Here is a 144,179-nt window from a genome sequence, read left to right as displayed (position 1 = left end):
ATTGACCGTCAGATAGACAGATTTTCGACACTATACCAATTATGATTTCCTTTGTCGGGTGAAGGTGGGTTTTGAACAATGACAAGCCGCCATGCCTCAGCTGGATCAAAGTTATACTGCTTTGATACAGTACACGTATGGGAGAAGAAATACAAATGTGTAAAGTTATACATGTACAACAGCTTTTGGCAACTCTTTTTTATTTAAATTGTTCTCTTCATCCATTTCTTTACAATTTTTAAATAAAAAGAGTACACGTATGGGAGAAGAAATACATATATATACGTATATGTATGAAACCAATATAAAAGCAATACGTATAAAACAAACCTTAATACCAATGAATTCGTTGAGACTCCACCAGGTCACCAGCTCTCAGAGAGTCAAGACGAGATGACAAGACTACGGCTCTCGACGCTGTGAATATGCTTGGCTCCAAATCATATTTATAATCCAGCTGAAACGTGTATACGATTTTTTTTTGTTTTTCCTTCGCATTGACCTTTTGTGGAATTCCTCATTATTATCAAGGTCATCTGTTTGGATTCATTTCCATAAATTCTGTAAACAACATATATGCAGGCATATGCAAAAGGTTTCATTATATGAATTTACAGAGCCCCTCCTCTCCCCAAGGCCAAAACATTGAAAGAATTCACCCCCTAGTATAAATAGATAAATGAATACAATAATACCAATAATATTAATAGCAATAATAAAATGAAATAATAATATTATTAATTATGAAAATATTGGTAATAATGTTGGGCCTAAATAAAATAAAACAAAATGTATCATGATATACGTTCTTATTGTAAAAGTTTCCAATTATTATCAACTAAAGACCATCTGATTTTGTATTAATTTTACAAACTCTGAAAACAATATTTTGCTGTAAAAGGCTCCATGCAACGGAAACAATATCCACCGTTTCACCATAAATAATTTGGTGATAGGCAGCTCGATATAAACACTGTTAAACGAATGTTTCCCCTAATCACTTGCAAACAGTGTTATGTGCTTCCACAGAACTGTTTTTTCGTTGTCTTAATCATACATGAAAAAGTATTTGAGGCGAGTTAAAGGACAAGTCCAGCTCAACAAGAAGCTGATTTGAATAAGAATAGAAAAATCCAACGAACATAACACTAAAAATTTCATCAAAATCGGATGTAAAGCAAGAAAGTTATGACATTTTAAAGTTTCGCTTGTTAATTTATGCACATCCTGGTCGGTATGCAAATGAGGAAGCTGTTGCATCATCCACTCACTATTTCTCATGTATTTTATTATATGAAATATGAAATTTTCTAAATTTCTCCTCATTGGCAAGTGAAACAATGATTAATTCCTCCCTGAACATGTGGAATTAGCAGTGTTTAATACTATATTGTTCTGTCAAGTTTTAATTTGTAAAAAAAATGAAATATTGTATATTGCAAACAATCTAAAAAAAAAAAAGTGAGGGACATCATCTACTGTCTAATATGCATGTTACTGCGCTGTGCATATCATTGTCTTGTGAAAAATAAGCGACACTTAAAATGTCATAGCTTTCTTATTTTACGCCCGATTTCGATGAAATCTTCAGCGTTACGCTAGTTCTGATTTCGCTACATGTCAAACACTATATAGAGCTCATGGACATCCCCATTCATTGCAAGATAATCCAGTGTTTCAGATCTTGGCAGTAAATTGTTAAGAGTAGCCCCGAAAATAATAATAACATTTTGCCTGATGGTGTACTGGAATGATCTTTATGCAAATACAATAAATATCAATTACTCGTTGCAGTTTTTGTTTGTTTTCATTGTCACAACTTTTTTTGTTGATTATATCTAATGATATAAACGATGATTATCTTCATTTTAAGGAAGAATTGAATGAAGGGATGCCCCGTCATTCAAAGCTTCCCTCAAACCTACACTACAAAAACTGCGGTAATGATTTAACACCAGCCCGGAATCTATAACTGTCCACATCAGAGAACTGAGAAGTGTTAAACAACACCAGTTTTGTTTTAGTCTAACACCAGATATGTGTTTATACAACACCAATTAGTATTAAAACAGCATCGGTTTAATTATAAACTGTGGTTAACACTTCTCTGGTGTGGACAGGTTTAGATTCCGCGCTGGTGTTAAATCAACACCGGAGTTTTCGCAGTGTACCTGTATAATTCTTCCCTTTAAGTTTAATCTTGTCAATATCAAAAGAACATCCCTTTATTTTTTGTTTGATAGCAATTGCACTGCTTATTCTTTTCAATGACCACATTGCATATTATTAGTTGAGATATTTAATTCATGTATATGTGAAGCCTATAGACCAATTTCACGGCCGGTTTATGTATTTGGCCCTCTATCGGCGACGCCATTGCTGCGGTGGGCAAGTGCGCTGACCGCGATTGGCTCTGTGTACAAATTCAATGAAAGATTACAGATAAGCTCTGATATTGTGTCATTAACTTCATCATAAATAAATAAAATAAAGCATGGACACCTGGGTAGACGATGTAAGACAATGGCCATATCTGACCGATGAAGGTATGATGAATTTTTGCACTTTGGCTACTTTTTCCCCTTAGTTTTGTCAGTAAAAGTGAGTTGATGATGACCAAGAATCACTGTTGGTTTTCATCAGGGAGCTCACTTTTTGTTGCTAGTAAATTGTGTTAGAGTAGCGGGAGAGTGAACGAGACATAGATAGAGAGAGAGGATGAGAGAGGGGAGAGGGGGGAGAGAGTATGTGTGAGAGGAGGGGGATAGTGAGAGGGGAGAGGGGAATAGTGAGAAGGGGGGGGGTAGTGAGAGAGAGAAAGGGGGGCTAGCGAGAGAGTGTGAGAGAGAGAGAGTGAGGTAGAGAGGGAGAGAGAGGGGGGGGGACTGATATTTCCATCTAAGCATGATCAAATATATCCCCCTCCCTCCCCCCCACAAAAAAAACACCACCACCACATTTTATGCAGGCCTATAAGTATCCAAAAGGAGGGGGCAAGGCAAGAGAATAAAACAGAGAGGAAGGAGAAAGGAGGAAGGGGAAGAGAGGGCCAGGGCCCTGTTTCATAAAAAGTTGTTATGATACCACTGGCGACGCATTCTTTCATCACGGCCTGGAAACCTATGCAGGGAGTACGGCTTCACACACAAACAGGCTTCATGAGTCTAAGGCGAGTGAATTTCACATTCACTTTGCTTCCAATCCTGAAGCTTTCTCCAATTGTTGTGGCAATTGAACACAGCACAGCTGCGACCTGAACTTCTCCGATTAATGCTCATTGTGAATCTTACAAGAAATCTGCTCATTTGGTCCAAAATAAAAAAAAATCGAACGAATGTACAAAATACCCTATTGACTTGTGTACTATAAAAGTTGATTCGCCCACCGCAGCATGGCGACCAGTCTGCTGCCCTCTCACGTTGTGAAATTGGTCTATAGAGACTTCGTGTATTATGCGCTATAAAAAAGTATTTTTTTATTATAACAAACGTTAAAGAAACACAATTTCGTATGATAAAATTAAAAAGAACAAAGGGGATAAGACATCATCGGTTTGCTCATTTAATATTCATGAAGACATAGATGGAACTATATATTTTACCAAATGAAAATCATGAAAGTGTTATTTTGATCCAAAAATTTCAGTGATAATTGGTCTGATTTCCCTTTAGCTGTTCAAATCATATTATTTTCAGCTTGGAGTACCCCTGTATTAAAGGAAATCAATTTATCTGAATATAACCACAATGTTCATTCCTAAATCGTTGGTCGGTATATCAACCCCCTTTTTATTTCTCTCTCTCCCCGACCTCTCCCCGTATAATTTTTGTTAATGTTGTATAAATAAAAAATGTTATTTCACTGGGTCCTAAGCAATACAAGCTTTGCTTTTAATTTAGGTTCCCCCACTTTTGTTATCTTTTTTGGACAAATTATTGTTAATTTTTCGATTTTGTGTAACTATTTCTTGATTGATATGTATTACTGTCATATTTGATTTGTTATTGTAAACGAAAGTGGAAAAATAAATTCAAATCAAATCAAATCAAATCAAACCCCCCTCCCCCCCCCTTCTCTCTCACCCCCTCTCTCTATGTCTTTGTCTGTCTCTCCACCTCTCTCCCCCTATCTCCCTCTCTCTTTGTCTGTCTCTCCACCTCTCTCTTTCCATCTCTCTCTTCTCTGCTTTTCATTCCCTTCATTTTCACATCATGATCCCTATTTGGTTAGCAAAGGCCCATTAAAATAGAATTGTAAATCTGGTAAATGAAGAATCACAGATCAAAATTAGGTCATATAAGTGGACTCATTTCTGATTGGTCAATGAACTTTTGTTGCGATTGATATATCACTCCGCAATGTGTCAACGTATGCTTCCAACTCTTTCTCCTTTTCTGAACACACATACATTACAAATTTTCAGTAAAATAAATCAAGATCGGCTGTGAATAGTGGCCAGCCGAATATTAGATTTAGAGTTAAACCTTGTTGGTTTTAAATATAAATCGAAAAAAATGAATTCAATTTTTTTGAGATTTATTGATTAATCCTTCAGATTTAAAATAAATTAACAATTCGGCTGTTCACTATTCACAGCCAATCTGGATTTATTCTAAATCCTTGGAATTTAGAGTGTGTAAACTGAACGAAACACGATGTCAATTTCAATCAATAGCCAGAATGATATTTATTGAAGAATTGATGAAAAGAAAAACCATTTCCACAACAATGTAATGATAGGGCAATATATTTGAAAAGATGAAAAAAAAACTGAAGTGAGAAAAAGCCTCGGCAGAAATGGCGGGATATCATTAGGCCTATTTAAAGGTGGCTCTCGATCGAACGTTCTGAAATTTGTTATATTGTATTATGGATTTCACCTAGTAAATAAGATCACATTGAACGATCCGTTTAATCCTTTAAGATCTTATCAATACGATCTTATTTACTGCGTGAAAGCCACATTCTTAGATTTCTTTTACTATTTTTCATTATAATAAGGGATAACGCTGTTAGGTAAGCTTTCCCAGCAGAATATCATATGGTCATGATGGTGTAGTTGGAAAGTCTGGGCATAGATCAGTGTCTTGAATAATACGTATTCCTTCGTGGTATGTTTGGAAATTGTTTGTTGTATTGTCAGAGTTTTTGATTGACACATTTGATCTACTTTTCAATACCAATGATTCCTTACACTTTGCTACTTTTTCAACTTGGATGTGATAAAGATAATATTTAAAAATATGCAAATCATAAATAGTCACATCATCACCAAATAATACTCATGCTAATATGAAAACCTTCTTGATGGTTAATCTCAAATGACATTTTTCTGCTCTGAGCAGTTACAATTGCGAAAATACTTATTGGGCACAAACCAAATGCCCATTTCACAAAGATTTTCATCTATTCTAACCCTGCATTAATGGCAACTACCATTTAAACCTTGAACGTGATTGGTTGATTGAATCACGCTGCCACGGTAGGTGACATAATGACAAAGTGACAATAGCTGTAGCTCTTTATGAAACATGCACCTAAGTACTTTATCAAAAAATGATTCAAATTAAACCATTTTCTCAACAACCCAATAATATCGACCTAAACTGTACATGTATAATTTTTTTTTTTTCCGGAAGAAACGACTCCAAATTTTCGACAAAGCCTCAGCGAAAATGACTAGATCTGTGTGGGTGGGTGAGTGTGTGTGTGTGGGGGGGTATGGTTTGTTACTTACCTGGATTATTTGTCACCTGACACCCTAAAACAAATGATAATCCGCCCAAATCAATTTTGATATTTTGAAAAAGACTGATTCACAAAACACATCCTAATTTGTAATATGATAATAACTCGTCAATATTGATCAAGGAGATCCTATTCAAGTTCCTGATTAAATATACATGTAGAAGGAATTTATTGAGGATTTCAAAGAATAGTAGGTAAAGAAGGATTGAAGGTCGGGGTTCACTCAAGCTGCATGAGATGTACACAATGTGCGATCTCAACATGCAGTCAAAATTCCAACTCCCCGATGGGGCTTGAAAACAGGTTGTATATTTTGATAAAGTTCGATTTTCATTCGGGTGCATGCTGCTCAAGGGGTTATTTGAGATAAAACCGTGAATAACAATCAGAGCATTGGTACAGTAGGTTAATAACGTGTAGTCAGTGTAATTAGTATGGATGGTATAGACAAAGGAGAAGATGAATGAAGAGAAATAACGTGAGCATATATTCTGAGTCGAGTGTTGACATGCAATGGTATCATTGACGGCGATAATCGCTAAAACTTATGTTTAGGTTTCACGCGTCATTAGCAATCAAATCCATCAATATGATGCTATCATCTTGGTTACATTGGTCATCAGAACAGCAGTTGATGAACATGGTTTCAGTAAGGTCAGGATCGTGAGGAGGACAGAATTCCAGGTCGGCTTGCATGCATCCTCGAGCAATCCATAAATTAGTGAGGGCGCCCTCGGTTGATATTATATAAGCTTCATAAACCTAAGGAAAATATAAATGAATAATATATTGTGAAAGATTTGAATGTAGAAAACAATAGCAGACGTAGTTCAAATCAAAGTTCCGCAGAGCTATCCTCCCTTTTGAAAAGTTGGTAGGCAGAAAAATATCTCTGCCGGGGAGCTATCCCGGCCTGGCCACCAGCTAACACAAGAAAAAAAAAATAGGTTCAACTTTGCACCTAAAAAGGTACAGACCAGATTTCACGCTGTACGCCCCTTCAGTGTACAACTTTGTACTTTTTCGGAAAGGTGCAACTTCTTCTTCTTCTTCTTCCTGGAAAGTACAGACTGCCGTTGGCATATTATCGTACTTGTGCTTGTCAAGTGCCCAGATGAATAGTGCAAGTAAAAATCTCTACAAAACTATGTGCGGCTAAAAACAGAAGAGGTCTTAACGAAGCCTCCTTTGCTGCACCTCCTGCTTGAAAGACGCAAGGGAGGTGCTGTGAACTATCTTTGCTGGGAGTGAGTTCCATATTCTGATAGCATCAGGAAAGAATGTCTTTTGATATACTTGTGTTCTGGCATGTGGAATTTGGAACTTATCAGGATTTCCACGTGTACATGGACCAGTTGATGGAATAAAGTGGTCATCCGGGATGTCAATAAGCTTGTTGATGATGCAGTAGACCATGCTAGCTCGCTGTTGTGCCCTTCTTTCCTGAAGAGTAGCCCACTGGAGTTGCTTTAGCATATCTGATACACTGCTTTGCGCCTGTCTTAGGGAAAGAGTTACCATATGTACCCCCGCCAAAGCAAAAATGAAAAAGTAGTAAGACCAGTAATTTGTTTTTACTGGTTTCCAGTATAATTTTACTGGTTTCCAGTATATTTTTACTGGGCCAGTTAATTTTTAACTGGACCAGTAAAAATCAACTGGAGACCAGTTCCAACAATTGCATTCCAGTTGAAGCAATTACTAATACCAGTTAAATTGTTTTTCATTAAACTGGTGTTACTGGTCCAATAAATGGTTTCCAGTAGATTTTTACTGGTTTCCAGTATATGTTTACTGGACCAGTAAAAATGAACTGGAGACCAGTTCAAACAATTGCATTCTGTTTACTGGTCAAATAAATAATGACTTATCAAGTCATATCATTTAATCAAATTATGAAAAATGAATCTTGCAATTCAGAGAAAGTTATTATCGTTATCATTTATCAATGTTATCATCATTGCTAATATAATTATCACAATTATTGTTATTATGATCATCGTTGTAATAATTCTTATTACTGTTATTATTGTTATTGATATTGTAATTATTATTATTAATATTATCATAATTACCAATTATCATTAAAATAATTATTTCCTCTAATTATGATTAAGATAAAAGCAAGATGTATTCCTCTGATATAGTCGACTGGTCTAAAGTAATTCAATGTTCGAACAAGACCAGTAATACCAGTAATTCTGATGATGCTGATCACGTGGTTTACCTCAGTTGCATATTTCCTGTTTTTTTAAGAAAAATCAGGATTTATTATGGAATATCCTTGCAATAGCACTCATCGTTGTTTAAAAACCTTCAAAATAAGTGTGTGAACTAATTAACAATGAAAATGTGTAATTTCATACATCACATTCAAAATAACAAGAGAAAGATTAATTTACTAACCATCTTCCATCACATTTCACCGTGGCCATGGTATATAACAAACCAAATGCATGTAATGAACTGATCCAGTAAGACCAGTACAAGGACCAGTTCGACCAGTTCGACCAGTACGAGGACCAGTTCGACCAGTACGAGGACCAGTTCGACCAGTTAGAGGACCAGTGCGGCCAGTTAGAGGACCAGTGAGACCAGTAACAACCACCAGAATCAAGACCAGTATAACATTCCAGTAGATCAAGACCAGTTTAATTTTTAACTGGACCAGTAAAATTTTAACTGGACCAGTATGACCAGTTAGACCAGTAAACCGTACTGTTCCAATTTCCAGAGTTACCAGTTAAAATTATACTGGTCTAACTGGTCCAGTGAAACTGGTTTTTCCTTCTGGGAAAAATAAGAAAAAGATTGTCGGGACCTTCGGTTTGTTCACTTAATTTTTTTTTAAATAGATCTTTAGGTGTTGCTTACAATGCTTACCCTTCTTGAGTCTCGAACTCAGTCAAGCCCTCTTCCCGCTATGCTAGCGCTGATACCGGGAGTTTTTTTTTTTTTTTTTTTAGCGATCATGTTTGGATATTCCGACTAGTTTGGACTTACAGACCCTTTACTGACTAAATAAACCGATGTCTATGGACAGCACGCACTCGATCCTGCTCGAAAATTTGACGGAATAAAGCCATATTTATAAATTTTCACTTTCGCATTATATACATGTATGTTCTATGTTAGGGCTAGATAGATTATTTTGAAACTTCTCAATTTTCCCCAATTTTAGTGGGGGTTCATATGGAACTCTTCCCCCAAATTAGCATCTATAAGGTGCAGAATGCCACACAAAATGTGCTAATTTGCATTAAGAAAGGTACCAAGTTAAACCGTAAAGGTGCTCCCAATGTGACATCTAGGGTCCGTTGCATAAAAGTTTTTACCAGAGAAAACTCAGGTTGTTTTTACCAGAGTTTTTGCCCTGTGTTAAAGTCAATGGCAGAAATCAGACTAACCTTAGTTTTCAGTTTTTACCAGAGTTTTCTCAGGTAAAAAGTTTTATGCAACAGGCCCCTGGTCTGCACTTTTAAAGATGCAAATTTAGACTGCCACGGATCCAACTTGACACGTTCTCAGAGAGTCAGTGATTTCTAACTCTATACGACATTTTTTAGGAACAATTTCACAAGTAGAAATACAGTTTTATTGTCATTGCACGTAAACAAGACGCATATTCTTACACACACACAAACAGGAAAAGGGTATTTTTGAATTGACAAGCAGGTTCAAATTTACGGGCATTTTGATAAGGATGAAGTACAACAGGAACCATCCGCGATGGGCCTGCGCAGGCGCGGTGGCGAGTGAAAGGTGCAACTATGCTCGAATGCTCTGCATTCTTTCTTGCACCATAATTTCGTACTGTATAGAACGCCAGTGCCCTAACCACTAAACCACAGATATTTTTGGCCTCTCCAACTGTATTTCCTTTGTCGGATGTAGATGAGTTTGTACAATGACACGCCACAATAGGTGGTTTCAGACCGCCTCGAAGTTCGCCAGTCTCTGATCGGGAAATTTACCCCGATCAGAAAATACCAGGTATTTTGGTAATGTGAAAGCAAACTACGCGTAATCTCCCCGAAAGAAAATACCCGCTAAATAGTAGGTACTTGGTGAAATTACGAGAACTTTCGTGGGGATTTTTCCAAGGTCGCAGGTATTTTGGCGATGTGAAAGCAAATTACGGGAACTTTTATCCCAGCGTGTCGTTGGGCGCGGCGGCGTGGGTGGCTGCTGGGCTAGAGATTTTGAATCTCCCGTCTTGCCTGCTTATCAGACCACACTGCGCATGCTCGTAACTTAACGGGGATTCTTGTGATCGAGGCGGTTTGAAACCGCCTTATATATATGCCTCAGCTGGATCAAAGTGATTGCTTAGATAAGGTAAGCCATCATACATGGAACAAATTATGGAAATTTGAGAAATTATACATGCACAACACATTTGGCAACTCTTTTATTTCAATATGTTGTGAAAGAAACGAAAATAGAGAATAAAAAATGATAGGCGTAGCTCAAATCAAAGTTCCCCAGAGCTGCTATCCACCCTTTTGAAAATTCGGTAAGGTCGAAAAAAATAATCCCTCTGCCGGGAATCAAACCCGGCCCCTAGTTTAGAACGCCACTGCCTTAACCGCTAAACCCAGTTATATTTTCACCACAAAAGGAGTTGCCGTCTGTCATTTACATAATCATGAAATTATTCTCCTCTTTTTTACTCGGATACCAAATATGATATGGATAATTCACGCATAGATGATCTAGAAGAGTTTGAAAATTCAATGTCGAAACCAAGTTGCGCGAAAAACGTGTTGCGATTCGTTTTAATAGGTTGCGACGACGTTGCAGAAGAAAGGGATGGCTCAGTAGCGTTTCTATTCAATTTTATTCTTTAGACGATTTATGATGAGAGTGGATGCATATATTCACATGTGAGCTTCTGTGCAAATCCCAAATCGTGTCTGGCATGCTTTAGTATTTACCGATTTTACTCCGCAATGAATGAGCAATTCACTATTTTTTTGGTCTGAAATCGAAGAAAAGATTTAATTCATACTATTTACGTTTAATATAATGATCTATTAAGCTGTGGTCACATCCGTCGTGCTTGCACGTGCGCGCAGTCTACGTGCGAAAACGTGGGCAAAAATCGGGAAATTCGTACGTCACGCATGTGGTGAGTACCGACTCGGATTTGGGAGTGCGCAGACACGACGCAGAACTTTTAGAACAGGAGGAACTTTTGCTGCGTGCAGGCTACGTTCGAGCTACGGATTTGCCCCACGTGCGCGCACGCACGCCCTCGGTACTGCCAAAGTACGCACAACGCACCGACTCCGTGAGACTTTTGAGATATTTGCCGCGGCCACTTCCTATACCGAAGGTGCACTTAGCAAGTGCGCGTTGCGCACGGATAAGTGCGTGACCCGTGCTTACTCGGCTCTTTCTCAATCTAATTATTCAAATGAACATGAAGAACTCACGTGCACGTGCGGAGTAAGCATGTGATCAGCTCTTACAACGCACGTTGTGCTCAAATATAAACAAGAAAACACAAAGTCATATTCTATTACCATGTTCCACATAATGACCTTATTCTTATTTATTCACACACCAATACATGAATTTCATGAATTATGTCCAAAGTTTATTATCATTAGTGCTTGAAGAGTTTGTAGAATGTAAAAAAAAATGAAATCGAATCGTGTATCATGAGTTAAAACAAAGACAGTGGGAAACTGTATTAGTCCGCTGAAGAGAACCAAAAAAAAATTTTTTTTTTAATTTAATTCATAGATTTCTATGAAATAAAATAATGCTATTTCGAGTTCCTGCGTTCACACAACGAGATCTTGCCATGGTATTCGTCAGAGCGGGGAACTGTACATAGTCCGCGAAGTAGTTCCTTAGGGTTTTTCGTTCCCTCGCGGCCCGTTGGCCGACCATCTGGTTGGGTTCGGTCATCTGTACATCGTCCCTCCAGGCCCCGGGGATTACCTTGCCATCTGCATCCTCACGGTCCACATTCACGTCAGTTTGTCCGGGTCGGTGCTTTCGAAGCAAATTCTGAAGGATGATACAACCCAACAAGACGCAAATTACGTTGTTAGGCTCCATCTGAAAGGTAGTCATGTGCATGATGTGACATCGCCATCGATGAGCCAATATCCCGAAACCGTTCTCTACGACACGACGAGCCCGAGAGGTCCGATAGTTCATTACCCTCTCTTTGTGTATCAGGGCATGGCGACAATATGGCTTCATCAGCCACTTTCTAAGGGGAAATGCGTCGGTCGTCGCCCACTAGGAAATTAGGAAAATTCTGGTCGTCACCTGGCAGTGGATCCGGGGACCGTTTCATGAAAGTAGTCAGCATTGACAAGTTGTCTTTCTCCGACAGTTACCATAGTAACAGTCAGAGCCAGTGCCTTTCAGCCAATCAGAACCAAGAATTTCACTAAAAATGTCACCACTGACAATTTAGTCAGTGCTGACAACTTTCATGAAACACCCACCTGGTGGTGGAAATCCAATGATGGTTCCTCAAGTGCTCGCGGAGTGCTCCCCGAAGCGTGGACTGGTTGAACACGCCTGCATCTGAAGAGGAGCCGTTGGCCCCAAATTTGCACCACTAGAAGCAATAGCTAGCATCCACGTTTGCCATGAGCACCACAGAGCAGAACCGCTTATAAGAGCGATCCACTGTTCTTGGGCTTCTTGATTGCGATATGCTTTCCGTCAATTGCCCCACAACAGTGGTGGAAATTACATCTAGTTCCGAATTGGTCGGCGACGGCCTTCCACTCGTCCTGTGTAGAGGGCATGGTGCAAACTTCCGGTACGAACATGGATATACTATTGTGTGCCACCCGGAAGTCATACGCAAGGGACCTGCTTCCCGTTGCCAAAAAGCGAAGAGTGATGGCGAGTTTCAGGCCAGGTTCCAAGGCGCGGCGATTCCTGAAACATTGAAAGTATCTACACCATTGATCTATAGTCAATATGTGTAACCACACGTAGAGACAATTCCTTCTTTTTTTCTAAAAGGAAAGGCAATCCCCCTCTCCCTCCCCATAATGGAGAATATAAGTTTTAATTGGTAATATAATTGAAGGAGTTAGTTTTGCCCAAACCTTTCTAATAGTACATGGACCTTTTCTATTCAAGAAGGATTGCTTCAAAACTGTCAATATTCTTTATTACAAAATTAAGGAGTTAGAAGTAACGAATGAAATAATTGTTTATAACACGTCAAGTAATATTTTCCGTCCAAGTTATCGATGCTTATAAAGGTGCCACGTCTTGCTCATGCCCTGCCACTTGAAGCTGCTCTTGCAGTATCAGAAGTATTTGGAGTCTCTGTGGTAGAAGAGGCGGCATTTTGAAGGACGTCAGAAGATCAATCTCTATAAATATACCCCACCACATGGGGGGAACTTACGTTCATCGCAAGTGCACGCAGTTGCAACCTGCGCGTAAGTAAGGACGGCGTACGTGAGCAGCACGTGTAAGTACGGCCTCCATTCCAAAATGTGTCGAACGCACGGAGATCGTACGTTGTTAGCAGGTACAACTCACTCCACACGTGCGCGACGTACATTGCACGCAATCGCTCACTGCAAGGCGTGACACGTAGGCAGCGCACGCACTATAATATACCTTGCGTAGTTGTACGAGTGACGTGCGTCGATGCGCTTGCTCCCTGAGTTCGCCACTTTTCCCTACGATTTAAAAAAAAAGCAGCGACCGTAGCCTCCCCCAAAAATCGTACGGCCAAAAAACCGTACGGCGGCTTGTGACCAGGGCCCGTATTCCATAAACAAGATAAGATTTTTGCTTAAGTCTTAGCAATTTGTCTTAGCATTTTGCTTGTCTAAGAAATCTTCCCTAACGATATTCTATAAACTTTAAGACATTTGTCTCAAGTCAGGCGATATGGCTAAGCCAAAGTCTCAAATTATATGACCTTCAGTGACCTTCTTAATAATAAATTGCTGCAGAGGTGACTGCAACAAACTTGCAAAAATGTCACAGAAGTTGTTTTTTCTTAAAAATTTGGATTTTATTGAAACTAATTACAACTATTGTAGTAAGAGAAGAGCATTCATCACCCATATATGGTAAGAATTTTTAATTCAAATTTTCTATATTTTTGTTAATTACCAAAACATTTCAATCCGAAACCGAGTGACTTGCACAGTTTTTTGTGTATCAGTCCCATTTATTACTTTTCATGTATTGTTTGTCAAAATATAAATTGAAATATTCCTCTCGACATCTCTACTCTAACTTCAGTTTAAGTAGACCTAGGCCCCCTTAGGGAAAACCTTTTGAGACTAGTCTTGGGTCTAACATTAGGCCTAGATCTAGCCTAGGCCCAAAATCTATAATATCCGTCTGTTTGGAGGAGAATTGAACATTATTTTGATTTTTTTTATTTTCATGAGACATGAAGGCTGCAAAATGTAACTTTGTTAGACTGTAGACTAGTCAAGTGCCATAGACATAGTGGAGCAACCGACACTGAAGCTACATAAAGTACATAAAAACCTAGGCCTAGTAGGCCTATCAGTATTGGTCTAGGCCTAGAACAACATTCAGGACTTAGCCTGGCTTAGCCTTACTTAGGACAGGGATAGATGCAGGACTAGAATAGATCTGACTAGGCCTAGGTAAAGTTAGAACAAAAGCTTCATTTCAGTCTCCGATTTTTTTTTGCTAAACTAACGTTACGACTAGGCCTAGGCCACGTCTACGAATACGACACTCGACAGTCTAATTGTAACATTACTTTGGGAGTTTGGCCTAGACCTTAATCTCACCAATGTGATATGACAGTATATGTCAGAAACTTTTAAATAACTCCCAGAAACGACGGTTATTCATGTCTACAGTGCTAGAGTACCCATCGCTATACATTGCTTGCCAAAACTTAGATCTAGTCCTGACCTACGCCTATATATCTATATGTAGGCCTAGATCTAAGTTAGATCTTCTTCTGTTTTTGGTCCATCTGTTTGTTTGGAGGAGTTTCTATTTTATACATTTTGGGGAGTTTGTTTAGATCTAAGGTTTCTAGAAAACAGGCCTGAAATAAAACCTAGACCAACAGCTCAGACTAGACTGGGGCCTAGATTTATATAAATTTACTAGATCTAGGTGGCCTAGCCTAGTATTACTAGGCCTAGTATAGCTATGCTTTCTTCTATTCATTCTAGATTCTATTTCTAGCCTAGCCGGTAGCCCTAACGCTAGGACTGGTTGATCTAGTCTACTGTTTGATCTAGAATCTCTAACGTAGATCTAGGCCTACATCTAGACTAAATGACTAAGACTAAAAGTTACACCCTATCTAGATCTAGAAGTACAACTAACTATATCAATCTAGGTGTAGGCCTACATAGTATTAGGTCGAGATCTAGAGTGGAGACTTTTTTATAGACTCTATCAAAATATAGATTCTAGTTCTAAAAAAAGTAAATGTAGGCTAGTCTAGATCTATTCATCTAACATTAGGCCTGAAAAGGGAAGTGAGCTAGGGATCTAGCATTGGATTATTTCTAGGACTAAAGGATCTTGATTTAGGCTTAGGCCTACATCTAAAGCTAGGGGCTGTAGTTTGAGATCTAGAGGCCTAGCCCCCCCCCCCCCTAAAATTAAAAGCTAGAACTAAGCCCACAGCTACATGTAGTTCTCCATGTAGCCAAACAAAATTTAGGATTTTAGCATTGACCATTGTCTTAATTTTATTTTGGCGTAGATGTTTGCAGTTACATGTACCAATACAAACACATGATTTGATGAATGAGAAAATGTGTCTTGCAGATTATTTTAGCGCAAAACCTGCATTCCATGAGCATACAGGCCAATGTCATAAAATAAGTAGTTTAATCCACATCATGCTGTTTAAACATTTATTGATTTGATATGCTGTTACCATGGAAACACATTTTTCAATATAGACTATGTCATACAGATCTATACCTCAAAATCAATGTGTGAGCCAACTTTTATAAGAATTGGTTGAAAACTAAAAAGCGGTTCAAACCACAAGTTTTTTCACCTAATTTCATTATATTATATGTTGTTACCATGGCAACACGACTTTTGATACAGTCAAAAATATGTCTTAGACATCTTCAAGACTAATGTGTATGCCAAATTTTAGGAGAATAGACCAGTTGAAAACTGATGAAGTAATTCAATCACAAGATTTTCATTTATTTTTGGTATTTTTTTGTTACCATGGCAACACAATTTTTTATATAGGCATAAAATATGTTTTGCACATCTTCACATCAAGACTAATGTTTGTGCCACATTTAATGAAAATTGGTTAAAAACTGAGGAAGTAGTTGGAACAGCAAGATTTATACATAATTTTTGCCAATATATACCGTTACCATGGCAACATAAATTCCGACACATGCATAAATGTGTCTTGAACATCTTTTCCTCAAATCCAATGTGTGAGCCAACTTTCATGAGAATTGGTAGAAAATTAATGAAGTATTTTAAACGGTAAAATTTTGGCCATAATATATTGTTACCATGGCAACACAATTTCTGAAAAAGAAAAACATTTTCCACCTCCTTACCTTAAGACCAATGTGTGTTCAAAATTTCATGAAAATCGGTTTAAAAAATGAGGCAGGAGCTCGAAATGCAACATAGGTATAAATTCTAAAAATTTTGTTGGCTGAATTACCTTGAAACTAATACAATTAAGACAACTCACAGCTGTCTTAAAGTTAGGGCTAAATTCTTAGCCATGTTGTATTTATGAAATACAGACTCTGCAGTTTTAAGAAAAGTTACTTAGCCATTCACCCTATATCTGTCTTAGTTGCGCAAAACCTCTTAGCCAAATTCTAAGACAAAATTCTTAGCCAATTCTTTATGGAATACGCGTTTTGGCTAAGAGTTTTGTCTTAGACAGAAAAATAAGACAAAATGCTTAGATTTTTGACTTAAGCATGCTTATCTCGTTTATGGAATACGGGCCCAGGGCTTTAAGGATTGCGATTTCTAGCCGTTATAGACGGGATTCCTTTTCTTGTGGGAAGCACTGTGTACAATTCAATGCAGAGGCGCCCGAATCGACACCTCTTATATCAAGACTCTTCATTCCCTCTCATACCTTCTTTCCCACCTTTATATTTCCCTTTTCCTCTTCTCCTCATTTTCCCCCAATTCATTTGAAATTTAAGCAGTATTTGCTGACATCTTGAATGTTTTAGATGCATTTTTGTTTTCTCATCTAATTCTGGTTTGTATAGGGTTCGTTTGATATCTGTACATTTCTTTTCTTAAATTAATTTTAATATAGCTCTGTATCTGGATTTATTGTAATATTGATAATAATATTTTATTGCCCCAGTATAGGGTAGCCAACTCGACATGCCACACGGCTTTTTTTGGCTTTTTCCATAAATTCCCTATGTACAGTTGAGGCCAGAGAGAAAATCAAAGAAAATTTGACACTTGCCAAAATGTCATAAAATTTACCAAATTTTATAAAACATTTGTGCTATCATGACGAATTTGATATCAAAGAAATGAATATGTCATGCCACTTCATCACATTGCTCGGTCATGAGTCAGGAGTTGAACATTTAGATGGCATTCCCCCCAAAAAATCTTCATATTTTAGACGAATTAAAAAATACAGACTTGACAAAAACTTTTCATATTTGTGCTAATTACTTCTCAACACAAACATTTCAGATTACATTTTTGTTCAGTGGTGACATATGATAGAAAATGCAATATAAATCAGAGATTTGACATTGTTGTATTTCTATGAAACGATGTTTGAAAATATAATAACAAACAATATAATATATTTGGCACGAATGTATTTTGTTCTTCAAAGAAAATTCCACCTGAAATATAATTTGAATCCCAGTGACATCGAAATCATGTGAAAGAGATTACGGTCTTTCATTTGATACCAAATTCGTCATGGTAGTATTTATATTTCTGAAGATATAATAAATTTTACAATTTTTGGCAAGCAAAGAAATTTCACTGAATTTCATGGGTGCAGGGTGCATGTAAGCTTTTGGCCTCAACTACAACATGTGAGCATTACCTTCCTTGACATGTAAATTTGTGTTGTTTTTTATATGGAATTTTTAAACAAATGAACTGAACTAAACTCACTTTTTGAGACATCACGGAGCGCCAACCTCTGTTACACCGCATTGGTCTCGCGACATGACCCTTCGGTTTCTTGACTCTTGTATGGGCATGTGCGCGCACAGATGAGATGTGACGTAATCATTTACCAACAGTAAGGCCTTTGCTAAATAACGAAGACGTTGATAAACTTACGTAGCAATTACTAACGTCATCGGCACAATCTATCAATTCAGCCTCCTCCTCAACATTTTCAATGCAGAAGAGTCGTTCTTTTTTGGTTACAAGTTGTCCTTCCTCGTTAAGTTCAAAGACATTTACACAGTCAGAACACTGGAGAGAAACGGAAGGCCCTTTAATTAAAGACAGGGGGAAAAACACATTTATTCCTTATTCCTATTAAAGGTAGCACAATTCATGAATAATAGTCGAAGCATTATTCCGGCACAAAGTGAACGCCGTCTCATCTTCACGGCATGAAACGAAATATCTTGCGCAATATTGATTGAATAAAACACATTAATAATATATATATATATATATGTATTTATATCTTGCACAATTTATACTCAATAATTTTGGATAACTCACTCGGTATAACTTATGGCAAAATAACACACGTCATATACTAAGTGGGGCGTAGTTTACGAATCTCGTCTTTCAATGAGAGGGACGTGGGTTCGAGTCTCAGCCAAGGCGTGTTTTCCTCCAGCAAGAAATTATCCACATTGTGCTGCACTCAACCCAGGTGAGGTGAATGGGCATCCAGCAGAATTACTTCCTTGAATGCACCAAGCGCCTTTAGCAGCTGGAGCTACTGCCGGGTTAATATAAACTGCGCCATTGAATAAGAAACTAGATAACTCGGCGCCTCATAAGTAATTTTCATCATACTCAACATAAAAGTAAGCCCCCACCCCTCGCCCACCAAACATCCATACAAGAAACTGTATACTTGTCAAACTTTTGAAACTAATACTTACCCGCCTTCAGCATGATTGCTAGAAGAATGATGAAAATCTTCATCTTCAACAATGACTTCGAGTTTGCCTACATTATAAAATAGTATGTGCTGATATGAGACGATTTTCAACAAGAAGGCTGTCCAGATGATAAGGAATAAATACGTCCATTGACACAAACACTGGAAAGTTTCAGTTTAGTTTCACACAATACGTTTATATACAATCCCATTTTTAATGAAAATATAAGAGTCGTTAGAATGCTGTTTGGCTGCTATGAATATGAGACTATAGAGTAGGTATGAGGGAAATACAGCTTTGTCAAACATTGCGGAATAGATCTTAATGATGTACTCATTAGATTTTTCTACTTTGGACGAAAATAGATAATTGCAGGATTTTTAAGAAAACCACCAGGATATTAAAATAAATATTAAACCCCTCAGTAAAAGAAAGGGGATTTCACCCCAAATGAAAACTTATCTTAAAGGAAAAGGAAAAATCAGGCTTGTTGACAGTTGAGCAATAGCGGACAAACAATAAGAAAGTAATGAATTTTTGTGAATATTGGTGATCACTATTATCCATGTAAACATCAAATTTACTTTGATGTCATAATAAAGTAAGACAAGGACTACTCTTCCACGTACTACAATATTTTAGATATGTTATGTATTACATAACATATCTAAAATATCCTCTTTTTTTAAAGAAAGGCTTAATCCAAATTGTATTTATATTTCATGAGGGCATGAAACAATAAACTATGTTGTTTATATTTGAAGAGTTTAGTTGCAAAAGGGGTTAGGGCCACTTTTTACCATTCCGAGAAAAAACATGTTTTGTTATTCTCACTTACAGCAATACTCTTATGAGACACTAAATTGTCACGATGTTACCCTTTGAAGTGAACATAAAATTGGGAATAGTAGAAATATACCCGTCTCCATTTTTTTTCTATATATTCTTTTGAAAATTCTCATTGTGGACCTAATCCCTTTTTCAACTAAGATGAAATAAATCAAATCTATTTTGATGAGAAAATGTGATTTTTCTTTGCCACTTTTATTCACGTTTTCATGTGCATTTTACATTTTCGTTGTTTTCATCAGAACGACTAAGAATTTAGAGGATTTGAGACAAAAAACAATAAAAAAAATTATGAACAATGGACCTTACCCCTTTTGACAAATGAGCTCTTCAGAATAGTTTGTTTGCGAAAGGGGTTAGGTCCACTCCAAGAAAATCATTTTTTTTTTTATTCTCCAAAATTGCAATATTCTTATGCGAAACTAAATTTTCGTGATACCCTACCATGAGAACATAAAATTGGGTATAAAAGAAATCCTGTCTTTATATTTTTGTAAATATTCTTTTCCAAAAAAAATTGTATGGACCTAACCCCTTTTGCAACTAAACTGAAATGAACCTAACCCCTTTTGAAAAAAAAGTGATTTTTCTTTGCCATTTTGGATCACTTTTTAATGGGAATTTCAACTTTTCTTTGGTATCATCTTATAGAGCTACTAAAAATCTATACATTGAGAACAAAAAAAAAAATCAAATTTGATGAAAACTGGACCTAACCCCTTTTGCAAGTGAGCTCTTCATTTCGGTTATGGTCCCAGGGAAATGGGTATTTAGGTGAAAACCACAAATGCCTGATAATTAAGTACATGGCCAATGGAAAACTTGTCTTTGCCCCTTGTCACAACTACCTTACTCAGTTGCCAATTTGAAAACTATATAGTCTTAAGGATTGCAATTTTAAAGCAGTCATAACTTTCTTATTGCTTGTCCGAATTCTTTTCAACTTTTACCATTCTATTTTTTTTTCCTTTCCACATTTATATGGTCAAGACTGGCTTCCCCTTTAACAATCGGCTTGATATTCACTGGAAGGATATTGCTTTTGTGTATGACTTTGAGTAATGGATTTTCTGTCTTGCCACATGTAACTTCTTGAAAGCGATGAAGATACAGCATAGATTTTACCAGGGGCATATCCCTGATTTTACTTTACAATGATCGATGAACAGGCATAGTCGTACAAGCATCGTTGGAATAATGTAAGGTAAAGTAGGCCCTAAGTAAGTAAAATATGTAACAAATATCTCACATAGACATCATAAAGTACACAATATGGTACTTTTAATATCGTATTTCTAACATGTCTGATTCATGGTAAGAATGAAAATGTTTATAATAATTTCATTTCAAGAAAAAAAGAACTTTCTTCTAATAGCATATCAATCACTTTGTCATCCAATGTACATTTATGATGTAAGAAACAAATATACAGTGCGTCCCACACAAGAAACGAAACCGAGATTTATCGATGATTAATCATAACTTAATCACAAATAAAATAGACAAAGTATTTATGATAAAGTTACGATGAATCGTCGCTAAATCTCGGTTTCGTTTTTTCTGGGACGCACTGTATATATATATATACAGTATATATATGTATATATATATATACAAATATATATATATATATATATATATATATATATAAAAGCAATAGTAACAAAATATGCTGAAGATAAATGGTAATGCTTTCAATGCCAATATAGTTTTTATTCTTTACTCGAATTTTCGACGGACCTCCGTCTTCTTCAGGAGTATATACAATGTGTGGTATCAATCAGAGAGCGCATCCTCAGACAGATGTTGTTATGATGGCTGGCTGAGGATGCGCGCCCTTCACAGAAACAAATGTAGTAACGCTTGTTTGTAATTATCTAATTAATTGTTGCGTAACAAGAAATGTTATTGCGCAATATTAATTGTTACGTAACAATTAGAAAATTACAAACAAGCGTTACTATGTATGTTTCTGTGAGGATGCGCTCTCTGATTGATACCACACATTGTATATACTCCTGAAGGAGACGGAGGTCCGTCGAAAATTCGAGTAAAGAATAAAAACTATATTGGCATTGAAAGCATTACCATTTATCTTCAGCATATTTTGTTACTATTAGAGAAGCCAATACGTGAAACTTTAAGATGTATAAAAGCAATACTTATAAAACAAACCTTAATACCAATGAATTCGTTGAGACTCCACCAGTTCTCAGAGAGTCAAGACGAGATGACGAGACTACGGCTCTCGATGCTGTGAAAATGCTTGGCTCCAAATCATATTTATAATCCAGCTGAAACGTGTATACGATTTTTTTGTTTTTCCTTCACATTAACCTTTTGTGTAATTTCTCATTATTATCAAGGTCTTCGGTTTGGATTCATTTCCGTAAATTCTGTAAAGAACATATATGCAGGCATATGCAAAAGGTTTCATTATATGAATTGGCATAGCCCTTCCTCTCCCCAAGGCCAAAACATTGAAAGTACCCCCCCCCCCCCCGAAAGTATAAATAATATATGTTATATAAATACATCAATAAAATAATAACAATAATGATAATAATTATAATAAATGAAAAAACAATATCAATAATGATGAAAATAATGATGAATAAATAATAAACAAATATATCAGGCTTTGAGAAAGTATAGTGGAATTATTTATCCGAGGTTGGTCTTGCAGTTACTATTTTTCCCGAGGGGCTTCGCCCCTCGGGAAAAATAGTAAAATATAGTAGTTTGCCAGTCCAACCGAGGATTAATAACTTATACTATGCTTTCGAATGAAACGCCTGATACATTTGTTTTATATCCTACTTTTAGCTAAATAAAGTTTAATAGAATTTAGCTAAATATTAAGTTTTATGAAATAATGACGTCTGAATATTGGTATAGCGAAAAATATATCGAGGTCTGACGTCATGCAACATCATATTTGAAATATATTTGGTCACATGATGCTATTTGAACCAATAACTATACATGATTCAATCTATGTAGCATATAAAACAACAAAATGTATCATGATATTCATTCTTATTGTAAAAGTTTTTCATCATCATCAACTAACGACCATCTGTTTTTGTATTAATTTTACAAACTCTGAAAACAATATTTTGCAGTAAAAGGGCTCGGTGCAACGGAAAACCGTTTCACCAAAAATAACTTGGTGATAGGCAGCTCGATATAAACGCTGTTAAACGAATATTTTCTCATTATCACTTACAAACAGTGTTATGTGCTTCCACAGAACTATTTCGTTGTCTTAAGTCCTGATAGGTCAAGTCCACCTCAGAAAAATGTTGATTTGAATCAATAGAGAAAAATCAGACAAGCACAATGCTGAAAATTTCATCAAAATCGGATGTAAAATAAGAAAGTTATGACATTTCAAAGTTTCACTTATTTTCAACAAAATAGTTATATGAACGAGCCAGTTACATCCAAACGAGAGAGTCGATGATGTAACTCACTCACTATTTCTTTTGTTTTTTATTGTTTGAATTATACAATATTTCAATTTTTACGAATTTGACGATTAGGACCTCCTTGCCTGAAGCACAAAATGTTAAAATAATGGAATTCCACGTGTTCAGGGAGGAATGAAACTTCATTTCACATGACAATGACGAGAAAATAACAATATTTCATATAATAAAATACAAAAGAAATAGTGAGTGATGTCATCAACTCTCTCACTTGGATGTAACTGGCTCGTTCATATAACTATTTTGTTGAAAATAAGCGAAACTTTAAAATGCCATAACTTTCTTATTTTACATCCGATTTTGATGAAATTTTCAGTGTTATGCTTGTTGAATTTTTCTCTTTTTATTCAAATCAAGTTTTTGTTGGGGTGGACTTGTCCTTTAATCATGCATGTAACAGTATTTGTGGCTAGTCAAGGACGGTCCACCGTTATGTTTGTGCGCATCATGATCTGCGCATATTTTCCACTCAGCGCGCTGACTTCACAATGGATGAACAGGTGATTAATCAGCTGTAGGTATGAGATGATTTTTCCCCTTTTCTGCAATAACTGCAGATCCGATGTGTTATTTTATAAAGCTTATAAACTGGAATTATTCCATGGACCATTTTTTTTTCAAATTCCTCTTAATTTCAAATTACTTTACACTGTAGTGCTGCAAAGTATGAGGACTATGACCCCAAGTTGCGGTGGCTCGGAAAAGTTATACATATATGATTATACATACAAAGATGTTTGTGCCTTTTGGGGTGTTTTAAAAATCACATTTGCCCTATTAAAAGTGCTGATAGTTTGAAAACAAGCACATGAACCCATAACTTTCAATGTTTGCACCTCTTCGGTATACCGTCCTCTACAACTTTGCAAAGTTTGGTGAAAATGACATGGGTTTTGAATATAGTGCATCATTTCTTGTACTTCTCAAGTTTGTTATTGAAATTTCACATTTTGAGGTTAAGTTTTTGTTATCTTTACGCAAATTCTAAGAACTGACAGTGCTGTTAGACTTAAAAGGGCAAACAATTAATAACAATATAAATAGATTATCCATCTTAAGATACAATTATTAATTATATTGCAAAAAATGATAAAATTTTCATAGAGTTTGACTGAGTAATATATCTTTAAACCCATTGTTGTGATCTCGTAAGGTCTAAAAATGCCAAATTCTTTTGAATGCTCAATTCTTAAGAACATCATTTGGGTGAACTTTGAAGCTCTATAGGAAAAAGTCAAGCACATGGACCCACGTTAATCTTTTGCATATTTGAAATATTCAGGTGCTTAAGTATCTATGCGTAAAGTATGATAAAAATGACATGGATTTTGAATGTTTGGGGGCAGAACTAAGGAAAAATACTTATTTTAGACATTTTGGACGGCATTAGACTTTTGCCCGTTTTAGGCGCGTTTTGGGCTGTTCACTATAAAAAACTGTGGTGTTAAAACTGACACCAATCATGCCAATTGGTGTTAATAGAGGACCACACCCTGAGGTATTAAAATGACACCCTAGAGATTGAACATAACACCTAAGAGTGTAAATGTAACAACCATAGGTGCTGTAATAACACATATAGGTGCAAAACTAACACAACCAATTTAACACCGGTGTAAAATTATTGGTGTGATCGTCCATGTACACCGGTTAACACCACAATTTTGGCTGTGTTCCAAGCTAACTCGCTATATTACAGACACTGATTGTTTAAGAACCAGCACATGGATCCCATATTTTTAATTTTTTAACGTCTTCAGAATATATTTCTCCACAAATCTAGAGAGCATGATGAAATGGCATGGATATTTAGTGTTTTGTAGCAGAACTACGGAACCATTCGCATTTTAGACGGTATTATTATAGGGCTCACATGAGTATTACAGACCCTCATTCACTCACGTGTTATATCATTGCTCATCCAAAAATAATTAAAAATCAATCCCGCGATAGATCTTGCTTTAATTCACTGACATATAGTCACAATTAACAGTACATTAAGACTTGATATGTTAATCACGTACTTGCCCAGCTCAATCAAAAGTTAAATGGCCTGAAATAAGACTAACCATAATTTCGGCCAGTTCATTGCCAGAAAAGCATTGTGGGTAATAACAATTAAAATGAAATACAAAAAATCAGTCTAACCTCCCCAAACGCCTAAATTATGAAAGAGCATGAACATGACATTATCTCTTTTTTTTTGATATACAAACATTTGATCTGTTTTTATTGAATTAGTTTAATCAATAAAGTCATGTGATCTTTACACAGTAACAAAAAAATTATACAACGCTGTTATGAGCCTTACAGTAATTGTTTAAACAGTCTAAACAAGTGTTTAAATCTTTAGCAACAAAGTTTAATTTTCAATATCTATTTTTCAATAAATTAAACATGATTGTTTAAACGGTTAAACAAATACTGTAAGGTTCATATAGTAAACAGCATTGTATAAAATCTTAACAGCGTTTTTATTGTGTACTTACGCCTATCCGACATGCTTTGCGTGCAGATAAATTACTTTCATGTGCCCTATTAAACTTTTGCACGTTTTCGGCGATTTTCAAGCCAACTCGCAACACTTTGGACACTGATAGTTTAAAAACGAGCACATGGATCCCACATTTTTAACTTCCCTACACCTTTGCAATGCATTCCTCTACAATTTTGCCGAATGTGATGAAAATGACATGGATTTTGAATAAAGTGCAGCTTAAAATATACTTTTTTTCATTTTTGAGTAGATTCACGTCTTTTGAAGATTTGTATTTTCGCAGTTTATGCACCATTCTTGTCAAATGAGGGCGCTGCTGACTCCAAATAGATATGGTTTTGCAATTAAAAGATATTCTCCTATTTTGGAATTCTTATGAAAGTTTGGTAAAGTTTGATGCGATATCGAGAGAGTAAAGATGATTAAAACTCACTCGCTGAATTCGCGAGGGCCAAGCATGCCAAGAGAGGCATTACTCTCTTGATTGCGTAACATTTCATATCATTCAAATATGGCGACTTTTAAGTCCCGTAGAAAAAAAATAAGCACATGAACCTAAATTGTTTTTTGTATTTTCATAATGCATAGATAGCAAAGTAACTCTCCGCAAAATTTGGTGAAAATGAAATGGATTTTATTTTAACTGTGGAACGTCTTGAAAGGACAAATCCACCCCACCAACAAGTTGATTTGAATATAAAGAGAACAATAAAACAAAACACTGAAAATTTCATCAAAATCGGATGTAAAACACGAAAGTTATGACGTTTTAAAGTTTTGCTTCTTAATTTCACAAAACAGCACATCCTGGTCGGTATGCAAATGAGGAAACGGATGCGTCATCCACTCACTATCTATTTTTATTTTATTATATGAAATATGAAATTTTCTAAATTTCTCCTCGTTGTCAAGTGAAATAATTATTAATTCCTTCCTGAGTCTGTCAAGTTAATCCTTATCGTCAAATCTGTAAAAAAAGAAGAAATATTGTATAATTCAAACATTAAAAAAAAACAGTGAGTGAGGGACATCATCTACTCCCTAATGTGCATGTTAGTGCATTGTGCATCAATGTTTTGTGAAAAATAAGCGACATTTAAAAAGTCATATCTGTCTTATTTTAAACCCGATTTTGATGAAATTTTCAGCTTTATGCTAGTCTTGATTTCGTTTCATGTCAAACTTTATATTTACGGGAAAAATACGCGGGAGTTGGGGGGCGATTTAGCCCCCTAAATAATCAGTAGAGCCCTGGAAACTAAAAAGGAGCCTATGGAAATCCCAATTCATTGCGATGTTAAAGATAAAAAGAAATGTTTCAGATCTAGGCAGTAAATTGTGAAAAGTAGCCCCGAAAATAATAATCAAAGGTAAGCGGTTTTGACAGTTTAGAGGGCGCAATTTCAATAACGGAAGGTCAGTGATGCGTGAAAACTGACTAGTATATAATAATATTATGTAATAACAAATGTATTATGTAATAATAGTATGTATTTATAGAACCGTAATTGAATCCTGAAAATATGAGATTGAAATAAATAAAAACAAGAAAGTTATGTCCATTTTACGATTTTTTGAGAGAACATTTCAATAAATATGACGTTTTTGAAGAATAGCTATTTCGGATTTTAATTTAGGGCATGAAGATGGCATTTTGAATGATCTTTATGCAAATACAATCAAATATTAAGTACTCGCTGCAGTTTTTGATTGTTTTCATTGTCACAACTTTCTTTGTTGACTACATCTAATGATATAAACGATAATATCTTCATTTGAAGGAAGAATTGAATTAAGGGATGCCCCGTCATTCAAAGGTTCCCTAAAATCGTACACTGCAAAAACTCCGGAGTTGATTTAACACCAGCGCGGAATTTTTATCTGTCCATTCCAGAGAAGTGTTAACACTAGTTTGGATTTGGTCTAACACCAGATATGTGTTTATAGAACACCAATTAGTATCAAAACAGCATCGGTTTAATTGCATTGACGCCATCAATGGCGATAATGCATTGATGTTGTCACGCATTCCTATTCCGCAATCTTCTTCTTCTGCCAAAAACCTCATTCACTTAAAACATAGAGTTTGTTCACCCTGCCCAGGCCACCTTCCTCATCCAAATTCATCCAAATTTGGCAGGCATAGTCTCCAGCAACCCTAGTTGTGCACCTTTTATTTCATTTTCAAAAATCACTCATGCATGACCATGCAGGCGCCATTTTGTAAATTTCAAGTCGATTTGCATACCATTCCTAATCCCGTCCTAACTCCCGTATCCTGCATGCTACAGACTTCTAACAAATTGCTATAGATAGTCAAACAGTTGCTCCATCATCTGCGACGCATAACTTGACTTTCAAAATGCTATCTTCATGCCCTAAATTCAAATCCGAAGTAGACATTCTTCAAAAACGTCATATTTATTGAAATATTCTGTCAAAAAATCGTAAAATGGCCATAACTTTCTTGTTTTTATTTATTTCGAGCTCATATTTTCATGATTCAATTACGGTTCTATATCATACATACTATTATTACATAATACATTTGATATTACATAATATTATTATATACTAGTCAGTTTTCACGCATCACTGACCTTCCGTAATTGAAATAGCGCCCTCTAAACTTTCAATACTTTCTCATATTTTTATTGTTTGATAATGGTATCACCCTTCACAATTTCACAAATTTTGAGCATCAGTGACTGATGAAATTACAAAAATTACAGTTGAAATATTTAATTCATGTATATGTGAAGCGCATAGAGACTTCGTGTATTATGCGATATAAAAAATATTTTTTTTATTATTACAAAAGCTAAAGAAACACAATTTCGTATGATAAAATTAAAAAGAACTAAGGGGGATAAGACATCATCGGTTTGCTCATTTAATATTCATGAAGACATTCAAAAAAACTATTTTACCAAACGCAAATCATGAAAGTGATATAACTTTGATTTTCCATGTCCGATTTTGATAAAATTTTCAGTAATATGTTGGCCTGATTTTTTTTTATCCGTTCAAATCAAATTATTTTCTGCCTGGAGTATCCCTTTATCATGTTTATAAGGAAATAAAGTTATCCGAATATACCCACTATCTGACAATGTTCAATCTCAAAACGTTTCTCGGTCTATTACCCCCCCCCCCCCCCTCTCTCTCTCTCTCACCTCTTATTTCCCTTTATTTCTTTCCATCTCTCACTATCGCGCTCCCTCTCTCTCTCTCTCTCTAATTTATCTTACTACTTACCACGTGTATGCATCTATTATTGTTTGAACTTGAATAGATATTTAATGTTATTATCGTAGAATTCTGTAAGGGAATTCTATAAAATATGTACGTTCGATCCCTATGTGTGGGATCTCCATGAAATTTCTGTCTCTAATTTCTTGTTCTTTTGACAGTCTGTAATGTTCTCAAAGGACCGTGACTTGATCAGTTTAATATAAAGTGAAGTAAGACTTGAGAAAAAATGGGTTTGGACGTACAAAAACGTTGATCATTTTATGGAATTGCCCTGTATCGAACAGTTAATGATAATGTATTATGATTGTAATGGATGATATATTGTATCATGTTATAATGTATATTTAACCTGTCGGCCAACCTAATGGGTTGCCGGACCTGGTTCTTATAAATTTTTTTTAATCTCTAATAAAGACTTGATGTACTACCAAGTCCTTTCTTCACCTCATATGCAAAACAAGACTGTCCCACAAACTCCTCAGGTTGGCAGCGTGTCTGTCCCTCCTTAAAGGACAATTCCACCCCGACAAAAAGTTGATTTGAATAAAAAGAGAAAAATCAAACAAGCATAACATTGAAAATTTCTTCAAAATCGGATGTAAAATAAGAAAAGTTTTGACATTTTAAAGTTTCGTTTAATTTCACAAAACAGTTATATGCACATCCTGGTCGGTATGCAAATGAGGGGACTGATGACATCACCCACTCACTATTTTTTTGTATTTCATTTTATAAAATATGAAATATTTCCATTTACTCCTTATAGTCACGAGAAACAAGGTTTCATTTCTCTATGAACATGTGTAATTACCATTGTTTGAACATATTGTGGTTCAACCAAGAGGGACCTTATTGTCAAATCTAAGAAAATTGAAATATTGTATAATTCAAACAATAAAAAAACAAAAGAAATAGTGAGTGAGTGACATCATCATCAACCCTCTCATTGCATCACTGTTTTGTGAAAAATAAGCGTAACTTTAAAATGTAATAACTTTCTTATTTTAAATCCGATTTTGATGAAATTTTTAGTATTATGCTTGTTTGATTTATCTCTATCGATTCAAATCAAAATTTTTCTGGGGTGGACTTGCCCTCCTCAAGAGAATGCTCGTCATCTGAGTGTCATCTTCGACCAGTGTATATGAAGATGGACAAGCATATTTCCAAGGTATGCCAAGCGACCTACAACCAGCTACGACCTATCGGCTGTAAGAGATTGCTACTCATTCGTTCTGCAGCAGAAAGCCTATACGTAAATCTGCTGACTGGTGTTCCTTCCAGTATACTGAACAGACCCCAAGGTGTAAAGAATGTCGCTGCTCGCCTGCTAATTGGTAGGAGGAAATAGCACCACATCACCCATATTCTTCCAGAGTTGTACTGTCTACCTATCAAGTACAGGATTGAATTCAAAATCCAAGTTCCGCTGACTTCAAGACTGTCAATAGTTTAGCTCTAGGTTATGTGATTTCCCTAATAGAACAACGCCATCTACGTCTTGGCTTGCGCTCATCTGGCATGTCTGGTACTGTCTCTCTTCATCGACACATCACATCACACACCTAAAAAGAGATATGGAGACCGCGCATTTTCGTCTTTTGCTCTACGAAACTGGAACTCCCTCCCTTCTTCACTCCGGAGAATGGACGGGGAATTTACCCTTCAAATCGTCTCTCAAAACTTACTTGTTTCAGCAGATGTGTAGTAATGAGCTTACTTGGATGAGCCTGCGCCTATGAATGTTTTAACAGAAATATGGTGCAGTATAAATGCTGTGGATCATCATCATCCATCAACGCACATTGTGAAACATTTAATATGACCATATCCGTTGTGTTTTTATTAAAGCGACATGTATATTACTAGTTCACGATCTAAACTATGAGATGTGGCGTACAGATGGGAGGGGGGGGGGCTTGGGGCGTTTGCTTTCCCCCATTTTACACGACCAAGAATAAAAAAAGAGAAAAGGAATTTTCTACCTCTGCACGAGGGATTTATTCATAATTCATCACACACGTCATAATCAGTTGAATATCACAATACATTCAAAACAATTTCCAGTTATCTCTTATCTTTTCTTTGCAATTATTGCATTTCCCATTTCTCTAAGAAAAATCAAAAGTGTCGTTTAAAACGTATTTGGTCTAAACCATATCTATTTCTATCCAGCAACAATTCATAAATACACCAAAAGGCGACTGTCATTGTTATATCCGTGTTCTAATCGATAACGACTTTTATTCAAAAAAAGGGTTCGTATGAATTTCGACATTGAAAGTGTACATACACTGTAACAATAACTAACTATATCGTTCAAATCACATTCAACAAAAGCATGCACTTAATCGTCTTTAACATGGCAGTGTGAGCACATAATGATAACAGTAATAATAATGATGATGACAATAGTATTGATAATAATGATATTAATAGCTATTTCTTATACAGCACTTTTCCCACAGCGGCTCAATGAGCTTTTACAGTATATTAATACCCCGGTCATTGGATTCATTTCAAAATCCTGCACGAAAAGTGCACAATTTCCACTTTTATGTATTATCCCTGCATTCCTTGCAGCCCCATGATGGCGCTGGCAAATTCAAACATACGAAAACTTTCGCATCCTACCGGGTACCCAAATAACACCTTGGTCGAGAGTGACGAAGTGTGGATTAACGCCTTGCCAAAGTACGCTAGACCGCTTCGGGATTCAAACACACGACCCTCTGTTTACAAGGCGAGAGACAGAACCGCTCCACCACTGCTCTTCTACTTGTCGTCATCGAGAAAGTATTTGAAAATATGTTAAGTTCAAGTTAAAGTTTATTCAAACCAATCAAATCAAGAGACAAAATCATAGTTTAACAAGAAATGAAAATACAGGATAGGTTAGAAGCAGAGCTTGTGAGAGGGGCCCCTTATACAGTACATTACAGCAAGAATGGGATGAAAAATATATACAATGATAATCTAGAGAGTAACTAAGAAAAATCCACACAAAAATCCACACACACACATACACACGCACACATATGGTTTGTCAACATTCAATTAAAGACACTTTGTAATTTTTCAAATAAATATTTTTGACATGATTTTTTTTAATATGGGCAGTGTTGGACTGGATCTAAAGCTTTTCATACTAAATGAAATATGATACAATCTTCTTAATATTTAGACAAAATTTTTTATTTTAGCAATAAGAATGTCGACATTTTTGCTCGCTCGCAACCTTCTTTTTAAATTAGAGCAAATTACAATGACAGTCAGTGGTCCAGTATGTAAATAAAATCCATAAATGGAGATGGCTACTGTTACTTGCAAGTGGACATAGTTTATTTAAATACACCTGAGAGATATGAAATTGGTGTCTACATTGTGATTTCAAGTGTCAAATATTACGGGTTACAAGGGCAGTCAATTATTCAGGAAGTACAAATTCCAAGATGGCTTCCAAAAGTGGAGTCTAAAATGTCACTTACATATGGATACATGTAGATTATTCACATTCCCTGGGAGATATGGTTTTAGTGTGTACATTGTAGTTTCGAGGGTCAAATGATACTTTTGGATTAGTTTCGATTGTATGCAATTGTCTATTGCTGGCTTCCAAAATGGCATCTAAACTGACTTCCATACCATAAAAGTGGTCATATTTCCATCTATGAGAATCAACTTTGATGTCTTCACTATTGTTCCAACGGTCAAATAATACACAGCAAAAACTGTGGTGCTAACCGGTGTACATAGAGGACCACACCAGTTATTTTACACCGGTGTTAAATTGGTCGTGTTAGTTTTACACCTATAGGTGTTTACATTTACACTCTTTGGTGTTATGTTCAATCTCTAGGGTGTTATTTTAACACCACAGGGTGTGGTCCTCTATTAACACCAATTCGTGTCAGTTTTAACACCACAGTTTTACAGTGTACATTTAAACAATTTCCTTATGGTTCTATGAGTAAGCAACAGCAGCCATTTTTTATGATTTTTTTTTTGAAAACCATGATAACTTTGTGATGCTCATTGACATGATGCAAAAATCTTACTTAAAATCGACTGTATCGTATGCCTTGAACTTCTGATACACCCGTACTCAAATACATTTTTCTTTTTATCTAGGATATTTACCAGTATATTTTAACCATAATCAAGGATTTCATGTAATCCATATTTCAAAAAGCTCTTTTCAATACTCATTTATGATTTCGTCATCATGTATTCTTTTGTTCAATAATGTTTTTTTTCCTTTATCTATATTCAGTTAGTGGGTGTGGCCACTCACTGTAAAATGACCCTATATGGCCTTGAATTTGACACCGTGTGACCGAAAGATCTTATAATTTTTTTTTCAGATTATAATTTCCTGTTACATGAAATTAGCTTCTGTTTGACTCTAAACGTACCGCGACATGTTTACACATAGATTGCATTTCTCTTAGCTTGAACTGTATTCATTGATCCAAATAATGGTTTAGCCTATGACTATTTGGCATACGTGTGCTGCGACGGAAGGGCAGTCGTAGTCATGCATCTTTCCATTCGTCATCTCCAATGTCACACACGTTTCAGCAGGAAAGTTGCTTGGTTCACCGGCATCCCAATCTATAAGATAAGGCCGTACAAGATTATTTTGTTTTTGTTTGCTGTAACATCTCCCCTCTCACTGACCATATATATGAGAAAATTATCCTCTTTTTTTATGAATGTTCCCACTTTTTACCCCTCCCATCCTCCTTGTCGCTCTGCAACCTTTGTTTCACATGTTGATGACACTGACAAGTACTTGGATGACAGGCTAATTTTTTCGGTTTATTTTTCGTTGATTCCTACGAGTATATACAGCTTTAATCGAGCATCTGTGATCATGAGCCTCAGATAAAATATAAACTAAAGTTCATGTAGTACAGAAACTCTGAATACACCTAAGGATCAATGAATGGAGCCATAGGTATCTTAACAATCTGAAAATATTTGTCTATTAAAGCTTAGATAAAGAAAAATCGCTAAACTTACTTCGGTAGTCACTTGAAGTCAAATGTCTGTCCTTGTAACACGACACTATTCCACCAATTTTACGACAGTTCATCCACATCCAAGTACCATCCACGTACGAGTCCAGGAGGTTGTACTCATTGCTGTTCTCCACGAAGACCAAAGAGGGCTCGACCTGTTGTCCATTGCCCAAGGTCACAAAACCCATGTTGTTACAGAAATCAAGAGCATCTTGCATCACCACTAAATCGGATGGATCAACGACCTTGAAGCATTTCCTGGTCGCATATATCCAATCTGAAGGACATACTGGTAATAAGTGAAAAATTACGTTAATTTTGTGGCGATTGAATGATTACAAGTGGCGTAAATTATGGAAGCTATCTTGGAAATGTTGGATTTTGAACCGAAATTTGTGCGTCTTTGAACATGTTGAAAGTACGCCTATTCAATACAAAAAAAATCCGAATTCTGCGTTTTGATAAATATTTTTGTAATGTATTGTTATCTTTTTTTATATTCCATGTCATTGTGCAAAGTGCCGTGAAACAATGTCTTTGTAAGACCGCTATAAATAAATACATCATAACATTACACATATGGCTCCATCACTGACCCTTCATGTCTTGATGAAATGGTAAATAACTTACTTAATGGTAAATAACTTACTAGGATTCTCGCAATGTATTCCCGCATATTCCGCATTGCATGAACAGGTATGCCCATCGAAAGTTTCCGTACACGTTCCTCCGTTGTTACACGGGTTCGAGTAACAATCTTCAAGACAAGAAGGAATCGATCGCCGAAAGAGAAAGAATTTTAAAAGATGGATAACGTAAATCAGTTCACGTAACTGAAGGGGCTACCCTGCTTAAAGAAAACTGAAATGAATAAATTAATGAATAAATAATACATATTCCGTCTAATATCCATTTCATTTTGCACAATTTACACCAAGTCCAATTGGACCAAATGTTATAAGGACTAAATGGCTATTAGACCAACTGGTTACTAGACAAAATGGCAGTTATACCATGTGTATAGTGGACAAATGATAGTAGACGAGTTAGCTTTCTGAAGAATTGGCATTAGACGAATTGGAAATAAATCATGTCGCATATGGAAATGGGAGTTCCCGCTTTCCTGCGTTTACTTTGTTTTTCTTTCCACAGCGATTTATCAAATTATTTTAATCAAAATTTTGGAAATGAGATTATAATACAGCAGTAATTAGAGAAAAATATATTGACCTCTCAGATTTTCTCTAAAAGGGGGGGGGGTTGTAAACTGCATTCTTTTGTTTATGTAAGCACTTTTGACCATTTGAGGTAAAAGCGCAATACATAAATAATGAAAATAAAAAAAACATATGCATGAGGAATGGAACTGAGCATATCATTTAGTGTTAGTATCTGTTAGCTATTTCTTTTGCTGTAAACATTTTAGCATGATCCATGATTAATGTGTAGGCCTATATATGCGTACATTTGGGGGGTTAAAATGTGCGTTGATTTGAATGTTGGTGGGCGTTGGTGGTTGTAAGAGGGTTACGCTGTTGTCATAGCGTATCTGCCACACACGGGATACAAGCAAGTACACAAATGAAGTTAAAATAGGTTAGGAGAAATCGCAGTTACAGACGGAGAAGGCGGAGGAGGACAAAGAAAAAGAATATATTGCAGTCACACCATGGAAACAGAACTCCGACCTAGGCCCCGTTGCATCAAAGGTAATTTGACCATCCAATGGTAACGCTGACCAACAGCCAATCAAAATCAAGGATTCCATGCAAGTTACCATTGGATGCTAAAGTTAAAGGGATGGTCCAGGCTGGAAATATTTTTATCTCAATAAATAGAATAGAATTCACAAAGTAAACTGCTGAAAATTTTATCAAAATCGGACAACAAATAAAAAGTTATTGAATTTTAACGATTTGCTTTTTCCGGTGAAACAGTTCTAGACATGTCTTTATGAATATTCATTAGATGGCCTGATGATGTCACATCCCCACTGGTTCTTTTGTATTTTATTATGTGAAATTAGGTTTATTCATTTTTTTCTACCAATTAGTAAAACAACTGGATCGACAACTGATTAAGTGCATTATTTATTTATTGCCGCAACTTATTTCATTATAATGGTGGTACATCATTTTCACATTTATGAAAAAAATGAAACGTTTATGATTTCATGTAAAAGCATAGGAAAAGGAAAGTGGGGATGTGACATCCTCGGCCCACCTAATGAATATTCATGACGATGTGCATATAACTGTTTTCGCAAAATATTGATAAACTTTAAAATTCGATAACTTCGTTCTTATCCAGTTTTGATGAAATATCCATGACATTGATGTTTTTCGAATTTAATCATGGCAGCCGAGTTTCCTGTTTCGCTGGCTTGATCAATACATAAACATACCTGGGTGTGCGCAGTAGAGTTTTATTTTGTTCCTTGCGTCTTTTGGCACCATGGCGTCGTAATCAGGGTGGTCACGTGTTAAATGCTTTGGAACGAACTGCATCAAACTCCCTGTACGCGTGGACATCGTGTACGGGCACGCACTTTGGGGTATGGTTTCGCACGTACTTCCACCCGATACACCTGTTACATTAATCACAGCGAGAGAAAGAGTCAGAGCCAGATAACAAGAAGTTATTTCAGTGGGGAAATGGGATAGTGTAAGAAAAAAAGAACATCACGAATAAACAAACCGATGTAAAGAGCAAATGACAAAAAGAACATGAAGAAGATACGAGAAAGATGTTTTAAAATATATATTTTATTCATATATTTTAAAATATATAAATAAGATGGCAAGATGGCAAGTCCAGAAATATTTGATTAATTCTGTGTAGATTTTAAATTCAAATGTCTTTTGAAATTGAAATACGATAAATGAATATTCAAAATCTGTCCTATCTTAATGGGGTCTTTGCCATTATATTCTCAGACTGTCCTTTCTACCTGTATTCTAATATGTGTTAGTAGTAGCTTGATTCAACCTTCTAGTTATAATTGAAAGAGAATGAAATCCTTGGATCACGTTTTCTTTTATGAAAACATGAATTGAAAGAATGGGATTGATGACAGTTCGAATTAGGACAAACAAGGACAAAGTTATGAGAAAAGTAACTCAAAATCACCAATGCTTAAGGTCTCTCCCTTGCATATGCTACCAGGATCACAGAATAATAACTCTTCCATTTCAACACTGAAAATGTACTCCGCGGACCATCTTTATGTACTCATTCTCATCACAGCACAAACTCTTTGACCATGATAAATTTTTTTTGCAACCCCTATAACATGTCATCCTATAAAAAAGGCACCTCATGTGTGCATTGACTTGACAAAAGCGGTAATTTAAGTCAAATGTACAGAAAAGTAATTGCACAATCAATGTGACATCACTTATATTGGTCGCATTGTCAATGCGTGAGGATGTCCACATCGCAAGAGATGTCAACAATCAAATTCTCGCAACTTTTTTTCCCAATATTTCTAAAACTGTCTTTCGATACTTTCTTTGATTCTTATTGTTATAAAAGGTAACTCGTGTTCCCAGCGTTTTATACTCCAACCCCTTCCAATGAGCAGGTATAGATACCGAGTATTGTATCCCCCATTAGATGTAGCTTGTTTTCGCACATATCCAACGTAAGAACACATGTTGCTTGTTGCACTTTCTGTATTACCACTTTTGTTCTTAATATTTGCAAAATAACATCTACAACCGACAAGAGAAATAATTGGTGAAGTTGAAAATCTGTTTCTCTATCCGTTAATTGAATGGGGTTTGCCCTATCCACTTATCCGTCTCTGTGATTAGGCTCCGGCGCGGAGTTCTAAGCTAAGGCCCGGGTTCGATTCCCGGCAGAGACATTTTTTGGCATTACCAAGCTTTCAGAAAGAAAGGGTGGCTATCGGGAACATTGGTGAATGTTATGACGCCACTCATCGTTCTCTATTTTCATTGATGTCACAACATATTTTTAAAAAAAGAGTTGTTATTCATGTTAGCGATCACACTTACATTATTTTATACTCTTCCAAATGTGCAGGGAGAATTGTGTTTAACAATAATAATAATGGTGCCTACTTATATAGCGCACAGGTCCACCTTTCGGTGCTCATGGCGTGTTAAAAAGGCACTGCTATTGTCATTGCCCCGGCTAAGCTATGCAACCGATTAAGGCGCACACAGCTTTTTTAGGAATTACTTCCTGCCGGTAACCAATGACATCACCTGGGTCGAGTGCAGCGCACAGTGGATGAGTTTCTTGCTGAAGGAAAGTACGTCATGGCTGGGATTTGAACCCACGACCCTCTGTTTCAAAGTCCGGAGACTAATCCACTGGGCCACAACGCTCCACGTTTATCTGCGTAAGTGTTGACAGAAGATCCCGTTTGCTATAGGTAAGGTTCTAAAGGGACATTTTGATTACAGCGTTCTTTTACCGAAATGTGCAGTTACCAATGTATGTAGGGTACACTATTTCAATTTCAGGAATTATTTGAAACCAATAAATTATTACCTGTTGCTTGTTGGATTAAGAGGAGTAACACCAGTACTTTGAGCTTCATATTCTGTTTGAATAGAATAGAAAATAGACTCTTGGATCTTAAAAATAACTCAAACCAAAACAATGTCAAATACATATTGCTTGGGATATTCATCTCCTACGCTGATAGGTCCATGGCTAAATAGATGCAGAAACTGATGAATTAAAATAGATGTTGTATTTATTCATTAGTAGTTGTTTCAACTGTAATCTTAATTGAATCACTGCTACTCGAAAATGTGTATTCTTGCTTTCAAAGTTTGCACACATTTTGATACCACATTTGGCCATATCAGACATACTTATGGTGGTATCTGCGAATTAGTACGTATGCTTATAGCTCTTTATAAATCTTGCTCAGCAATCGGTGTTGGAGTTGGTCCATCATGTCTATGCTGTTCTGAGATAAACTGAGCAAAGTTTAAAGGCAATGATTTACACTACAATAAGAATGTACAAAATATAAGGATAAAAGGTAATTCATTTTACTAAGTATCAAATTTTCCATCAATAATCCATGCAAATTTGATATGCACATAATGATAAATTCATACTGATTTATCAAACATTTTGGGATAATTTATTTTTTCATTACTGCTCACTTCTCATGTATTTTTTTTCTATTTGGTTAGGTTGCAGTTACGAAATTATCCTAAAATAATTATCCTAAAAAATGGATAAACAAAAACGAACATTCATCTTTCTTTTATAATATCAAACCATGAGATTCAAGGTAAGAATTTACAAGTTCATCGGACCTTGAGATTGACAGAGGGTCGGACAGCCCCACCCCGTGCTTTGAGTTAAATAGCCCAGTGCAGTAATAATAAAATTAAATAACAAATGCGAAATGGATAGTCCCCCTTTGCCCCCCCCCCCCTTCTCTCTCTCTCTTCGAGAAAATGAGAAAAAATAAGTTCAGTAGGTACCCTCCCTAGAATCAGTGTTAGATTGTCAGTCATAGTCAATCATTTTTGTCAATCAGCAATATCAAATTTAAGAATTGAGCTATGGGTTGGCTTCGAATGAATATGTTTTGACTGCCAGTTGTAGTTAGGCCCGTGTAACCTGAGGTGCATTTTTGTGATTTTTATTTCGGGCGTGGCATTGCACGGTGCTGCCTGTGTTGTATGTGGCACATTATTTAGGGTGCGATCTTCGTTCTCATTTTGCTCGAAGAGAGAGAGAGGGGGAGAAAGGGGTTGTTTTTTCCGTTTTCTTTTAATATTGTGTACAGTGACCTTTTTTGCATGGTCTTCCCCCCCCCACACACACACTCTCTCTCACACATACATGTTCCACACAGTTTCGCGATATCTATGTAAACCACCATACCTCCATGCTCTTAGTTACCAACAACTGTATGAAACAACCCTCTTTAAACGCCACTTTCATACTAACAGCCGAAGTGGAGTTACTCGGGAGTCCAGAAGGAGTTACTCCACTTTGGACATGTTGGAGGGCAATATGAAATTTCTAGGATTATTTCGCCCCGGATTAAGCGTCGATGAGCGGTAATTACCACCTTTCGCAATCCTCACAGACGCTAATTTTGGGTCCCCTAACACAAAAATTAACGCTTAATCACACACTAGATTTTTAAGATTGATTGTACATTAGTTAATAGAATCAAACGTAGAAAACCGCTCTACAATCAATGCTAAGCTTTGTGTTACAGGGGGGTTACAGGCCCTACATAACTGCTTTTCGTGTGCAAAATTCTTTCCCGCGACACCCGCACCATACATGCATGTACATTACGACTGATGACTGGAGATATTCGAAATGCAGGACCTACAATAGATTATGACATGAATAAGAAAGTGGTTTTTCAAACAAATCGAGTACATTGAGTGAGGAAAAAGTTATTGAATTAAGGCTTAGATATAGATCATTACAGTCCATCGAATCGATATTGCATTTAATTCATTGCATTTACTTTATTCTTACCTTTCACTATTTCTTCTTTAAGCGCATATGGACATGCTATGCTATGTGTGATGCGCTATACAAGAATTGAGCATTATTATTATTATTATTAATGTGGATTATTGGTGGATCTCTGGCATTTGATTCCATAAGTCATATCACCTCTCCAGCCGAAACCATTTCGCATTCTTTGATTATGTACACAGCATGTATAATACGTACCAGGCGAATTTGCGGGGTTTTTCCTTTTCTTTAGTCCTAAACAAACGATATGCCTCTAGCACACAATGTATTGGGCATTGAGTTTTACTTTCCCAAGAAATGGGGATTAGATTCGAATTCCCGGGGGGACCACTTCCATTGATGAGTGGATATCAGACACGACCATGCGGTTTTGAAAAGCACCCTAAACAAGGGAAGCAAGGCTTTTCCAGATTAGGAAAATGCATCTCTTAAGAAGTATTTAGCTTGTGAAACCCTACAAGCATTGAAAACATTTACTCCTTTTCAGTATTCAAACATCGTTTTGACACCCTTATAACGTTACATACATGTAGGCCTATACGTAACATACTTGCCCACTCTTTCCCTTTTTACTCGTGGTCGCGCCTGGTATCCACTCTTCAATAGAAGTGGACCCCCGGGCGGCCTCTCGAGCTCTGTGAGGAACCAAATCTGGCTTTGGAAAGTCGTCCTAAATCGGATATATCGCTGTTACCATAGTAGCAACCAGAATTTTGCGCACGAAACGCAGATTGAATGTTTCCATTCCAGATGCGAAATGAAAAAAAAATAATCTCATGTCACACAATTTGCATTACAGGACAGAGTTTTACGACCATGACGACGGGCCTAAAAATCTCTTCCAAAATCAACTACCGTCGCAAATAAGCGTTCGCGTTCTCCAACGAAAGGTCGGGAATTACTGAACACCGCATCTTCACAAGGATCTACTGGGACCATGCTGGCAGAGCACGTTGTCTATACGCATCAATACGGCAGCTATATTGACCATCCCGGCAAATAAAAATCTGCTAATATAAATGAGCTGGGTTTTTTTCATTTCATCATTCTTTTTCTCATCCTCTCATCGTTTTCTGAGTGACCCCCCCCAAAAAAAAAAAAAAAAAATCCAAACTTCCCTATCCAGTAAAAACACCGTTTTTTTTCATATACAGCGCAGTTTACGATTTCTACACATGTTGAAAGTGCTTGAAATCTTAAACAAATTTAGTTTTGAATATTCAATATAAAATGAATTAAGCATGTTTATGTTAACTGTTTATCAACTGCTGAATGATTCATAAAGTAAACAGCGTTGTATAAAATTGGTGTGAATAAAAGAACAAGGACTGCGAAAGATACTTCAGGCAGCCACACGGACCAACACGGCAACAACCCGGCAGCTACACGGCTGATTGTCTACCCGCCAGTCTACGGATGACACAGGATGTTTTTGACGGACTGACGTTCAAGGACCAAAATGGACCACCACGTACTTCCAAAGATGCCCAAGGCGCAAACACGGATCTCCCCCGGATCAGATCCGGGATGGTCCGGGATCTGTATGTGACTGGGGCTTTATCGTCTTTCTACAATCCGTGCTCCACCAGGAGCCAACCGATAAAAATGTGAAGTGTTAATGGACCGTCTCATTGAGCTGATCGCGATAATTGATAGACCAACGAAATAGAATGATATCGTTGTGGTCATGGAAACTAGATATTAAAGTGGATGAAAGGATGCGCCCGGTGCATAGAGTTAAATTAGAAATTGGTAATTGCAATAACGAGATGATTAGAGTGTGTGTGGTGTTACCATCATGGTCAATATGGGTATTCCTCAAATGTTACTGCATTCAGCAATTAAAATTTGTTCAAAATCTATATTCGTAAATGAAACAATTTGGTGAATTAATAGTTTGCTTTCCTTTGGGTATTAAAGAGAATGAAAATGATTCGAATTGATTGATTGATTGATAACGAATTTATTTCATTCCAAAATTTCAACAGGGTTACAAAGTAAAGCAAAATATGATATAACATTCGAAATCAAATACTTTGGCATAATAAACATATAATATTTGATAACCAGTCTTTATTTTATAAAGACAGGTATAGAAGTGGTATAGTTTACTTAACAGATATTACTGGGAGAAATGGTTACATACCAATGGAAAACATTCAGAGAAAGATCGATATAAAAAGAAGTAAAAATACTGTTATTTTCGACTATACAAAATTAAAAAAGGCAATACCAGCAATTTGGATAATTAGTTTGAGCGATAATAGTGGTATCACTATCCGACCTCATGGTTTTATTGCTCCCCAGGTAATGATTGGAAAAAGTTTGAAATGCATCAGTGATCTGAGTAGTAATACTATATATAACCTGTTTCCCTCAAAAAATACTTTCACCAATAAATGCTGTTTACATTGGGAGAACAAACTTGATATTAATGTAAATTGGGCAAATGTATTTAAAAATAATCTTATTCAAGTTAGAGAAAATAAATTACGAGAGTTCAATCTTAAGTTATTATATAATCTCTTACCAGTAAGAAGTAACCTGTTCAAATGGAATTTTGCAACAGATAATTTGTGTCCAACATGCAAGGTTAAAGAAGATATTATACATGCTTTTATTGACTGTGAAGTAAATAAATCCTTTTTCAAATATATCAAAATTATTTTGCGAGAAGTTTACAATGTAAAAGTGGAAGTAAACATCAAGCAGTTACTTTTTGGTCAATATATAAAGTTATTTTGGATAGAAACAAATCAGGAATTGAAAAAAGAAATTTTGTTTTGAAACATGTATTTATAAAAGAAATTAAAAAACGGATAGAAATGTACAACATTGCTAGTAAAAAGACCAAAAAAAGAGATGAACTGCCCAAGAGCTTGTTACGATTCATGTAAGAAAACCTATGTAACGTAGATATGACTTTGTAATTATTGTAATAATACTTATATTTTTCATGATTTATGATTGTGTAACCTTTGATTTGAATGTGACTTATTGTGTAACCCCTGATTTTGATGTTAATAAATCCTCTAATAGAGGCAAAAAAAATGATATAACATTATGAAATGAAATAGAAACCTTCTGAAAAGCAAAGCTTGTTATTGAAGGTTTTCTTCAATAAATAAGACATATTAATGCAAAATACAAAGTTCAATATATACACATATATATATTATATACAAATCATATCTTTCGTGTAAAAGTTCAAACTATATAATACACAAGTCATCATATCTTTCTTTTAGAAATTAAATGTAAATCCTTGTTAAATATACGTTTACATACTCTCCCAAGTAAAAGACAAAGAAGGCTGGATTATACTACAAGATATGAATTCAGGGTTTCATCGCAATCATTATGTAGAATTGGTAATTCATATAACAATAATCTCACCGACAATATACCGTTAGCATACAAGATATCGAGTACCAGTACATAGTGCATACCTGGAGCCTGTTGCATAATAAACTTTTTTTCCAGTGTTTTTTATGACAAACGTTTTATGCAACAGGCCCCTGGTAGCTCCAATGCGTCTGCGCCGTTAAAGAATTACAATCGCCAAGCGAAGGCCGGAGTAATAATACCCAAGTCCTTCGGAAGCACAAAGCCATGTTTAGATATAATGTGATATTCGCTATACAAGAACAGCATTTTATTATAATTCTTATCAATAATCGATACAGTGAACAATTTCACAAATTAAAAAGAGCTGTGAGCATGATGTATTGCTAATATTTTATTAATGAATGTTATAGAATCCCTACATACATGACATACAAGGACGGCGGAGCGAAGTATCTCTTTTATTGGGATAGCTTTCGGCCAGTAGGGCCTTCATCAGGCCTATAATGCATTGAAACAAACAAAATAGAACAAACCATACAAATAAAATCGTAATACCAACAAAGTAAAATAAGGGATACAGAACAGAATAATAACACTAAGATAAAAAAAAACAACAGAGGGGGTTGATTATGATTTTATTTGTATGGTTTTGTTCTATTTTGTTTGTTTCAATGTATAATAAGCCCGATGAAGGCCCTACTGGCCGAAAGCTAGCCCAAATAAAAGAGATACTTGGAATTGACTTCTTGCATCAATGCTTGAATTATTTACGCCTGAATATATATATATATATATATATATATATATATATATATATATATATATATATATATATACATATATATATATATATAAACCCCTCAAAAAAGTTTGGAAAAGTTTGGAAATCTGAGTTTGGCCATTACTTTCTCCAAACTCCCGAGCTTACACAATGCATATTTGATACCATTCAAAAGATCATTTAATTCTCTTTAAAATTACATGTATACCATGCTTGGTATGATCATGCTATCACAAAAAAGCAGGATTCAAAAGTATAAGATGTCTGAATTGAAAAGCTGCAAAACGAGTGGAAATGGTCATGAACGGTCAATAAAGAACATGATTCTTTTGTCTGTGTCAATAGAGATGAAAAACCATTCAAATCAAGACTTGAATGTAGTTTTTGTAGTGATGGTTCTGTGAGATAACAAGGTTTAAGTCTTGGTTTGAAGTACACATGCATGATTGTTTACTATGTACGTGCTTGTGCAGATGTGTTTGATTCCATGTTAATGTTGATATTAAGGTGCATGAAAACAAAAGAAACCGCTGAGAAACTCACTCATCACCGCGGAAAAAACAGTGACTTTCAATACTCTTTTGAATTTGACATTGCCCGACATTATCATATCATGTAAAAAATTAAATGATCTATTCATTGATATTAATAACACATTAATATTCACTAAAACCGAGGAGGGATTATCGATCACAGCCAGATTTCATTTGACTTTATTTGAGGAGTTTATATATATACAGTGCGTCCCACAAAAAACGAAACCGAGATTTATGGATGATTTATCACAAATACAATACACAAATGACCTACCACTGTGAAACTTATAATCTCCCCGTTCATCTAAATTACTTAGATTATTCCTCATTCACGCATGAGTGAGCAAAAACAATTTGAAGAAAGGATGCCAAAAACTCATTTGGCGGGTGGTATCTGAATTTCAAAAAGAAAATCACATGACTAAAAAGTTCAATATCTGCTCCTTTGTTTGATACCTTAATCACAGAAAATGGTCAAGAAGTAAAGAAGTTATGATCTTTCGAAACAATGCATGTATTTCCATAATTTCATCAAATAAACGTGTTTTATTCGGTTTCCCACAAAAGCTATCGCACGGTAACAAAAGACTTAATGCATGGCTGATCGTCAACAAAGCGGAGTGTCGAGTGAGTTTGGACGCTAGCCTGTTCAATACCTGCTCTTTAATTTGATGCCTCACTTACAGAAAATGGTCAAGAAATAACAAGGTTCTGGTTATTTGAAATAAGGCGTGAAATTGACCATTTTCTGAAAGTGAGCCATCAATTAAAGAGCAGGTATTGAACATTTTAAAAATGTGGTTTTCTTTTTAAAACCCAGATACGGCCCGCCAAGTGACTTTTTGGTATCAAATTGATTTTGCTCACTCATGCGTGAATGAGAAATAATCTAAGCAATTTCAGATGAAAGAGGAGTTTCTAAGCTTTTAAAATGGTAGGTCATTTGTCTATTGTTTTTGTGATTGAGTAATAATAAATCAACGATAAATCTCGGTTTCGTTTTTTATGGGACGCACTGTATTTTATATATGTATAATAATAATTGGCATTTATATAGCGCTTTATCAATCTACGACTGTTCAAAGCGCTTCACAATTATTATTACCCGGTCACTGGTTTCATAGCATTCCAAGCAGCCTGTTAGGCGCAAACTTGCTAAACCAACCACAATGGCGGTTGTTTCCTACCGGTACCCAATTAGCACCTGGGTGAGAGTGGCAAAGTGTGGATTTGCGCCTTGCCAAAGGGCGCTAGGCCATGGTGGGATTCGAACACATGACCCTCTGATTACAAGGCGAGAGTCAGAACCGCTACACCACGGTGCTTCCATGTTGTATATATATATATATATATATATATATATATATATATATATATATATATATATATATATATATATATATATATATTGTAAGAAATGGATGATTGTACATGTATAACTTTACACACACATATATATATATATATATATATATATGTACTTATTTCTTACTTAAGGCGAATTTCTGTGCAATATATATATGTGTGTGTGTGTGTGTGTGTATTATGTATATGCATATATATTATCCAAGCGCGAAGCGCAACCTGACAATTTTTTAGATCTAGATTTTAAAAAAGGCAATTTATATCACTGTCAGTTAAGCGCTAGCTGACAACTGCTTAAGAACTTAACATTATTGAAACTTGATAGTTTCACAATTGTTTTATATATAAACAACAAGCTCAAGTGTGCCCAATGCAATTCAACAATTGGCGTATCTTAATGCGATATTCTGAGGGAAATTTAAGCACTGTCCAACATGAAGGAAAAAATGTGTAGAGGATAATGGATCTCATTAGATATATGATGCAAGCACGAAGTGCCAGGTAAGTTTAGAGTGACCTATAAACACGACATTCGAAGCGATGTAACTTTGAACAGGATGGGTATTTAAACAAAAAATATGTTATTGTTTGACGGTAGCGCAGAGCGCAAGCTCATTTTTCCAATACTAAGGACAATAAAAAACATTGGATTCCAACTGAAACAATGCGAGATGAATATGTTTTTATCAGGACGATTAGACAATCCAAGAACGGTGTTTTTTCATAAAGGTGAAGATATATATATTTACATTAACAGTTATTACGAGCGCGAATCACAAGCCGATTCGCAAGCCTAGATTTTAATCAAGGCCTTAAAAAGTCAACACTCCTTTTGCACTTCTTGAATGATGCGAGCGCGAAGCCCGAGCCGATTTTTTTTTTGCGATTTAGAACAACAACCGAGCCGTTTAATCACTGTCGGTACATGAGGCAATTGGAACATTCCTGAGTGACCCGACAGTTTATTATTTTTCTGACAGGTGTGGATTTGCTAAATAAATGATGCGAATACGAAGCGCGAGCTTATTTTTATTTTTTTTTTTTTTGCGATTTAGACCTACAACCGGGCCATTCTGATCACTGTCGGTAGATGAAGCCGGTGAAATAGTCCTGTGTGACCACCAGTCCCTGTTTTCCCATCCCCCCCCTTCCCCTTAGCGACGGCCATGCCTGAAGAGTTCCTGCGGGAGTTACCTAAACAGAAACAGAATAACTTGTAATTTATATAAATAATGAAAATTGTTATATTACATAATAGTAATTATTTACAAATAGAATGCAAATTATAATCAAATAATCGTTTTCATAACAAACATTTGGTTTAATATAATTTTGGTACAAACGTCGTCTAAAGCAACCAAAAAACCTGATGAAAACGATTAAGAGGAACTGAAGAAAAAAGTACAAAAGGAATACACACACTATGACTACTGTCGTTTCTAACAGGGTCTGGGCCATGGTTCTTTTTTTATTGCGTACAATTACCTTTTTCATGGTCTATCCCCCCTACAAACGCATATACAGTGCGTCCCCAAAAAACTATACACTTTGAAATGGCCGCCAAATAAAAAAATCTAGCACCTTGGGGAAAAAGACTCACATATATGGAAAGCCAATGAAGTCAACTTTCAAATGACACCAAAAAGTTGGAAAACTATTCATGCTTGAGCGAGCACTGCCCACTGAAACAATGGGTATGAAAATTAGGGTGGGCTGGAATTAGCCTTCCAATTTATTTCAGTTGTTAAGAGGCAAATCCTTTCGAACTTGCAAAGTTAAGGGCGTTGTGATAAATTAATGATCGACCGTGATCAGTTTTGATAGCTTAACCAAACTTTATAAGTTATTAAATTGAACTTTAATGCATGAGTGAACACAAATTACACTTTTGGGGCAGCATTTCAACTTTATCATTTGGATCTATTTTGGGGCAGCATTTCAACTTTATCATGGGGATCTCAGCAATGTGTCCATGGGTGTCGGCCAGTCGGGAGAATAGGGGGTGAGATAGGGCTTAAAGGGGAAGTTCACCCTGAAGAAAACTTTGTTGTAGAAATAGCATAAAAAATATTAAAAAATATTGGTGAAGGTTTGAGGAAAATCCGTTAAAGAGTAAGAAAGTTGTTAGAGTTCAAAATTTTGGATTTGTGACGTCATAAACGAGCAGCTGCCCCATGTGTTATGTAATATAAAATGTATGAATTTCAAATTTTGTATGGTTCCTGATGACTTAATTTTGTTTTCTTTTCATGATCGGGTGTGAAACGATTTGTCTATTGATATACAAAAGTTACAGTGAAAACCATTTTCAATTTTCTGAGAAAATGACATTTCGTTGATTTTTTACCATTCGCTATGTAGGAATGCTGCTCGCATATGACGTCACAAATCAAATAATTGAAATTCTAATAACTTTTTAATTATTTGATGAATTTTTCTCAAACCTTCGGAAATATTTTTTATTATTTTTTCTGCTATTTTTACAATAAACTTTTTGTCAGGGTGAACTTCCCCTTTAAGTGGGAGAAGTAGGTTGATGAAATAAGGGTCAACACAACATTCAGCCCCGCCCCTCCCTCTTTCCCGGCCTCCCCTCCGGTTGAGAGACTGATGGCTATTCTCATGTACGCATGAAGTCCAGAGCAGAATGTTGGTTTAATGATTAATTATGAATTAGGGCATCAACTTTTTCCTAACAATCATTTAATCAACAATTTATCAGTAAATTAACTCATTCAATGTGCAATGTGATCAATCAAACATTCATTTTTTTCCAATAAATTATTTCATTAATCATCATAATCAATAAATTTTTTGGTAATCATTCAAACTGACCATCAGCCACCGGTCACTTGGCAGTTAAGTTTTGAAAAGGCTACAATCCAGGAGGTGAGACAAAGAGAGAGAGGGGGGGGGGCTGGGAAATGGAGTTGAAGAGGGGAAGGTACATATGACTTAATTTTTAAAAGGACAAAAAGAAGAGGAATGCCCTTTTAACCAAGTCTTAGCATATCTCACCATCTTGCTTGTAACAGGTACATGTACCATCACATTACTCTGACTCTCACGAACACACTTCTGATGTCCACAAGATGAATATGCTACACTAAAATTACAATTCCTGTTCATTCATGCATTACATTTCAATTTAGTAATTCATGAAATTTGCCTATTAAAACCAAAACTTATCTCACTCATGAATAGCATAACACCCTTAGCTTTGTAAGTTCCAAAGGACTAACCTCTCAAAAAACTGTATGGCAAAGGAGTTACCAGCACTGGTATGGCTAATTCCTGCCCAGCCTAGCCAAGCCATGAAGCTACCAGCACTTTGGCCAAGCTTAGTCTCTCAGGAGGAGAGAAGTGGGGGGGGGGGGAGTAGAGATGGAGGGAGGGGTTGCTAAATGTTCTGTTGACCTTTAGCCCATAAACCTACTTCACCTACCTAAGTCATATTACCCCCTCTTCTCCTGACTATCATGAACACATTGTTGAGATCCACATGATCCACATGATAACTGCACTAAAAATTGCAATTCATGATCACTCATGCATTAAATTTCAATTTAATAACGTATGAAATTTTTACAAAAAACAAACTGATCACATCTGATCTTTAATTCACCAAATAACCTTCAACTTTGCAAGTACCAAACAAAAAACCTGAAAGAAATTGGAAGGCTAATTCCAGCCCACCCTTATTTGCATACCCTTTGTTTCAGTGGGCAGTGCTCGCTCAAGCATGAATAATTTTCCAACTTTTTCGTGTCATTTGAAAGTTGACTTTATTGGCTTTCCATATCTATAAGTCTTTTCCCCCAAAGTGCTACATTTCTTATTTGGCAGCCATTTCAAAAGTGTATAGTTTTTTTGGGGAAGCACTGTATAATAATAATAATAGCCAATTTTTATAAAGCGCTTTTTCCAGAATGGCTCAAAGCGCGTTACAGCATTTTATTACCCCGGTCATTGGATTCATTTCAATCCTGCACGAAAAGTGCACAATTTACACTCCCTGGGGAGCATTCCTTGCATTCATCGCAGCCTCATTATGGCGCTGGCAAAATCAAACATGCAATATCTTTCGCATCCTACCGGGTACCCAACTAGCACCTGGGTCGAGAGAGGCAAAGTGTGGATTAACGCCCTGCCAAAGGACGCTAGACCGCGGTGGGATTCGAACACACGACCCTCTGTTTACAAGGCGAGAGTCAGAACCACTACACCACGGCTCTTCCACATACACGTTCCAAACAGTTTCGCGTTAACTGTGTAAAACCACCTTTAACTTACCAACACTTGTGTTAAACCACCCTCTCGGTCATTTGTCCTATGCATCTTTCTACAACTCGTGCACCATCATGAGCCGCCAAATAACATGAATAAGAAAAATGAGAAGTGCTAATAGGCCGTCTCATTGAAGCGGGTCGCGATGATTGATAAACCAACGAGATAAAATGAGACCGTTAACGTCATGGAAACTAGATATTCAAGTGGATAAAAGGATGCGCACTGGTGCATACAGTTTAATTAGAAATGGGTAATATGCGATAACGAGATATGGGTTATTTTTTTGCTGCCATATCATGGGCATTATAGGCATGATAGGTATTTATCAAAGGCTACTGCATTCAGCCATGACTGTTTTTCATAACCTTTATTCGTAAATGAAACAATTTGGTTAATTGATTTTTTGCTTTCCTCAGGGTAATAAATTGAAAAGAGTAAAAAATAACGCAAATCCAGGGTTTCATCGTTAATACACATGTGTAGAATTGGTAATTCATACAAATTGAAAAAAAAAAATCTAGCCGACAATATACGCTAACATAAAAGATATTTACTGACTTACTTAACAAAACCTTAATTTTCTATTTGTACTACTTGGAGCCTGTCGCATAAAAAAAACAAAAACTCTGGTGGGTTTTTTTTTGGCAGAGTTTTGGATGACAAACGTTGTATGCAACAGGCCGCTGGTAAGGTTAAGATATTACGGCCGCCAAGCTAAAGCTGGAGTAATAAACATCCAAGTCTTTTGAAAGCGCAAATAGTCACAATTTGATATTCGCTCTACATGAACTGCGTATTAATATGTATACTAATGGATCAAAATGTTTAATGACAAAAATTGTATGCAACAGGCCGCTAGTAAGGATTAATAACATGAAATGTGTCGCGCCGTTAAGATATTACGGCCGCCAAGCTAAAGCTGGAGTAAAGAACATCCAAGTCCTTTGAAAGCGCAAATCGTCACAATTTGATATTCGCTCTACATGAACTGCGTATTATCATTATTCTTAATTATCGATGCAGTGAACAATTAAACATTATAAAAAAGAGCTGTGAGCACAATGTACTGATTATACTTCATTATTGGATGTTGTAGAATTCATTTTAATCCATTAGTATACATATTTAATATGTATTCATGAATGACGTCCTACGATGGTGACGATATGAAAATAACCATTATAATACCAGACTTAGTGTACTAAAGGGCGAAAGTATAATGTAAGTGACTTTATCTAAAGTTATGGAAAGCGAGATCTATACAAGATTTTTACATTTATGGAATAAACACAATATAATATAATATAATTAGCGATATTCATTTTAGATTTCGCCAAAGACATAGTATACGTCGGTTACACTTCGTAATTCCGAAGGTTCTTTATTCCGAAGGTTTGTAATTACGAAACACGTAAATTGCCTATACCTCGATGTTCGTTAATCCGAAAACGTAAAAGGCCAGGGTTCGTCACTCCGAACATTTGTGGCGTTATTCCGAAGGTTCGACAATCCGAAAACAAAATAAGGTTCGATGTTCCGAAGGTTCGTTAGTCCGAAAACGAAATAACGTTAGTTAAGCATTTCGTTTTCGGACTAACGAACATTCGGAATTACAAACCTCATTTCGTTTTCGGACTAACGAACCTTCGGAATTACGAACCTTCGGAAATACGAACCTTCAGAATAACAAAGCTGCGAAATATCAAATGTATGCGGTATACGTCACGCTGCTCTCTTATTGTTGAGAAAATCACAGAAGCTATCAATAACTTTGAACGGACAATATGCGTTTTTCCTCTGCGCCTCTTCAAGGCCCTTGACACTAAATCATGAAATACTCCTATAAGAATTTGAAAATTACTGACTTCGTAGAAAAACTTTGGAGTGGTTAGATTATAGATACTGTTGCTACATCTCAATAGGATGGCGATCATGGCGACCATGGCCATCTGTGTAAATCCCGCAAAGCGTAGCAGAATCTTCCTCTAATTTTTTTTAGCCTTCGAGGCGATTGCACTGCAACTTCACTGCGACGGACATGCGCTGAAGGCGATGCATCGTATTACCATCGCGATGGCTGCCAACCTCCGACCATGGTTTTATCGGACGATTCCCAGTCATCATGCAGACGGCTCGTGGCCGTCACACACGGCCACATACGCATATCTCGAATATTGCATCATATAGGCACACACACACACCCTCACACACACACCCTGACACACATCCTCACACATTTCCTCTTACAATTAAAAGAATACCTCACGCATGCGCACTTCATACACTCATACTCATTCCCTAATTGATACACACCCACATTAACACTCGAATAACTCATGAGTGCGTATGCTTCATTTAAGAATTTTTATCGTCTCATTATCCTATTCATCATTATAAAAATGCCAAAATGTCCAATTTTCAGGCCTTAATGTGTTCATGAGTTATTCCTAATAACTGAACTATCATTTTTTCCTTTCAGGATTGGAATATCGATCTCGCAAAGGAATAGTAAGATAATCAATCATCTTTTTCATATGATGGCACAATGTTCTTAGATGTTCTTAAATCTCCCCCCCCCCGCTCGCATCTATTGTTTGTTTATATACTTACCACAGTAACAGTTCCATGCGCGTAAAATATTCCCCATAGACTTGTGTGTGTTAAAATGGCACTTTTGAAAAATTCATCAAAAATAAACGTGAAATTAGAGGCTCGAATGTTTACAACAATTGGATAGGATATATATCCGACATTCCATATCTGACCAGAGAAGAGTATCGTAGCAAGCTCATTTTAAAAATAAATCGCCATTTATGATAAATATGATGGGATCAAATTTATCAACTGAGTCGGTAAAATAACCCTAATTCATCCGCCAGTCAAAAACAGTTCCAAAGTCATTCATATATCTTCCCAATTTGGGGAAAGGAAGTTCAGTAGGTACCATATTTAGAATCAGTGTTAGATTTTCAATAATATTCATACACTTTTGTCAGTCAGCATTATCAAATTGAAACAAATTCGAATGTGTTGGGTCGGCGAACGAATATCTTTAGCCTTCCTGTTGTATTTATTAGGCTCATGTAATCTAACGTGTTGATAGAAAGCAAACAATGTTGGTTTGATTTACAACGGAGAACAAGATCAATTTCAGTACATTCAAAATTTGGAAAATTGTTGATTAAAATTGTTCTTCTATTGTTGAATATTGGAGGCATAGAGTGCGGACTATTGGAAACTGCAGTACGCTAAATATGTAAAGCGGCATATTCAATTCTTTGCAGATGATGGCTTATTTACATTGCCTCCGACAAATGGAACACCAGTCATTATTACAATCATTGAATGTGTTTCAATCACAGATAAAGGGATATCCAACCTTGGACATAGCATGTTGTGTAAGAGGAGAAATAGGAGTAAAACAAATTAGTCTTCATCATCATCACCAGCAGCAGCAAAATATGAATAAGACGAAGGAAAAAAAAAAGAAAGAAAGAAAAAAGGAAAGATAGATAGATAGATAGATAGACAGACAGGCAGACAGACAGATAGATAGATAGATGGATGGATGGATAGATAGATAGATAGATAAATAGATAGATAGATAGACAGACATACAGACAGGTAGGTAGATAGATAGATAGATAGAATAAGAAGAAAAGGAAGATGAAAAAAGAAGAAGAGGAAGGAGGAGGAGGGGGAGGAATAAATGCTTATCACATGAGGGGCCAAAAACACACATGTGCATCATTCAAACCTAGAATGAACTGATGGAAACGACCTAATTGTTTATAAAAAAGAATAATCAGCCTTTAGTCAAGATCCTGAAGAAAAATAATGCACACATGTTTCTTGAACTCTTTTCAACAAAAACCTACGTTTATTCATCTCCATGCATATAATAATAATAATATAATAACACATTTCTTGTATAGCTCATATCACATTATGTCATAACATCCCTATGCGCTTTCAAATGACTTGGATATTATTACCCCGGCTTTAACCCCGCAGCCTTTTACAGTGCGGTGGCATTTCAAGGAATAAATTCCTGCCAGGTACCCATTCACCTCACCTGGGTTGAGTGCAGCACAATGTTGATGAATTTCTTGCTGAAGGAAATTACGCCATGGGTCGGATTCGAACCCACGACCCTCTGTTTTAAAGTCAGAAGACTAATCCACTGGGCCGCAACGCTCCACATAAACATGATAAAGCACAATAATTACAATTACAAAGATTTATCAATATTGAGCTGTACTCAAAATGAGGATCGTGTCCCACTCAAATGGCTCCCCCAAGGTGTAGAAAGATAGCATAAAGACAGATGCAATGTTGTAGGACCGAAAGAAAACCCACCAATAATACTTCAAGCATTATCCGAGTTAGTAAATGTACTAATTCTAATGAGAACAAAGGTTAGCATAATCATTAAAATATCTATTCATAATGATGAGGACTGTTTTCTGTTCTCCATGACCCCAACATGGGTCCGTATAAGGTGATTACTACAGTCGACCTAATGAAGCTTGCACTTCGCGCTCAGTTATTCAGTAAATGCGAGATACATGTACTCTCGTCGCCCTTGCCAAATAACTCGTTCTGCCACTCAATGTGTTACCAATTAGTTTAATGACTGTTGGTTGGCTTAAAGACATCGTCTATAATTTTCATAAACTTGTTTTTATTGTTCTTTGGGTGGTATCTGCTCTCACAGTGTGATAAAATCGCTTTTAATTATATTTCGACATGTACATAGAATGGTAATGAATAAACAAATTCATATCACATTATAAGTAGAGATGCGATTATGCCGCGTACAGTTAAATAAATATCTTGTAACCACATTTCATATTGATTTCATGTTTATATGAAATTATCAGTTATCTTGGAAGGCCGTTGTTCTGTTCGCCATTCATCTTACAAACTGACTGGATACTTTTCTCTTTCTTTTTATTATCCAAATTCATTTTCACTCTTCGCATCCGGGTATCGAAGCTGTCCCAGTTGAAGTAACCTGTCTCCAGATGAACTGTAGAGGGCTTCGCGTTATGGTATTCCTCTCTGCCGTGGAGCACCCTATGGTTATGTATTAGGAACATGTCACCTATAGGGGAAAAAGGAAGAGAAATAATATAAATTATCAGATTCATGTATGCATCCTTCCTAACTTTCAAATCATTAGAATATTTTGAACAATACCAAACAATTTTATTAATCATCCTATTCATCCGTAGCCCCAGAAAACGAAATACACAAACAATATATTATCAAAGGGATCAATTACAAGGTCCAAGACGGAAACAACATTATTACTGGATAAATTTAAACCGAGAGTTAACCATTTTGAGTAACTTTGAAGATGGAAGGAGCATTGTCAATATACATGGTTGGCTTTTGAATGAAACCGTGAAACAATACTGTAAAAACTACAGAGTTTGAATATAATTCTGCACCAATCATGTCAATATTATGTGTTTTAATCGTTGTTGAAAAAGACGTGAAATCAATTTTGGTGAAAATAAATGCCCATGTCATGTGTATTTCGAGTTTTTGACAGACGTGTATCAATCAGGTATGATTATTTACGTCTGGACCGACCTTTAACGTCACCATCCGAAAGACGTGATCAGGGCTCGAACCTCGAACCTCTGCATCAATTTGTAACTTCCCCACAGCTTGGATTACAGGCGCACGCCACAACGCCCAGTTGTCATGGGTGAAAGAGAAAGAGATTTCCTTTGTCGGGTGTGGATGAGTTTCGAACAATGACAAGCCGCCATGCTTCAGCTGGACCAATTTTTCCAAAGGGCAGATAGCTCTGAGAAACCTTGATTTAAGCAACGCCTACCACTGTTTTCTTCATTCATTTCTTTCACAACATATTAAAATACAAGAGTTGCCAAAGCCGTTGTACATGTATAATTTCTCACATTTATTTAAATTGTCCCAATTATGTACTTAATCTAAGCAATAGCATTGCCTTAGCAGAGGCATGGCGTCTTGTCATTTTTTAAAAACCCACCTACACCCGACAAAGGAAATTTAATTGGTGGTGTCAAAAATCTGTTTATCTGACGGTCGCCATAGCCACTAACTCGTCTCTGTGGCCTAGTGGTTAGGGTACCGGCATTCAAAGCTGGGGGTCCGGGTTCGATTCCCAGCAGAGACATGTTTTTTGGCATCACCAATTTTTTTTTTCCGAAGATTGGATTGCTCTGGGTAACCTTGATTCATCTCTTTCACAACACATATATATTATTATACTTATTATGTAATTATTACGCATGATAATTTCCGAGAAACATATTTCAAAAAACGCACAAAACTAGCACAAAGTAGCAACTAAACATATTCTCTGTGTTCTTGGGATGATAGAATCTTTGTCTAAGATCGAGAAATGTACATTCGTGTTTTGGATGTTTATCGGTGAATTACCTGGCTTGAGATAGTGGGTGTATACATGATCCTTGCGGTATAAAGTATCATACAGCGCCCTCAACGCCCGGTACGCATCCCCTACTTGTTCGACCGGAAGTCTCATGACAGACGTCCTCCAGAAATCACAGAGTGTCAGCTTTGTAACCTCGCCTTCATCGTTAAGTCTAGAGGTTGTAAAAAAAAGAGGTGATTTAGGCAGTGAATTTCACTGTATTGACTTATTTGCTCCCCGAAAATGCATGCATTTTCAATAACTATATAGGCTTATATCTGTTAGGTTTATCTGGACGAGGATCGATGCCCAAGAAAGAAAAAAGTAGGAGAGAGTACCATCATGCAGTGGCGGACCGTGACCCCGAGGAGACAAAGCATTGGGGGCCAAGGCATTGTTCACAAACAATGCAGTGCGCCCCCCATGCTTTGTCTCCTCCGGGTCACGGTCCGCTACTGCCATCATGTATGGTGCGAGAATCAGTGCATAAGTAGATAAGTAAAAAGTTATACATGGTATAGAAAAATAGGTAGATATATATATGGATGGAAATGATAAATAGATAGATAGATAGTTAGATAGATAGATAGATAGATAGATGGATAGAAAAATTAGATAGAAAGATAAAAAGATAGATATATAGATAGATAGATAGATGGATGGATAGATGGATAGAAAATAGCCCCCCTCCACCCAAAAAAGGATTCAGATAGACGAAGTATCTATAAAAAAAGGTATAAAGAGTTTGTAACAGAAACGGAATGGAAGGCCGCTGAAGACGAACCACACACAGGATTTGGAAAAGATAGGTCACTTACTTGATAGGTGCACTGACGCTATGGTGGTAATGCTTGTCACTGACAACCCAGCCTTTAACACGTCCCTCCCAGCAGGGTTTAGTGAGAAGGTTAAAAGCCTTGGGATTTGATTTCCTGAGATCTTCAGCCGCCTTGTAACCATCTACAAAGAAATAGCCACCACCCTCTCCATCGATCTGAGTAACACATTGCACAGCTACAACCTGTACAGAAGTAGAAGAGAAAATAGAAATAGTAATTGATAAAGCGCATACGCGTGGCAAGCCGTAGTAAAACACCCTTCGTTAAACATTTTGTCGCGCAGAAACACCATTGGGCGTCTTTTTGCACACGTGCGGTGTTGAGTTCGTTCTAGCACCGACAAAATAAAAACGATTTTTAGATATCGAGAAATGGATCCCTACCATATAAAAAAAATCTAGTTCTAGATATAAAAGTGATTTGGAAAAAAAAATGTTTTATGTTGTTACAAAATTGGAATCCTTGATATCTAGAATCGAATGAATGAAGCCCATAAAGACTTGGCGTATGATTTTCCAGATTTAATACCAAATTATTCGTCACCACGAATTGCTTTGTGGGAAATATGGCTCGCTTTGAAAGAAATCCGGATATCTCTTGCGAACCAGTAGGGCAGTTTCACCACCCCCCATAGGCGGCGGAAGCGGGGGGGGGACGTGTCCCCCCTAAATTTTTTTTTTGATAACCTTTTTTTTTTTCTTTTTTTTTGTCAATTTTTTCCTGCGTCCCCCCCTAGAGTCACGTGGACCCCCCTGAAACGTGTGTTGTCCCCCCCTAAAATTTAGGTTGATGACCCTTTTTTTTTTTTTTGCTTGTCAAAAAATTTTGGTGGCGCTTGTCCAATTTTTTACCTGATCATCCCAAAATTTCAGGACACCCCCTAAATTTGTTGGCTTCCGCCGCCAATGACCCCCCCTCTTATTTAATAAACCTCACCTATATATTACTTACCCCTTGTGGATCATCAATAAAGGAAAAATCTGAGTGCAGTGGGCGGAACTCTAATCCATATGAAGGATGGCCGAAAGCCCATCCGCTCTTACCGTAGATTTGTGATGTCGTCCTAGTCAAAGTGGTGGAAGAAATGGAATCGAAATAAAGAGTGATCGCATAAGTCAGAATCCTATTTCTCTTTACAATAGAATTGATACATAATATTTTTCGATACTTGTGTAATAAGCGAGATACGACAAAATGATGGTCAAACATATCAATAGATCAGAAAAAATCATAACAAAATGGTTTATTTACAACGTAAACTCGGATAGAAATAACTTAGTAGGTTGCCCGGGTCGTCCCAAGGGAAAATAGCATGTAGGCCTAACTATGTAGAAATGAAAATGAATTAATGGAAACTCACGGTATGAGACAATAACTTAGAATGAAGTAACTTAATAGCGCCCTGTGGGAATGTGATGATTTACTGTTTTTAATCAGTTTTCATCAAACTGTTAAATAGTGAAATGCCTGCAATAAAAAACTTTAACACTAGAAAAAAATAACCAAATTACATTTTTTTTAAGCGTGACATGTCCGGGTTTTGGACTCAAGACAGTAAGTCGCGCAACGAATGAAAATTTTCGAGGTTGCACAACATGATTGGTGTGGGGGCAATATTTCTAAATAATCGCGGGGATATCCCCTTACTATTTTTTTTTCTTCTCGGTTTTGGAAACGATTTGTAGTGATGGGGTGGGAGGGGCCAAAGCCGCCCATACATTTCTCTTTCTATTCTTTTCTCCCTTGGTGTTGATGACAGGGGGTGTCGCCCCCAAACCCATTAAATACACGACAATGCAAACAATTACTACAGCTTGGTATATTGTACGCAACAGTAACAAGCACATCCTCGCCTTTACGCAAATAAGGAACCTAATGATGTTAGACACCGAATCATTATTTATATTTGTATTTTATTATTCATTTATTGTCTTTTATTGCAGTATGTAACATCAAACATTTCAATTTTATAAGCTTTGATGATAACAAGCTCTCCATCGATACACAATAGACAGAATGATAATGACTCAATGCGTTCTGTGACTGCTCAGACAACCCAATGTTCTTGAACAATACATTAAACAACTGATCACTTGAAAAAAAATATTGAGCGTGTTTTGATATCCTTTTCCACATGTCCATACTTACAATGTTGTCCAAAATTGCACTTTGTGGATAAGCGAAAGAGTGAATAAGTGAAATATTGTGTTTCATTTCTTTTTATTACATCCGATATGTAAGAATAATGTTTTTCGTTTTCTTCATTTCCATTTGTTCTTTTTTTAGTTTATTTTATTGGTTCATGGGAGTAAAACCGTCAAGAGTAGAACGGGATAGGTGGAAGTGGTAGTGGGTAACGAGGACCCGTACCCCTTCCCTAAGTTGTACCAAACATTTAACCTTGGATGAAAAGTGTCTTCTCCCTTTGAGACCAAGCTCCATACTTGAAGGATTGGGGGAGGGGAATCCTAGCAACTTATGAACATTTCCCTTTTCTTATTTTCTTTGTTAAAACAAACGCATTTTTTTTTCAAAGAGCGTGTGTGTATGCTTACTTGGTGTATGACGTCCCGCAGATGTAGCCAATTCGTTCGCTCAGATCCATCACGTGACCTTTATCAGTGGGTGTGTCTTGTATGTAAACCAGGCCTACACTCTTCAGATGCATTTGCATGTCGTACAATACCTGATCTGAGTTGATAATATCTGATTGATCCAATATGGGGGGGGGGGGGTTAACAAAAGGTACATTTTTTGTAATCCACCAATCATCATTTACATAAAATCAGCATATGCTCCGAGCTGAAGATATTTGTATCTCAATAAAAAGAGTAAAATTCACAGAGCAAAATGTTAAAATTAGGAAAAGAGGAAGACTGGATGTGACATCATCAGCCCATCTAATGAAAATTCATGAGGAAATGCCTAGAACTGTTCTACCAGAATAGTGCATATCTTTAAAATTCAATAACTTCGTTATCAGTTGCCCGATTTTGATGAAAATGTCAGCATTTTGCTTTGTGAATTGTACTCTTTTTATTTAGATATAAATATTTTTAGCCCGGAGTATCCCTTTGAATAGACGATAATCGCTTGAGCCATGAATCATAATGCACATAATATGGCCTGATATATAAACACTATAAACGAGTAATGTTGAGTAACAAATAAAGCATCCATTATTCATTCATCCATTCATTCAATTATTCACTAATTCAATAGACCCTACTAAAAAAAATCACATTTTTAGTTCACCGAAATAGTCGTTAATTGTTGTTAAAAATAAAGTTAAAATGGCCTAATTTACATGCAAAAGTAAGAGTATTATATTTAACAACTGTAATGTTAAAACTATAAAACAAGTGTAAAATAATGGTAATTATAGTAATTATAATCATGATGATGCATAACGTTTTTAAGGCGCTTTCTATGGGTGTTTTTAAGCGGGTGTTCTGTTTATAATTTAAACTTTGGATTTTAACCCCCAAAAGTGTAAGCGGAAAATAACACAGCTAATGCAACTAATAATAATAATAATATCTGATGTGCACTTCCAATTGACCGACCGAACTACAACTGTGAATCATCTATTAAACATGTAGGTTTTTTTAGTATAGGGATTTGAACTAATTCACAGACTTGCATTATTTATGTAAGATGGGAGCTTATTCCAAAGGGAGGGGGCAATTGAAGAAAGAAAGAGTGCCTGATCAAGTATCTCATTTCAGTTCATGATCTATCGTGTTGATACAGGTAACTCTGCCTAACTCGGCCTTCCATAGTTCAAATATTCACCTCAGTCGAAGCAAACAGTGTTACATAACTTCAGAGTCGAGTTTCTATTAAATCCCCTCGACTTCTTCGACTCGGGCACCCGAAAGTGAGGTCACAGAACTATTTCGTTGCTATCTTATTAAATCGTTATTGGAGTATCAATACTCTAATTCAAAGGTCTAATTCTTACACCACAGTGTACGATTATCTATTTACACGATTTACACCAAATTATGTCATTTCAGCATTTTCCGCAGATTTTACATTACATCCAATTACCTTCGAATTTAAAGGGGCGCATGAGGTTTGTCTTCAATGTATTTGCATTCCAGTACTCAGATTCGATACCCCTAATAGGATCCGCATCCGTTTGATCGAAGCGGTTACATAACAGCCAATTGGAAGGGTACGAGCTCTGGTGGTCATCAGACCACGTGATGTCAATTGTCTGGTCATCATCGTTCACAGTAGCCTTCTTGACGCCGATGTCGAGATCTTGCTCCTAGAATAGGATTTGCCAAACAGGCGATTAGGGTCAATGATACATTTTTGCCAACATATTAAATTTTGCTGCAAATTAAGCCTCTACCACTTAGCAATTGTGTTGCTAAAAAGTCCCAAGATTGCCGGAGGATTTCTTGACATAGCATCAACCCTTTTCTGCAATCTGGATTACAATTATCGTAGTTTTATTCATTACTAAAACCATCTCAGCGTATTGGGTGCAAAAATGAGGCGCACAATAAAACAATCTTTTTTTTGTAAAAATCGTCAAAATAATCTAACCTCCCCCTTTTATGTTTAAGTATGTCTTTTGTTCATGAAATTTCGTTTTTCTTTTCTAAAGATGTAAGATTTCCGAAGGGAACATAAATGCATGAATTTGAATCAATAGTAAAGAGGCCTGCAATAGCTAATAATCTTTAGATTTCCACTATCTCCCATACTTTTTCGTAGCATAAGTATCAATTATTACGTATAAAATAAAATTCCATGTATATATTTACGGGCTATACCCACTTTATTACCATCTTACTCGGTTCATAGAACCAACATCTCATATGACTTTTTTGTCAACTTTTATTCAGGGTCAAGCTGTAAATGGTATCTACTAACTGAAAAAAATAGTTTGGCAATCTGAAATAAATTCGAACGGTTCGGCATATAATCAATAATAGTTTTATGAGTAGAGTGTTTGAACAGAATGATATGGTGGCAAACACTTAAAGGTCCTGTTTTATAGCTATCTTTAATAAACTCATATATCTATGCAGGTGTGGATCCAACATATCGGATTTCGGAGGGTATAAGTTAACACTATTTTCAGGATAAATGGACATATCTCACCAACGACTCCATGCATAAACCAGCTATCTTGTGAGAATATAAATCACCATATACCAAACTATACAATTCGCTAGCAATCTTTAGGGAAATCTCACAAGGTAAATCAATTCGATTGGTTTGCTGGAAAATTTCATGCCTGCTCATCGCAAATTGAAAATTTTCACTCGAAATGAATATTAGACTAAGAAATGCAAACGAAAACTGTCTAAGGGAATTATGCACCTCAAATCCGAATAAGATATGATATGTAGGTATTTAAAAGAGAGAGGCAAATTAATATTGAGGGCAAAAATATTTGACCAAGGGGGAACTCGATTCATTTAAATATAATGCATCTATACTGGTCTTATTTTCCGGGGGAAATGCAAAAAGCATTCGCGCATTACTCTAAACAATGCGACCCGACAAAGCTAATGGAATTTGGGGGCTTAAAAAAAGGAGAATACATTTTTTTTATCTGGTATAAGGGTAAGTGCACCACTCCATCTCTCTACCCACAATGGATCAGGATTTGTCAAATCATATTTTCATGTGAAATTATTTAGTGAAAATGACAATCGAACCTACCATAAAATCTGTAAGTCGAGTTTGGTGAAAAGCGTGAAAGCAGAGTTTACAACGACAATGGTCTCGGAGCCAAATGCAGGGGTATATCTGGCTTTCTCCTGAAGCCCATTCTACTTCAACAACTTTGTCAGCCCCTTTGCATGTCGCTGTAACACATTTGATGGGATTCGAACTCCGGACCTCCTCAATACTCTGCCAGTTCTTATGCAAGACAGCCTCATCTTCGAATGACATCGGGTCAAATTTTACTGGATTCTCCATCTTCTTGGCCTAGGTTTATGGCAGATTCCGGAACTACACTATAAAAGCGTGAAGTGGAAACAAACGAGATAGGCAAGGGTAGTCCCTTTTCGTTTCAGCCTCCGACGAAAGGTCTACACTGAGCTGTCAGGTTATGTGACAGATGCACCTAAGACTGCTGACTTTATAAGCTTGGTTTTTTTGCAAAGGTAAAGGACACCGAAGAAATACGTAGCCCGGACAGTACACAACGATGATTACAATCAACACCGAATCGGACACCTATGTCAACTTTGCAGACCAGCCGAAACTGGATCAGACCTTGCGAACGTGTTGACATTAAATCGCATTCCGTTATAAAATTGAATAAAGTGCAGTGGCCTACAGTTGACGGCCTACATTGCATTAAAACAAAAACAAAGATTATTATGCAATGATCATGCCAGGTGTGTCGTACATCTTTTGTTCCCTCGTTTCGAAGATATTTGCTTATTCCCGTAGCAGAAGTACCAGCCTATATATTATTCAGAGATCACGCAACCATTTCAAATGCCGACAAATTGTCTAGCATTTCAGGAAAGCTTTCGTGAAGCAATAAAAATGCACCTAAACTTAGGTTTCGTCGCGGGCTCTGATCAAATTCATGGCTGATAATAATAATAATAATATGTCCATTTATATAGCGCAGTTACTATGTGCATATACTCAACTGCGCTTTGATACTTTGTATCATATTATTACCCCGGCTGTAGCTGAGCCGCCATATTAATAGGCGCTAAAGCGTTCAAGGAAAAATCCTACCGGGTACCCATTCACCTCACCTGGGTCGAGTGCAGCACAATGTGGATAAATTTCTTGCTGAAGGAAATTACGCCATGGCTGGGATTCGAACCCACGACCCTCTGTTTCAAAGTCCGGAGACTAATCCACTGGGCCACAACGCTCCACGTGATAACTTTTATATGCTTTTATATCTTGAATAAAACATTCAGCATTTAATAATTTTAGTTGATTGTATCCAGATTTGACTTAGTAAAACTTAGTCAATAATATGACAGAAGCTCCGGATGTTGAATAACATCTCGATTTTGCATATTTATTTGATTTGTTTAATTATTTATTATTTATTCATTCATTCATTTTCTTATTTTATTTATTTATTCATTTGTTTGTTTATTTATTTATGTATCTATTCATTTACTTATTATATTTATTTATTTGTTTATTTATACTTTTTCAAGATATTTTTATGGATGAGAAGTGCCGTCATAAAATGTCCAGCTGGTGTTATGATAAAGAAGATGGGGTCTGGGACTATGGATGAAGGTGAAGCTATAAAGGTGTGAGTGTGTCTTATAGCTTGTGTATAGTTTTGGTAAATCCACTAAAATATTCCAATTAATTGCTAGCTAATATGAATGGATATGCCCTATAACAGTTATGATGTACAGGACAACTTTTGCGATTTCACATGGAAATTTAACTTGATCGGGTCACCCGATCAAATTAAAATATCAGTGTGTATTGTCTTTCAATTAAATCCTATTCCAAATCATGGAATGGGCTGAAACTTTCAAGATATGTTCTTTGTCTGTAACTTTTGGATATGTAATCACTAAATTTATAAGATAAGTGCTTGAATGCCCTTTTATTTAATCTAAAACAAGCATCGCCGAGAGAGGGCGCTATATATCTAAGATTTGAATATTTGAAATTTTCTCAGAGAAGTGCAGTTGTAAAAATATCTAACGGTCTCTACGCTTCAGTAAGACTGTCATATTAGATGATATTCGATTATCAATCACATTATTGACCCTTTACTAAAGCTATACACAGGCTTTAAGATGTGTGGGTGTGTGTTGATGTGTGGGTGTATTAAGGATCAATGTCTGTCATATTAATGTGAGCGGGGTGAGTGGTGTCGTGGTGTACTTGGATGAGAATGCTCAAATGCGGCCGTGGTGGTCAGGATGTGATGTGATGTATGGCACGTGTAATAATCATGGTGTGAGCATGGAGTGAGTGTGGGGTTTGAGAATATAGGCCTAAATAGATTTGAGGATGTGAGTGTGTGTATTTTAAGAACGTAGGCTTACAAAGTTTTGAGGATGTGGTTGTATGGTTTGAGAATGTACAGATATTTTAGGGTGTGCAGTTTGAGCATGTATGAAGGTTTGAAGGTGTTGGTGAGGGAATACAAACGTCAATGCATAGGTGATGTAGGTGTTTGGTATGACGAAATGTGAGAGGATGTGTGGGTGATGTTCATAATATGAGACTTTGAGTGCCATGTGTGCATTATTTAAAAAGACATGGGGCGTTCATATATCGTGAGGGTGACGGTTTTTGGTGTGAGGATAGAGATATGAGGGTGTGGGGTGGAGGATTATAAAGATTTGAGGGTGTGCGGTTTAATCATGATGTATTCGGTTTAAGCATGTACGGAGATTTGAGGGTGTGGGTGTGTGGTTTTAGCATGTACATAACTTTGACGGTGTGGATGTGCGGTTGGAGAAAGTACAGAGATTTATGGGTGTGGTTTTAGCATGTACATAAATTTGTGGGTGTGGGTGTTTGATTATAGCATGTACATATAACTTTTACCTTGTGGATGTATGGTTTGAGAATGTACAGAGATTTCTGGGTGCGGTTTCAGCATGTACAGAATTGTGGGTGTGGGTGTGTGTTTATAGTATGTACATAACTTAGACTTTTTTTGTGGATGTATGGTTTGAAAATGTACAGAGATTTCTGGGTGCGGTTTCAGCATGTACAGAAATTTGTGGGTGTGGGTGTGTGTTTATAGCATGTACATAACTTAGACTTTGTGGATGTATGGTCTGAAAATGTACAGAGATTTCTGGGTGTGGTTTCAACATGTACAGCAATATGTGGGTGTGTGGTTTTAGCGTGTACATAACTTTGACGGTATGTATGTGTGGTTCAGAATGTTTTGGGTATGTGTGTGCAGTTTTGGCATGTACATATAACTTTGTCGGTGTGGATGTGCGGTTGGAGAAAGTACAGAGATTTGTGGGTGTGGTTTTAGCATGTACAGAAATTTGTGGGTGTGGGTGTTTGATTTTAGCAAGTACATCATTTTGACCGAATGGATGTGCGGTTCAGAGTGTTTTGGGTGTGGGTGTGCATTTTGAGCATGTACAGATATTTGTGGGTGTGTGGTTTTAGCATGTACATAACTTTGACGGTATATATGTGTGGTTCGGAATGTTTTGGGTATGGGTGTGCAGTTTGAGGATGTGCAGAGATTTGACGGTGTGGATATGTGGTTTGAGGAAGTATAGAGATTTGTGGGTGTGATTTCAGCATGTACAGAAACTTGTTGGTGTGGATGTGTGGTTTAAATGTACAGAGATTGAGGACGCGAATGTGCGGTTTTAGCATAATATGTACATAAGTTTTTGGTGTGGCTATGTGGTTTTAGCATGTACAGACGTATGACAGTGTGGATATGTGGTTTGAGAAAGAAAATAGTTTTGATAGGGTGTGGCCGGATGAGTGGTTAAAGATTTTAGGGTGTTGGTGAGGGAATACATATTTACGCCAAAGCGAGATGTGGACGTGTTGTGTGATATGCATGAGAAGGGTGATGTTTATAATGAGAGTTTGAATGTCTTGCTTGAATTATGAAACAAAGATGTAAGAATATGTGTTAAAAGATTGCGAGGGTACGTGGCGCGCAGTTTGTGATCTAGGGATGTATATAGAGGAATGAGGGTTTCGTTGTGTGCATGGTGTGTGTGTCTGTGGTGTGCGGTTTTACCTAGATGAGAGAATGTATAGAGAAATGAGATTGTGGGTGTGTGGTGACATATGCACGCAGATATAAGGATGTGAGTTTATTGTGTGATGTACTTACACATGTAGACGTGACGGGAGTGTGGATGTGGTATGATGATCGATGTACCTTCATGTCGATACGAGGGTGTGGGTTTGTGGTGTAAGGATGTACAGTGTGTGTGTTGCGGCTTAGGGTAGAGCGTCCACCTCACCAACGGAAGGTCATGGGTTCGATCCCCGACCGATTGAGTCATACTCAATTTTCAACTAAAAGAATTTTCAACTAAAATGAAACCTTACTATTGCTCTCTTCAGGCGCTCGACATTTTAGAATAAAGAAGGGTATTGGAGTGCCTCCTGGGACACATTTCTAGGGTAACCCTAATAAGAGTTAAGTCATATTTTTATTGCCACCACTTAAATATCTGATATTTGGGACTGAGAAAATAATAAGCCTTGTCCTTAACACAAGTTTATGACGTTACAAATCAAAATGTTGAATTTCTATTGACTTTTTTTTTAAATATTTTAATGGATATTCCTGAATCCTTCCTCAATACTTGTTTATCTTTTTTTTCCACAAACTTTTCTTCTTAGCCAAATTCTTGTTTAATTCAAGTTTCTTTGGGATACTAATTAGTAAAAGGTTTGCCATGTCCGCGTCATACATTGTAGATATTTCAAAAATATATATTCCAAAATCGGCTCACAATTATGAAAGTTCGTTTCCATTTCCTATTGATACAACCTTTAAAAAAGCTTTTGACTATTGCAAATGAGGGTGGGCATATTTTGCTGATTAAGCATTATGATGATATGGACCTTGATCCCTTGGCCGAGATAGTCTAGATATAGGGTTCAAGAATAGAAATAAACAGAAATAAACACGAATCATCTTTATACAAATTGATAGAGCTTGGTGGAGTAGGGTGCCAAGAATAATTTCAAAGAGAGAAGACAAGCACGAAAAGAAGAAGATAAGGAAGGAGAAGTAACAAAACAAGGTGGGAACAGGAAGAAGAGAAAAAAATAAAAAGGAGGAGAAGAAAAAGAAGGAGAAGATGGAATGGAAACGAGAAAGGGAAAAAAGTGGGCAAAAATAAAGGAGAGTATTTAGTTGAATAGATTCCTCCCAGGAGCAATTGTAATGTGGGGGAAATGTAATAGAAATAACCGTTTCAACAGGTTATAATCATATCAAAATGCCCATCTCAAACAATGCAAGTGGAGGCTATATGCAGTAGTTCTTCGTCCACATGTGTTAGATTGTGGCGGACAAGTAGTTAAATCAATTTGGAATTCTAATATACACGTAGCATGAATGATTAGACCGGGGGGAGGGGGCGTTTCATCAGTATTTTCGTCCGACAAGTTATCAGATCTGACAAATTTTCTGGATTCTGATTGGTTGAGAAGCACTGTCACTATAGTAACTGTCGGATAAAACAGGACTTTTCGGATAAAACGTTTGACAAGTCCTTTCATGAAACACTCCCCACGTGGGTGTTTCATAGTTGTTCCTAAGTTAGAGCGACTGGTGATCCTTTCTTGTGGAAAATGGTGTAATTTTTGGCGATGGTTAAGCACGAAAGAAAGATTCACCATGTCGTTATTAAAGTCACTCTTGACTTACGAACAGCTTTTATGAAACGGCCCCTAGGTACTGTCTTCCCCATCTCTCGAACACACAAACACGCACCTTGGAGCCCAGCATAAATTGCTTTCTAATTCAATTATCACTTTTGATCATGCTACGTCACCTTGATCGGTACAGGCCACCACACACCTTACGATTGTTCGCGATCCGATTTTGGAACAAATCACCCGGCAAATCACATTTTCTAATTTCTGAGATGTGAATGGAACATATCATTTTATTTGGGGTTAAAATTAATTGAAATAATAAAATTATAATCATTTTTGAAAGATTGCAAGCCCTTATTTTGGAGTAAAGGCCAAATTAGTTTCAAATTGTAGCCAATCGTACGACTGCTACATGTATGACGTCATTTTGACTAGATATTAAATTCGCTTTTATTCCAAGGATGACAGCATAGTCCCAAATTTGATCATAGGTATTCGTACGATGATTTAGAACATAACACAGTATGATATTCCATTTCTCAATATTAGCATCAAATTCTACTACATTTTATTCTGAAATTGGGTCGCAGACCAGTCGTAACACGTGCTGTCGCCTTTTGTGATTGCTGGAAATAAGTTGTGTTCTAGTTGTTCAACGTTTCACTTTTTTTTCCAGAGACATAAGCAACAAGAAACTATCTTGATCAAACCTACAATGCAATGATCATTTGTATGTATATAATGTGATTTGTTTATGTTGGAATGAGGATAAATAAACACTATAGAAAACTATAACTATTACATGTTAAATAAAAAAAAGGAAAAGGTTAAGTGTTGCATATGGGTAAGGAACAAAGGACTATGGGAATAATCCAGGACTTAATAAAATCATACACAAATTATATTGCCTTTTATTTTATTAAACTAAATGACAAACGTTCTCTGTAACTACATGTATATAGAGATGCATACTTGTGTATTAGTTATAGCATTCACTGTTCTTCCTCTATAAATGTTGTAAATATACAAATGAACATGGCATTATAGGGTTTCTCAAAAACACATTGGTGTTCTGATGATTAAATCTAGGTTTAACCCTATTCTAATCCAAAATTTTAAACCACACTTCTATGGAATGCTTGGTTTTATATTTCTGTCATGTTCATGGTAATTGTTATGTACCAATTAATTCATTAAATTTCATCTGAATTTTGTTTGTATTTTCCTTTTCTTCCCATTTCATAACTCAATTTCCTGACAACTTTTTGCAGCAGAGTAAGAATTTAAACTTGGTTAATGGGTTGATCCCAGGCATTCCATAAAGTGTGGCCAAAATTAATGAAGGTTCGGTTAAACCGTGGCTATAAAAACACCACACATTATTATCAGGGTTGACTTTCCAATTAATCACTAGAAACTTGACCTACACATCTGCATTCATCCAATGAAATAACCAACGCAAATAACAGAGGTAAATACATGTATGTCAAATTTTTTATCAATGCATTTAATTGGTTGCTTTTTTGAAGCACATGATGGTATAAAAAGTACCAGAATATTATAATACACGAATGATACCACGATCATGGTCTGAAAATGAAATACATCCATCATTGATGCTGTTAGAGGGCTGAACATGTGGAAATATCAACAGTATGCCAATGTCCATATGGCAAGTCATTTCCTCATTTCAGCCATTTACTCACTATATAATCTACTCATAATCAGATTTTTGAACAAAATTACATTTTGCATTCAACATGAAAATTTGAATGATTGAAATCATATCTAAAGTTCTGTAATATCCAGGAATAACATAAAAAAATCTTCAATGCAAGCCTCATGGTCAGACTGAAGTCCTAATGAGATTAAAATTGCTGCCAATCACGGCATCATTACAACTGCAATTTAAATTGCTTTGATTCCTATAGGGGCGGGGGGACAAAACAGCAAATAGGCATGAGTGCGATGGTGCCAGATCTTGCTACTTGTGTTGTACAACGTCTTGGAAGTTAGCATTTCAAATTCACATCATCTGTAAGGATGCTTGACATTCAGCCTCTCATTTGCTTGCGTTTAACAAGCTAAGTAGGCATTGTACAAACTTTGAATCGCAATCAAATGGATTGTGAGGCGTGTCAGATTTCATCTTACTTCTTGCAATCAAGTTCTTCTCATAGGATAACCATTCATTGATAATGAGAAGTAATTTTGTGGTGCTAACAAATGGCAATTCTTGAGATTGTGAAGAATAAATCGTAAAAACGGCTTGCCATATGTACATTGGCATATGTTGGCTTAACCTTCCTTTGACTAGCTCTTTTTGAAAAAAAAAACAATTCTCTGCCAAATTTTACAAAGGCATCTTGAAAAAAAGGCGATTCTCATTGTTGGAAAATTGAGTTTGATTTCTTTTTGTTGAAATATAACAATACAGTTTTCATTAAAAAAAAATTGGATGTAGAATCTTTTTGTCACCAAGACCTTCAGATACGAAACAAGCTTAGCCTGACAATGCATTCAAATTTTAATTAACCTATTGAGACGTAAGAATGTTTGTTAAAATTCAAACTTTACATAATATACATATTACAGAAAGAGAGAAAGAGAGAGATTTCCTTTACAAACAAGCAGAGGAACAAAGCTTGCCTAAGTAATATTTGTGAAGGGATCTCTTTACAACATTGCACATCCTAGAATCAAACCAGACAATTATCATCATCTTTTCCTTGAAAGCTGTACAAAAGAAATTTATCATAATCATCTACATAGTTGTCCAAGATGAACTTTCTATCCTACAGTTATTATGTTATTATGGCATAATTTTCTTCAGCAAGAATTTTTTCCACATTGTGCAGCACTAAACCCAGGTGAGGTGAATGGGTACCCAGCAGGATTAATTCCTTGAATGCACTGAGCGCTGAAAGGCAGCTCGAGCTAAAGACAGGGTAATAATAAACAATGTGCCTCGGAATAGATTATTTATAGATATATGGTGCTATATAAATGTCTATCATCATTATTATATCATTGCTTGATAACAAAATGCTAAGCAATTGATAATCGTGATGGATTGGCATATATCATGGCACAACATAAATATTATACTATCAGTAATATCAGTCTTATCAGTTTTGTATTAAAGGGCTTAGGAGGATACTCAACAATGGTAAATATTGAATGCATAAATTCATGAAAATAGTAAGAGGAATAGTATTCGTGGCACCTCACAAAACACTGATACACGGACATCATTTATCCCAGGATAGCTTAGGAGCTACATTGTACTAAGAGGGATTACTCCTCAAGGCTCATCAAGGATCATTCTTCAACTATAGAAATTAACTTAGCAGTCACATTTGCAAGTTATGTTTGTCTTCAAGAATTACTGGTATCCATAATGTTCTTACACTGAATATTTTTTTTGAACAGCAATTTCACACTACAAAGAAATATAAACTGTAGCCAATGGAAATTACACAATGCAAAATACAGAAGTTATATTCATATGATAAGCATGGCTTTAAGAACATCTGTGCGAGAGGACATCATATTTTAAATTGTCCTGTGTTTTCTTGGAATTGATTAAAAATAACCTGAATTTTGACTCGTGATACTTAGCATCAAAATGCTTGTGAACAATTTAAATCTACAAAGAAGGAATGTCCACTTTAGCTGCTGCATATTTAAGTTGATTTTTAGTCAAAAATTGTATATTTAGCTGTGACCCTGTTAAAATTGGCTGGGGGATCCTCCCAACATGCCGAGTAGTCATAAAATAATAATAATAATAGTATAGCTCTCAATACGCATTACACCTACAGGTCTCATCTTCCTGCACAATTCAGTGCATTCTCTATCCTCAAACCATCCCTCTTGGTTACATGGGCCTAACTACGACAGGCAGGCCAAAGTTATTCATTCCAGCCAACCCATAGCTCAATTTTTTAATTTGATATTGCTGATTGACAAAACTGAATATGATTGACAATCTAAATCTGATTCTAGGGAGGGTACCTACTGAACTTCCTTTTTTCCAAATTGGAAAGATATATCACTACTTTGGAACTATTTTTTACTGGCGGAAGAATTAGGGCCACATAAATGCTGATTTATTTTTAAAATGAGCCGGTCGAGGTACTCTTTTCTGGTCAGATATGGAATGTCAGACATATATCCTGTCCACGGGTAGTAAACATTCAACCCTCGAATTTCCTCATTTTTTAATGTATTTTTTAAAGTGCCACTTTAACACACGAGTCTGGCAAATAAATTAGGCCTGTGATACCTATAATTCTATTCCTCCATTTTCTTTTGCCTTTTTTGGCTGTCACCTGTTTAAACCACTCGCCTAGGACTAAAAAAATGTTTTTCTTTTCTCAAAGACCATGTGCATCTTTAATTTCCCAGATTGCTTCTCCCTTTAGCAAAAACAGGACTTGATGCTGCTGTTAAAGTTCTTTCGAATCTAATTAAAATTACCTATTGGTCCTCACAGATAACAGTTAAGTCACATGTAGGACACTTATTGTTAAATGTCACAATGAAGCCCCTGGTTGATGAAATCTGCACCCTTAAACATAACCTCCTGAACTTCTTAGCCAGCAATTTTCTTACATGTATATGTATGTTATGACAGATTGGAAGCTACTTTCAAAGTCCTGATTAACCAATAATCATCTGTCATATATTTATTAAAATTCTTTACTTTATCTCAGTTTTCCCTCGGTTACTGAAGAGGGGCACAAGTTGTTTTATGATTGCATAAGGAGCAGTTCTGTGAGGTCACGCTGACCATTGAGCTTTTCTTCAAACAAGATCTGTTTACCTTGTCTGAACTAAGGGCCGTTTTCATTCAGCTGTTGACATGTTGCACATGGCTCAACGCATGACTCTACACGTCTCTAGGCATTACTGGTGACAGGGATGATGCTATTTACATAAAGATGCTATTACGTTATAAATAACTTAACCCTAATACTCCCAACGTATTTTCATTCTTGCAAAAAACAGAAGGGGGAGGCGGCCTCCCTCCTCAAGGTCCTGGTCGCGGATCATGCAAACATGACCAAAATTTTAACAATGATAGAGAATGTGATAGCTCTGTCGGTAGAGTGGGGGTTTGGGATTCCGGTGACCCGGGTTCGATTCCCGAGTGGTGCGCTAGTGCCCTTTGGTAAGGCGTTTATCCTCATTACCAGGTCCCTCGGAGAGGACCTTAAGCCGTTGGTCCCTTGGTTGCTTGCTCACAGGCATTAGTGCTTTCTTAGCAGTCAGGTAAAAAAAAATCTTGGTAGAACATGATCTAATCAATGCAGTTGGATAGTAAAATTTCACTCAATTTTATTAATTTCATAAAAATACTTCTGCTTTAATTGACTAAAGTATCTATAATGCTGTTTTTTCTTTTGTTTAAATATTTTTTCAAAGTATTCTTAATAATTGTACTAAAAGCAATTCCAGTATCAAAATCAAAATCTTACGTTTTCATTGTAGGCTTTCTCATGTTATGGGGTTCTTATTTATTTTTAATGTTTCTTTTCAAACTAAATTTTATTGCGACATTATTTTGGTCATAAATGATATCAAACTAAATGACAGTTGTAAATAAAAGCAAACATTCTAGCTGAAAACACATTTTCTTATCAAAGTTTTTGCATTATAACGATCACATTTTTTTCGGTAATTTTAAATAACATAATGTAGGTGATGGGGAATTTGTCGTGTGAGACATCACAGATATTATTACGCCTGCCGTTCACATAATTGCGCTCAAATTTGGCATGCATATTATCATTTTTTATTCTCTATAATACATAGCAATTTATTCATGACAAATATCATTCGCATATCTAACACTTCTTTTCACTTCAGATATTCAGATATTTCTTTCTAAGATGTCATCAATGTTATCTTATTTAGAGGTTTTCACAAAGAAAAATTGCAAAAGTTTGCACGATTCCTGCAGGAAAGCCGTGATTCTGACTTGTTGTTATCTTGGGTTTTAAGACGCGTATCATTCAGATATGAATATTTACGCCTATGATTAATTTGTCGTTTTTGTGGTTATAAAAATTTGATGCATTATGGGTCAGCGCTGCTTTAAGTAAATTTGTATGAGATCATGAAAGGCGGCTCATCACAAATCATTGATTGTTTGAATAGTTTGAATAGACTACTGACAAGGTGCCTTAGCTTCAAGAAAAGCCTAACAATACTCTTATTTGCTTACCTATTTGCTCTCTTAGTCAACCTGAAGGCATTCTTGGAAACCGCCACATAATCTCCTCATGAATTAAAACATCTCCTTGCCTAATACGCAAAGCAAAGTCAGTCGCTTCATAGGGAGATATGTATTGTTAAAAGCTTATGCCTAACAGGGTCGTGTGGTCCACTGGTTAGAGCATTGGACTCATAATCGCAAGGTTGCATCCCCACTCTGCGATTGTCTCCACTTTGATAAAAAGGCCCAAGAGTAATATCTGTCCTCTATAGGGTCAGCCACAATGACTGATTAACCTAGATATCAAACGTTTCCTAGGTAATTGGTTATATACCAGCTTGGCGTTTACTAGCAAAACGCTGTCCTGCCAAGTTCCTACAGGAGTTACCATAAACAGATACAGAAGAGTCCAGTCGTACAAAGAGTTATGATTGATCTGATTAACCTCAATTCTATAGATATCCATTGTTGTCATAATAATATTCTACAAGAAATTTAAACAATGTCCTTTGTAAACAAAGAGAAGCACACTGAATTTGAGAAAACAATGATGAATATACATCAGAGCTACAAAATACTGTGAACAAACATGCATGTTGACTTTGTTGGCTTTCCATAGTTGTGGATAACTGGATCAAACGTAACTCTCTGTAAGGGGCCTAGGGCCCGTCTTACAAAGAGTTGTGATTAATCCAACTAGTCGTAACTCTATAGAAATCCATCAGTGACATAATTTTTTCAAAGGGAAATTAGCAAAAGGACAGAAAACATCCGATTTGTCGAGAAGTCAATGATTTTATGAATATACATCATATCTAGAAAAACATGCATTGACTTTACAGGCTTTCCACAGTTGTGATTGATCGGATCAATTACAAGTCTTTGTAAGACAGGCCCCAGCTCTCTATTACCTGGCTTATTATCAATCTTAGTCCTAAATTAAATAAGCAGACAAATAAGAATGAAAAACAATCATCCTTTAATGAATTTCATCTTCAATTGACTTTGTACACAAAGCATAAAAATAAGCAAATTTCTGCATTACATTGTCTCATAAAAAGTTTTGTGGTGTCTCAATGTTATACCAACATGTTGCAAAAATGGTCTTGAAAGGGTTGCACAAGACTTCAAAGATAATAGTCGAAAAGTTTGGAGGCGCTATCTTTGACCATTCCGGAATGATCACGCATAGCATCTAGGATTGGGTGATCATGCCCCCCCCATTCTATTGGGGTTAAAGAAAGGTTGACCTCTTCTGAAGGCAAGAAACATTACTTGTATCAGCTTTTCCTCATAATCAATACATAATCCATCAACCCATGTCTACTGCTTTTAAAGTAACAAGTGGAATGCCTCTGGCCGTCTCACCTGCATCACGCAGTTCAATATAGCAGCAGTGCTGACTTTGAATACTACTCTAACTCGCACAAGATGTTCAGTGATACATGGTTACTCTTATGTCCACTTTTTATGAACTAGACCAATGAACTTACAGAGATATGATGGTTATTCAACAGATACACCCAATTCGGCCAAAGTTCATTGACCTTTGACCTTGGTCATGTGACCTGAAACGCGCACAGGATGTTCAGTGATACTTGATTACTCTAATGTCCAAGTTTAACGAACTAGACCAATAAAATTTCAAAGTTATGATGGTAATTCAACAGATACCCCCGATTCGGCAAAAGTTCATTGACCCTAAATGACCTTTGACCTTGATCATGTGAGCTGAAACTCAAACAGGATGTTCAGTGATACTTGATTACTCTTATGTACAAGTTTCATGAATCAGATCCATAAACTTTCAAAGTTATGATGGTAATTCAACAGATACCCCCGATTCGGCCAAAGTTCATTGACCCTAAATGACCTTTGACCTTAATCATGAGACCTGAAACTTGCACAAAATGTTCAGTGATGCTTGATTATTATTATGTCCAAGTTTCATGAATCAGATCCATAAACTTTCAAAGTTATGATGGGAATTCAACAGATATCCCCAATTCGGCCAAAGTTCATTGACCCTAAATGACCTTTGACCTTGGTCATGTGACGTGAAACTCATGCAGGATGTTCAGTGATACTTGATTAACCTTATGTCCAAGTTTCATGAACTAGGTCCATATATTTTCTAAGTTATGATGACATTTCAAAAACTTAACCTCAGGTTAAGATTTCGATGTTGAATCCTCCAACATGGTCTAAGTTCATTGACCCTAAATGACCTTTGACCTTGGTCATGTGACATGAAACTCTAATAGGATGTTCAGTAATACTTGATTAACCTTATGGCCAAGTTTTATTAACTAGGTCCATATACTTTCTAAGTTATGACGTCATTTCAAAAACTTAACCTCAGGTTAAGATTTGATGTTGACGCCGCCGCCGCCGCCGTCGGAAAAGCGGCGCCTATAGTCTCACTTTGCTTCGCAGGTGAGACAAAAACTGGTTTTCACATTTCAATATAATTCATTTAATTTATCTAAAATAAATATAACTATCTTGTTGCATAATGATTACAGACAGGGTTAAGAGTGGTTCATATAGCTGATATTCTGATATTGATGTGAATGCAGAAATAAATAAAAATCAAATATAGCTAAGGCTGGACCCATTAATGCTCTTAAGCTTTTCTTTAAACAAGACAAAGCATTGCATTTCATTGCGTTATTTATTCAGTCCCTACTGTGTTGGATGATTTTTTTTCTATGAATGGATGAGCCCACTATCAGACTTATTCTCAAAGTCAACAAAACATACATTACACAATATACTGATAAAATCTGTAAAATAAACATGAAAATTGTCACAAACTTTAGAGTTCAACTTTTTGTCAAGGTGATCTAATTTTTTCTGCTTACTAAGTGTTTTTCTCATAGTTCTGATGGATATCATTGAAAGCAAGTTGTCTCCTACAAGATTAATTTCAAGGGGCCTGTTGCATAAAACTTTTTACCTGAGAAAACTCTGGTAAAAACTGAAAACGAGCAAAGGCTAGTCTGATTTCTGCCATTGACTTTTAACACAGGGCAAAAATTCCAGTAAAAACGACCTGAGTACCAACAAATAACATAAAGATGTCAACTAACAAGAACGTTAATTTGAAAATTTGTATGATTCTGGCAGAAAGTGAGTATTGTTCAGTGAGTTTAATATATAACGATGGCAATCTTTTAAATGATGGGTCTCTATCAAAACAAATTTAAATATATGTGCCAGAGCACTACAACATAAGAATACAATTATCTGTTCCATTAACCTCACCTGTAAGTCAATTCTTGCGGAAGAAAATTATTGCTCTTGAGTACATGTAGGATCAATGTCCCTCTTATTTAGGGATTCGGCCACATTCATCACGATCCTCCTCTCATATGGGGTGTATTCAGATATGCTTGAAATCACTAGTCGTAAATTTTTGTCAATGGTTTGACAATCGGTTCACAGTGAGGCTTAATTCGGTGGATTCAAAATACAGAGCGCCACCTATTGAATGCCAAAGTGAAAATCTGTTGTGCACGCTAAAGTGCATGCATGCGATTACGCTGTTAAAATTATGCTGTTACCAGAGTCCAGGAGGTGGGAGATAAATTTGCTAATATTTCTTTACAAAATTTAAACGTTCTCGGTAAATTCTTCCTCCTCTTTTGCCATATGGTTTTCATTTTTGAAGCATCACAGTCACATTACAGTACACTATAACACTGCACGCTGCCTGTGCGTGATGCTGACCCCAAAGTTAGCAATTGGCCTGTCCGCTGCAACCGACAAATGGTGCAACGTAATGTGAATCCACCAAATTGTACAATCAGTTGTAGTTTTTTTTGTTTTCATGTTTTTTAAAAGTATAATAATAATAATAATAATAATAAAGTCATGTACTACATAAAATATTGTCAGTAGTGCTATTCTATCCATAAGCTATTTATAGAAGGTGAAGGTTTCATGGTTTCTTTTTTTATTTCAGGTATCATAGACTAATTTGTTCTATACAAGGATTTGAAGTGGTTTAGAACATCAGCAAAAATCACAGGCAGAAACTTTCCATGAACACACCCCTGTACATTTTCTGTCTTCCCTTTCCATCTCTCTCTCTGTCTCTCTCTCTCGTTCTATCTAATTACATATGCGACGAGTTACTCCCATCTCTAGTGCTTAAAAGATCGACTAAGCTCATATCTTCTGACATCATGCCCCCTCCGCCCCCTTGCCCCATGCCCCCTTGTGGCCGAACCATTCCCCCGCCTTGTTGCTGTTGCTGCATCATCATCTGTTGTTGCTGTTGTTGGGGTTGCCCGGATTGTTGCCACTGCATTGGTTGTTGTTGTTGTCCTTGAGGACCCTGTGATGGTAAAAAAAAATAAAAATGAGTTCTCAGATTGATACACATGTGTCACACTTGGAGATAAAGTAAAAGTAGTACTCCAGGCTGAAAATGATACGATTTGAACAGATAAAGATACACTGAAAATTTGATCAAAATCTGAAAAAAAAACAACAAAATAATTGCACTTTATAGAGATAAAATTTTGATGTAATTTTCAGCATTTTGATCGATGGATTTTAAATCTATTTATTCAAATATAATAATTTTCAGCCTGGAGTGCTCCAAACTTACAACAGAAAGGGTGCTTTTGGCATTATACCTAAAAGTTGGCGAGTAGTAGGCGATTAACCACAACTTGATAAATTAAAATGTTACCATAACAACCAACTTTCAAAAAAGGCAACTTCTCTGGTCTTCAGAGATGGTGTTTATACAAACATGTAATTAAGAGAACTCAACTTGTGGGAATTCTAAATAAATTATAGAGAGCTTTCAGGTTTTTAAAAAGTTAGTTAGGAATAATACCTCCTTCAAGTCTGCCATTATCATGTTACATTCATTCATTCATTCATTGCCTTTTAAGCTTTATCTAAATTGTATTAACGTTAAAATGTATAAACTTTTTACTGCATTTTACTATGGTTTTTACTATGTACTTAACACCAACTTGTAAAAATGATTTTTCCAGCTCCTGCTGTTTTTTCATATGTGATTGTAAACATGTTTATCAATAAAGACCATTTCTTAATTGAATTGGATTGAAAACTGGACTTAATAAATGCAATATTTTATCATTGAATGCTACGTTGAACATACATGTATGTGTGTATAGCCCTATACATGTACATGCATTTCTGTGTGCAGTACATGATAAGCTCATAGAGATAATTTGTGAATTCATAATTTCAAAAAGCATTCTCTAGTGCTTTATAGTCAATATTTTCCAATCATTTGAAAAATTTCTTGAATGATTTAATCTCACAGGCAGAGCTTACTTTTACATTTCAATTTCTTATTTTTTTTTCAATTTTAAAAAGTTAAAATTTCATTGTATTAGTGTGGAGTGCATTATTTGTTTTATTTCCCTCTTCAGAATCCACTCACGATATTCCTGAGGAGGGGACTATTGCTAGCCAACTGCTGGCTCTGGACCGGTACCTGATGTCCACTGCCGGACACGCCCATCTGCGACGCCCCTCGGACTTGACCCATGAGGTGCATGCGTGGCTGTGGTTGCCCCTGTCCACCTTGCTGCATGGCTCCGCCTGGTCCCATAGGGCCTCCGCCTCCCCCACCGCCGCCCCCTCGTCCTACGCCTTGACCAGGGCCGGGAACTCTTGATTGGAGGGCGTATTCACGTTGTTTGGCAGCTTGCAGCTCTTTAGTGAGTTTGTTGATCATTGCCTGTGTATGTGAAAGACAGATTGGGAGAGGTAGAGAGAAGGTCGGAGCAGAGAGAGAAAGAAAGGGGGATCGGAAGATAGACAGAGGGAATATTTGATATACAGATAGAAATACAGATCGATGGATAGGTAGGTTGGTAGTTAGATAAATTATTTGAAAGACAGATGGATGGATGGATGGATGGAAGGATGGGTGGGTGGATAGATAGATACATGTAGAAAGATAAAGTGGGTGGAAAGAAGATGGGAGTGTAGAGAGAGAGATGAAAAATTAGGGTAATGGGAAAATAAAAGAAAAGAAGAGGTAAGACAAGAGGAGGAGAGTCAGAAGAAGTACATGTAGAGGACAACACGGAGGAGGAAAGAGAAGAAATATAAGGGAAAAGAAAAGAGAAACAGAGAGGGGGGGATAAAAACAGAAAAAAATATTTACAGAGAGAGGGGAAAGAGGAGAGGAAGGTGGAGAGATAGATAGATAGGTAGAGAGAGAGGGGGAGATGAATATTGAGGAAAGAATACAGAGTCAGTATTGTCATCAATGCACAATTAACATAGGTCCATTATAACACGTGCATAAAGCAAATACAGTTTTAACATTGACCTAGATCATTTTCACAAACTTGTGGCAGCACAAGGAAAAGGTTCAGTAAAAAAAAACAAAGAAAAACATTTACAGCAATTTGAACATGGAATAATGCAGAAAACCTGAGGGAAAGAAATGAAGACGAGCTTAACATTATTTAAAAAAACACACAAAACAAATTACAATAGACAACATGGATGAACAGGAGCCAGCAACAATATTCTTTGCAAGCTACGTGGATGGATGAGCAAGATACATGTAAGTCTACACACACAGACATATTGAAGCTAATAAGACAGAAAAAACAGGAAAAATCAAATAAAATAAGAAAGCATCATCGCTATAAAACAAGAATTTCAGACAATAAGTCAGGGATATTTGCAAGACACACAGAGCCATAATACTCATCTTAACAACTTTTCTACAGGTATTTGTCAAACTGTGATAACAATTTTTTTTCTTAAAGTGATAATTTCAAACAAACACATTGGTGAGCCTTGGTCACAAAAATATGGAAACATAATATTGCCCAGCAAATTCTAATTCCCACAAGATAGTTTGAAGATAACGTGTGACCAACTGCCCCGAAACCATCGATAGGTCCCCAGGGAAGGTTTTCTTTTAAAACCAAAATAGTAAATTGGTCTTCAACATTCAAAATAAAATAATAGCTAGTCTGAAGGTGCATTCCTTCATCTTAATACTGCAAAAATTTCAAGTTGTAAAGTTGAATAGAAAACAAGATACAAGTTTTCACCTTGACACAAGTTTTTTTTCTGGACTGCTTGGAAGTGTCATTAGAATGGAACCGACTGGACATTTCATGCTTGAATGAACACAAACTTCAAATAGTGTTTTAGCTTCATTTTCTGAAGCTCTTGCTTTATTTTCTCTGCATTCAATCAAGTATTTGAGTGAGTTATTGTTGGTCAAGTTTGACAGATCATATAACATTTTAATGCTTAGGATGTGCTTGTTCAAACCCAATAAAAATCTCAAAATTCACTTTGGGCAACTTATTATTAGTTTTGGGGTAGCTGGTCATATCTTACAAGTAAGGCAAACACACAGACATTTATTTTATGACATACTATAGCCATACAAAACCAAGAGAAAAGCACATTATGTATTGAGATACATGACTGTGATAAGGTCAAATTTATCTTTAAATCTGCACTAAAAATTTGGATTCTTCAGTCATTCTTTCAAACTAATAAGAATGTTACAAACAATAATAAATTGTTTGCTTTTTCATTCATTTTCCTATTCAAGCCACACAAAGACATTTTGTAGCTTTTGATATTTAAAGCACACCGACAATGAAAGCATCAAGTTATGTTCTGCAAAGAAAAAAACAAGGGCGAAACGGCTAACATTGATTTTGGGGGCAACGGACATTATCTGACTACTACATACTATTGAAAGTTGAATAAAGCAGGTTGTATTTGGTACAAATACAGAGCATATGTTTGCAGAATAAAGGCATGCTGTAAGCATGTACATGTACATAGACATTATTATGATATGAGGGATAAAACAAACACTGTATATGCAGAAAAATGCAAATACTTTTATATATGGATAGTGCAAATCATTCCCAAATCAACCAAAGTTATCACTGATGAATCAAACACATTACATTTGCATATGAATACTTAGAATAACAATTGAAGATTCTATCCTAAGCTTCAACAATTAGATGAGAAAGAGAGATTCGTTTGTATGTTTGGAAAAATAACCAAAGAGGCAGGGATTTGAAAAGGAAATTCAGTCATAAGTATAAAATTTGCTGTGTACCACACATTCAATGATTCAACAATAAAAACTAGTTTGTGCATTTACATGTACCTTTATGTTAATATTTCGCAAGGGTGGGATAGGATAGGAGATCATTGTATGTGACTTTATGAGAAATTTGAGTAATGAACTTGACTAAATGAAAATTTGCAAATTATAAGTAGATTTACAATGTACATTAAAATCATTGTAGTATAAAGAATATTTTTCAACGCCACAAATAGATTTTGTGCAATGTACATGTAATTGAGAGTAGAAAAATAGGGACATAAAGTCAACATCTGAAGAAAATTGATAAATTGGAATCTAAATTGAAAACAAAGATATTAAAAATTTAATTAAATCAAACTCAGTATAATAATTTGAGGACTCCATACTAAATGGGTTTTATTACAAAAACACCCTTATGTTAACCTGAATTCTTATGCCTCTATTAACTAATAACAGGGTGCAAATTTTTGTAGATTTGTACAGCATTGCGTTGCATTTTGAAGCGAACAATTACAAACACAGTCCACAAATTGCTACAATCTCGTGACAAAATAAGCCATTTCTAAGATATTGGCCAGAGAGGATTTCACAACAAATGGTTCCGGTCTCTGTTTTGGGTATAATCACGCATGACACGGTATGCCGCTTTGGAAATATGAAAACTACTTTATAAACAAACTGATGCTTGCACAGTGGAATATGTTAAATTCTATGAGAAGTTGATGCTGCTAAACTTGAACTTAAACACGAAAGGCTTGCTATTCAAAACATTAAATCAACCTTATCAATGGGTTCTTATGGGTTCCTATTCACGAGGGGCAATATTCATACTGCTCAAGAAGGCTCATGGTTTCATTATGTGACTGGCAGATTGCCATCCATTCTCTTAATAAAACAGGAGAGGTCGCTATTCGGCGGTAGTATTTATAACAGGAGCACTGTAGCACAATGAAAATGGGAGGGGCCCCTATTTATAATAAATACAGGATGACTGGATTCTTTTCACGAAGGACAACATGAGGGTCTCTATTATGACAACAGGACTGGCGCAATCACTGAAGAACAGGAGGGTTTCTATGACAACCGGAGGACGCAATTCGAAGAAGAGGTGGGTGTATTATAAAGCTTTTCGTCAGATAAAAGCGGCTTTAAGAATGACTGGTGATCCTTTCTTGTGTTTTAAAATGATATTCACCATTTAACGTCCATTTGGTGATATACATAGTGCGTAAAAAGATTCACCAGTTATTTTTAGAGTAATTCTTACAAACAGCTTTATGAAACAGCCCCCCGGAGAGGAGCTGAAAACAGGACAGGGGCACTATTCATTATGGATGACAGGTATTGGAATGAGTGCAAGTCGGAACGTTGAAAGTTTATAGCAGGCATCAGGGGCGGAAATCTCTCCCAAAAGGTAGGGGGGACAAGGGTCTGGAAAATTTGACAAGCAAAAAAAAAAAAGGCTATTACCTAAAATTTAAGGTAATTCGACGAAAATATATTTGACAAGCAAAAAAAGGTCATCTCGTCCCAAAACGCACGTTTTATTCCCATTTTGAGTTATATATTTCTTAGCATCACCAAAGACCCAAAATAGTAGGGGGGACATTTGATATTGTGGCAGGCATTAACCAATATAGTGACAACACTACCTCCTGTGTATATAAATCTCTATTCACCTTTTGTCATTAAGAATGATTTATGTTACTTACAGCGTAACCACTGGGAAATTATCAACACATTTAAGAAAGCTCGGGGACTCACTGCCGTAGGTCCTATCTTCAGGCTTGTGGTTATGAGAACCCATACCTAACTGGATGGCACTAAAGCACAAATTGGTTTTAAAATGCAGGTTGATGCTTAACGGCACTGATTGAATACGCTTTCAAGCTTCCTAAGCATAAGTCGCATAATTTTGTTTTCCTATGGCGGCATTTTACTATTGTGCGGACCAACTACCGTGTCAGGTGCGATCGAACCTTGACTTACGAGATTGGCTTCTCTTTCTCGTTCTATCAGGATCTTGGATTGTTTGGTTTTTCCCGTTTGTTGCGCCGGCGGTGCCGGTTGCTGCTGCGACTGCGGTGCTTGCTGTTGTGTTCAAATAGAGGAGACAATAAAGAGATAGGGAAAGAACAATACAAGCTGAAGTACAGCCATTGATTATCATAAAAATAAATGCATAGTCAATAAACACTAATAATGGGTTAATGACAACCGCCTTTGCTTTTATCTATAATCACTTTTACCTTTATTTGACCTCCTAACGTTTTTTATTTTGATCTCGCTTTCCCTATTAACCAATTTAACATAATTTCACTTCAGTACATGTACATGTAGTGCACTCATTTCCTATGGACTTGATTATCTCCAGAATAGATCTTAACGGGTTAAAGATGAAAGCTGATTCACATTACCTGGTGACTTTGGTATACTTTCCTTCGACTTTGGCCCCTTATCCTCTTTAACTTTGATTCTCTTGCTGTTCATTGTTGATTCCTTCCTCTGTAATTTTAACCTTACTATTCGATTTGATTTCTCCCCCTATAAATATGACCATTTCCTCCTTTAACTTTGAACCCCCTTCCCTTGAACTTTTGACCCCTTTTCTCCTCATTGAATTTTACCCCCTCCCCCCTCCTGCCACTTCCCAGCTAAGCACGTACACACAACCAAATACGCTTTACGCAAAATAGCTGGCATCCTATTTGATTCCTATCACTAGACATCAAAAGTTGGAGAGTCCTGGTACTGGATCTATGACTATTAAAAATCTTCAGATGCCAAAGGACCTATGATTTACAATACTCCAACAAGGTTTAAAATAGAGTTGTGACATAATCAAAGGCTATTGCCTATTGCCAAAAATATGTACCTCTGTCGAAACTTTCAAATATCTTCTAAAAACTTTGCTATTTAACTCTTAGCTCTTCATGCACCTTGAGCACTCTACAGAGTGGATTTGGCGCTTTACAACTCTCATTATTATTATTATTATTGCGACTTTGAGGCTGGCCTGGGGCCCTAATTTTCAAAAAGTTGAGATGTACATTCAACTCCGATTCGAACTGAGTTCATTTTGAGTTGTGTACGTCATAGATAGCACAACTTTCATCAATCACAATTTTAGTATAATTTGAATCTATTGTACCTCTTTGTAAGATGGGACCCATGGCCTAGACTACATACACCAGTAAGTACAGGAGACAGTTTTATCAAGAGAACTTTATGGTAATTCTGCCATAATGGCAACAACTATGATAACAGGGATCAGCAGTCAATCACATCCAAAGTGTCCACGGTAGTTACAATAATTGCAAGGTTACTGCAGTTGTAAATCTTTATTAAACAAGTCCCAGAACTACTTTAATATTCTTAAACAGGTATACAAGTCGATTTGCATTCGTCTAATGCCAATTCGTCCAATTGCCAACTCGTCTACTATCATTTGGTCTACCATCAGTTCGTCCACTCACCACATGGTCTACTTTCATTTAGTCTGATGCAATTCCTCTTAATAACTGGTTGGTCCAATAGCCATTTAGTCCATATACCATTTGGTCTAATTGGACTAAGTGTTAAATTGTACAAAATGAATGAAAATGAAATGGATATTAGACCAACTGGTCGTGAGAAGAAATGGTCATAGACGATATGGTGATTTGACGAAATGTTGATGGACGGAATGGCATTAGACTAAATCAAAGTAGACCATGTGGTGAGTGGACAAGTTGGCAGCAGACGTATCGGCAATTTACCCTAAAGTCTACATTCAAATTACAAGTCAATTTCAGGTCCCAAATTAATCACCAGCTACTCTCTGTGAGTTGTTAGCACATCACACCAAACAAATCCAGTTACATGTACATAAATAAAGACCATCCCAATACATCAAACCACTTCACGAAAATAAACATGAAAACTGCCTCAAAATTTATGAAGGTGTTATAAAACAATGTCATAAAAACCATACCACCTCAAACTTGAGCAACCTACATGTACATTACTTCATAAAATACATACATGAACATAAACAAACAGATACTCTAACAAGAGAACTAACGTATGTGTTGATGTAATATGTGTTAAACAATGTAGACTGGTATGAAGCTATCAAAACACACACATACACATTACATTACATACACAAGTGAGTTGAATATGAGTCAATGAAAGATCAATGAATAAAGCTATTATTATACAATATCTCTTTTTCCATAATTGTGAATGATAGTAGCACACCTCAAGTAATATTTCTTTTCTCCAACCTTCCAATGACAACTCACTTGAGAGTTTTGTTTAGAATGCCTGACTGACCCAAGATGAGTTAGAATAAGCCTGTTTATCAATCAAAACAATGCTGGTTTACTCTGCTATGATCAATGGTATGTAGCAAGCATTAGGTATATGTGGAATATAAGTTTAGGGAGCCTATCTAAACCAGAATGTGCTTGCTAAAAAGGATTCTGCAAAATGAAGCACTGGTCTAAAGGCTCTTGCTGCAAAAGAACCTTGACTGAACTGGAAATGACAAGGAGCTTGTGATATGATATTCTACATTAACTCTTCCTTTGCGTACAGAGAGGGAGGGCAAACGATCGTGGAAATACATGTAGTAACAATTTTAGCTGCCTTTCAGTAAAATATTTTCTGCATATGGGCAATGTCACATTTCTTGATCACCAAAGTTTTGCTTACTTTGTGAAGAAGTTGTGGGATCATCAGGACAAGGCTAACAAGTCCTTAGACAGAGACAAAGGATTCCCCCCCCCCAAAAAAAAAAGAATAAATAAATAAAATTGCCAACTTGTCTACACAACCCTATGGACAGACTTTCACAGAAATAGGGACAAGGGGTAATTCTGGAAGAACATTGCTTAGTTTTTTTTCCAAAATAGGGATAAGTCCCTATTAAATAGGAACAACATAAGGAATAGGGAAAGCATAAAGACCCTTGGCAGAATTCCTGCTAAAAGTTGTGGCCACACTTGGCTCAGACTATTGGTGAGGTACCTGTAGCTTGGATTCAAACATGACGTACTTGCTTGATCCTAGGACCTTACTCACTTAAGAGACAGTCCACTAACCACTAGGCCATCTTACCTGCTGCTGAGCGGGAGAAGCACTAGCTACTGTTGTTGCATTGCTAAAGCTTGAGGAAGTCGCGGCACCAGACACCGACTGGCTCCCTGACACCTGTGCCTGCTGTTGAGCTTGTTGTTGGGCAGCCTTCTGCCTGGCAGCTGCTGCAGCTGCCGCCGCTGCTGCCGCTGCTGATGCTGCAGCTGCGGCAGCGGATTGTGCCTGAGATTGTTGCTGCTGTTGCTGCTGTTGTTGTTGATTGCCCTGTAACATGAATAAAATCAGATCAGTAAACACTATGGCCGTATTCTGAGCTCAGGTTCATACTAAACCCTGGTTTAAATTTATCGTTTAGCTATGAAGAGCCAATGTGGGGCACAAATCTGTAAAAGTTCAGATTCAATTTATCAACACATATGACACCCAAATTGTCTGGGAATGATAACTTAAGGATTTTAAAATGTTTTTCTTCATTATAAAAGCAACAGGAAACAATATAGTAAACATAAAAAATATACAGTGCAAACAAAATTAAGGATTTTTTAGCTCCCCATAGTTTTAGCACACAGAGTTAGACCATGGTCTAAATTAAACCTAACATTTAAAGTCAAATTCAGGCAACCTCACTTTCAGGCCATATATTCCATGCTACCATCTATGCATGTGATACAAGCAGTCCTGTTTTGTGATGATCTATAATATAAAACAATTGCAAAATCTCTATATGTTCACTATCAACCAATCAGCTCAAATGATTTTATATTAAGCTTAACCCTATCTAGGCCGGGGTGTTTTCGGAGTTCACATGGCCGGGGGAGGGGGGGGCCTCCCAGGCCCCCCCATTGAGATCTCGGCCGTCGACCGTGCGGAAAATTGGCACGCAGGTTGTCTGGGATATAATCTACAAAATTGTATAGTAATTTTTTTTCATGCGAATTATCATTACGTAATTATGTTAATTTATGCGTAATTAGTATGCAAAATCATACTTTTGCCTCTAACTCCATAAATAAAGCTCCAAATGTTCTATTTTTTAGCATAGAAACTGTTTGTGATGTTCTTAGCAAGTGTACATGAAAAAATTGTGATATCTACTACTACTACTACTACTACTACTACTACTACTACTACTACTACTACTACTACTACTGGTACATGTACCACTATTAGGTATAAGGACTACTTTGAAGGTTTGCATGGTGGTCCAGATAACATGGGAGAGGTGTACAAATTGCAATGTGCTTAGTCCTGAAAAGAAGTGTAGTGTGGTGCAGTGATAGAGGTGAAAATGAAGGCAAAAAAAAGAATACTACTTGTATTTTACTATATTAATCTATATACTCCTTTGTACTAATATTACCAAAATGTCTACTTGTACTTTATTTTCGTTCCTACTCCAGCTAACACTATCACTATCCTGTCACACCCCAAATTGCCATCAGGGGAGCGTTTCATCAACATTTTTGTCCGACAAGTTGTCAGATCTGACATCTTTCCTTGATTTTGATTGGCTGAGAACACTGTTACTATGGTAACTGTCGGATAAAATGGGACTTGTCGGATAGAACGTCTGACAAGTCCTTTCATGAAACGCTCGCCAGTACTCCCACTGACATACAAGATGCAATTTGAAGTAAACAATATCTTCACCTGCATAGAGAGTGGCAAATCAAGAAAATTTCTTACAAAAAGACTTATAAGCTACAACACATCAGGTTCCTGTAATACAAAGGTTAGCCATTAACCGTACGCTTGATTTTCATGATTGATTTTACATTATAGCTAGTGCAATCGATCAGAGAAAAATGTTTGATTGCTAAGCTTTGTATTACGGGCCCCAGCTCTGAATATTACATGTTGTTGCAACTTACCGGTTGTTGCTGTTGCTGCTGTTGCTGCATCGATGACGGTGTCTGACAGAATAGTAGAAACAAAATTAATATTTTCACACAACAAAATTGTCGGTACCTGATCAATATCCACAGCCACTTTGGGCGTGTTTTGCAGCTAGGATTATCCCGGGAGATCTCATTTCTTCTTATTTTCCCAATAATCATACACAAAATGATGTGGATAATTAATAAGGAAACAAGGTAGAAGCCACTGACCAGGATGCCTTATGAAAGATTTGACCCAATCAGACCAAAAGGGCTGAGTATTCGGAAGGTACCTTGAAAAAGAGCACACCCCCCACCAATGAGGGATGAAAAACAGCTAGACAAGTGTATAAACAGACCATTACACTATGATAAATGTGAATTAGCTCAGAATGGCTTAAAGTAAGCATGATTGGTTCCCAATGTGCGAAACAATACCAGTTCACACTATAGGGGAGTTGCAATTCAGTAAGTGTTTGATACAAACATAAACATTAATTGAAATATGAACTCAATCATCATTCTTCCAAAGCCGTAAAGTGACAGTGAATGTATGGAGTGAAACATTGCCACAAAGATTTGACTGCCATCGTTTGACAAGGTTTGGTGCATGACAAGCTTACACATTGTATGGTATGAAATCTGAACATGGGCCCTTGGCACTTGTATTAATTTTCAAGAATTTTCCCTTGCCTGAAATGATGTTTGAGAAGCAAGACACAGAAAGTGCACAGAATATATGGGTTTGTATTGTATGGGCATATGAGCTATTCATGATGCAAAACATACATGTAGGCTTCCAAAGCCCATGGCTTATAAAAAGGTATGTGAATAAATATTAACAAGATGGAAGCTGAGTAGAAGGTCTTCTGAAAATGTTGAAGTACATGTATAATGTCCGATGAGGAAATCAAGAATACAAATTTCACCTGTTCATGGCTCTTCTTATGCCGAGTGACAAGAGCTCTGAACGTGTTCACAAATGATGCCTGGTCGATTGGTATCAGTCCCACAAACTGCATTTTTTGTTGGGAGTAGAGCAAGATAAGCACACGTATGCTTGAGGGCCCCTCGGTCGGGAAGTGAACACAGCCGGCCTAGTGTTTGAGAAGAAATATTCAAAAGGACAACGGCAAAGATTTAGACATGAGTGTATATGATCAAATATATTTTTGACTTAAATATCTAAGAAAAATAAATAATCTATGCATTCCCTGTAGAAATTTACCCACATTGTGCTGCACTCAACCAGGGTGAGGTAAAAGAGTACCTAGTAGGAATTTATTCCTTGAATTGCTTGCATGCTGGAAAAGGCTTGCTGGGCTAAATGAGAGTGATGAGATGTTAAATGGTTATATAATATTGACTGGCATTCAAGACCAAAATACTAACCCAAAGTTGTCTCATGATATGGGGTTCGCGAGAGAAATACATGAAAATTAATGCCAGTCAGTATCACCATGACTACCTAAAGCTAAATACACTTTAATGTGTAGCTCAAGCTATATTTTGTAACAATAAGTCTATGCCTGTAACCTCCTCTATACTTCTATTTTCACCTTATAAATTAATGAAGAAATCCTAGCTAAGTAATTGTGACATAAATTGTTACTGCACATGAGCTGATCATTCGTGGCGCACAGACAATCTCGCCTTTGAGTTCATCGACTGGGAATATGGATATCATGGACTGATAAATTGGTAAAGATGCAGAACAGTAAAAGGAGAAAAATTTATGTAGGTGAATGAATATTATAGCCCATAGTCACATAGCTGAACCATGGTTGGTCCATTGTGATGTATTCTGTGTTGAGTTTTTTAAATCAATTAGACAGACAAAAAACATGTTAATATCTTCCCCCCCCCAAAAAAAAAAATGCCTCATTCAGATAATACTATGAGAACTGAATATTAGTATCATTATTATCATGCAATTGATTACTTACAAATGGTTTCTGTGTTGACCTGATGAGTGCTTTGTAGGACTGTATATCAGTGTCTTTATCAGGAAAGGAGAATAAAACCGTCTTGTTGTTTTTCACCAAGGCTCCAAGTTGTTGCTAAAATTAAAAAAAAGCATAACCGACAATTTGATGTGTGTTCTTTGTACACATACATGTATATGCTTGAAGGTATTGGTATTACATGTATTGGACATTTCCCTTATTATATTGCCTTTCACCAAAATCAGGTTCTATGGATATCAGGTTTTTTATTCCCATGAATGCTATCATAGACATCACATCCGCAAACGCCCATCGGCCCGTAAGTGGGTTTTACTTTATTACCTGTCTTAAGTTGTGGTTAAACTATGGAAAGCCAATTGTTACATACATTGTAAGTCTCCAATAGTACACTTTGTATCAGCTCATATTACTTTCAAATCATTATCCATTGCCTTGGATCGATAAAAAAGACATGTCTCTTCAACATTTAAGAATCGGGGAAAGAGCCCAGAAAACATAAGAAAATACAATGTAAATAAAAAATGATATTCATGGCTTCCCATAATTTTTGCACAGAGTTAGATCATGGCTTACTTTAAACCAAACTTTGAGAATACAGTACAATAATTCTGAATAAGATATCCTTGGACAATGAAATCAATCAAGCAGGGCTTACTAAAAATTACGAGTAATACAGCATGAAAGTTAACAGTGCTGATTCAAATATATGTCATCAATCCACAATTTGCCTCTCCCTACCCAGGTTTTCGATGGGTAGCCAGTAGGATGCAAAAGCTTGAATTTATAGTATGCGTAGCAAATGAGATTTATTGGGTTATTCAACTGGGAGTGGAGAAATTACATACACTGTGTGCAGGCATACCAGGATCTGATGACTGGGGTAATATATCTGTAATACACTCAAGTATGTTTTTCAAGGGCCTGTCCTACAAAGAGTTGTTACTGATCCAATTACCACAAAAACATGTTTGTTCAAAATATATCTTGGAAATGATGTATATTTTAAACAGTCATTGTTTTCTTGACAATTTAGTGTGTTCTAAAAAAAAAGACATTGTGCATATTTCCTGTAAGAAAAAACGACATTGATAGATGTCCATATTAGGTAAGGTTTATTGGATCAATCGCGAATCTTCGTAAGACGGGGCCCAGATACATGTATATCATGCGCTATGTAAAACCGTACTATTATCATAATAATAATAATAACGCGCCTCGGAATAGAATATTTCTAGATAGATGGCGCTATATAAATGCCTATTACTATTATTATAATCATTACCAAGAACTTGTGAGGGATGACCTGCATGATGAGTTGCTTCGGCCAGTTGTCTGTCTTCAAGTTGGCATCGGGTTGGGCTAAGATATGACAGTTAACTGCTCTCGTTTGCTTCTGCTCGTTGGGCACCGACCGTGATCTCTGAAATCACGATAACAAGGGCGACAATAAGGTCGACGATATTAAGGACAATGGTATTAAGGATAATAAGGATTAAGAGGACAATGAATTGCATGGATTAAGCTGATTATTCTGAGATGTTGAATTATTGTTATAGAGGAACAAACATGGAGTAGTGTTTATATGTGCAGCACTTTGTAACCAAAAGGAAAAGTTGCTATATCAAATACTTGGATTGGATATTATTAATAAAAGATAAAATTAAAAGATTAATTAAAGAAAGCTGTATCCTGTGCTAAGAACATTTTTGAGAAATAAATAAATCAGATCAAATTGGGCACCGAACTTGATTGCTGCCATCAAGATAGTATGGATGGTATTATTCATGAAAGGTAAAGATGGATTTACCCTTTTTTTTTTTACAAATTTCTGTAGAAAGGCGTATCAATCAGTTTACATTGAATTTAATTTTTGAAATTTAGTTATTTAGGCCTGTATTCTAAAGTCGGGTTTAACATAAAGTCAGGTTTAAGTATGGATAGCCAATTGTTACATAAATCACCAACAATAGAGATATATTTCAGCTCATTTGGCTCTCAAATCATTCATAATTGTCTAACAATAGATGATTGTCTTTACCATCGATGAATCAGAAAAGAGCACAGTAAATCTAAAAAAACATACAACTTAATAAAAATTTTGACACTTTTGGCTTCCCGTAATTATAGCACAGAGTTAGACCATGGTCTAAATTAAACCTGACTTCAGAATACAGGCCTTAGAGTTCATGTGAGGCAGAGAAGACACAAGGTGAACCATAAATTTCTTCTATATTATCCACAACACTAACCAAACCTTGAAAATTATATTCTGTGATGTGGAATCTTGCTAGGCTAACAAGCATTATCTTTTTAATTCACATAATGTTGGCAATTTTTAAAGAGAATAATCTGAATTTCAAGGATGTTTTGGATAAATTATTTCAACAAAATATTGTTGTAAAGAAAATTCAGGTACTGACTCATACAAGAGCAAAAAAATGGAAAAACAATCTTTGACTGTCTCTCACAAAAAGTTTTGCACAACAGAAAGAAACAAGTGCATACTCTTCCTGTTGCGATGATCTGTAGAGGTTTTCATGGATATGAATAGTGTACGAAGGCCTACACACATGGGACCGTATTATGATAGCAGGTTTAACTTAAACTCGGGTTTAAAGATGTGGTTTAAGTATGGATAGCCAATTGTTACATAAATCACTAACGGTAGAGATAACATATTTCAGCTCATTTGACTCTCAAATCATTCATAATTGTTTAGGAAGTATAAATAGATAATTGTTTTCACCATCGATGAATCAGGAAAGAGCACAGTGAACATAAGAAACGTTCAACTTAATAAAATAAAATTGATACTTTTGGCTTCCCATACTTAAACAAACCACAACTTTAAACCTGAGTTTAAGTTAAACCTGACTTCAGAACACGGGCCATGGTGTTTTCCACATACTCTCCTGATCATCCTCTTACGTTTGCATGCACTTTTAGCCTGCCTTCATACACAATTTATATCCATAATTGAGAGCAGTAAACTCTCCAAATAAGCAATGACATTAAAATGGTTCGATTACTGACTGTGCATTTCAGTGTTTGAACAAATTCTTAGACTGGTCAAACCAACTTACATCATGCCATTCTAGAGACCCTGTCCAGATGACTTGTTGTGTAGGTTGTTGCTGTTGAGGAGGTCCTCCCGCTACTGCGCCTTGTTGTGGCTTACCAGGCCCAACAGGTTGTGGTATTCTCGTGGCTACTCCTATAGCAGCTCCCTGATGAAAGAATAAAGATGAAAAGCACATCATAAGTTAAATGAATTGCTGAACATTTGACTTTGCTCTGAGTTCTTATTTTTAAATAAGAGCTGCAAGGTTCTATTGGTAACTCGTGAATGTGATATATTGCAAAAAAACAAGGTCTTGAAAAAATGCACCAGAAATTTATTTCTAAAGATTTTTTGTTATTAAGTGATTGGTAACACCATTCAAATTTTAATCCTTCTACAATTGGAGTCTCCAACTGAGAAATTAAATGATTTTGAAACACAGATATCTCGAGTGTCTGGGCAAATTAGATTTTTTTTCCATGGTTATTATTTTCTATCCATATGAACAACATCTATTACAACACACATGAAACTTCAGGATTTATTCAATAAGACCTTTACATGTTAACCAAACAAATGTCTACAACCTGCTGATTTCTGAATTCTGTAATTGCCATGCACTTTGTGAATAGATCATCTGGTGGGTGTTTATAAATTGTCAGTGCTGACAATTTCAGTGAAATCCTTGGTTTTGATTGGCCGAAAGGGACTGTCAAAGAAAGACAACTTGTCAGTGTTGACAACTTTCATGAAATGGTCCCCCGGCTCCATAAGGCAGCAGATTAAGATGTACAACAAATCAATTGGGGAATTTAAGTTCTGTATTGAAGGATGGTGCGGGAGTCTAAGCACTCGAGTTGGTGTTTGAATTGGACATGTATAATATGCTTTGTGCAGGGACCACACCCAGTTCCACTACCCAACAGACTATCGCTTACCGGTTGTTGGGGCATCATGTTCTGTCCTTGCATTGGTCCGGTCGGCTGAGGAATAGGTAGATTGACTCCCTGTGATATAAAGGTGAGAAATTTTAAGTCATTGATACCATTATTCTGAGAAGGGATTATCATTCTTCATCAACATTTTTAGAAACATTATCATTACAATCATCATTACTATCTAAATATTTAAAACTTTACTATCAAATACCACAATCATCATCATACCCACAATCAAAATCATTTTCCTCAACATTCTATTGTGTTCCGTATGAAATTATACCCCTCACTTAATTTGCATTATCATATTGTGTTCATTTTTGTAAAGTCAGATTGTGTTCTTATAGGATTATTTAAATTTACATAAATGATTATTGACACGTTATATCAAAAAAGTTGTGTATTCGCTGATTATCTCTTTATTTGTATGTATAATTAATTTGTCGTAATGGTGTTTTTCACTTTCAGTTCCTTTTTTGTTCTCACTTTACTGAGATATCTTGTATTCTTTTTTCTTTCTAAGCGCTTTGAAACTTTTGTATAAAGCGCTTTATAAATTTTGTATATTATTATTATTAACAGAACCGTCATCACCACCATCACCATATCTAGCATTATGATGATCATTAGATTATCATCGTCATTACCATCATCTACATCATCATCGTCATGCTCCTCCTCCCCCTCCTCATCATCATCCTACTTATCATCATCACAATAACCATCAAATTATGGGAATAACTATTATCAGGCTACCATCACCACCACTATCAGTTTAATCATTTTGAATTTACCTTCATTATTTCCATCACAACAATCCCTATGAATCAAACATATCCTTAATACCACCACCACCATCATCATCAGCATCACCACCACCACCACCACCACAACCACCATCACCATCATCATCATTATCACCACCATCATCATAACCACCATCATCACCATCATCACCATCATCATCATCACCACCACCACCATCATCATCACCACCAACACCACCATCATCATCATCACCACCATCATCACCACATCAACATCATCATCATCATCATTATCACCACCACAACCATCATCATCACCACCATCATCATCATAACCATCATCATCATCATCATCACCACCATCATCATCATCATCACCACATCAACATCATCATCATCATCATTATCACCACCACCACCATCATCATCACCACCATCATCACCATAACCATCATCATCATAATCATCACCACCATCATCACCACCATCATCATCACCACCACCACTACTACTGACCGGATTCTGCTGCTGCCCCATCACGTTCTGTCCAATGCCTGTGGGCTGTGGGATGGCTGGGTTCCCTCCCTGTGGTCCGAAGGTTGGCGGGGTGGCCATACCGCTTCTCTGCTTCTGGGCTGGAGCCGGGGTGACCGGTCCTGATTGCTGAGGTGCATTCTGCTGCTGTGGGAACTGGTTCATATGTTGATCTGTCAATCATGAATAATTAGGCAGTTATTTTCATAGATTCTATACTAAGTCCAGAAAGAGATGGTTAGTGACGTTGTCCAGAATTCAAATCTAAAATCCTCCTAATTCATTCATACTTGACAGGAATTGCCAGCACTTTTATTTATCAAGATATAATAATAATGTAGGATTTGTATAGTGCACATATCCACCTTCCTAGGTGCTCATATAATTACCCCAGCTACATGTAAGCTAGGCTACCGATTCCAGTGCGCACAGCTTTTTGAGGATTTTTTTTCCTACCAGTACCCATTCATCTCACATGGGTTGAGTGCAGCACAATGTGAGTAAATTTCTTGCTAACGGAAAACACGCCATGGCTTAGAATTGAACCCAAGTCCTTCAGATTGAAAGGCGAGAGTCTTAACTACTAGACCACAACACCCCCACACAGATCCCTACAATCTGGCAAAAATGGCAGCATAATAATAATAATAATTTACAGTTCTTGTATAGCGCATATCACATTATGAATGTCTCTATGCGCTTCCAAATGACTTGGATATTATTACCCCAGCTGTAGCTTGGCAGCCGTAATTACTCAGATTACAGCGCACACGCATTTCAAGGAGTAAATTCTTGCCAGGTACCCAGTCACCTCACCTGGGTTGAGTGCAGCACAATGTGGATGAATTTCTTGCTGAAGGAAACTACGCCATGGCTGGGATTTGAACCCATGACCCTCTGTTTCAAAGTCCGGAGACTATTCCACGGGGCCACAACGCTCCACATTTAAAACCAGAAAGAATTCCTGCAAGGTATCTTGTGTTTTGTACCTGGCTGCGATATGCCACCTATGTGAACCGTCTGCTCAGGTACATGTACAGTGCATGACAAACCTTGATCATTTATAGCCTTTTACATGAACATGCAGTCAATGACTAACATTCTGTCTAGAAAATAATATATTGCTTAATATACACTAGGAAAGGATATGGTAAAAATTCTGTTGGAAAACAATTTATCTACTGTCAGCAAATTCAATCCCCCTCCCTTTAAATTCCTCTGTCAAAATGAACTCTTGATGAGAGTTAACCCACATCAGCCCAATATCTCATTCTAGCTCTGCAGAGTCTGATTACCTTGCACCGATGAGCTCCCCAAATAAAGCAAGTCTGTCAGTATCATGGACAGACTCTTTCCCTCATCACAATTAGATTTCTGATTCTGGTCTCCTGGGACAGCAAGTTGACCATCTTGCACTCTGAATGTTTCCTTTTCATTGTCAATCTCGTTCTGGGCTTTTTTGTCAACCACCACGTGGTCATGTCTCTTATCTTGGTCTTGCATGTTTCCAACTCTTGCAAGAGTACCATCTAGTCGACTCAATTTGTCATTTTCACAGACAGATGCATTTTGCAGCATGACGTCTGTGCTCCGGACACTCTGAGCTTCTATTGTGTTGTCATATCTTTTGTTCTGATCTTGCATGTTCCCAACATCTTGTCGACTCAATCCGTCATTTTCCCTCAAGGTCTCATTTGGAAACATGACGTCTGTACTCTGGAAATGTTGAACTTCCATTGTGTCGTCATTGTTCTGGTCTGTGGGGTTACTAATATATTGGACAACATTTTGTCCATTCAAACTGTCATTTTTGCTGGATTCATTTTGAAACTCTGTGCTCTGGACATTTTGAGCTTCCTTTACAGAGTAAAATGTCTCATTCTTGTCTTGTGGGTTACCAGCATTTTGGGTACCATTCTTTCCACTAGATTTTTCATCTTTGCCTACGGAATCATTTGCAAAATCTGTCATCTGTACATTCTGAGCCTGTTCCATGTCATAATTCTGGTCTTGCATGTTTTTATCCTGTTTATGAGTATCAAAAGGCTGACTTGAACTCACATTTCTACTGATTGACTCATTGGGAAACTGCGTGCTCTGGACATTTTGGGCCTGTGCCTCCATCATGCAGTCATATCTCGCAGTCTGGTATCCTGTGCTACCAACATACTGGGCATCATTATGTCCACTCCATCTACCATATTCACTAATTGACTCATTAGTAAAAGGCTGTGCTCTTCCGAAATTTTGGGCTCCCATCATGTTGTCATATCCTTGGTTTTGCCATCCTACATTCCCAAAATGTTGGACATAACGTTCCCCACTGAATCCTTCGCTTTCATTGGCAGGCTGATTCTGCCCCACTGAACCTGATGTCCATGAATGCTGCGCTTCCATCATGCAATCATATCTCTGGTTCTGTCCGAGGTTGCCAGAAGGTCTGCTATAATTTTGTGCGCAGTTTCTTGTACCGGTATCTTTGCTGGTAAAAAATCTATACTCAATAAATTTAAATCGCAAATGCAACAAGTCATTATCCAAACGACGATATTGCTGATACAGATTGTCAATGCGCTTATGTTCCTTGTCTATCAAAGCACTTAATTTAACCTCTACCATTCGCAGAACGTCAAAAATCTTGTCATTCCATTCCTTCAGGAGTGATTCAGCTGTAACCATTGCATCCTTAAGATCGCTTTCAAAGGTTTCTAGAAAATGCAGAGAGGGGGTTTCAGGAGGTGCGGTTGGTTCACCTGAAACGCCACCTGCTTTGGTATCATCATCTTGGTTTCTGCAATGGTCAAGTGGTTCTTCATTTGTAGCCTTGCCTGAGGTATGACTGTCTTCTATGTCTATGACTGGTAACATATCACCGGGTGACTCCCTGTTCACTCTCCCTGGTTCTCTTAGTGCGCAACCAGAAAACAAATCCCCTAGCATTCTGCGAGAACCATTTTCAGGAATGGTATGGTCCAGCGATTCTTCACTTGTTGCATTGCCTGAGGTATCACTGACATCTCTATCCACCTTAGATAACAAGTCTCTTGGTAGTTGAAACAAATCATCATCTGTCATTTTGCGAGAGTTATCTAGGTTACGGTCGAGTGATTTTTCATTAGGAGCCTTGCTTGAGGTATAACTGACATCTACTGGTGTTATATCACTCGATGGTTCTTTTACCTTCACTTCATTCTTGCTTTCAATGTTGTCATTTTTCCTTGGGACAAATCCTTGAAACAAGTCATTACTTGCCATTCTGCAAGAACTATCTTCATGTAGGCTATGGTCCAGTGATTCATTTGGACCATTGCATGAAGTATCACTGATATCTGTACCCATTACTACTGACATACATGTATCAGTACGTGTTTGAAAATATTCTGCAGCCGTTCCATGAGAGCTATGTAGGCTGAGTTCCACTGATTCTTCAATATGTGCCTTGCGTGAGGTATCACTGTCATCAGCATCCATTACTGGTGGTGACATGTCACAAAGTGGTTCATCTTTCACCTTCACTCCATTATTGCTTGCAATGCTGTGTCTTTTCTTTGCGACAAATCCTTGAACCGAATCATCACCGCTCATTCGATGAGATATATCTCCATTATGGTTGAGTGATTCTTCGTTAGTAGCATTGCTTGAGGTATCATTGTCATATGTATCCATTACTGGTGACATATCATTGGTTGGTTCATCTGTCACCTTCACTCCATTGTTTCTTTTCCTTGAGACAAATCCTTGAAGAAGGTCATCACGTGCCATTCGATGAGATCTATCCAGATTATGGTCATGGTCGAGTGATTCTTCATCATGTGCCTTGCTTGAGGTATCACTGTCATCAGCATCCATTACTGGTGGTGACATGTCACTAAGTGGTTCATCTTTCACCTTCACTGCATTATTGCTTGCAATGCTGTGTCTTTTCCTTGAGACGAATCCTTGAACCGAATCATCACCACTCATTCGATGAGATATATCTCCATTATGGTTGATGGATTCTTCGTTGGTAGCATTGCTTGAGGTATCACTGTCATATGTATCCATTACTAGTGGTGACGTGTCACTAAGTGGTTCATCTTTCACCTTCACTCCATTATTGCTTGCAATGCTGTGTCTTTTCCTTGAGACGAATCCTTGAACCGAATCATCACCACTCATTCGATGAGATATATCTCCATTATGGTTGAGCGATTCTTCATTGGTAGTGTTGCTTGAGGAATCACTGTCATTGGCATCACTGAGGGGTTCTTCTTTCACTCTAACTCCATTTTTACTGGCAATGTTGCCACTTTTCCTCGAGATGAACTGACTCATTTTACTCACAGGATAAGATTCCCCACTCACTGCTAGCCGATTCCAAAGTCAATAATGACAAAATGTTGGTTCTTGTTTTATGAAAGATCCATTTCTTCAATCTCTCGTGACAGGGTTAAACACCATAAAAATCATGAGGAATAGTCCAGCAGCTCAAAGTTGTCCACTACACTCCTGATGATCAGCATTCAATTATTATAGGAAAAGTCTCGAGTGCGAGGCTGGCAGTGCAGTCTGATCACTGGACTAACCGTTGAATGCTTCAAATGTTGACATCATTCAAAATGGCCACTAAGACGCTTCTCTGATAAGAATAGTTTAATCATTAAGCCAGTTTCCCCTCTACATGCTATTCAAAACTCTTAAAGATTTTTAAGTAAACCTCCACAGGAAGTTCAGAGATAAAGAAATCAATGAACAAGAAAATCAGTTCCTATCTCTCATCAATGCATAAGTGCTTATGATAAGTGTGCACAATATCCCTACTTCACAGAGAATGTGGGAAATACCACAATGAGGGGTATTCCCCACATTTATGATGGAGAGAGGAAAGGAGACAGAGAGGTAAAAAAGTGAAATAAACACACACACAAACAAAGAAAGAAATGGAGAAGGAGGGAGATTGGGACAGAGAGGGCCAAACAGCAATAAAGAGAGAGAGAGAGAGAGAGGGGGGGGGGGACAGAGGGGTAAAGATAGAGACACACACACGTACATAAAAAGCACTGGCAGATCCAGGAGGGGAGGGCAAAGCCAGCCTGTGCCCCCCCCCCCATAATGTCAAAAGGCCCTGAAAACAGAAGTGTGCCCCCTTCCCTTTTAAAAGAGAAGAACTTTTCTATTTTCAATTTTTGTTTTGCTTATAAATTTTTTTCGTGGATGAAATGTTCTTATTTGTTGTTGAAACTTTATTTTGCTTGTCAAATTTTTTCTGAGAAATAATGTGCCCCCAACCCCTTTGGAAAATCCTGGATCTGCCCCTGATAAAAAGGTATGCGGATTAAAATGATTGCTGGAAAATTAAGGGCTCTGTGACACAAAGGACTACAAACAATTAGTAAATAACAATGGCCAATCAAAGGGATTGATGCATGCTCATTTTCTTCAAAAGACTGACAAGGAGCCAATCAGAAGCAATCTTTTACATAATACAATCAATTGCAATCCTTTGTGTTACATGACTTGGGCAGTGACTAACTTTGCGTATGGGACCTCTGTTTCTCAGCTTCCTTGCTGATCTGTTGAACTGCCATTAGAGCGGCAGAGGGCGCTCTAACACCGGCAGCAGTCGTAGCCTGCAAGAAACACGAAACAGAAATAAGCATTGAAATTATGGTTGGGTCAAAAAAAAAATTATCTGTTAGAGCAGAAAGGGCAAGTGTACCTTTATCATCTGTATATACATTTATTTAATTTTTATTCATTAAATAATAATAGCTGGATTTAGCGCTTTTTGCCTGAGGATACAAAGCGCTTGCTATGTTTACCCCGGCTTTAGCTCGAACTTCTATCACCAACGCTCAGTGCATGCAAGGAATTAATCCTACCAGGTACCCACACACCTAACTTGGGTCGAGTGCAGCACAGTGTGGATAAATTTCTTGCTTAGGAAAACACGCCATGGCTACGATACAAACCCACAACCCTCTGTTTTGACCTATTTAGATGAATGAGGGGGGGGGTAATAAAAAAATCAGTTAGCTGCTGGGTTTTTACAGTTTATGGAAGAAAGTTTCGCGTTTCACATGAGCAAGGCCCGTTACCCCCCCAAAAAAAAAATTATTTCTTTTAAACCAGAACTGGTTATTAATGTTGATTAGAAGTTTTGGATCGCAAGGTTTGTGTTCATTGTTATGAATTAAAGATTTATTGTAACTAGGGGAAGTTCCATTGACAGTATGAAAGACCAAAGAAAGGATTTTGAAGACTCTTTGTGTTGTCTAGTGGTTCTGACTGTTTTCTTTCAATCTGAGGGGCGTGAGTTCAATTCCAAGCTGTGGCGTGTTTCCTTCAGCAAGAAATTTACCAACTTCATACTGCAAATGATTTGAAAGCCAAGCGAGCTGAAATATGATATCTCTATTGTTAGTGAAGATTGGCTATCCATACTTAAACCACAACTTTAAACCTTAGTTTAAGTTAAACCCGACTTCTATAAGTGCATGTACTAGTTTTTCTGTTGCTGAGCAAGTGATACATTTTCCTACGAAGACAAGTAGGTCTGAATGGAATTTGAAGGAACTTACCGATGACATGTTGTGGAATAAGGGTTGTGAGCTGGTGATAGTGACATTGGGTTGGTTCATTCCTGGACCTCCCATTGGAGACGGTACAGACGTGTTCCCTTGTGACATCATATGAGGAAGAGTAGTGCCCTTTGGACCTACGGGTTGCTGCTGCTGCTGCTGCTGCTGCTGTTGCTGTAAGAGAAAAGGAGATTATGATGATGAAAATGATGATGGCTTAACCCTTTAAACCTTGAAATACTGAAACCAGTCATGACCCACACCTTGATCTAATAGCATGTTTCGACCTCAAAAGAAAAAACAACCCCTGATTCAAAACCCAGACAGACATCTTCCCCCGCTTGGAGCCAGCCCGGCCCGCTGAAGTTGTTAAGAGTCTTGTAAACCTAGTCTACAGAAAAAATATCTCATCTTTAGTGTTTCTATTATCATCGAAATCACTGCTTAGACTAGTAAAATTCATCAATGCACGTAGCTTCCCATTGTCAGCAGGTGACTCTGCACATATCATGTACAACAGTTAACGCACAATCTAATTTATTAATAACAGGAAGCGCCAAGAAACACCCAGTGGTCTAATATTTGCCTCATTGTGGCCCAGTTGAAGAAATAAAGTGCAACATGAAAATCCACCCAATCAGAATTGTGTACTGACGATTTCTTCCAGCATTTGATATTTTGTGATACATTGTAAATTCTTTGCAATTTGATGGATCAGCAGTGTGTACCTATAATACCAGGGAGTGTTTCACAAAGATTTATTTACGACTTAGAGTCGCACTTAAAGATAAATGAAAGTAGTTGCATTTAACACTAATTAATTGTCACTATATCATCGAGGATCTAGATCTGGGACAGTTGCATAAACTAAACTTTGTGAAATCTTGAAATCTACACTGAAAAATGTTCACACAGAAGATCACCAACACAGATAAGCGCACGTGGGACAGTGTATTAATATTGCTTTGAATGTCGGCCTGACGCTTGACCCGAATACCGGGCTTATTTGCTAATTTCTCAGCAATTACACAATTTCTTCCAAAATCATTTGGCACATGTTTTTTATTCATACAAACAGACACTTTGGTGGTTATTTCATTGGATTCTGCACAAACTCATTTTGAGATCATGACCACAACTGGCATTCATCTTTAAATGCAGACATGTATGCAACGCGCAATGTTATTGACCAATACGCAGTAGGGCACGTCCTCTTGGCACGATCTGACGAATGAGGTCAAGCCTTTTATACTGCATGCAACTAGGCATTTAAGTGCGACTCCAAGTCATTCTTAAATCATTGTCAAACACCCTCAAAGGTCTGAAGACTTACAATTGCAACTTTGCCATTATTGTACCCCGTATAGAAACCTTGATGGTGCTTGGCTGCTGAGACCTGTTTCCATGGTAGTTACCATAATGGCAAGCAAAGTATAATATTTTTAACTTTTTATGAAATAGCCCTCTGGTATAGGCCAAAAGACAACTTTGTTTACATACCCTCTGTTGTTGTGACTGGAACATCCCCTTCGTTTGTGCAGGAGTAGGAGTTTGTTGCTGCTGCTGTTGTTGCTGTTGCTGCTGCTGTTGTTGTTTCAGATGTTGTTGCTGTTGCTTCAACTGGAAGATGCGTTGTAATTGCTCAGGAGTGAACTGCCTTGAGAGATCTTTGCTACCTGGGAGCTACAGATATATGTCCAAATTACAAAAATCAACATAATTATAAGGATAGCTTGTTGGGTGTATTTTCTAAATGTAACCCATCACCTAATTAAACCAGGTGATCGCTGTGCAAGGAAGGCCTCAGCGAATGAAAGAATTCAGTAGTCAACCGGGTAATACAGTAGAGAGTGTAGCTGTAATATTAGATTGTTTCTATCCAAAGGGTTAACAACCTTTTGAGGAAACCAAAACCCAAGGAAGTAGTAATGAGAGGAGCAATTAAAAACAACTTTCACAAAAACTGGAATGTTATAAAATTAAGTTTTGCAACACTTTTGATAGGGGTCCTCAAAATGGCAACATGCTTCAAAATGGCTGATTTTGTGGACAACTCTCTATTTGATTATTTTTTGTTTTGTTAATATTAACCAGTGACTTCTGAGACCTGTAAATCCCATGGACATTCACATGGACCAACTGGTTCAAGGGGCAATGGGCTCGTTCATAATGTCAAGTCTGTTTATAGTCAGTTCAAGGCCCTACTCAAAACCTACCTGTTTAATAGATGATTTACAGAGAGTTGGTCCGTCAATTAGAGGTGAACACAAGTTTTGATTATTAGTATTAGTTGTGTCATCTTTTTAGAATAATTTTTCCCCAAGTATAAACCATAGACAGAACACAGTGCACCTAGAAACTCCCGTAGTAAAGCATTTTATAAAAATTATATATGTATTATTATCATTACCATTATTATTTCATTATCATCGTGTGTGTGTGTATTTGAGTTTTGTCAGACGTGTGTCAATCAGATATGATTATTTACGTCTGGGACCGACCTTTAACGTCACCATCTGAAAGACGTGACCAGGGCTCGAACCTCGAACCTCTGCATCAATTTGTAACTTCCCCACAGCTTGGATTACAGGCGCACGCCACAACGCCCATCATTATTATCAAGATATTGACTTTTAAAATCTGCGCAGTGACCAAAGGCTTCCAGTTGGCAACCGCCTACATGTAACCAATTGACAGTTGAATTCTGCCATTCACATTGAATTTGAATTAGGATTACCCAGTTCCAGTAGGCAAAGGGCAATAAAAGCAACAGAAAAAAGATGTAGATAAGGCTTGCTGTGCCATATTAGAGAAAATTACTTTTTATACACCAACTAAAACACATCAAAGATCTTCACTGGAAGAATGTGATCAATTTAACACCATAACATCAAACTAAAACAAACAGCCAAACTTACAATTTCTCCAGATATTTGACAGGATTTGAAAGACATAGCTGATTAATCCTAGTTTGCAGATTATATCCAATGATTAAAATGACAACTGAGTACATGTAGTTGATTTCAACTGTCTAGCCCAATTCTTAATCACAACTAAAACCAAAACTACAAAAAGGCAAACTAATATCCAAATAAATTCAAGCAGGTATGCAAGAGATATTAATAGACATATCAGTAATAAAATCACTTAGGAATGAGTATTGCATAGTTATGTGGCACAAACAGGATGTCCAGCGTACTGAATATAATAATACACTCGGGAAGAAATGTACATTAGGGGAATTCCCTATTCAATGAAATGATAGAGAGGTGAACATATGTTACTTTTGGAAAACCTACTAACAAGCATTGCACAATGTGGAGAGTATTTCATGAAGTCCAGGGTCCCGTAACACATAGGTTAGTAATTGATCGTACGCTTGATTTTCATGATTGGTTGTACATTGTAGTCTCAATGGAATCAATCATAGAAAAATGTTCTACGATCATTGCTAAGCTTTGTATTACAGGCCCCTGGCCTTGTTATAGTGATTTTCACTGCTAAATAGGTCCTCAACCAATTAGATGACAGTATCTTGGAAACCTAATACAGCCATCAGTGAGAATTACTGACAAATTGGTTTATGAAATACCCCCCCTGCAATAGAACAAAAACTTGCAATGCGATAAAAGTGTGACATGCTAAATGACAATACCAGTGCACTTGCAAGACCATTACCGGGTAAATACTTTTTAAGTACCGGTACATGTACACGGGACGTACAACACCTACTTTGCAAAATTTACGACTAAAATGAAAGATATACATGTACACAAATTCCTTGTATGGTAACATAATGAAGAAAATCAAACTGCATAAAACTGTGAATGTGCAAAAGTATGGTAAACCACAAGAAGAAGGAAGCGAATAGAGCCCCACATTTGAAAGATTTTTCAATGCAAATCCCATGTGGTTCTTCCCTGATTTAATCATCAAAGTCTGTGTTCTATGGTGAGGTATGATAAAGCAATTTATGTTAATTGTCAAACTACTAGAAAAACAAAAACATCCCTTTCTAATTTCTATGCAGATAGAGTTGGCAAATATATATTGAACACTTACATGTATAACAGATTGGATTCACCAATTTTCCACATATGCACAGTTATGTTATACACTGTAAACTGGATTTCGCTTTGTTTTTCAGGAATTTCAAGGAATTTTTCTCAGTCCAAGTTGTTTGGCCAGAAAAAAGGTGTTTTCCATGAAATAGTACAAATTCCATGTTTGGCCTGAATTCTGTAATTTTTCTGTGTTGTAGACAATATGGGACTCCACCATTTTATTTCTACAATATGAAGTGTAAATTAACCTGTTAAATACTGAATTCCATGATTCCCATAGGCTTTGTACCTACTAATCATCTGGTTCCAGTGGGCGACGGGTTAAGAGACTGATTAATCTTACCTGGCCAGTGCCTTTAGCTGGTGGTTGTGCGGGAGTTACTGGGGTCTGCTGTGGCTGTGGTGTTGGTGTCTGCGACTGTTGCTGTTGTGGTTGCTGCTGTGGCTGTGGGGTTGCCTGTTGCTGGGCAGGTGGTGGGGAGAACAATGGCTGCTGACTGGGGCTGGGGACCGCACCCATTTGTCCTCCAGGGGTGCTAGATATTCCTGTAAAACACACAATTCAAAGAACATCACATTATTGATTTCCTTCTGTTCATGAACATCGTATAAAGTATGAATGTATACATTGTATTCCAGCTGGCAGAACAGAAATATTGAGTAAAGTTCAATGCTTTCTCACACATCGGTTTCTCATGTACCCTGGTATCTTCCCCGCTTAACGTTCTTTTGCATTTTAATGCTCAATTTAAAATTCTAAGAGCAAGAAATTCTCTATAAATTTGGTCTCTCATTGTCAGTGCAGAATTAATTCTCTTGCTCTCTATATAAACAAAGTTCTCAAAAGGTTTCTGCGTAATAATTCTCAAAAATTAGTTGACCATTTTGTTTTCTCTTTCAAAGCAACTGTGAAAAATATATCACACATCAAGTTTGGAAAGACCAAATATCAATGAAGATATTCATCTGTCCCTTAATCATTAATACTTTGGTGATTTATGATGAATTGAGCCAATGAGTTCTGCACCATACTACACTGCTTCAGAAAAAAATGGCTACATCCAGTCTAGTGATAGTTTTTTTTGTCACCTTCGCATTGATTATCTAATTACTACAATATTTTTCTGACACCTCAGTCATTTAATATTTAATATTTATGTACATGTAGTTGACCTTTTGATCTTAATTATAATCTTAGCTGATCCAATGTTTGATATTGGATGAAGACAGGTTAGGATGTTGGTTTGTGTGGTGGGAAGTACATAACAAGGATGTCAGAAATTTTTTTACCATCAGATCATAATATGAAAATGCTTTGAAAACTCATGGCGGCATGAAACTCTGCAGAGCACATTAGACAAAGGGCTGAACTCTAAATTGTAGGGCTGAGGAACATTTATTATTCTTAACACATACAGTATTGTAGAGCAATCATACTTTGACCCTGTCTCTTTTTATAGTTTAAGGGATCTGTTAGCATTCACTGATATCATATAGTTAAATGCATATGCATAATCCATACACAATTATGTGTAGTCTTGGAGACAACCCTATACCAGTGAAACCAGGTTTTATACAGCACAAAACATTTTATGTGAGGAAAGTGGTCTGAATTTACCACCTAAAGGGCCCAACTAACAGTTGCATACTACAGAACCTTCAGTCCAATAAGTTGTATTTGAGCTAGACTTGTCTGAAGACCCGCTGGTTATTAAAGTTTCAATCAAGGTCTGAGATTTCAGACTATTAAAGGGACTTGAGGACCCACGTGTTCAATATGCCGCGAAAGCCCAAGTGTACAGGACTAAAAAAAAACCCATAAGCTATGTATCAGAGGAGCATACAGTTCAAGAACAGGAACACTTTGGTAAGTCAGATACTAATCTTCATTTCTTTCATTCTCTTTAATAACATTACCTAATAATTGAAAATTTTGTACTTAGGTTTCATTCCTAATTGATTAATCAGGCCATTATATATGTTTATTATACAAATTTAATCAAAATAAAAGGTAGGAAATCTACTGAGTCTTGTTGAAAAGGAGTGGCCTAAATTTGTTATTCCCTTCCAATAACAAAACGAAGGGGTTATATCATTTCATTAAAATGAAAATCAAACCCATGAGACAATAAGAATTATTTGAAACTTGTTCTTTCAGCACATACACCTGAAAATATGGGAGAATTATATTGAAGAGACTCATCACGAGTGCCTGACAATCTTTAAGCCAGGAGTGTGAAATGTTCACCACTGAATTTCTGTTCAGCAGACAATCTATGAATGAAAACATCTTGTGTTGAACGGATAACTTTCTCCCATTGAATGGACTGTATACCTTTGTTCAATAGAGCATGACTTACTGTGTGAATGGAGAATATTGCTTACACAAAATCAAACATAACATTTTGTCACCGAAGGGAGATCATTCTCTCAATGAACAGGGAAGATCTAGTTGGATGGAAACATTCTATCTTTGAACTGAAATCATCTTCTTTTAAAGGGAAAACTATCTGCCAATTAGTGGATAGCATATTTTGTTTATCTGAAATTAATCTCACTTGGATTTTCTTGTCTCTGAATGGAGAATATCTCGCTGAATGGAGAATATCTCGCTGAATAGAGATTTTATCAACAAATGGCGATCTTTTAGGGGAATTTATGATATCTTCTCACAGAACATAAAACCCTGCTTTTATTAATGGACAGCATCTCACTGACTGTACTCTTTATAAAAGGAGCACACTTTATTGAATGGATAAACTTTTCTCTATTAATGAAATTTTCTTGTTGAATGTGTCAGTCATTCCTACAGCAATGAAATACATTTCTTTCTTCATGCAAAGTTCCTTTTTAATGGATAGCATTCTCTGTTTATAAAAATCATCTTTGGAGACATAACACCTTCATCTGTGTTTGGAAATTTAAGTGCCATCACCTTATGACAAAGTATCATCTCTATCAAATAGAACACCATCCCATTGAACGGAAAACATTCTTCTGGTAGAGAACACCTGGTCATCAGCTTGAGAACATCCTATTGGGACCAAGACAACTTGTTCTTTGGAAGGATAAAACAAGCATATTGCAAACAGAACATCTTTGACCAGGAACAGCTGCATCCAAAGAGCTCTTTGGGCGGATGAAAAAATAATCTTTTAATAGTAAAACATCATCTCTTCAGAGATAAAATGATTGTTTCCTTATAGATAACATTATATTTTTGAGTAAAAAAAAAAGACATTTGTACGTTCACAGGCATTTGATTTCTGTAAATCAGTCCATCTTGGGTTTATTGTTTTATTATTGTATGGTACTTCCATAGTTGTTCATTGTTCTTACCATATTGAAACATATTTAAGAATGTCTCCAAGATATCAAGTTAGATTGCAATATGATCAAAGGAAATCCCATCTAATTTTTGCTATATTACTGCTGAAGTTAGCCCCAAATTTAGGTTTCCAAACAGTAAATGTAGTAGAAGGTGAGGTTGCACAACTTGATTTTCCCTATCCATGTCACAGTGCAGAAATAACAGTAAGACATGGCTACAAAATACCATTCCATAGCTCTGCACATCGTGAAACCCATCCCATGCCAGAACACTTGAATCTAACCCTTCATAATGAAACTCAAAGCAGCAGATGCTTTCTGCATCTCACTTTTAGTCCCATCAAAAGAGATGATGAAGGGGCTTATATCTTGACAGCTTACATGAATGGCCATGTTATAGAAGACACCAAAATCAGTTTAAGGGTTCACTATCTCCCTGGTAAGGCTTCTTGTTCTTCAAGTGAAGTGTATATTGAAGGGGAGTGGGTGAAAATGAAAAGCTCAGGGGGGAAATCTTCCCGCACAAATACTATGCTATCAAAATGGCATCAAATTACCATCTTTACGAAGAAAACAGAATCATAGAGATATACAGCAAACCATATTGGCCAGAATGGCAGAGCCGGTATTCTGTTGTTCATCTAGCTTACATAATATTAGACGTTGGTGCGAATGTAATGATTCTAGTTATGATCCAAGGCCAAGGCTTCTCCCATCGAACCTGACACATCCATGCTCTTCGTTTTTCAAAGACACGCCTATTTCAACACAGAACATAGACTTGAAAGAATCATCACGTTCTTCCAAACCTCAACCAACATCTCATGCAAATATAATTCACGCAAGGACAAATTTGACTTTTATGTGGACACTGTGTACATTGATTATCAACATCATTTTTATGAAGAGAGTTTAAAACACATGGTGTTAAATTTTATACAGAGCAAATTTCCTAGTTTTGTCAAAAAAGAAAGTTTTGAGGCCCCACAGAGATGATTTAATAAAAAGCGATCACCTTGAATGTGTTAAAAAAACTCACTTTTTAAGCAAAACAACTTAATGTGTGGACTGAAGTCAAGTATTATAACCGTTTATTTCTGATGGAGTTAAGTACAATTTTATGATAAAAACAAAATTTAATAAATACCACTAAGTTCATAACTATAATTTTGAATAAACTGCAGGAGAAATAGCACATACATGTGCTGAAAATATAATTTACCACTAATTCCCCCAAAATAGTTTATGAATTTTAGAATTTAGTCTGTAGTTTTGGAAAGTTTTCCTAATGCTAGTGATTTATTTATTTATGTTAAAAGAAATCATGGATGCTTTAAAGCAAGTAACCAGAGGACCACAGCTACAGGTCCTTTTTACACAGGATTTTCTTAGCCCCGGACTATCGCTAACCCCGTACTATTTTTTTTTCCTTTTCACACATGCCAAATTGTTATTGCTAACCCCGGATAAGGAATGCTTGCTTTTCACACACGAAACTCGCTAACCCCGGACTAGTGGTTTTTGTCGATCATTCGTAGTACAAGTACTTCACTCATACACTTTTTACACACGCTAAAATTTCCTTAACCCTGTACTATAGGTGGGGCTAAATTGCCATTTAGCCCCACCTATAGTACGGGGTTAAGCTTAGCCCACTTTCATTTTACACTAGCGATCTTAACCCCGTACTATCGCTCTTAGCACCGCAATTGCTGGGATAACCCTGCTTTTTTGCAGGGCCAAATAATCCCGTACTAAAGGTGGGGTTAGCCCACTTTGCAAAAATGCTGTGTAAAAAGAAAGTGGGCTAAGCTTAACCCCGTACTATAGGTGGGGCTAAATGGCAATTTAGCCCCACCTATAGTACAGGGTTAAGGAAATTTTAGCCTGTGTAAAAAGGGTATCAGTGGGACCTTGTAATGATGATTTAAATATCTTACCAAAGGGGACTAGCTAGCGCACCAAGTGGGAATAAACCCTGGTAACCAGAATACGAATGAAGGAAAAAACACATGAACAAGAAAATTCAATTCATACTTAATTCTGTATATACTTTAGGGAGTGTTTCTTTTTAATGATGTTTGGTTTACAGTACAGTCCTCTATGACTGAATAACATCAATGTGCTCAAAGATCGATTGGCTAAGGGTGAGGAAGAAATGTCTTTCTTTTCTTTGAAATTAATAATTAATTTATTCATGAAAGCAAACTTCATACTATAGATCAATAAATGAGGTATGAAAGCAAGAACTGTGTGTATTTGAATATCAACAAATGATTTGCGTCAAAGTTCATGTTTGTACTGTTTCCATCTAATGACCAATGAAATCACTGATATATCAAATCAAGTGCTTCGCCGCTTCTTTTCAAATGTGTGACAACTCCACAAGAACTCACATACGGTTAACATGTACCTCAGAGAATGCTTGGGACATCCTTTGGTATCAACTTGAATATTGATGGCATATAAAAATTAAACAATGTCTGCGCAAATAAGGTAAGATCTCTATTTTTTTCTTGGCAATAATTCTTTATTTGCATTAAAATATTTCTGAATTATGTGCAGATGCATTTTATGTTTAACTGTCACAAGAAACTCCTTATTAAATGAGTGACTTGACAACTCTTCATATTTGAATAGAAGTGTAGGAAAGATTCTCTAAACATAGGGGGAATGCTTATAGTTTGATGAAATATTGGAATTTTTCTCAGTTTCTGCTAATTCATGAAATTGTAATTAGAGCTTATTTTGGGAAACAAAATTGCTTGGGATATCTGATTTGTTTCTTATTTTATTGCCAGAGCTTAATAACAAAAACATAATAATAATAATAATAAATTGGTTCTTATATAGCGCATAATCAATGGAAATTGCTCTATGCGCTTAGTACAAATTGCTCTCCAATATTACAGTTACACTACAACGAAAATAAATATGTTTTCAAATTTCTTTTGAAAGATTCAACAGAAGTACATGATCGAAGGTGAATTGGTAAACTATTCCATATTTTGGGACCGCAAAAATCAAAACTAGCTTCCCCCCCTTTTGAAATAACTCTAGGAATTTGTAAAATTGTAGTGTCTTCACAAGAACGAAGTCTATAATGTGGCCGGTGTGGGTATCTCAGTAAACTATAAAGGTATTCAGGTGCCATTTTATGCATACACTTAAAAACTAACAGTGCAACTTTGTAAGATATTCTTTTGTCAACAGGTAACCAGTGCAAATGCTTTAACAAGGGAGTTGCCCGCTCATACTTCCGAGCTTTCAAGATAATCCTAGCGGCACGATTTTGAATGCGTTGCAACCTTTCACGATCTGTTTTATTGATATTAATCAATAGAGAATTTGAGTAATCTAGCCTACTAAGCACAAGAGATCGGATAGCATGGTTACAAGCTTCATCAGTAAGCATTTCTTCCATCGAACATCATCGAATCTTCAACTGAACATCAGTGTTCAGACTAAATTATAAAAAAGAATAGAAACAGCTGTGAACTGTGAAATTCACACCTAATGAACCGCTGGCTTCAAGTAGAGATTTTTTACTTGACAAAGTTGGAAGAAAAAAAACACTGGGCATTATGAACCCAGAGGGAATGGAGAAAATGGAAGTCTTCCAAAACAGGTACATACAGATTAAATCTCCAAGGGACTTTTGAGGAGATAATTCCATCATAATTCTATACAAGGAAAAAGCGAGTTTATGTCTTGCCCACCTATGAAAATAACAAGATATATCGTGATTTGCGAGGGCACGCAAGAGAATTATATCAAAACTTCATTGTGAAATGACTGGGATGGAATAACACTTGTCATAAGAGCCTTGCACATAAACTTTAATGTTGACCTGAAAATGACCTTTGACCTTACCATGTGACCTCCGACTGCAGCATAACATGCAGGTTGCCTAAGTACATCTACCATCCAAGTTTTGTTGAAAAGTGACTTACGGTTGCGGAGTTAGGTGTCATAAGAGAGTCTTGCATGTAAACTTTAACGTTGACCTCAAAATGACCTTTGACCTAACCATGTGACCTCCGACTGCAGCATAACATGCAGGTCCCCCAAGTCCATCTACCATCCAAGTTTGGTTGAAATGCGACTTACAGTTGTGGAGTTATGTGTCATTAGGTTTGTGGATCCCTGAGTCTCGCCTTCACCTCTGGTGGGCGAGACAAAAACTATCTGGCGATACATGTTCTTTTTGTTCCTCTTGAGCAATACACTTTAATAGGATGTACTTTCCTTTCTCTCTCCTTTTTCCAGATTATTCTTGGTACAAATGCCAAATGCCAGGAAGATAGTTACATTTTCATTTTTCCTTGTACTGTTCGACAAATTTACTCCAAGCAAGACCACAATAGTTCACGTGAATGAAGGAGAAAGTGCAGAACTTCATTTTCCCTATCCATGCAACAACTCAGAAATCACACTGCAACACGGAAACGGTTCTCCGTTTTACAGCTCTCTAAATCCAGACACCAGTCCCCAGTCTGGGAATAGGAAGATTATTATCCAGAAGGAAATTGAAAATTGCATCCTCTATTTGGAAATAGATCCAGTTAAACGGAATGATGAGGGTACCTTTATTCTTGCCATTTATAAGACTGGAAAAAAGATCCCACACCTTCACAGAATTGGTCTACGCGTTGCTTATCCTCCAGGAGAAGCCTCCTGTATATTAAGCAATGACTATGATGATGGTGAGTGGGTCTCATTGCGATGTTCAGCTCTAGAAGGGACTAAGCCAGGTCAGATCTTGTGTTACCAAGAGGGTCGAAGACAACCTCATTTGACTAAGCAAGTGAAGAGAGGTCACAGCTTCAGTCAGGTGATGTTGGTGAGGTCAGTTGGTTTAGTGTACTGTTGCTCTTCCCCAGCAGATGTCATAAAGGATCATTGTGAGTGTAAAGACTTTTCTTGGGACCCTATGCAAAAAATTTCCCTGAGAAATGCACCTGACCCATGCCCTACCACCTCTGTGACAGCTACTGACAACAATATGCAACAATCAACTGAGAAGGCTTACCTGGATGATGAGAAGAGTGCCCCTTTATCTGATTCAAAGACAATTGTGACAACGATGAAGAGTGATTCAAAGACATTAGATATTGATCTTTTATTTAGCTCGAGTGATATAATAATTATAGTTTTAATTTTGATAAACACATGTATTGTGCTATTTGTAGTTGTAATGCAAGATACTTTGAAATGTAAGGTGGGGAAAAAGAAATCAATTCAGTCTAAACAGGATAATGTCATTTCCCAGATTCTATCATATCTGAAGAATGAGAAGAGCATTACTTTTTACTTAAATGATTCAAAGTCTTTTGAAACGCCCCAAAAAAAACTTAAAAGCAAAGCATGTGAACCAAATACAGTGTAATTGTGATATGAGAAACTGAGTCATTAAGATATATTCAGAGTGCCTCTATCATTAGAATACCTGTTAAATCATGACAATTTGTCAAGGCTCGAAAATACCCAATAATCATTTTCAGAAGTTACAAGTATGCGCAGTATGGTCTCTAGCTTAGCAGCCACCTACTGCTCCTGCGCCCAACTAAAAGATGGGCAAAGAAAGTTACCGCAATTTGCTTTCACACTGCCAAAATACCTGCAACTTTGAAACAAAAAAATTGGGTCTTGTAATTTTGACAAGTACCTACTATGTAGATGGTATTTTCTTTCAAGGATATTACACATAATTTGATTTCACACTACCTGGTATTTTCTCATTGGAGTCAACCAGGACAACTTTCCCATTCAGAAAATACCAAGAAACTTTGAAACAGTGCGAAAAAAAATAAATGTTGCCTTTTGATGTAAATTATTGATGAAATTTGTGCAATGTTGTAAATGAAATGTAACTAAGAAAATGGTGACTTGTCATAATTTTTCATGTAAATATGTTTTAATTTTACAGATTGCCAAAGTTAATGGTATGGGCTCAATTCCTGATATATGAGAAAGTTACAGCGTTTTCAAGTTTTTATCAGAAAACATCCATTGATAAACTCACATTCTGGTCATGATGAAAATAAGGGAGTAGATGATGTAAAACACCATTGCTACTTTTTAAAAAGCTTTGATCTTTACTTTATGACAAAGAGGAACTCAGACATCAAATATTTCACAACTTAGATAATACTGATTTGACATGTTTTCAAGATAAATCAAACTATGATTATATTACAAGAAGCAAAAATAAATATAACTATTTTCATGGACTGTAAATAAAAAATATATATATACTATTCTGTTTCGTACACTTTGATCCAGCAGTTAGGAATGATCTTCCAATGAAGATCAATCACTTCAATGAAAGCTTTGAGCAGGAAATTCAAAGTATCTTTAATCAAAAGTGTGTGAATGTAAGGATTTATACTGCACTTTATGATTTATACTGTGTTTATGAGATGTGTTTATGAGATGGGCTTGTCTGGTTAGATGTGTATTTAACTTTTATTTATTATAGTACAAATATCAAATGATCTCCATAACCAAATTTTATATTGACACTTTATATAGCATTTATACTACTAGTATATTTAATTTTAATGTGACTTATCTTATGTATTCAAACTTTGATAGGATTTTTTGACCACCAAGTTCCAATGATATATTGTATATTTACATTGCCATTATTCTGTTTATTCTCTTTAATACTTTATCTTACATTTCCTTGCCTTATCTTTTGTACATTGTATACATTACTCTACTCTTTATGTTGTATTGATTCTTATTGAACAGATATACATAGTTTGTAAAACAAAATTTTTATAACAAATAAAAAGCCAATAAAAAATAAATAATTAGTATGTCACATCATTGTTTCCCCCGTTTGCATAAATATATACTGCCCAGAGTGTGAATATCACCGTTTTGTGCAACTATTAAAGCAAATTTCATAATCTCCTATACATTTTATAGAAGATTACATTTGGGGTATAGAGTACATCTTATTACAATGTAGTTTTTTGTAAAATCATTCACTTTCATTCAAATCAACTTTATCTTTTGGGGGAGTTGACTTGATACTGGTAGGCAAAGATTGAATACAGCTGAAAAGATTAAAAAGGGGGAGAACTTCAGATCTTGGGAGAGAACGAACTTTGTTGATTGCCAGTTGGACTGCCCTGGCCCCGTGGCCTCTGGCACAGCTCTATAGATGTTTCTGCAAATTCCTGGTATGGAAGGAAAAATCAGGGTCCTCGGAGCAGATACGGCGAAGTCTGAGGGCTTGACTGTAAGCGATGCCAGTTTTTGGAAAAGTGAAATATATTTTTTGAAAAGTGAAATATATTTTTTTTTAAGTGAAATATATTTTTTTGAAAAGTGAAATATATTTTGTTTCATAAAGTGGAATACAATTTCTAAAAGTGAAATGGTTAGTGGAAGAGAAACATATTTTTTTCAAGTGAAATATATATTTAATTGTTTCCCTATGAGCGTGCCATAGTTTTGTGTAACTATTAAAGCAAATTTCATAATCTCCTAAACACTATAGAAGATTACATTTGGGGTATAGAGTACATCTTATTACAATGTAGTTTTTTTGTAAAATCATTCACTTTCATTCAAATCAACTTAATCTTTGGGGGGAGTTGACTTGATACTGGTAGGCAAAGATTGGATACAGCTGAAAAGATAGGAAAAAGGGGAGAGAGACAGACACAGAGACCAAGAGAGATTGAAAGATAGGAGATAGAGAAAGAATGTGGGAAAGATATGAAGAGATGAAAGATAGAGATGAAGAGAAATGGAAAATACAAGAAAAAAGAGAAAGAGGGATGGAAAGAAAGGGAGAGATGAAACAGAGGGGATAAAGGAGAATAGATAAATAATGGGGCTGTATGTAAAATTAATTATGTTTGGGAGTGAGAGGAGAGCGAGAGAGAGAAAGAGAGATAGAGCGAGGGAATCAGAGATATAGAAAGAGTTAAAACAGAATCATTTCATAGCAATCAACTTATACCCTTTTCATAAACCTATCCTCCAATTAGCCGCCTAAGAGTAATGCAGATAATTCAATAAAAATTGCGTTCACAAACTCCGAAAATAAGCCGCATTGTTTTTCCGAGCGCCCATCCTGAAAAAGGTGCATAATCGTCATGACAACTGGACACGCCCCCTCAAATGCGGTTGTGTTGTAAAAGGGTGACCTTGTGACCGCACCATGGCAATTATCTGCATTATTTGGAAATGCGTTCATAAACTCAAAATCTTGTCCCGATGCTGCTATTATGCGGATAATAGCAGCATCAAAATAATGCGGATAACTCTGGTCCTCCTCCGATTTTACGACCAAATTATGCTGCTATTAGCCACATAATTGGGTATATGAAAGGGGTATTAGTTTCACTCTGATTGTTGAAAATCAATGAATAATCAAAAGCATAGAGATAGAGGCTCAAAGTCAAGTCTAGCTTCTCTGAGAGAGAAGCTACACTTTACAAAAGTTGCAGTATTCCCTCACATGACAGAGGAAATGTGGACTTTGAACCCTCAATCAATCTTCATTCCCTTCCCATTGGCCAATACTAACTTCAGTCATGAGATTTTACGCGGGGTAGGGTCATGTGAGAAAAGTGCGGTTTTTTGAAAAACTAATAACATAATAATGAAGAACAGGTCGGTACAGTGCAGTACAGTACAGTGGTCAGGTGGACTTTGCAAGCCATTTTATTAGAAATTGTGAAATATTGTGCCAACTGATTGGTAAGTAATTTCTTTCTTCTAAAAGTTTTTAGGAATCAGTCCCTTGAAGGCTTAAGTGACCGAGTCTAATATTAAAAAAATTAATTAAATAAGATTATATCAAGCATGAAAGATGAAATTCATTACAACACCACTAGTACCTGCATCGTACATTATATGGATTCAGCCTAGCTTCCTCTTCATCAATAGCAGTCTAACTATGGGGGGTCAAATCGGGACACATCCCCCCCCCCATCGGCTGGCAAAAAAAAGGGGAGGAAATGGGAAAAGTTGGAAAAAAATTGGGAAAAGGGATATTTCTTCGCTAATTTGATGTAACATTTTGCTTCGGGACCAGTGATATACAGCTACAGATGGCAGTGATTTGGCCAAATAGGCACAGTAGGTTTCTCACCACCATTTATCATGAAAAATGCCATTTTCAAACACAAGTCCTAGCAAAGACAATTGCACTTGCCCCCCCCCCTCCAAAAAAAAAAGAGACAGACAGACAGAAAAGGAGGGACAAAAAGGGAGAGAAGAAAAAAAAAGGATTGATTATAGAGCAACATATCCAAGGGGGCAGAGGGGTCTTGCTCCCCCCCCCCCAAAAAAAGGGAGAAACCCGTTTTGTTTTTGGGGGGAGGGGGCGAGGCCCCTCCAGCCCCCTGGATCTGTTCTCTATCTTTATTCTGACCTTTCCCCTTCTTTGCCCCCCCTTTTGTTTTCTTCTTATTCCTTTTCTTGTTTTTTTTTTGGGGGGGGAGCAAGGCCCCAATGCCCCTCCTGGATCTATCTCTTCATTTTTAATTCTGATCTGTTTTCCCTCCTTTCTTTCTTTTTTTCTTCCTCCTCCTTCTTCCCTCTCTTTCATGATGTGTCTGCGCAGACACTAATTTGTGTTCCGCTGAGCACGGTGACTTTCCATCCTATGGTAACTTCCATGGTAACAATGATAAAGCCAATCAAAATCAAGGATTTTAGGGAAGTTCTCATTGGATGGCAAAATAATGCTAACATTAAAATGTATACAAAGGTGCCCAGGTCTGAATTTTCAACATTACACATTGCTTTCATCTGGACATTTATTTGGTGACTTCAAAGGTCAAGTCCACCTCATAAAAATGTTGATTTGAATCAACAGGGAAAAATCAAACAAGCATAATACTGAAAATTTCATCAAAATCTGATGTAAGATAAGAAAGTTATATTTTAAAGTTTCGCTTATTTTTCTCAAAGAAGCTGTATGCACAATTTAGTCACATGCAAATTGGAGAAACGATGATGTCCCTCACTCACTTTTTCTTTTGTTTTTATTGTTTGAATTATACAATATTTTCAATTTTTACAGATTTGAAAATCGACCAACTTGATTGAACCATATAATGTTAAACAATGGTAATTCCACATGTTCAGGGAGAAATAAAACTTTATTTTACATGACAATGAAGAGAAAATTAGAATATATCATATTTCATATAATAAAATACAAAAGAAAAAGTGAGTGATGTCATCAGTTCCCTCACTTGCATACCAATCCGGGATGTGCATATAACTATTATGTGAAATTAAGCGAAAATTAGAAATGTCAGAACTTTCTCATTTTACATCCGATTTTGATGAAATTTTCAGTGTTATGCTCGTTGGATTTTTCTCTTTTTATTCAAATCGACGTTTTGTTGGGGTGGACTTGACCTTTAAAAGTAAGATATAAAACAAACATATCAGGGGTTTCCTTCGAAGGCAATAGTGGGAGTTATTAAAATCCTTCGGTGGACTGGCATAACTACTATACTTCCCTCAGGGTAAATGGGAAAATAGTAATTGCCACACCAACTTCTGATAAATAATTCCACTATACTTTCTCGAAGCCTGATATATTTGTTTAATGTATGGAGGTGCTGCTCATCTGTGATGTCACAAAACGGAAATTTAAAGAATTCTTTAATAACTCTGTTATTCTTTGACATATTTCAATCAAAACTTTAGAAAAATTAATCTTTATTTTTTTCTGATTTTATCAAAACCTACTTTTCTTCAGGGTTAACTTTCCCTTTAAACCCCTACATGAGAAAGTACATAGATTTATTATGGAATAATCATATTTTCACTCTTCTTACGTTTCAGCCTTCTTGAACTGACAAAATAATAACGGTGATTGAGTTAATTCTAAGTTTCAACACTGCATCTTCGACGATCTTGAGTGCAAACAACATTTTCAGTGACAATTTGACAACAGATAAAGGAACAACAAGGTGTAATCAAATATCATCAACAGCACTACTCCGCTATCTTTGGCCATAAGATGACCACTTTCATCATATTTGGAATGCTAATAGGAATAAGTGTCTGTAATGCTACAACAATGTATGCACGAGAGGGAGAAATGGTGCTGTTAGAGTTTGTATACCCATGCAACAGTACAAGGATAACATTGCAATTTGGGATTAGGGCTCCGTGCTACAGTTCTGCAAAACCAAAATATATGTCAATGCCACCAAACCAGAGACTTGCATTTGAGAATGTCAGTGAAGTCTGTTCCGTTCAATGGACAATTGATCCAGTTTCAAGAGATGACGCAGGCACCTACATCTTGACGGCTTACAAGAATGGCATCATTCTACCAGACTATCCAATAATTGGTCTACGCATTGGATATCCTCCAGGGCAGGCCTCATGTGAAATAGGTGATTATCATCAAGATGAAGAATGGATATCTTTGCAATGTACAGCTCTACAGGGAACTTTGCCAGGAGGTATCTACTGCTACCAACAAGGTCTGCGCTTACCAAAGAGGAATAATCTTATAGTAACTCCTAAGAATCTGAAGCAAAACATATTAGCAAGGCATGATAGCTTTGTCCATTGCTGTTCATCTATGCTAGAGCAAATCAAGGACAAGTGTAATTGTACTGATTGGGGTTGGGATCCAATAAGTGATACAATCTTTGCAGTGGTGGATCCTTGCCCTGAAGTATCTACAGAACTTCAAACATCAGTTCGTGAACCTCCAACTCCAGACCTTAATGTCACTGAGCCTAACGCTTCAAATGATACAGTTACAACAGAGGCGGTGAAATACCCCAACAGCAACAAAAACATGTATATAGCACACTGGATAGTGGGTTCCATATCAGTCTTGTCTATTATTATAATCACTATTTGGAGCATTATTAAGTATAAACAGAGGAAGGTCTTGTTAGAAAACAATAGCCCAACATCAGAGAGTAGAGATCCATGCTTACCAAAGCAAAATGAAAATGAAACATCTTTCAGTAATGGAACAACCCCTGTCAGGTCATGTTAGTGAGGTCAGTTGGTTTGGTCTACTGTTTTTGTTTTCTAGCGCAATTCACAAAGGATAAGTGTGGGTGTAAAGATTTTGCATGGGACCCAATGGAAAAGAGATCCCTAAGAAAAGTACCTGACCCTTGCACCACCTTCACAGCTACAGCTACAATTAACTGAAAATACTTACTTGAAGGATTCTGAGAAAAGTACCATTCTATCTAATTCAAAGACAATTGTGACAACAATGAAGAGTGATTCAAACACACTATTTTTCGTTTAGTTTGAGTGCTATAACAGTTATAGTTTTGATTTTAATAAATGCATTTTTCTTGTAGTTGTAATGCGACATACTTTAAAATGTAGGGTGGAAAACTAAGATCAACTCAATATAACCAGCTGGAAACTGCCATTTCCCATGATCTAACAGATCTGAAGAACAAGAAGAGCACTGCTGAACAGGGACATCCAAAGTTTGCGCATAATTCAATGGAAATTGCATTTACAAACTCCGAAAATAATCTGCACTATTTTCATGAGCGCCCGTCCTGAAAAAGGCGGATAATCTTCATGGCAACCCCCTCCGATGCGGTTGCGTTGGAAAAGGGTGACCGCACCATGGCAATTATTTGTATTACTTTGGAATTGCGTTCATAAAGTCAAAATCTGGTCCCAAAGCCGCTATTATGCGGATAATTGCGGAATCAAAATAATGCGGACAACTCTGGTCCTCCTCTGATTTTACGACCAAATTATGCTGCTATTAGCTGCACAATTGGGTTTATGAAAGGGGTATAAAAACCAACATCTTTGTTTGCTCTTTTGGTTATTCTTTTTTACAAAACTTGTGTATATATACTACTTTTATAACATGAGGCTCTATGCACCTTCTTGGGTTTTTCCCCTATCATTCCTGTAAGGAACACACACTAATTTGTACATTATTCACTTGTTCTTGCTAGATCTATTCAATCAATGTTATGATTTTCTGTAAACATTTCAGTTCTCTGGGAATATATAGGTGCATGTACGTACTGCTCTTAAAGGGATGCTCAAGGCTGAAGACAATAAATATAGTAAAATTCAAAGAGCAAAATGAAGTTATTGAATTTTAAAGATTTGAAACAGTTATAGGCATGTCTTCATGAATATTCGACAGCATCAGGTGGGCTGATGCTGTCACATCCCCACTTTCCCTTTTCTTATGTTATGATATGAAAATAAAATCATAATTGTTTCATTTTTCACATTAATGTAAATGATGTATCTTCATTATGACGAAATATTTTGCAGCAAGAAATAACTTATGCAATTCATCAGTTGTTAATCCAATTGTTTTAGTTCTTGGTAGAAAATTTTGAATAAACCTAATTTCATATAATAAAATTTAAAAAAGAGTGGAGATATGACATAATCAGCCCATCTAATGAATATTCATGAAGACATGCCTAGAACTCCCATGGGTGCATTGCATTCTCAGTTGTACATGAAATCACATCCACAATGCTCTCACATTGATGATGGTGAAACTTAATATTTACCTATCCTAAACTAAAGGGTTAAAAACCACATGAAATTATCATAAGAATTTGGTTGACACTTACCCAATAAATAATGCACTTCATTCCAAATTCATTTGATAAAATGCTGTTGAATCCCAAGATTTTCAAAGCTCGATGACACTCACTTTTCTCGCTATTCAACTTTGCGAACAGCAACTTTTTGTCTAAAGAAGGTGCAAGATTTACATTCATATCAAAGACACTACAAAGAAAAGACTAAGCACTGAATCTATTCTCTTTTGTACACCGTACTCCAGCTGTATGGAACTTTCTTGCAATGGAAATAAGATCAATATCACTTGAATGAATGCTTTTAGCAGGAAATTGAAATATCTAATCAACAATGTGTGAAAGCTATGAATTTTACTGTCCTTGAGTGTTTATGCTATAGGTTTTGTCTGGTTAAATGTGTTTAAAACTCTACAGTTTATAAATATCGAATGATCTCAATTTATTGAATTTTACATTGGCACCTAGCATTTATACTTATACTACACTTTAATTTTGATGTGACTTATTTTATTTATAAAAGGGATATTTTGACTAAAAGTTCAAATAATATTGTATGTTTTAATTGCCATTTGGTATCTGTTTATTCCCTTATCTTACACTTTCTTGCCTTATCGTTGTTGTACATTGTATATATTACTCTATTATATATTTTGTATTTAATTTTTAATGGAACTGAATTGAATAAAGTGTTTACATCGTTGGAGAAAAGAATGTATTTAATAATAAAAAAACTGACAAAAACAAAACGAATGAGCAAGTGACATCATTGGTTCCTCCATTTACAAAGTGCCAATTTTGTGTAAATATTATTGTTTTGTGCAACTTTTAAAGCAAACATTGTCATAAATTTTTTTTTTATAAGATTACATGTAGGGCTTCAGTACAAATATGTATTCAGTTAATTATTCTACACGTATTTTCATTCAAATCAATTTTTGGGGGAGTTGACTTGATACTGGTAGGCAAAGATTGGATACAGCTGAAAAGATAGGAAAAAGGGTGAGAGAGACAGATACAGAGGTAGAGAGATGGAAAGGTAGGACTTAATAGTTTTGATTGAATGGGTCTGAAAGGACCTAGGCTAAAAGCAAATTCCCAGTGATGAGGACTTTGTACCCAATACTCATCATGCCATTCAATGATTGGCTCTCCCGCATCAAATGATCAATTGCGTGAAGACATGGGTCCATAGAAGAGGGGTGTAAACAGCGCCATTTTTTAAACCTTTAAAGCTACATGTAGTTCCTGTTCATGAGCATGATAATGATTTAAACAACATGAATTTCACGAGAAAATCACAGGAATTTACAGTACCTGGTCAATGGTAAGCTATTTCTTCTCTTCGAGGCCCTATATTTATTCTATCTTCATTTTTTGCTGTAGCAGTTGGCATATTGATAAGCTGGGACAATGTTCTTTTATAACATTTCATTTGATATTTCAGAATTACAGTGTGATGGAATATACTTGCTCTGACATAGTGGTTTCACAGTACACCATGAACATGTATTGTGGGGGTATGCTGGTTCTGTGCTCTGACCAATTCTGTACAATACAATAATACAGTATGGAAAGTTTGGGGCACTAAAGGGCCTTTTTTTAATATGATGCAGGAAGATAAACATTAGAAGCAGTACAATAATTCTGGTTTATATCACCCTGTATGTGATCTACAAGAAGCCAGGGTGGGGAGCAGTCAAATATATTGCTGTACACATGCGTAACCAAATTATTTCCAAACAACCCCCTAAACGAGGTTTTTTCCTCTGTGCAATATAACCCCCTAAAAAATTGTACTTGGGCTTTATTTACACATGTTGGCACCTAAAGAAGTTGTTGGCAGAATATGACACCAGGGAAAAAGTTTGGGGAAAAAACATACCCTAAACAGTCGTGTTTGACTAGTCTTGAAAAAAAAGCTCTGGAAAAAAAACATACCCTAAATAAGTTTGACCCCACGAATGAAAATTGACCAGTCTTTCAAAGCCACCCTTTTTCTTACAAATCTGTTTTTTATACCTTAATGAGTGCATGCGTGGCCAGCGTCCAAAAGTGAGAAAAAAACACCCCTTTAAACGCATTTTTTTTGTCATGTGTGTGTACAGCAATATATTTGACTGCCCCCTCCCCCCCCTGGGATTAGAATAGGAAAGGAATTTGACGCATGTTAAATAAATATTCTTTTACTGTCATTAGTTTTTAAGGAACCCACAAAGCACAAGCTTTACTTTTCATTGGACACCTCCATTTTAACAAAATATAAAGCACAAGGTTCTATGACCCCTGTTACATCTGAAAGTTTCCTACCCGAGACCCGACCGAGTCCACTTGCAACCTTGACTGGATTATTGGTGGATTAGCTTCGCGAACGGACCGAGTCCGAAATGTGGTCTGTTTACATCACAGTGTTCATTCCCTCCCCTTTCGCCCTATCTGTACTGTTTCGAGCGGCATCCGATTGCTGACACCTTTAAAAGGCGCTCTCGATCTAGGCTCCGAATAATTCGCGCGCGCTAATTGAAGTTACCCGAGATTCTGAAAGAATGCTGATGATCCCAGCAGTCGTTGAAGATATGATCGACTTGAAAAGGATACGTTTAAAATGCTTTTTTTCACTCAAATCAAAGACTTTATCAATCACAATTCACATGTCGCATGCCGCAAAAACATTCGAAGAACGACGGGGCTGGGGAGGGGATAGCACGCACTATATGACGTAATTTGACAGCTGGCGAACGGACCGAGATAGGTTCGAAAGCTTGTGTGCGTTTACATCTACGAATCGGTGGACCGGGGCCGGCCCGATACCTACCCGAGACTACCTCTGGATGTGGTCTCGGGTAGGTTCGCTAAAAGGTGGCCCGAGGTAGGTTTGGGATGTTTACATCTGATTTCTTTCCGACCCGAGGTAGGCCCCGGGCCGGCCCGAGGTAGGGAATCTCTCAGATGTAACAGGGGTCTATGTCATACTCCTTTTTCTAGGAGAGTACATGTAATAACTCTATATGATGTACATTAGAACATTGGGATAAAGGGGGCCATGCAAAAGGGTGTCATTTTCCAGGATCAGATGTCTACGTACACAAGAACAAGTTTGTTTGTCTAAAATCAAGAGATCATGCCTAAATATATAATCATTTTAAATTTAAAGCAATGAAAGAAGATAGCCTTCATATAAACAAATAATTTGAAAATATTATTAATTTTCTGAAAAATACTTTTTTTACAATATCTGATTAGAACAATTATGATGTATGTAAATTTCCCAAATGTACAATCATTGTGGAAATTTGTTTTCAAATGATTCAATTAAGTATAATAAAGTGTCTAGAAAAACATAATTTTGTTTTGATTTGGGTAAAATAATTTTGAAAATTTATTGAATATTGCAACATTTTCCCCTCTTTACTCAGGAAGACTTCTGATAAATGTATTGATCACTCTTCTCTACAAGGGACAACTGCCAACAGGAAAACACACTTGTTCAGTAAGTTATTTATGGAATATAGCTCATATCAAGTAAGCATGAAAACTATGAATAAAAAATTATGATTTTATCTATAAAATAACATCATCAATTTGTAAGGAACCTGCCCTTTGCGGGGACCCTACCATTGAGAAAAAAATATTTTGTTAGGTACAAGAAATCAAAATCTCTAACTTATAAAGCCTGTCTGAAACTTTCAATGGTACTAAACTAAAAAAAAAGATCAGTAATATGACTTATACTTCACTATCATCTAAAATTCTAAAATTAGAGTACAAAAGTATAGTAATTGTATGTTTTAGTTTCAGCTGTTTGAAAATCAAATTTGGTGTTTTCTGCCACAAGTGTTTGAATTTGGCAGCTAGCACCCTCTCTATGTAATGCGTAGTTTTTTTTTTTAAAGGGTCCTTTCTTAGCACTTTCTCAACAAATTTAGTGATTTGGTAGTGAAAATTTACAGAGAAAACATGTAGATATTTTGTATTGATCAGGAACCCATTGTAGGCCTATGTCCATAAAATAGATAAGATAAATTTATCTTATCTATTTTATGGACATAGGCCTACAATGGGTTCAAACAGAATCCAATGAAAAGAAGCGTCTGTCTGTATATGCTGAAAACTTAGCAAAAAAAGCACAGAATTCCATCAAATGTCGATTATTTGTCGAGGCAATATCCATACACTGTCCAAAGTATGATATTCTGTGTTAGTGATCATCAAAATTATCAATTTTGAGCTAGGGTTTCATGATTTTACAAAGATAAGTTGATATAAATGCACCAGATCTAGATGTATGATAATATTTTGACAATTATACTTGATTTTAAAAAAATTCTCATGATATAATCGTTTGCTCCAACTACTGTCTCTTATCTCTAAAGGAACACACGTTCATTCCTTCATATCATTCATACCGTGTTTACACAGTGACACGGCTCGGGGGTTCGACATGCGAGCCGTGCTCAACACGGCAATTTTATGCTGTGTAAACGCGATCAGTGTGATCCGCGAGCCGTGTCGAACACGGCTTTTTTGATCCGCCAAAATCGTAGGTTTCAACCCGCGAGCCGAGTCAGACTCGGCATTTTTTTTGTGTGTAAACAGAAAGCCGTGTCGAACTCTCTTGACCAGGTCACTGCGCGCGTTTTCACTTTTGGCATTGTTGTTGTTCGCACGGACAAGATTCGATTCCGGCAGTGAATTTCCCGCGTTTAATTTGCGACGTCATAATTCTTCTTCCGTTCGAGATCCGCGAGCCGTGTTGAACTCGCCTTTTTATATGTACGTATAAACGCGATCTCTGATCCCTTCTTCGCAGTGTTCAACCCGGCTCACGGATTCAACACCCGAGCCGAGTCAATGTGTAAACACGGTATCACCTGCTAAAAGAAATTTACCAAAGAATAAATAATGCTTGCTAAAAACATAAAACTTAGCATTCTGAAATGCACATGTAACCCAAGCTACATGAGATAAGTTGCATACTAGTGCAGAGGGTCAAAGGCCCGAATTCACAAAGGTGGTTTTGAAACCCTCGGTTGAGTCCATGGTTTATGATGATTTCCAGTATAAATTACGCTTAATTAAGCGCGTATCGGACGCGTGTATGGCCGTGTTTATGCTTCCACTTTTCAGGCCAGAATCAGCGTTTCCAAACGTGATTAGTCCAAAACACGGTTGCGTCCATGCTTACTTTCATTTAAATGCTGTTTCAAAACGCCGATCATAAACTCACAAAAAGGTGCGTTTGTAAACGTTGTTTGACCAGAATCAGGCTTTCTGGGGAAGTATAAACAGAACCACAATCGTAAACGTGTTTAAATGACGTCATTTGGTACATGCTTCCGGTGAGATGAAAATCCGCGGGCAAATACAGTTGTATTGCTCCATGTTATCTCCACGTAATAACAACAATCGGAAAAAAAAACTTTCGAAAAAAGGCGCGCCCAATATGACCTCGCTTTACGATGCGAAGCCAGCTGGAGATCATGATTTGCTCTGAAAAATTAAGCATAAACAGCACTCCAGAACCACGTTTAGAATCGGCGTTTTGAATCGACGTTTGAAATCGCTGATTCTGTCCTCGCAATGGAAGCATAAACACACCCTAAATTGACGCCTCTTACCATGGTTAGGTACGCTAGTTTATTCATGAGTCCACTGTTTTAATTCATGAGTCCACTCTTTAAACAGTGGACTCTGGTAACAGGCGTCAATTTGGCGCTCTGTGAAAAATGCGCGCATCAGCATTGGACATGATTTATACACGCGCTGAAATAAGTGTAATTTATACAGGAAATTTGCATAAACCATGGACTCAACCGTGGGTTTTCGAAACCAACTTTGTGAATTCGGGCCAAAGGTTCAAGCCCTTGTCATGTCTCCTAGATGGTGACATTAAAGGTCAGTCCAAGATAGTATCCGATTGATAACACTCAATACAAAAACACACACATTAAAGGAGCTGATTAATCAAGAAAATTTCAAATATTCAATGTCACCACAGTATGTGTGAACTTTATGAAATAATTATGAAAAAATGATTTACTTTTTTGTAATTGTCTCTCTCTCTGTCTCTCTTCAAACAGTAAAGTCTCCTCAGCAGACGTAGAAGTTCAGAGGAATTGCGGCTACTAAATCTGGACAAAGCAGACTTTTTTGGAGGATTAATGTAACTTATCATTTTGGCAAGAAAAATATTGATACGGACTTTTAATATCTTCTTCTACATCTCTACCAAAATCTAGTATAATTTGTAGTGTATGCACATTCTATTATTTCAAGGTTGACATTTTCAGAGAAAAAAAAAATTGTCAAGAAATCCACAGAACTGTCAAGAGAATGTGTAAACCTTGAATTAAAAAAAAAAACTATGAATCCAAATCTGCCTTCATCTGAATACTAAAAGCATTGTGTTTGGGGCTTACTTCAATTTCTTTGGTCACATGATGGCCACACTTGTTTTCATATTAGTACTAACACTAGCTTCCTGTGCTGCTAAAATAATGTACATGTATGCACGAGAGGGAGAAATGGTGCTGCTAGAATTTGTATACCCATGCAACAGTACAATAACATTACAATATGGGAACAGGGCTCCATGCTACAGTTCTGCGAAACCAAAGCATATGTCCATGCCACCAAACCAGAGACTTGCATTTGAGAATGTGAGTGAAGTCTGTTCTGTTCAATGGACAATTGATCCAGTTTCAAGAGATGAAGCAGGCACCTACATCTTGACGACTTACAAGAATGGCATCATTCTAACAGACTTTCCAATAATTGGTCTACGCATTGGATATCCTCCAGGGCAGGCCTCATGTGAAATAGGTGATTATCATCAAGATGAAGAATGGATATCATTGCAATGTACAGCTCTACTGGGAACTTTGTCAGGAGGTATTTACTGCTATCAACAAGGACTGCGCTTACCAAAGAGAAATGACCTTATAGAAACTCCTAAGAATCTCAAACAAAACATATTAGCAAGGCATGATAGCTTTGTCCATTGCTGTTCTTCTATGCTAGATCAAATCAAGGACAAGTGTAATTGTACTGATTGGGGGTGGGATCCAATAAGTGATACAATCTTTGCAGTGGTGGATCCTTGCCCTGAAGTATCTACAGAACTTCAAACATCAGTTCCTGAACCTCCAACTCCAGACTTTAATGTCACTGAGGCTAATGTACTAAATGATACAGTTACAACAGAGACAGTGAAATACCCCAACAGCAACAAAAACATGTATATTGCACACTGGATAATGGGTTCCATATCTATTATTATTACAATCACTATTTGGAGCATTATTGTGTATAAACGAAGGAGGGTCCCATTAGAAAACAACAGCCCAACGTCAGAGAGTAGAGCTCCATGCTTACCAAATCAAAATGAAAATGAAACATCTTTCAGTAATGGAACAACCCTTATCAGGTCATGTTAGTGAAGTCATTTGGTTTGGTCTACTGTTCTTCTTCTCTAGCGCAAATCACAAAGGATCAGTGTGGGTGTAAAGATTTTGCTTGGGACCCTGTGGAAAAGAGATCCCTGAGAATAGTCTGACCAGTACTCTACCAACACAGCTACTGACAGCACTTTGCAACAGTCAACTGAAAAGACTTACTTGGAGCACGGGTGCCACTTACATTGATGAGTGAATACCACGCGCGACCCAAAAAATGCGGAAAAGGGATGTCTTTTACAAGGCAGTCAGTCGTTACCTACATGTATGTAATGTAATAAGGGTGTCAAAAACACTGAAATAATGAAAAAAGGGTCATTTTGCTTGGAAAGCTACGTGTTTAGGGTCAAATTCGTGAGGGTATAAAGTACTACCAGTCCCATGGTATGATATTGAAATTTCATTAATCCTTGGTATTGTTCATCTGAAAGTTTGCCATTCTATAAATTGATAAATAAATTCTAAATTCATTCTAAATAAATATTCTGGAGGTTGGTTAATATAAAAAAACAAGAATAAAATTTGTAAATCTGAAAATAAAAAGGTTTGATAGTCTGCAGAATTGGGGAAAGGTGTGCAATAGTTCACTGTGGTTGGTACCAACAAACCTTTCTTTTTAGACAATCAAACTTTTGCAATAACCAACTTTAATTTAATTTTAACACAATAACCTTTGGGAAAGATTCAGATTATGTAACCATTAATAATAACAAAATGAATGCGCAAATGTTCAGATTTGCGAGCCTTTTTTATTTTGGGACTAATTAATGAACTCAAGATCATTTTCTGCAATTTGCATGTTTTAAAGTAACAAAGGTCATCAGAGAAGTGAATGTTCTCTGATTTATGATGCATATTATCATTATAATTCAAAGTTGCCTTTTGATGTAAATTATTGAAGCAACTTGGTAAATGTAACTAAGAAATGAATGACTTGTCATACTTTTTCATGTAAATATGTTTTAATTTTACAGATTGCCAAAGTTAATGGTATGGGCTCAATTCCTGATATATGAGAAAGTTACAGCGTTTTCAAGTTTTTATCAGAAAACATCCATTGATAAATTCACATTCTGGTCATGATGAAAATAAGGGAGTAGATGATGTAAAACGCCCTTGCTACTTTTTTTGAATTTGGCTTATATAGTATCAAAAGCTTTGATCTTTACTTTATGACAAAGAGGAACTCAGATATCAAATATTTTACAACTTAGATAATACTGATTTGACATGTTTTCAAGATAAATCAAACCATGATCATATTACAAGAAGCAAAAATAAATATAACTATTTTCATGGACTGTAAATACAAAAATTATATACTATTCTCTTTTATACACTGTGATCCATCTGTTAGGAATGATCTTCAAATAAGATCAATCACTTAAATGAAAGCTTTGAGCAGGAAATTTAAAGTATCTTTAATCAAAAGTGTGTGAATGCAAGGATTTTTACTGCCCTTGTGTGTTTATGAGATGGGCTTGTCTCGTTAAATGTGTATTTAACTTTTATTTATTATAGTACAAATTTCAAATGATCTCCATAACCAAATTTTATATTGACACTTTATTTAGCATTTATACTATATTTAATTTTAATGTGACTTATCTTATGTATTTAAACTTTGACAGGATTTTTGACCATCAAGTTCCAATAATATATTTTATACTTACATTGCCATTATTCTGTTTATTCTCTTTAATATTTTATTTTACATTTCCTTGCCTTATCTTTTGTACATTGTATACATTACTCTACTCTATATGTTGTATTGATTCTTATTGAACTGATATACATAGTTTGTAAAACAAAATTTTTATAACAAATAAAAAGCCAATAAAAATTAAATAATTAGTATGTCACATCATTGTTTCCCTCGTTTGCATAAATATATACTGCCCATAGTGTGAATATCACTGTTTTGTGCAACTATTAAAGCAAATTTCATAATCTCCGAAACACTTTATAGAAGACTACATTTGGGGTATAGAGTACATCTTATTACAATGTAGTTTTTGTAAAATCATTCACTTTCATTCAAATCAACTTTATCTTTTGGGGAGTTGACTTGATACTGGTAGGCAAAGTTTGAATACAGCTGAAAAGATTAAAAAGGGGGAGAGAGACAGATGGAAAGATAGGAGACAGAGAAAGAATGCGGGAGAGATATGAAGAGATGATAGAAAGATAGAGATGAAGAGAAATGGAAAATACAAGAAAGAAAGAGAAAGAGGGATGGAAAGAGAGAGAGATGAAACAGAGGGGATAAAGGAGAATAGAAAAATAACGAAGCTCTATGTACAATTAATTATGTTTGAGAGTGAGAGAAGGAGGGCGAGAGAGAGGGAGAGATAGAACAAGGGAATGAGAGATATATAAAGAGTTAAAACTGAATCATTTCATAGCAATCAACCTAGTTTCATTCTGATTGTTGAAAGTTAATATTCAAAAGTATAGAGATTGAGGCTCAAAGTCATGTGATTTGACATCCAAAATTTTTATTAGAAAGAGCCGATGTCAGTTTCCAATGATTAATCGTCGTCATGTTTCTTTTGCATTGTGTGCCAACGAATGAGCCTGCCAATCACGTTTGTATTGTTAGTATTTCAGTTTATAATGAATTGAAAATGCTGACTTGAAAGTGATTGGATGGCACATTTGTGATTGAACCAATCTAATAATTATTGATGTGTGCAGAGAAAAGAATATTGGAGCTAGCATGTGTAAAAATATTGTCCATTTTGACTTCGTGGAATTTGTGCAGTGCTATTGTAAAGTAAGATAGAATTCTTTTGGAACCCAGTTTACAAAACATGAATCTTACACATGTACATAAAGTGAAAGAGCTTTATATATTATTCTTCCATAGCAAAATTAATTTACAAGAAATAAAGATTTCATTTTTGTGTTTTATCCCATCCAAAATTACAACATACCAAAATTGTTGGCAACAAATACTATTTTAGATATTACAAAGCAAGAAAAAAAGAAGAATCGTATCATTTTCAAAGTAAAGCCGACACTGTATGGCTCGATGTCAGATTCCAAGATGGCTGCTCGCATGAAAAAGTGGCATTTTGGCTGATTTTTTTCTGTATGTGGAGTTCATCACCTGTCACACAAGGTGAAATATTGACACTCAGGTAATTCAAATTTATCCAGTTTCATGAGAGGATATAAGCAAATAAATCCAAATCATGTTGTATTTCCTCCACATGCTCAAATCGCTGTAGTACAGATATCAGATATAGACTTGAAAATGAATCTTCCATCTTTTTGGACAAAAATCTATAAATATTTTCACTCTATTTTCTGATTAACTTCCGACTATATACTGAAATATACATTCTAAATCAATGTAAAAACAGTATAATATGAATTTGGGAAAATTTTGGCTTACTTATTTTAAGTGCTTTTCAGTTATCAATTTTTTGTTTTACTTTTTTTCCCCTTTTGCATAAAGGTTTAAAAACATATTTCACCCATTGAAATAAATGCAATCACTCAGCCCTAATCAAAAGTAATTTTGAATGAACCGCAGCAGGAAAAGATGCCCCCCCCCCCTCCTGATCTCCGCCGGCGTTTACAGAATCACGCCAAATTTCGGCACGCTTGTATTCTACCACATAAACTACAAGACAGTTTAAAAAAGAATTCTGAAAATAATTATTTTCAATTTATTATGAAATAAACAAACTTGTTGCATATTTAACACCTAATTTCACTTCAAATTTTCTTCTTTTTTCCAGACGTCATCTTTAAATCTAATTTAAAGGTTCTATAAAGAAACTAGGCAAAAGCAATTTTGTGTCTCGCACACTTATGAAAATAACCAGAAATATTGTGATTTGCGAGGGCATGCAAGAGAATTATATTGAAACTTCAATGTAAAATGACTGGGATGGAATAACACTTGTCATAAGAGCCTTGCACATAAACTTTACCGTTGACCTGAAAATGACCTTTGACCTTATCGTGTGACCTCTGACTGCAGCATAACACGCAGGTCCCCCAAGTACATCTGCCTTCCAAGTTTGGTTGAAAAGCGACTTACGGTTGTGGAGTTAGGTGTCATAAGAGAGTCTTGCATGTAAACTTTAACGTTGACCTGAAAACGACCTTTGACCTCACCATGTGACCTCTGACTATAGCATAACATGCAGGTTCCCCAAGTCCATCTACCATCCACGTTTGGTGGAAATGCAATTTACAGTTGCAGAGTTAGGTGTCATAAGAGAGTCTTGCATGTGAACTTTAACATTGACCTCAGAATGACCTTTGACCTAACCATGTGACCTCCAACTGCAGCATAACATGCAGGTCCCCCAAGTCCATCTACCATCCAAGTTTGGTTGAAAAGCGACTTACGGTTGTGGAGTTATGTGTCATTAGATTTGTGACGGATGGACGACTGACGACATTTGGATTCCTAAGTCTCGCCTTCACCTCTGGTGGGCGAGACAAATATTAGAGAATATTTTGTCTTCAAGGGAAGCCATGTTCGGAGAGGAGATTACATGTGGGAATCAGAGGCCCATAGGGATTTGTTCTGTGACCATTTTCCTTAATACCTAAAATAAGAACTTAATGATTGATATCAATATTAGAAGACAACAAAAATACATGTATTCAAAATATAATCAACATTTACGAATACAAGCCTACTTTTATTGGGTTTCAGAAAATAAGGATCAAAATCATTGTATATTTTTATTAAAATTCTTTTGAATATATATGTTTAAATATGCATCATATTACTTCCATTATCATTATGATGATGATGATGATTATTATTATTATTATTATTCTGCATCGATTACTGAAATTTAAATTTCTTCTCTCTCACTCATATGGAACACTGTAAATAAAAATGTTGAAAATACTTGTGTTTTATTAATCCTTACTTGTGACACTGCCACTATGTTGTATGAAGCTGAAATCTCTTTGTTCTTTGGTTGCTTCCTGGCTTGAGCTACATCAATGTTGTTCACAGGCTCATAAGGTGATGAGAAGCCTTAAGTAAGCTAATATTTTTTTTTACATTCAGTACAACTGTTCTAGTTAGGCCACAACATCATTATGACTGTACATGATAGTAGTGTATACAGATATGTAGATACTTTGTATTCTATTTGAAACTTGCTAACTCTTCCTCAATAATACTCTCTTGGGTAGTTGTCCTATATATCTCTTTTCACCAATTATATGCTCCTCCCTCTCTTTCTATCATAAGCCCCCCCCCCCCCGAACAGAGCATGTGCCTGACAGCAAAGAGTGAATGCATCCCCAACACGAACACTGCCCTCTAGTGGTATGAAACCTATCTTTTTAATATTCATCTTTATTTCACTGTCACACCACCAAAATTGACTCTAGGGTCCGTTACACTAATGCTAGTGGTTAATTGTACGCTTGATTTTCACAATTCATAGTACATTGTAGTCAATGCAATGAAATCGTAAAGATATTCTTCTATGATGATTGCTAAGCTTTGTGTTACGGGCGCCAGATTGATAAAACAATTGTGAGCTGCCACCCCCAAAACAATAATAAGTTGTCAGGGAGGGTTTGCTATAAAAAAAACAGCATCATTATGACTGTACATGATAGTAATTATGTAAATACTTTGTATTTTATTTGAAACCTGCTAGTGATGTGCAATTAAGCATGATTTACATCTGAATTATTCTAGAAATAAGAAGTGTATGTTATAAATATATGAAGAAAATAAGTTCAAATGAAGTTGAAGAAAGATCACTTTATCATTTTTACAGAACAAATGATGAGTGACTTATCATCATTGTCAATACTTTGATACTTTGTCATTTTTATCTAAATGAAAGTCAAATCTATCAATAAATGCTCTTGATATTAACTTAATTTAATTCATTTTTTATTCCAACTTGTTAACCAAGTAATGTAATCTCTTTTCATTCATGTCCACCCCAAGCAATGACTTGTTTTGAACTTCTATATGTAAATAAACAAGACTATAAAAACGGAAATTTCATCCCAAATAAGACGTGAGATAATATGGCATTCTAAAGCCTCCCTTGAATAAAGCTTCACTTCAAAGAAAAGCGATATGCCAACCCTATTTCCATACAAATGAGGGAGCCCATTTTGTCACACACTCACTAAAACTTCTATTATTTCTTGTTGGATGTGATAACAAAGACCTCTGTCATATCATTTATAATAAAGATGACAATGAAGATACATGTTCCATGAAGATTCAAACCAAATTCAAGAAATATGAAAAAAAATCCCTCCCTCATTTGCATACAACCCATATCACTTCATTTGTGCAAATACATGCAAACAGATCTTTAAAATGTCAATATCTTTCGTATTCTACATCCACTTTCAGTTAAAATTGTCAGTATTATATCTTTTTCTCTATGTATGATCAAGTCTTAGTTGGGATCAAATTAAACTATGACTTTGTCATCCTGTTGAATAAATGTCTGGAAGTTGATCAGTATCACATCTAAATTTGAAAATAGGGAGAGTCCTATAAAAGATGGCATAAAATAGAAAGAAGGTAGGAAGCAAACATGAGAGAGGGGAAAAGAGAGAGAAAGAGTGCAGGTGAGACGGAGAGACAGAGATAGAAAGATGGAGTGAGAGATATAGAAAGAGTTAAAACTGAATCATTTCATAGCAACCAGCTTAGTTTCATTCTGATTGTTGAAAATTAATATTCAAAAGCATTTAATAATAGAGGTTAAAAGTCTAGTCTAGATTCTCTGAGAGAGTACAGTTTACAAGTAATGGTATTCCTTCACATGGCAGAGGAAATGTGGACTTTGAACCTCTTTCAATCTTCATTCCCTTCCCATTGGCCGATACTAACTTCAGTTTCGCGGGGGCTGGGGTCATGTGATCACAAGTGACGGCGGTTCTTTTGAAAATCTAATATCATAATAATGAAGAACATGTCCGTACAGTGCAGTACAGTAGTACACTGGTTACATGTAGGTGGACTTTGCAAACCATTTTATCTGAAATTATGAAATATTGTGCCAACTGATTGGTAAGTAATTTTTTCTTCTAAAAGTTGTGGGAATCAGTCCCTTGAAGACATAAGTGACCGAGTCTAATATTAAAAAATTAATTGAATAGGATTATATCAGAGCATGAAAGATGAAATGCATTACACTACTATCTGCATCGTACATTATATCAATTCAGCCTAGCTTTCTCTTCATCGATAGCAGTCTAACTATGGGTGGGGGTCAAGTCGGGACCCCCCCCCCATCGGCTGGCAAAAAAAGGGGAGGAAAGTTGGAGAAAAATTGGGAAAAGGGATATTTGTTCGCTAATTTGATGCAACTTTTTGCTTGGGGACCAGTGATATACAGCTACAGATGGCAGTGATTAGGCCAAACCGGCACATCAGGTTTCTCACAAGTCCTTGCAAAGACAAATGCACTTCCCCCCCCCTTCAAAAATAAGAGACAAACAGACAGACAAAAAAGGAGGAACAAAAGGGGAGAGAAGAAATAACAGAATTAATTATAGAGCAACATATCCAAGGGGGCAGAGGGGCCTTGCTTTCCCTCCCCTCCCCCCCCCCCCACAAAAACACTAGCTTCCTGTAATGCTACAATAATGTATGCACGAGAGGGAGAAATGGTGCTGCTAGAATTTGTGTACCCATGCAACAGTACAAGGATAACGTTGCAATTTGGGATTAGGGCTCCGTGCTACAGTTCTGCAAAACCAAAATATATGTCAATGCCACCAAACCAGAGACTTGCATTTGAGAATGTCAGTGAAGTCTGTTCCGTTCAATGGACAATTGATCCAGTTTCAAGAGATGACGCAGGCACCTACATCTTGACGGCTTACAAGAATGGCATCATGCTACCAGACTATCCAATAATTGGTCTACGCATTGGATATCCTCCTGGGCAGGCCTCATGTGAAATAGGTGATTATCATCAAGATGAAGAATGGATATCATTGCAATGTACAGCTCTACTGGGAACTTTGTCAGGAGGTATCTACTGCTACCAACAAGGTCTGCGCTTACCAAAGAGCAACGACCCTATAATAACTCCTAAGAATCTGATGCAAAACATATTAGCAAGGCATGATAGCTTTGTCCATTGCTGTTCTTCTATGCTAGAGCAAATCAAGGACAAGTGTAATTGTACTGATTGGGGTTGGGATCCAATAAGTGATACAATCTTTGCAGTAGTGGATCCTTGTCCTGAAGTATCTACAGAACTTCAAACATCAGTTCGTGAACCTCCAACTCCAGACCTTAATGTCACTGAGGCTAATGTACTAAATGATACAGTTACAACAGAGACGGTGAAATACCCCAACAGCAACAAAAACATGTATATTGCACTCTGGATAGTGGGTTCCATATCTATTATTATTACAATCACTATTTGGAGCATTATTGTGTATAAGCGAAGGAGGGTCCCATTAGAAAACAACAGCCCAACGTCAGACAGTAGAGATCCATGCTTACCAAAGCAAAATAAAAATGAAACATCTTTCAGTAATGGAACAACCCCTGTCAGGTCATGTTAGTGAGGTCATCAGTTGGTTTGGTCTACTGTTTTTCTTCTCTAGTGCAATTCACAAAGTATCTTTAGGTGGTTTCAGACCGCCTCGAAGTTCGCCAGTTCCAGGTATTCTCTGATCGGGAAATTTACCCCGATCAGAAAATACCAGGTATTTTGGTAATGTGAAAGCAAACTACGCGTAATCTCCCCGAAAGAAAATACCCGCTAAATAGTAGGTACTTGGCGAAATTACGAGAACTTTCGTGGGGATTTTTCCAAGGTCGCAGGTATTTTGGCGATGTGAAAGCAAATTACGGGAACTTTTATCCCAGCGTGTCGTTGGGCGCGGCGGCGTGGGTGGCTGCTGGGCTAGTGATTTTGAATCTCCCGCCTTGCCTGCTTATCAGACCACACTGCGCATGCTCGTAACTTCAGGAACTTATCCCGAAGGATGTGTTTCGGGGCGGTGTGAATGGAGGAATAATTAACGGGTATTTTTTAGCCTTAAAAAGTTCTCGTAATTTAACTGGGATTCTTGTGATCGAGGCGGTTTGAAACCGCCTAGTGTGGGTGTAAAGATTTTGCTTGGGACCCTGTGGAAAAGAGATCCCTGAGAATAGTCTGACCAGTACTCTATCAACACAGCTACTGATGGCACTTCACAACAGTCAACTGAAAAGACTTACTTGGAGCACGGGTGCCACTTACATTGATGAGTGAATACCACGCGCGACCCAAAAAATGCGGAAAAGGGATGTCTTTTACAAGGCAGTCACGTTACCTACATGTATGTAATGTAATAAGGGTGTCAAAAACAGTGAAATAATGAAAAAAGGGTCATTTCGCTAGGAAAGCTACGTGTTTAGGGTCAAATTTGTGAGGGTATAAAGTACTACTAGTCCCATGGTATGATATTGAAATTTCATTATTCCTTGGTATTGTTCATCTGAAAGTTTGCCATTCTATAAATTGAAAAATTCTAAATTCATTCTAAAATATTCTGAAGGTTGGTTTATATAAATAAAACAAGAATAAAATTTGTAAATCTGAAAGTAAAAAGGTTTGATAGTCTGCAGAATTGGGGAAAGGTGTGCAATAGTTCACTGTGGTTGGTACCAACAAACCTTTTTTTTTAGACAATCAAACTTTTGCAATAACCAACCCTTAATTCAATTTTTAACACAATAACCTTTGGGAAATTGTTTTCAGATTATGTAACCATTAATAATAACATGAATGTGCAAATCTTCAGATTAACAAGCCTTTTTTTATTTTGGGACCAATTAATGAACTCAAGATCATTTTGTGCAATTTGCATGTTCAAAGTAACAAAGGTCATCAGAGAAGTGAATGTTCCCTGATTTATGATGCATATTATTATTATAATTCAAAGTTGCCTTTTGATGTAAATTATTGAAGCAACTTGGTAAATGTAACTAAGAAATAAATTACTTGTCATGTCTTTTTTCATGTAATTACGTTTCAATTTGATAGATTGCCAGTTTATGGTACTGGATCAATTCCTGATATATGAGAAAGCTACAGCGTTTTCAAGTTTTTATCAGAAAACACCCACTGATAAATGGGCGTTCTGCTCATAATGAAAATAAGGGGGTAGATGATGTAAAACACACTACTTCTTTAGAATTTTGTTAATGTAAAATCAAAAGATTTGATCTTATTTTAATGACAAAGAGGAACTCATTAAAATAATACTGATGTTACATTTTTCAAGATAAATCAAACCATGATCATATACAAGAAGCAAAAGAAATATTACTATTTCAATGGACTGTAAATAAGAAATCATATACTATTCTCTTTTATACACTGTCCTCCAGCTGTTTGGCATGATCTTCCAATGAATATCAATCACTTAATTAATGCTTTTAGCAGGAAATTTAAAGTATCTTTAATCAAAATAAATGCTAGTATTTTTACAACCTGAGTGTGTTTATGCAATGGGTTTGTCTGGTTAAATGTGTATTTAACTTTTCCTTATTATAGTACAAATATCAAATGATCTCAATTACTGAATTTTATATTGACACTTTATTTAGCATTTATACTACAGGGTATATCTAATTTTAATGTGACTTATTTCATGTATTTAATGAATGCTTTTAATCAAAAGTGTGTAAATGCAAGGATTTTTACTGCCCGTGTCTGTTTATGAGATGGGTTTGTCTGCTTAAATGTGTATGTAACTTTTCCTTATCATCGAACAAATATCAAATGATCTCAATTACTGAATTCTATATTGACACTTTATTTATCATTTATACTACAAGGTATATTTAATTTTAATGGCACTTATTTCACGTATTCAAGTGTGGTTATCTGACAAACCTTGATGAAATTTTTTAACCATCAAATTCCAATAATATTGTATCTTGTCATTGCCATTTTGTATCTGTTTATTCTCTGTAATACTTTATCTTAAATTTTCTTGCCTTACCTTTTGTACATTGTATATATTACTCTATGCTATACATATGTTGTATTGATTGTTATTGAAAGGATGTAGTTTGTAAAATGATTTTTTATAACAAATAAAAAACCAATAGAAACAAAATAATAAGTATGTTACATCATTGTTTCCCTCAATTGCATACTGTATGCGTACTGCCCATAGCGTGAACATCCTTTTTTTTGTGCAACTAAAGCAAATTTCATAATCTCCTAAACTTTTTTTAGAAGACTACATTTGGGGTATAGAGTACATCTTATTACAATATAGTTTCTTTTTTAATTATTCACTTTCATTCAAATCAATTTATCTTTT

General features: G+C 36.5%; 4 protein-coding genes across 7 annotated transcripts; 1 reads left to right on the top strand and 3 right to left on the bottom strand.

Annotated features, from left to right (window-relative positions):
- Positions 1 to 32,798: 32,798 nt before the first annotated feature.
- Positions 32,799 to 36,528, bottom strand: LOC121421680 (neurocan core protein-like). Its single transcript, XM_041616458.1, has 4 exons — positions 36,348 to 36,528; positions 34,593 to 34,700; positions 33,945 to 34,232; positions 32,799 to 33,533 (listed from the first exon to the last, which is right to left on the bottom strand). The coding sequence occupies exons 1-4, from the start codon at positions 36,472 to 36,474 to the stop codon at positions 33,403 to 33,405; spliced, it is 654 nt and encodes a 217-aa protein (XP_041472392.1). The 5' UTR covers positions 36,475 to 36,528; the 3' UTR covers positions 32,799 to 33,402.
- An 18,491-nt stretch (positions 36,529 to 55,019) lies between these two features.
- On the bottom strand, positions 55,020 to 64,312 carry LOC121421629 (gamma-butyrobetaine dioxygenase-like). Its single transcript, XM_041616393.1, has 7 exons — positions 63,725 to 64,312; positions 62,090 to 62,312; positions 60,592 to 60,742; positions 58,988 to 59,099; positions 58,016 to 58,218; positions 57,203 to 57,369; positions 55,020 to 55,871 (listed from the first exon to the last, which is right to left on the bottom strand). The coding sequence occupies exons 1-7, from the start codon at positions 63,983 to 63,985 to the stop codon at positions 55,648 to 55,650; spliced, it is 1,341 nt and encodes a 446-aa protein (XP_041472327.1). The 5' UTR covers positions 63,986 to 64,312; the 3' UTR covers positions 55,020 to 55,647.
- Positions 64,313 to 78,297: 13,985 nt separating this feature from the next.
- Positions 78,298 to 109,065, bottom strand: LOC121421022 (mediator of RNA polymerase II transcription subunit 25-like). 4 transcript variants are annotated; one of them, XM_041615608.1, is made up of 14 exons: positions 108,867 to 109,065; positions 105,960 to 106,142; positions 104,460 to 104,633; positions 103,412 to 103,508; positions 97,882 to 98,072; positions 96,599 to 96,667; positions 95,683 to 95,826; positions 93,882 to 94,019; positions 92,579 to 92,692; positions 91,562 to 91,729; positions 90,627 to 90,668; positions 88,777 to 89,019; positions 81,004 to 81,303; positions 78,298 to 79,914 (listed from the first exon to the last, which is right to left on the bottom strand). In XM_041615608.1, exons 1-14 carry the CDS (start codon positions 109,041 to 109,043, stop codon positions 79,693 to 79,695), a joined length of 2,262 nt encoding a protein of 753 aa, XP_041471542.1. In that variant the 5' UTR covers positions 109,044 to 109,065; the 3' UTR covers positions 78,298 to 79,692. The 4 variants fall into 4 exon arrangements, with proteins under 4 accessions (XP_041471542.1, XP_041471545.1, XP_041471543.1 ...); XM_041615611.1 differs by having other exon boundaries at positions 81,058 to 81,303; XM_041615609.1 differs by having other exon boundaries at positions 104,460 to 104,627.
- Positions 109,066 to 126,631: 17,566 nt separating this feature from the next.
- Positions 126,632 to 134,523, top strand: LOC121421471. The gene is made up of 3 exons (XM_041616171.1): positions 126,632 to 126,742; positions 128,832 to 128,905; positions 131,496 to 134,523. Exon 3 carries the CDS (start codon positions 131,853 to 131,855, stop codon positions 132,849 to 132,851), a length of 999 nt encoding a protein of 332 aa, XP_041472105.1. The 5' UTR covers positions 126,632 to 126,742; positions 128,832 to 128,905; positions 131,496 to 131,852; the 3' UTR covers positions 132,852 to 134,523.
- Positions 134,524 to 144,179: the final 9,656 nt, after the last annotated feature.

Source organism: Lytechinus variegatus, chromosome 9 (assembly GCF_018143015.1).
Source record: "Lytechinus variegatus isolate NC3 chromosome 9, Lvar_3.0, whole genome shotgun sequence".
Taxonomy (NCBI): domain Eukaryota; kingdom Metazoa; phylum Echinodermata; class Echinoidea; order Temnopleuroida; family Toxopneustidae; genus Lytechinus; species Lytechinus variegatus.
The sequence above is the reverse complement of the archived record's forward strand: the minus strand, read 5'-3'. Positions and strand labels throughout refer to the sequence as shown.

What these genes read in the sequence shown, in the direction of transcription:
- LOC121421471 (XM_041616171.1), top strand. Translation starts at nt 131,853, where the DNA reads ATGATGGCCACACTTGTTTTCATATTAGTACTAACACTAGCTTCCTGT.
- LOC121421629 (XM_041616393.1), bottom strand. Translation starts at nt 63,985, where the DNA reads ATGGAGAATCCAGTAAAATTTGACCCGATGTCATTCGAAGATGAGGCT. An exon ending in TGCGGGACGTCATACACCAA is followed by an intron (nt 59,100 to 60,591) that starts GTAAGCATACAC and finishes CACTTTGACTAG; the next exon opens with GACGACATCACAAATCTACG. An exon ending in TTATTGATGATCCACAAGGG is followed by an intron (nt 58,219 to 58,987) that starts GTAAGTAATATA and finishes ACTTCTGTACAG; the next exon opens with GTTGTAGCTGTGCAATGTGT.
- LOC121421680 (XM_041616458.1), bottom strand. Translation starts at nt 36,474, where the DNA reads ATGTCCACGCGTACAGGGAGTTTGATGCAGTTCGTTCCAAAGCATTTA. An exon ending in ACTCTACTGCGCACACCCAG is followed by an intron (nt 34,701 to 36,347) that starts GTATGTTTATGT and finishes CTTGTCTTGAAG; the next exon opens with ATTGTTACTCGAACCCGTGT. An exon ending in AATACATTGCGAGAATCCTA is followed by an intron (nt 34,233 to 34,592) that starts GTAAGTTATTTA and finishes ACTTATTACCAG; the next exon opens with TATGTCCTTCAGATTGGATA.
- LOC121421022 (XM_041615608.1), bottom strand. Translation starts at nt 109,043, where the DNA reads ATGGGTGCGGTCCCCAGCCCCAGTCAGCAGCCATTGTTCTCCCCACCA. An exon ending in CAGCTAAAGGCACTGGCCAG is followed by an intron (nt 106,143 to 108,866) that starts GTAAGATTAATC and finishes ATATATCTGTAG; the next exon opens with CTCCCAGGTAGCAAAGATCT. An exon ending in ATAAGAAGAGCCATGAACAG is followed by an intron (nt 90,669 to 91,561) that starts GTGAAATTTGTA and finishes CTATTCTGTCAG; the next exon opens with ACACCGTCATCGATGCAGCA.